We start from the raw sequence: 144,179 nt of genomic DNA, 5'->3' as shown, positions 1-144,179 counted from the left end.
TCAACTATCTAAAAACAGAGTGCAAATATAATTCTTAAACTATTTTAACCTGACAAACCACAGAAAATAGTTATCTACTGTTAGGGTTCCGTATTTATCCTGGAATCTACCCATCAAGGGATGAAAGTTTCCAATTGTGAAACGGAGGTTGGAAACTTTCGTCCGGGGATTACCTAGCTGGGATTACCTATTATATTATAATATCGTACAAAGTTCATTGACCTCATCTGTCAAAATGTGTGTTTTAAGTTGGTTAGGGATTGTTTACATAATTGTTAGCAGTGTGGTGTGCCTACAGTCGGCGTTTCCGCAAACGATCGGCAAATATTGCCTGCCGCGCTTATCGTTATATATTGCCGCGATTCCTTACACTGCCACAATAACTTCGCTCATCGGTCCATTTACTAACCTTTGTTAGAGCTTAGCTAGAACAAGATGTTTTGTTAGTGGCAGTACACCACGTTTTATAGATTATATAGTACTATCTTTTGCCCGCGGCTTCGCTCGCGTTAGAAAGATACAAAAAGTAGCCTGATGTCACTCTCCATGCCTTAATCTATCTCCACTTAAAAAATCACGACAATTCGTCTCTCCGTTTTGCCGTGAAAGGCGGACAAACAAACAGACACACACACTTTCCCATTTATAATATTAGTATGGATAGGGGCACTTCAGAATTTGGGACCCCTCAATTAGCGTAAGTTGTTAACAAAAATTAACTCACTGTCAGTTTTGTGAGGATAATTAAGCATGAAATTTCAATTAAAAAAAAATGTTTTCACCACACCAACTGGTAAAGGCTTTCTTTGCTATTCGAAATTTCAATTAATTTCAAAAATTTTAACTCGATGTCTTAATCTGGCGGCTAGATTTTACCACAGAATATATAATAGTACAAGTACAGAAGGCCCACTGCTTTGATGTTCACAAAATGCCGCCTTTTTAAATGCCTACAAAATTCTAACAAAGAAACGAGCCGCACGTGCGCAGCGTCGGACGATAGGGTTGCCTATGGATTAAAAGGAATTAATACTCAGATAAAATATTATACTAAGTATAGTCAAGTTAAGGGTACTCTCTAGGTATATATACAATATTTATATATTTTTGTTTAAGTCCCAACATCGCAAGCCTTTTTTAACTTTTCCGTGGGACAATCAATAGTAGATCTGCGTAAGATTGTCCTATTTTATTCATGATGGCTATTTAACTAAGCATTATTAGCCATTCCACACGCGGACATCCCATATGAACCTTAAAAAATATTTGCGACGTAAAGTAACAATGGAAAGTACAAACGTGCGTTCCGTGAGAATGCGCGCAACCCCTGATTAGGCCGCGAACTCGCGGCCGCCAGCATGTACTTGTAGCGCGGCGATAGAATCGCGGAGTGAGCCGCCCCTGATTTTACCTATAAATGATGATTTTGAATCATAAATATTGAATAAATTGATGGATTTGATTTATTTGGATGTTTTATAGTCAGTATTTTGTTCGTGTTGGTGTGGTGAAAAATGTTGTGTTTCGCTCGGTGGCAAAGTTTGTTTAACCTTCGTGCCTTGATACCCTCGCAACGCTCAAGATTCCACTTTTTGAACCACTCGCTACGCTCGCGGTTCAATATTGGAATCTTTCGCTTGCTCAGGTATCAAATATTAGCACGTGCGGTTAAACAACTGCTTTGCCCCCTTGTAAAACAAATAACTATTTTGTGTTTATTTGCTTTAAGCGATAATCTACAATCAGAATGTGAAAAAAGTATTTTTTTAGACAGATTTTATGCTTAATTGTTACAATGAGGGCAACACCTTTCCTGTACGTAGCAAAATAAAGGTTTATTATTATTATGTATTTTTCTAACTTCATAGAATTTGTTTTTTTAACGTTACCTACATAAATGATAAATAATTTATTTGAACTAGCTGTCTGCATTTCTGTAGTTCACATTGTTATTGCCATATTGACTCGAATGGGCTATGAGATGTGAAGCTTTATTGTCTTCAGACGATAAACCACTTTTACAGGCCTTACCAAAAAATAGTACAGATTTATATACATTTATGTTGGTTTATTTGGAAAATATGTCCTTTATTTTTTGTATTCATTTGTGACTTTTATAGATATGCAGCGTAATAAATTTGTTCAAAATTAATTAAAAATCACTTTCTCTCCTTACTTTTTTTGTATCGACGTACTCGTATTGTGGTTTTTCACAAATTAGTAGATACGTAGACTATTTATGGATTTCACACAAATACATTTTTTTTTTTTTCAATTAAGTTCCTAACAATTTTAACTACACTCAGTTCAACTTTACTTGTCCAATTATGTACACAAACACTGCTGAAAAACATTATCTCACTTTTTTCTGGAATTGCATATTAACCATCACTAAAAATGTATTATATTCGTACACTTAAATAAACTCACAAAGTATAGTAATAAATGAAAAAAACACTGAAAAATATCATTTCTAAAACGATTTTCATCAATAATTGTAATTACGAACGGATGACATCAAAAACTCCTGACATTACGAAGTCTAAATTGTCTATGAGTCGTAATGTTGGGATGACAACTTATCATTATGAACGATCGATATTAACGTTTGAGTTTGTGTAGTTTGGAAAAAGTGCGTTGATATTAATTACAATTTATCAGATTTATTAACCGACTTCTTTACGTTTTATTTCCTACCTCTTTACAATAAATATTTTACTATCAGTATATTTTTTGTTGTATTAATGTTAATGTTAGGTACTATAAAATGAATACTGTACTAGTATTTTCCATAGGATTGTTGCAAATGTGAGGAAACCTAGTTAAATTTTGGTTTTTATGTAGATATTGTGTGACGTAAAATTAAAAATCCTCTGATGACGTTAGCAGCGTTTATTTACAAATTATCGGTAATACATCATGTTATCGACATTTCCAATCACTAGTAATTGTCTTTGATCATATTAAATTTGACGTTTCGTTTGTTTACATGATAGGACAAGTAAAGATGAACCGACTGTACTTATCTCATTATTAGTCTATGAATTTTTTTTTGTTTATAATAATAAAACCGGCCAAGAGCGTGTCGGGCCACGCTCAGTGTAGGGTTCCGTAGTTTTCCGTATTTTTCTCAAAAACTACTGAACCTATCAAGTTTAAAACAATTTTCCTAGAAAGTCTTTATAAAGTTCTACTTTTGTGATTTTTTCATTATTTTTTTAAGCATATGGTTCAAAAGTTAGAGGGGGGGGACGCACTTTTTTTTCCTTTAGGAGCGATTATTTCCGAAAATATTAATATTATCAAAAAACGATCTTAGTAAACCCTGATTCATTTTTAAATACCTATCCAACAATATATCACACGTTGGGGTTGGAGTGAAAAAAAATATCATCCCCCACTTTACATGTAGGGGGGGTACCCTAATAAAACATTTTTTTCCATTTTTTATTTTTGCACTTTGTTGGCGTGATTGATATACATATTGGTACCAAATTTCAGATTTCTAGGGCTAACGGTTACTGAGATTATCCGCGGACGGACGGACGGACGGACGGACAGACAGACATGGCGAAACTATAAGGGTTCCTAGTTGACTACGGAACCCTAAAAACAGCTTTTTTTTTAGGTGCTTCCAACACCCTTCAATAAAAAACATAGTACCAGTTACATAATTAAGAGCTGTCAGAAAATATAGGTAAGGCGATTGGTAGATGAGACAACCAAATAACATTCTAAAGTCCTTGCAGGACAAATTGACTGATTTTCATCGAAATAAGGCAGAATCAGTTTTGGCTGCATGCGATTAACTGCGGATGTCTTAATCTTATCTGTAATGTTAATAATATATTTTTTATTACATTTATGAATATTACTTAGCTTGATTAACGATAAGGTTTGCACACGGTGTGCCGTAACTAATGCCAAAATAGTTATTAACTTCCTAGAAAGATGCTCGTAAGAAAGGCTTTCATTTGGATACCAACAACTTAAATGATTAAGAACGATTGAAGGGTCCCAAGTAAAATCATATCGTGGATTTGGAGACCGCAGTTTGTATACTCCCGTCATAAAACGTTTCACGGTTGGATTATTTATAACATTATTATTCAATATGAATGACAAAACTGCTTTCGCAGTATTAATTGATCCAAATTGACAACCTTGATTAAAAATTAATGTGAAATAATCTAATACTTCTCATCACAGAACACCCCACTAGAAGCCAAATGCAAGCGATATTCTTCGAGACGCAAATCACCAATCCTTGCGGGGTGAGGCGGGCGCGAACGGAGCTGCCATTGGTCGTTTCAAATAATGGCGCGCCTTTATGATTAGCAGTAGGGATGGGAATGGGACATGTCTATTATAAACAATGGTACCGGTACCAGTACTGTGGTGAATTTGTTTTGCAACAAATTATAATATTATAATTAAATTATAATAAGGCCTAGTTACCCTTCGGGTTGGAAGGTCAGATGGCAGTCGCTTTCATAAAACTAGTGCCTACGCCAAATCTTGGTAGTAGTTTCCAAAGCGGACCCCAGGCTCCCATGAGCCGTGACGAATGCCGATGCCGGGATAACGCAAGGAGGATGATAATTGTGATAGCATCTCAATAAAAATCATTTTAGTAACTAATAACTAAACTGTGCATTTTTACTTACGTTTACTAAGTTAAATAACCAACTAAATATTCTAAACTAATCAATGAACTAAATACCACTACAGACTCTACAGATTCTAGATAATTATTCACTATTACAAATCTGCTTTCTTTTATATTTCATAAAATGGTAGCACATGGTACGAACGGCACAGTACGAAGTTCCCGCAACAGACATAAACTAACATGGCCCCATGCCTAGTCGTTTACGTGAAAGGGATAGCATATCACATTGTTAACTCGGTAAAGAGGGATGGACGCGCCTCGGCGCCGCTCAGCACAACCATATTGACCAGTATAAATGAACTCCGCGGACAATAAACAATATTCAACAAAATAATTGATTTGACTTAACTGTGGAATGTTGTTCCATCTTTTTTACATGTAGAAGTGTTAGAAGACTTGCCACACCACTTTATGCTGTAAGAGACCATTGTTTGCAACCAAAATTGATTATTTAAGATTTTTTCCCGAGCGGACACGGACACTGTTAGCGGGTCGTATACTTGGGCGCTACTGATCGGTGTCGCACGCGTTCAAACTTTTATAAACCTGATTTGTCGTATGCTTGGTGACTGTGGCCTTGCCTCATGCGAGTCTCCTGCCTTGTGTTCGACACTGTAAGGGCCATCTTGTTGTATTGATCTGTGGCACAACAACAATGCCGTCCGCTTTATCTATTATTATCATTTGCAATATCCTAAGTATTAGACAAAATGGTGGAAAAGCGTAAAAAAAAATACGACGACCAAGATATGGTAAACGCGTCGATATTGTACGCGTCAGGATCACGATGCCACGAAACAAATCTAGTACATTTTTTGTTTATTCGACTCGCAAAGAGGTCAATCTCTGGACTTTTGTTTAAAAAATTACGAATTTTCCGAAAGGCACTGTCGGCTAGCTCCCACTCAATGTCTGCATGTTTCCGGCGTGATTCTGCATCTGCTATATCGTTGTTTTCTGAACGAACATACGAAGCAAATATATGTATGTCGCGTTCCTCGCACCATTGCCATATCTGTCGGCTTAATTCACTCAGATGTGGGAATCGAACACCACCCATGTGATTGATATATGAAATCGCAGTGGTATTGTCTATCCTTAGCAAAATCTCACAATTTTTGTAATCTTTAGCAAATATTTTTAAACCAAAAAACGCGGCAGTTAACTCTAGACAATTAATGTGTTGCCCAAGCTCATGACTGGACCACTGACCACTGGCTGTCATATCTGAGCAACTTGCTCCCCAGCCTGTTAGCGACGCATCAGAAAATATCTCTAATTGATAATTTCCTGTCTTGATCGGATTACTACATGTTTCTATATTATATATTCACCAATCTAGATCATCATCTAAGCTACCCGGAATGCTAATGTATTGATCATAGTCATCATTTTTACTTAAATAAAGAAATTTGATTCTTTCCAATCTCTTAGTATACAACCAGCCGTATGGTACTGCCGGACAAACAGAAACTAATAATCCTATCAAATGTGCGAAATTACGAAGTTTACATCTTCGAATGGATTTAAAGTATAAAAGTTCGTCTTTAATCCTCTCTCGTTTTTCGCATGGAATATTAATTGTCAAATTTGCAGAATTGAAACTAAACCCAAGAAAATTTGTCGTTCGACTTGGTGTACCTATTGATTTAGCAACATTTATTGTAAATCCTAATGATTCTAACAAGTCTTTCGTTACATTAAAGTTATGTAAGCAGTTAGAATACGTGTCACCGAAGAGTAACAAGTCGTCTAAGTAAATGACTGATAAAAAACCTTGATTGCGCAAAAACTGCACAACAGGACGCATTAACTTCGTGAATATGTACGGAGCAATATTTAGGCCGAATGGACATACCAAGAATTCGTATGTTTTGTTTTTCCAAAGAAATCGTAAATATTTTCTGTAATCAGGATCAATATTTATCGCAAAATAGGCGTCTTTCAAATCTATTGAACACATGTAAGCGTTTTGTGATAAAAGTCTCATTGCTGTCCTATAATCTTCGAGTTTGAAGTGCGGGGTACATATAAACTTATTCAATGATTTTAAATTTAGAATGAATCTATTTTTTCCATTACTCTTTTTAATAAGAAAAATACTGGACAAGAATTGATCCTGACACGGATCACATTCTTGTATAGCACCAGCACTAATAAGTTTTTTGACTTCCTCGTTCATAATCGTCTCGTGTGCAACCGACTCGGGTTTGTTAACAGGAATATTCGATTGAGATATACAATCCGATATTGGAATACGCACACCACGGACCCAAGACAATACGGTGGGATCCTTGGTAATGCCTAACCATACTTTATAAAAGAATTGAAGTCTACCAGCCTGAGGTTGTGTATCAGCATCCGATGCTAGCGGCGCGAGGACCGGGCGTGCGGCCGCGGCGGCGGCGCTCGGCGGTCGCTCGCGCGGCGGGACGGCGGCGGCGGTCTGCGCCCGCCACGCGTGTAGCTCGTCCTCGCTGGCGTCTGGCGACTCTGGCGAGGCGGCGGCCGCGACGCCGACGACGGCTGCCCCCTCCAGTTTAAAGCCCTCGATGTCGACGGTCCTGCTCCTGCCTGTTGGTGCTTGGGCGTCCATTTAGGCTTTGTGACAGTCGGTCTCAATTCTGCTCCGGTTTTAGTCATTGCTTTTATTGACTTCAGACTTTCTTGTAAGTCTTTACCAAAAAGCAAACTATCGCGCTTTAAGTCCTTAATATTATCCTTGATCTCCTTATTTAAACTAGGCACCAAGAAATTACGCCTGCTCTGAGTCTCTGAAAAAGTAAGTGACATAATAGTCTACCTGTATCGCTCAGTGACTTTATAATCCCCTGTTTGTTGTTGTCTAAAGTTGAATCTGTTGTCAAGATATTCGACAATGTATTGGCAACTCCTGTTATAATAGTCGAGAGCAACCTTTGCTTGTCACTTAGAATATTATCCCGTTTTAAAACATTATCATTACACGCGACCTTAATCTCGGGATTGAGTATAGGAGCTTGCGCTAACTTTAAATTTTCTGGTATTTCGTAACGTTTTAAAATATCATTCTTAATATCGTCCTTCATACCATTAACTAGAATGTTGGACTATCTCGTCGATATATCGTCGTGAATGCTAGGACCAAATGTTTCTTCTTTTACGGGCTCATCGCCCAACAAACATAATAAACCGGGATCAAGCGCGGTCACAATCGGCGTAGATTCTTGTAAACCAATTTGTTCACCGGTCACCTGTGTGGTGGTAGCTGCGGATGTAGGCGCGGGAGCGGGCGCAGCCGGCGTGGTGGTCGCGGCCGCGGGCGCGCACGCCGGCGCGGCGGCGGCGGCGGGTGCGGGAGGGGGCGCGGGGCCGGCGCGTCCACCGCGCGGGGCCCGGCGGCGCTTCCATTCTGTATGACCACCGATCGCAGCCCGCCAGCAGCAGGCAGCGCACCCGACGTTGAAGCACCGGCCTCATCATCGGTTAAGTCGTATACAGTATTGTTGGTCAATGGGGATTCTATAACAATACGGTCAAATAGCCTTCACAATGCTGCTCTAATTTCAGCAACAAAAAATAAGTGTCCATTATCTTTGACCCTTATCTCTAGACATGATGTTTTCAATCAGAGACCAACGCTTATACTGGTCAGACATCATAAGCGGCTCGGTGATCTTTGTGAATTGCCCATTTGGTAGGGTAATAGGTAGTGTTTCTACCGCCTACTTCCTCGATGTTGGATGTTATACTATAACTACGTACGTATCTACATACGTATCTACATATCTATATACTTACGTATAAAATAGTACATATAAGCCGTTGTAATTAACGTAATTAATGTTCTTAAACATATAGGCAGTCGTGCTACAGTCTCGCGGACTGTAGTCTAGACTGATAGCATTGACAATTCGCCGCAACCAGGTATTTTACCTATAGTATTCCGGCATAGCCTCACGGACTGATGCTCTAGGAATATATGTGCTTCCCTTTTACACAGCGATCAACCTCTCGGATTGAACTGAAGGTATAAATTAGGGTCGGTAATAGCCTTACAGACTATACTCATTGCACAATGTATCTATTTAATAAAACAAAGCTGGCATGTACATAAGACACATTCTATCAAATGATTAGATGAAGATAGCTGAAAATCTTACCTTCATATTGCGAATCCTCTAGCAAGGGATCGGGTTCACCGATATCTTGGTCCGCATACTCATATTCATTATCTGTATATGAGGACGTACTAGGGCTATAACTACGATGACGGCGCCTGCGACGAATCTTCAATCTTTTCCTCTCGAGACTTCGGATTTTTCTTTCCAAGTAATCTTCCTCATCTTCCTCACGATGTTTGCGTTTTCCCATGTTATCCGCAAACACAAAACACTACACTAAACTTAGTAAAAACACAATTATTTCACTAACAAAGGAAAAGTACGTGCACGATGGCCGCCACACAAAACGTGTATGAAATACCCCCAATTTAGGCGAGATATTTTTTTGTTAAAAATGTTACTCTAAAATTGTGTACGATGGCAGCACATTCGCGTGCTACTACATGTAAAGTACAGTGTAATCACGAAGGGCGAATCACAGAAGTTTAATATAGGTATTTAATATTTCAATAAGAAAGTTATCGATAAGGTTTTAGAACATTCATCAATTTTCCACCTATATTTCGTACCTCTTTCATATATCACTTTTAAGCAAGGCATCCCGTTTCAGAACGTGTGATCAATGATCATAAAATGCTGATTTCCAAATTCTTATCAGAAAATCCGAATGACGATTTGCGTACATCATCGCAATACAGCGGGCGCCGACCTCTAATCGTATTCAGACTTGAATAATATCGATACCTTTGGGTTCAATTGGCGTAAAGGACAAAATGCAGGTTTTCAGGAGAAGCAAAAAACAACTTTTTTTTTAGAAAAATGTTTATATCTTTTTTGTTTTTTGACCTATATTTGTGACGTATATAGAAAAATATGTAGATTTTTAGTATCCTTCACCTAGTGTAGCAACCGTAGTGATAAACTAAACGGTTTAGAAGTTAGATGGTTGTAAAGGACACGTCAAAATGCTATGGACGTCCTTTACACCCACGATTTTTTTGAACAATTAGAGTTGATAGGGTCGTAAATGACGGTCTTAGATGATTTTTATACCGGAATGGTACAAATGGCAACTGTTTTTAGCTTAGTTTACAATTGAGAAACTTGAAAAATGTATCAAAACGTAGTTAATATGGCATAGAATAGCCACATTAGTGTTACAGTGTATATTTATCTAAATATTTAGCAGAGACAAAGAACAAGACTATTTTATATCCAGTTTTGCAATAAAGAAACAACATTTGCTTAAAAACTATCTAGTATTTTGGAAAGTTATTATTTTAGTACTCGCCGCTGTCTCAACTCTCAATAAGTTACGCATTCAGTATTTAATTCTAGCAGGGAAACGCTTTCGTAGTTTAAGTAAATATAAAAACACTAATGGTAATCACGTAAACTTTAATCAGCAACTGTGAACAGTAGACTATATTAATACGACAGTAATTTTAAGTATAAAGTAGAAAGAAGTTCTAAGAATAACTAAGAGTTAAGTACCAATTTATAAACGCAAGTTAAGACGCGTATACAAACTGTGACCAACTAATAAATAATAGTAACTGTAGTCAAGACTACCTACTATGTTGATGCATATTTTTGATAATTGGACAGTGTTATGGAATAAGCGATCAAGCGACAGTTAGTTGAAATCGAGAAAATGAGCTAGAAAGATTTGAAATTTGAATCAGTTGTTGTAAGTTCATTTATAAAGCAAAAAAGTTAATTTTGACATTGAACCTATAAAAGTGTTCATAATTTAAATAGAAAAAAAAAATAACACCATACCTATTCTAGTTTCGAAGTTATTAACGTTTTTCCGCTTGATTCTTTATTGAACTGATACTGTGATGAGGTTAATTTATTTCGCCGTAGCGTACTATGAGACATATTTTGTCGCTTGATTCTTTAATGCAAATTGTTAGAGGTAAAGTGAATACTGGAATAAAATAAAATTCCATATATTTGAGTAAATAGTGCTATTATAAATAAATCAACAACAATGTTTTCCTCCACAATGATTAGGACTAATCCGTCTAAGAATTTAGTTTTGTTGTGCAATCAACATTTTTAATAAATGTCAAAAAAATCAGCATATATGGCAAAATTGCCATTGTAACTAATAATAATTCATTAGTACTAGCCAGGATTACACACATAAGCTATTATGATATAACAAAACCGCTTGATACTTAGTTCTCATTAAGCGAAATATCCTGCAATTTCAAATATGTAACAACGAATTAAACGACACCATTAGGGCGGTTAAATCGATATTGCGTTTATAAATCATCAAAACTTTAAACCAAAACGAATTAATAACATCTTTATGGCGTTTAACTCGATTTTGCTATTTAGAATATACGCTTATTATAATTTGTAAAAGTAAATTTGGCGTTCAATTCGTTTTTACGTAACGACTTAGTACACAGGGCCATACAAATTTTAACGTGTCGCTTGATTCTACCCCTTAAAATAAGGCTGTAAGCATGATTTTTCAACAAAGAAAGAGTCAATACTATAGATTATCACATTTATATCCGAACTGCATTCATAACTTTTTTTTCGGATTTTGGCGCTTAGTTCGCTATTCCATAACACCGTCCAATTTTAAAACAGAAGATTGTTATTTAGTCTTTAACCTGTTAAGTAAGAATAATCTTAATTATGAGTTCAATCCTAGAAATATTATAGTCAATGCTTTAAGTACCTGTGGGTACATAGCCAAGTCACCAAACGCTAACGCTCATTCGCTAGCGAAACGCACCTGTTATTGTCGCACTAAATGTTAGTATAGTCTACTGTTAAAGTTTACTGGCGGCGTAGCTGAATGGCAATCGTCGACGCCAGACGCCGACAAAAATGCAGTCTGGTGCAATACGTAAGAGCGATAAAGCTATAGCTATAGCTAGGAAAAAAAAATATAGCTACGAAATAGATATTATCGTGAGCGTTTGTGCATACGTTGTGGGTACGTACCCTGATTACCATAGTGTTTTTTTTAAATTACCTACATCTCGTCGCAGTATAATAATACTACGAAAGCGTTTCCCCGCTAGAATTAAAGGCTGAATGCGTAACCTACTGACTATTCAACAGCGGCGAATACTAAAAAAATAACTTTGAGCTTGTTGCCAAAGTATTAGTAGATCGTTTTTAAGCAAATTTTGTTTCTTTATTACAAAACTGGATATAAAATAGTCTTGTTCTTTTTTGTTTCTAAGATAGCTTAGATAAATAATACACTGCATTAAACAAATGTCTATTCTATGCCATATTAAGTACGTTTTGACACATTTTTCCAGTTTTTAATTGTAAACTTAGCACAACATTTGTACCATTTCGGTTACAATTACGCCCCGGTTTTGTATAAAAATCATCTAAGACCGTCATTTACGACCCTATCAAATCATGGGTGTAAAGGACGTTAATAGCTTTTGACGTGTCCTTTACAACCATCTATCTTCTAAATCGTTTAGTTTATCACTACGGTTGTTACACTAGGTTAAAGATACTCGTAATCTGCATATTTTTCTTATACACGTCACAAATATAGGCCAAAAAAAAAAAAAAGTGGGTTTATCTTTCTCTTGGAAACCTGCATTATATGTCCTTTACGACAATTGAACCCAATGATATCGATTACAGTTGCGGATAAAATATTTTTAGTGCTGGTCGTAAAGGACGAAGAACAAAAAAACTTGTCCTTTACGCCCAACTTTACCACACTACTATAGAAAGTGATCCTTAAAAAGTAAGGGCTTAAAGGGCAATAATATATATCAAGGTGACTTACGACTATATTTTTATTTGTAGATTTCCTTTACGACACAAATAATAATTTATAATTAATGACTTGATATTTACGCCCCTTCAGAAAAGCTATTTTTGCAAGTCCATAGTAGAAAATCTTGGTCGTAAAGGCAACTTTTTAAGAGATATCGAAATTTTAACTACACAGATCGATAGCGCTTGAAATTCTGAACAAAACTGTATATATAACTCATTTTCGCCAAAATGTCCTTTACGCCAATTGAACCCAGAGGTATCGATATGATTACCAGACATTAGTCACTTTTTCAGCAATGTTATCAATAATAGTTATTTGTTATACAAGGGGGCAAAGTTGTATTTTAACGCCGAGTGAGGAATTGAAAAACGAGTAAGTGAAAGGATTCTATAGCTGAATCCTGAATAGAGAATCGAGAATAGAATCCTCAACGTGGCGAGTTTTTCAACACACGAGAAGCAAAATACTACATTTGCACCCGTGTGTAACACAAAACTTTTCCCCTCACTATAGCGAGGAAATTACAACTCAAAAAAACGAGTTCATCACTACTTCCAATAATTCCATCTTCATCATCTTCATCACTAAATACATCCACTTTTATCAGTTTTAAAGCAGAAAATTTGACTATATTCAAGGTCAAATTACTTTATCCACTAGTGAATAAAATACGTTGTTACCCGCTGGTATTTCCGCAAAGGACAAAACACGTGTTTTCGAGCTAGTGAGGGGAAAATAAATAAACATTGGGGGACACCTCACACAGATCAACCTAGCCCCAAACTAAGCAAAGCTTGTATTATGGGTGCTAGGCGACGATATATTTACTTATATATATAAATACATACTTATATACCTACATAGAAAACATCCATGACTTTGGAACAAATATTTATGCTCATGACACAAATAAATGCCCTCACCGGGATTCGAATCCGGGATCGGTCGTCAAATGTTGGTGTAGCGTTAAAGGGATTAAAAACAGTAAAAAGAAGGCTAGGTTTACTGTTTGATTTGGTCATCTACCTAGAAATCACATGTATCAATTGAATCAATTCCTGTGTTTCTGCCATGCTGCACCAAAATCCCTGGAATAGGTACTTAATGTCTGATGATTACAATCCCAGACTCTAAAAGCCAAGAGGACAATCGTTCTGTCTCGGTCGCGTCTCCGTATTGGTGTGACTGAGACATTTGCCTGTCGATCGCCGCAGAGCGTCAATGATTATACTCTAGTCTACAGGGCCAGGGCATCTTTCTCACATCATTACTTAGTACCCCTTTCTTCCCGTGGGTGTCGTAGAAGGCGACTGTGGGATATGGGTTAAATTGTGGCGTAGGCGAGAGGCTGGCAACCTGTCACTGCAATGTCACAGTTTCGTTTTCTTTCAACCCCTTATTTGCCAAGAGTGGCACTGAAACTTGAGTAGTTTCATGTGCTCTGCCTACCCCTCCATGGGATACAGGCGTGATTGTATGTATGTTGTATGTATGTATTACTTAGTACGAATAAACAGTACGGATACAAATATTTTATGATCGTATTTCTTGAATCTGAATATGCTGCCTGTGAGCAAATACCAACATACACTTGTCTATTATGATTACGCGTAGGAAATGGGTTCGCGATGTTTTTATGGTTCCGAGCATTGGAGTGGCAAAAATAACGCCTTTAGAAATAAATTAAAACGAAACATGATACCACTGGGAGTTTTATTCTGGTGGAATTAAAGGGTTTCCCTTATAGAGTTAGTAACTACCGGCTACTGAAATGTTTTTGCTGTATGAAATATGAACATTATATAATATTTATACTTACTCGTATTCTAAAATGATATAGGTAGCTACTCAGTTTTATATGATATTTTAAAATCAATCTATTATAAAACATTAAGGTCAATATCATATCACTATAGAAATAAGTAGGTAAGTAGCTAGAAATTTCATTCATAAATTTTACAATTATTTTTCGAATGAATTTTTATTTGAGCTGTTTTCCAAAACGTTTCTCTTAGCACGCTGTTAAAATATCACACTATCGAATGAATTTTCCACGGGTACAGGAAACGGTGAAATAACTGATTTAGCAGTAGTTTAAAGTTACTAATGCCGCTGGAAACAGGAAGTCCATTACAGTGGTAAATGGACTTTCTACTACCTGTTTGAAATCTGAGTACAGCGTGGAGTACAATTTATGCAGGGTCACACGCGCAGTAGTCGAAGTGAACCACTCACTATAGGTATATACGTTGATGTTGATTCACGAAATCTAACACAAATGAAATGAACGAAACTTTTATTGTGTGAGTGATATCTATTTATTAAGTAACTACTTACTTCCAAATAGGTCAACAGACGCTAAAGTGATTTGTGGGGCGTTTTTGCTCAAACTTCTGACTGAAATCTGGCACACAATTATATAAAAATTGGAGCTTCTTTATCTTCAGTAAGTTAATGAAAAAGTTTGAAGAACTGACGCAAAAACTTACGCTCTTGCTGTCATGTTTTCAAGCTTTACTGATAACTAAACTTGGAAAAGTAAAAACGAATTCTTTTAAAATGTTATAATGGAAAATGTTGAGAACATATTTTTGTACTTGAATTAAAATACTTACTGCTGTGGAACGATAACCCAAAGTATTAGATCTTGACCCCGATATCAAAAACCGCCATAATGCTTTGTCGTCTGTCCAGTCGATGACGCCGATTTCACCGAAGTCTTTCAGCACAGTGTCTCCAGTGGTATTTTCCCAGATCATCGTCCATACCATCTGAATATTACATAAGTATCTTATTACATATGTACTTTAGTTTTACTTTCACAAATCTACTTATGTCGAAAAAGTCTTAATCCCACCAATACGTAAGCGTTTTTCACTTACTCAACCTATCTGTCATTTAAATTTAGGTAAACATATAGGTACAGACCAAACATTCTATATCATGAAATAGGTAAGGTACAGGTGGGACAAATCAACTGGGGGGCAATTGTAACTAATCCATTTTTTCCATTATTACACTATTGTAAGAGTAATTATTTATTAATGCCTTATATTTTGATTTATCTTACTGTTATTTATGATGAAAGTATTAAAGAATATCAATTGACTCATACTAGTCACTGGTTTCCGCCATGTTGCATTGTTATAAAAATGGCGGACATACAGTGACGGTGCCCAGTTCGAGTACAGACGAGTTGTAGTAAGCGAATAAAGTAAAGTGATGGTACAAGTAATAGTTTTCATCATCAACCCGGTAATGTCCCCAACAGGTCAGAAATGGGACGAAACAAGAATCGGTAAAGATTTTTGCCACGCCACACGAACGTAAGGTTTTCTTTCCTTTGTTTTTTTTTTTTGTGGAAGTACCATTATCTTACTTTACGAAACGTGCACTGAAATTGTTATGGTAAGTGAGACATTTATTTTTCTTTCTTTGGCGTTGAAGAACTGGTTTGATAATCTACCGTCATGACTATATTGCAAAATCTGATGGAATAAAATAATTGTGGTAAATTATATCAATAGATCAATAATACGCATAAAACAAAAGTATAATTATTGATAAAACGTGCAATCACTTCTCATTATTTCTTAACATTATTGTTTTAAAAAAAAAGAAGGTGTCATCATTACATTTACTTACCCTCAGTACTGTGTATGATTAAAAGTTATAACGATTTCTTATTTTTATGAATCCAAAATGGAACACAACTTGTTCAGAAAATTGCATATTATTTTACACATTAAGCGCTACGATATGCTGCACCGGTCAATTTGTGACAGTATGTCTTTAAGAAATCGTGGAGTTATGAGTAAACTGGCACTTTGTCAATAGGAATAAACTCTTGATTAAACGATTTTTCCTTTGTATTAGCAATGCCTCGAGTTGTTAAAAACGGCTAACAAAATTTTGCTTCAAATTCACATCTCGGTTTTTGAAAAGTGGTGACATTTATTATACCAGTAAGAAAATAATCATGGGTCAAATACTTGTTACTTAATTATGATACATATTCGAACTTATCAGATTATACAGATCTGGAATACAATTTAAAATAAATATTTAATTATATAAGCTGTGTAAAAATATGTAATCATAAAATATTCTAATATTGCAATTTCTTGAGTCACGGGACACAATATTGGTAAAAAAAATATGTATACATATGACATGTTGATTTTAGTTCAAATTGAAAATTATAATACAGGGTTACTTGATATTTGATGCGTTAAGTACGATATTGATCATAGTATTTTTAATGTATACAAAAGTCATTTCCTTCTGACACGTGGCATAATGCCGGACCGTGCCCAAATCCTGGACTAAGTTTTTAAATACTTTGTGTGAATCGAATCCATTCCATTAATCGTTAAATCGAAGTTGTGTCACTGTCATTCAATTCTGTCACTGAATTTAAAATTTAATGAAATTAACTTTATTGTATTAAAATGCCGGATTGTATATCCATCTGTTTTAATAATGTGACTTCTTATTGTAAAAAGGAAGTCTTAAGCTTAACCGTAACTAGAAAATTAAAGTTTTGCTATGTTTAATCTGATTGGCAAGAACATGATTGAATGTTACCATATAACGTTTATTTCCAATCAAACTAAGTTCTAAATCTTCATCTGTGAAGCATATGTTGTACGTCAAGTCGTTTTAAAAAACATGTTTATCGTTATAGCAGTGGTATCGTTACAGCAGTTGTCAATCTATAACAACAATCTAATAATATGATCGTTATCATTTTTTTTTTAAAGTTTGGTCACCTCTGGTTGTTCGTGAAATAATTTTCGGATATACGAGTAGTAACTTGTTATAAAACAAAAATGTTTTTCCTTATATGATCAATCATCATTAGTATAAATCTCAAATATTTTAACTGTGTTATAGATTTTACAAAGTTTAATTCCATGAAAATTGAAGTGCTTGGTCTCCTCTTGCTTGTTGACGGCAGGCAAAAGGTTACATTTATTATTACTATTCTACAATGGCCAGTGATGGCGCAAGTATCTGATCAATGTATATCAAATCATTCTTCGTATATTACCATGATGATCATGGGTATGTATTCGATGGGAAATCGACAACTAATGTATAATGCTGTGAATTTAATCAATGATATCATTGTTTGTTTCTGAAATAACACTAATTCAATATTAATTGCAATGATGATTTATATATTGCAATGGTGATAATTCAGGCAAATGAGATGACATCACTTCACAATTGTAGTCAGATGTCGAGTCAGATGTCGAGTCAGATGTCGAGTCAGATGTCGAGTCAGATGTCGAGTCAGATGTCGAGTCAGATGTCGAGTCAGATGTAGAGTCAGATGTAGAGTCAGATGTAGAGTCAGATGTAGAGTCAGATGTAGAGTCAGATGTAGAGTCAGATGTAGAGTCAGATGTAGAGTCAGATGTAGAGTCAGATGTAGAGTCAGATGTAGAGTCAGATGTAGAGTCAGATGTAGAGTCAGATGTAGAGTCAGATGTAGAGTCAGATGTAGAGTCAGATGTAGAGTCAGATGTAGAGTCAGATGTAGAGTCAGATGTAGAGTCAGATGTAGAGTCAGATGTAGAGTCAGATGTAGAGTCAGATGTAGAGTCAGATGTAGAGTCAGATGTAGAGTCAGATGTAGAGTCAGATGTAGAGTCAGATGTAGAGTCAGATGTAGAGTCAGATGTAGAGTCAGATGTAGAGTCAGATGTAGAGTCAGATGTAGAGTCAGATGTAGAGTCAGATGTAGAGTCAGTCATTATCAAGAGTTATATTAATAGGTGTATTAATCATGTCGGTCAATATGTAGAGTTGGTCAAAATCATGTAAAAGAACGGTCAATATGTAGAGTTGGTAATACTCATGTAACAGAACGGTCAATATGTCGAGTTGGTCATAATCATGTAACAGAACGGTCAATATGTCGAGTTGGTCATAATCATGTAAAAGAACGGTCAATATGTAAGTTGGTCATAATCATGTAAAAGAACGGTTAATATGTAGAGTTGGTCATGATCATGTAATAAGTAATAACGCGTGAATAATAAAATTCGTCCGTAGTTACAGTACACTTTTTGTACGTTTGACTATTTTGATCACAGTACAAGGTATAATATGTAGATTTGGTCATAACTCATAATCATGTAATAAGTAGTAACGCGTGAATAATAAAATATTTTGATCGTAGTACAAGGTATACAATTAAGGCTACTATGGTACTTATTGGTAGATATCAACAAGGAGGATACCTATGGCACAATGTAACATGTATCTTATGGAATCAATGTTTGATGTACGTGGACGGACGTGTTAGTGTAAAGCACGTGGATGAACGTGCGAGTCTTTTAAGCGCGTGGATGGACGTGCGAGTATTTTAAGCGCGTGGATGAACGTGCGACTTTTGAAGCGTGTAGATGTACGTGCGAAGCTTTTAATTTTAATACACGTTGGTGAACGTGCTAACGTTTAATTTTAATCTTAATAAATAATACATTAAACAATAATATAAGTAGTAGAATTCATACTGATATAAGCAATCGATTCAAAATAATCAACCAAAAATAATATTCTAATATTTCATTACACGCCTTACGTTAACAATCGGGATATGTAGTTGGGAAAGCTTAAATAAAATGTTAGTCAATTACAGATAATTTGAGGCGCAATGCCATGTTCATGAGTGCTTTTATTATTTGAGTTAAAAAATTTACTATGTTCATAAATACCTACAAAAGCATCTTAAAAAAAATTGTTTTATCAATGACATTATGAGAGTATATGCGTTATGTGATTTTAGTAACACGGAAAACCAACCTATTGTTAGACGGACACGTAATCTCGCTTGCCCGTATTATATAAAAATGATTACCTTAATGATATGATAGATCATTTTGTCGACTTCCAATGAAAAAAGATCTTCGTAAATTCGATATTATTCAAGGCGATATCATGTAATATTTAATTAAAAAAATAAAGGGTAACTATATATAATATTAATTGAACACAAGTACATCGCTATAATGCATGCATAAATTCTGGTCTCATGGCTTATAATATATATGCAGTTCTTGGTTTTTCTTCAGAAAGCTTAAATCGCTCAAACTACATTGCGATGATGTTTCATAAAGCGGTTATTAATTAGTTTTATTCACATTATACCGCGAATATCGCTGCATTAGATAAGTTTTGATTTATTTATTTCATTAATATAAAAGTACACTTCAATCTTTAATAATTTATATTATGATCGACAATGTCAAACATTACAATTATGGCGACTTTTTGATTGGTTAAGTAGTACAGTAATTACATTTTTCTCTTTTGGCTACCCGTATCTAGTTCTTTATGTGTAATATAACCTTGGGTGCTCATTCTCAAAAATAAAGTAACAAAGAACATTATGTTTTAAATTATTATGCTCGAATCAGAAGTAACAATAAATTTGAATAACACACGCAACTTATACTTATTACTTAGCATAATTTGTTGGTGATATATTTGGTACATACTAAAAGTCAAGTACATATACCTCGTATCGGTTATGAAGAGACCTATCCAAGTATCTGTTATGACTCTTTGCAAGACAAATATTCTGCGATATACTTACATTCGTTAAGAATAATATAAAAGGTTCAATGTATAAACCCATTTCATAGATATCAGGAATAAAACTAAAATGTAGAAACCCAACATAATATTCATTGTCTAAATTCGCAATAGCCTTTCATGGAAAATAAAGTTATATTCATATTCATATTTATTTATATTGCACATATACATTACACGTCAGAAACATAAACATTCATTATAACTAAGTAATTCTTATTACTCTAAGAATTAAATTATAAAATTTATAAATGTGTTCTATATAATTTAAATACATTATCGCGCTAAATATTACATTTCAAGGAATTCATTGATGTCATAGAAGGCATTATCAATAAGCCATTTTTTTAATATACTTGATGTATATGTGGATAGACCTCTTGATAATTATATGAAAACCCCACAGCTTGTAAGCAGTACGAATAATGATTATTCATATACCTTATCTATGTCATTGCAGCCACATTGCTTGTGTATATAATATCTAACGGCTGTCGCTATAATAAATAGCAATTCGAATAGCAATAGAAACATGTGACAATCATATTAACTTGTTGACAAAAATGAATCTCAAAAGTTCTTTGACAAAACCTTATTTTTACTATAATCAGAAATACAGATCAATTTAATTCCACTTATATGGGCCTATAACCTAAATAAAATAACTTGGAATTAACTTACATTAATTATATCCCCAATATATAAAGAAGTTTTCTATTTCGACATACTATTGCATCAATCTTAACTAGAACCTAAAAAAAGTAATAATGATAACAGAATAAAAAAAAATAAAGACTTACACCGTGCACCATAGTCGTGTATTTGCGATGGTGCTTAATATAATATGTATAATACGTTACAAATGGTAAATAAATAATTAGGCACGATATTTCATTAATGACGGGTTATTTGAGTATTTAAAGATTCTGCAGATGTGCATACTGCATAAATCAGAAAAATCTTAAATATAATTACTCAGTATAGCGATATATTAATAAGTGACGACAATAATTTATTTAATCATAACGACTATCAATACATTGTGACTTATTAAATTGATTACCGAACCATAATAATTTTACCATAATTTCGAAGACAGTCGAAATTTTATGTTTCTAAAGAAAGTGTTGCAAGTTTCAGATCAAGGACCCAGGAGCGTCCAGGTGAAAGGGCCAGGGTCTGGTATTCATTTACCACCCAGGAGTGCCCAGGTGAGAGGGTCGGGGTGTAGATTCACTTCCGACCCAGGAGTGCCCAGGAGAGAGGGTCAGGGTATATTCATATTCATATTCTTTATTCAGTATTGATTATACATTGTCAGGTTTTACATTCACATATTTATATACAATTTACAAAAATATTTATCTAGTTTAAGTATAATTTAATTTATTGTACATTTTCTCATTGGAATTAAAGATTATAATTATTATTTACAAAAAGTGACATATAATTCTATTTTATTCGTATTATATTATGATAATTTATGATATTGATTGCATAGTAGGTATATAAAGATACCTCTGTTTCGATCGTCGACTGAGTCCTTAAATGCTGGCATGGTATGCGAGCTTGCGTCTGGCGGCGCAATATCCGGCGTCCGTGATGAGCAGCTGCGGCAGCAGGCTGACAGAGCTTGGGTGGCCCATGATGCTATTGCCCCGTAGCGGCACGGGAATTCCGTTCAATCATGTGATGAGGTGGTGATATCATAAAATCGTGTAAATATGTTCTTTTTGCTTATGTTTCGCGAGTGAAGTGTGCAGTGAAGTGTTGCATTGTTTACTGAAATATGTTTATAACTTGTGAATGCCTTCTAATTAATTTAATCATCATAATTTAATTGGATGTAATGAATTCAATTGGATGTAATGAATTTAATTAAATGTAATGAATTTAATTGGATCTCAATAATTTAATTGTATCGAAGTAAATCTTATTCATATATTTATTTTTCACAGGCCTATGTCTGATTAATGCTCTTTCTTTACACTTGATAAGGTTTATAGAAATATTTAAAAATCCATTTTTAGTATACATAAGTTATAGTTTTATTATAATTGAGAATTACTCTTCCATAAATAAATAATATTTTGCTAATATCAGTCTTACAGCATATCGTAATTATGTGGTAAAGGTATCGGTATGAAGTGTTATATGTTTTGTATTTCTATTGTTTAAGAATTATTTCAAATGTCTTGTATTGGCTGGTATTGTCTTTCTTTTGAATTATTTCACATTAAGCTTTGGCAAATGGGTCTCGCCTCGAACAGGATGGCCGAGCTGTAAGAGTAATTATTTATTAATGCCTTATATTTTGATTTATCTTACTGTTATTTATGATGAAAGTATTAAAGAATATCAATTGACTCATACTAGTCACTGGTTTCCGCCATGTTGCATTGTTATAAAAATGGCGGACATACAGTGACGGTGCCCAGTTCGAGTACAGACGAGTTGTAGTAAAGAAGTCTTGAATTATTTATTGTAAATTGGTTGTTAATATGTTTGTTATAAGCGAATAAAGTAAAGTGATGGTACAAGTAATAGTTTTCATCATCAACCCGGTAATGTCCCCAACACTATGATGATGTTAAGTTACATTATCTACAATTTAAAAAATATGATATTATATCAAATTTAGTAGATAATAATCAAATGTTAGATAGTTCGAGTTTAGTAACTATTAGAGATCCCGCAAATGAATCCAATGCTACAATGCATATAAGCTGGAACATGTCTTACCTTTAATCCTTGTCTTATGTAGATTGGAACCTGATCTATCGATTATTAGACGAACGGGCTCAACTAACTATTATACGTTCAAAGTTAACAGTTCGCAATGTAACTCAAATCGCATACAACCTATGAACTCAGTAAATGGTAGTAACTCACAGATCAAACACTTTTCAATGTTTCTTGAATAACGTGAAGAAAGAAAACATACTTAAGTTTATTTAAAACATTTTTTGTACATTTGTTTCAAAAGAAATTAACCCTTAAATGCATGAATTTTTCTTTTAACGAGATATTAATATAGCAATATTTTATTTTGATTTGTAATGAAAATAAATCTGTATGACTTTGTTTTTATGGGTCGGAATTAGATTTTATAATACTCCAATTTATGCCTATTACCGATGGTACGATCAGATAACCCTCGGTAATAGAATATATAAGAATCTATTACCGATCCGTGCAATATTTGTTTGGGTCGGTAATGGGTTCCTATAGAAGTATCTATTACCGAGCGACATATTAGTCTTGTATCAAAATATGACATTTAGTGTACCGTAAGTACAGATTTCTTAGGTGAAACTGAGTCTTCTGTGGGTATTCATAAAGGAGGATATATACTATGTATATGTATATGTATTTGTCATAATTTGTATATTCAACCGTCGGTATTAAGCTCCGAATTTTGAGATGGGTTTCTATTTACCGATGGTAGAAAAACACTGTCATTCATACCCTCGGTAATGAAATCTCAATTCGCGTTAATAGAACTGCACTGCCCCCTTAAAGCAATTGGCGGTAACTCATTTTTAGACGTTTCGAGATATTTGAGAAAACATGAAAAGTGATTTCGCGTCGTCTTAGAGTGACTTAATATTAAAAGCGACTTTTCAATAGTATAATAATGTTTCTTTATTTATTATTTATGGGGATTTTGACATAAAAATATTATTACTTGGTCTTTTATTTGAGATACTGCTATAACGCTACATATTATTAAGGTTATATTTTTTAGTTGTCGCTGTTTGCCTTAGTGTCACCATATAAACTCCCATACAAAAGTAAGTGTTAATATTTTGATTGCAAATGAAGATTAATTGGATATAAAAAACAAGCGCATATATTGTTTTGATATCTTTATTAATCAAAGAAACTAATTGTTACTTAAATTTAAACACAAATAATCATTTTCTACGCTTTTCTTCACTTGAAACTATGTGCTGGATACAGGTAATTCGTACCAAAACTTCATTCTATTAGGAGGTATTATACTTTGCAATGATTTTATTATATTGCGCTTTTTAACTTCAGATATACCTGCAGGCTGCTTTTTTTTCTTTGGAGGTGGAAGCACTTTTGATTTTAGTATATTTGCACGCAAGATACATACAGTTAATGGTTCATTGTCGAAATTAGTGTAATAAGTGAAGTAATAGCTTCCCCTATTAACTTCAACTTGTGTCATGTCACTGATGTAAGGACGAGGACATAGCTAGCTTTGATAGTTTGTATTGGGTTGTATAGTCTTCCCATTCGTAAAAATCATCCAAGACTAATCTTTTTAAGTTTACATTTTTGCCCGCATTTCCCACAGCTGTACAAAAATCTTCGAAGTCGTAAATTTTGTTTTTCATGCGTTTTATTGATAGTTCTACCCCGTGGTGAAAAGAGTCAGCAGACATAAATGTATGACCAGTTTCAAAATATTTGATAGTTATTTTTTCTACACTAATGTCATCACAGTTCACAATATAAATTAAAGCTGAAAAAAATGTCCAGTTTTTGTTCTGTGCCGAGCAATTGTCGACCCATAGAATGATGTTTTTAATGTCTGTGCAATTTGAAAAATTCAAAATACGCACTAATAATTTCATCTTTGGTTCTACCAGATATTGCCTCGTGCCAAAGTACAGGAAACACACTACAGCCGCGTTGATTTTTACCTGTCGGCGCAAAAGTTTCGTTATATACAACAATCCTTTGTGTAAAAATAGCCGTTTTAAACATGTCTATACGAGGCAACATAATTACTTTCTGTAAGTCTGCTGAATATACTACAGTATCACGATCCGCTAATTTTGAATCCACTTTATAATTGTCTCGAGACTTTTTTGCACGCTCCATGTGCTTTTCCCATGTCATACAATCGTCGCAACCTTCCACGATATTATCCTTATTATGTTCTTCATTATGCAAATTAAATTCTTCGCATTCTTCACATTCTTCATGCCCTAATTTTACGAAAGCAATATTCATATCATGAATAACCTGTCGGTATTATATTGGTAGATGGAGTCTTCTTTAAAAAGTCCGCATGCAAAATTGTGATAGATAGATCACTAGGTAAATATAAACGTTTAGGAGCATGTTTTCTCCTATAATGCGATATGCATGGGTTAAACTCAATATGTGTTCTTTAATCGAGGTATTGTCGATTTTGTTATGGGGTGCTTTACCTATTCTTCCGTCTTCAGGCCGAAAGGCAGTAAATTGGCTTAAGGCAGTTTGTAAGGTCTTATCATTCGCTGCATTAAAACCTAGAGTTGTTAGGAAAAACGTCTTACAAACTTCTTGAAGACTACCATCGTCACATGTTAAAGAGTACTTGTGAGTTTGCTGTCTACGATAGTCACTTGTTGAAGGCTCGTTTACGGTTCTTTGTTTTACTGGTACCGTAGCAATGTGATGTAACATATAGCATTTTCTTGCCTTGTCGTCTAAATTCCAAAAACTTTTATTTAAATGTCGGCGATGCATGTCAGTGAAGTTTTGACTACATAATTTCTTGCAATTACATGCTGGTTTAACGTCATGTTTTTCTTGTTTTGCTTTTTTCTTTTCTTCTTTTCTATCTTTAAGTGACGTATCATATCTTTTTCGTTTTCTTATTGTGCCCGATTTTGTTACTTCTTGAACGGATGCTGCTAAAGTGACAGTGTTTGTAATATCACTGTTTGCATTTGTATCATTATTTATATCACGTAATTCACTTTGCCTTGATTGTAAGTCTATTTATATATTATTAGTCGTACCGATTATGTCTTCATGTTCTGTATACCTAGGTTCTTCATTATAATTTAGGTCATTTATTATATTATTGATGCTATTATTTTCATCTGTTTTATCTATTGGGTTATCTTCCACTTCTTTGTTACTGTTATTTTCGTAAATTTCAAGCACATCGGTTAATTCGTTGTTATTAGTTTCATTTATATGAACAGTTTCCTTGCAACTGTTCAACTGTTGTTCATTGATGATAGAAGTTTCATTTAATTCGTCAGGTTCATATGTCGACATATTCATACCAATATTTTGAAGACTTCCCATATTAGCCACCAAAATATCGCTGTCGATTGAATTAAAACCAATATCATTTTCTTGTGAAATGTTACTAATAAGAGATACATCCCTCACGTAGCCGGTTTCCTTTAGCTTCACCGGTGTTAACATATGGAGTGATTTCGAAATAGGTGCGACATTATTCCAGTTTTCCATTATTTCACCTTCTTCTACTGGCATAGCAGATGGCCCGGGAAGATTATTGTTTTGATTATCTGAGATAAGAAAACCGGAAATGTCGTTAATACTTTCGTTACTCTCATTTGATTCGTCACTGACACTCGGAAAAAAGTCAGGATCTACACTCTCTATATCTTGTTTTAGTTTTTGTGAAGTTTTAAATTTTTCTCTCAGCAGTTTATTCCTCCTAGCCAGCTCCATTAACATTTTTATTTTTCTACTAGACATCGTAAATCTGAAATAATAAATATGTAGGTACATAAATCTAATTACACTATTAATTTGAGTTCCACGTGTACCATAGCCATATATAACCAGTAGACACTCCAGTTACATTATCGTGTGTGATGGTTACTAGACAAATTACAACGTGTTTTTATTGATTTCCGTTAACTTTAAGGTGAGGTTCTTTAGTTCAATTACAATTAATTTCTCTAAGAAATTTCTTTATAAATTATAATTTTACATGTACCTACCTAAAATGGCACAATGAAAAATAGTTAGGTACTTAAGTAGGTAAATGACAAAAGCAATCCTTTAAATTGAATAACTTCATTTCAAATGCTCCTTTTACAGAGGCCTATTAGTATTCGTTGACATAATGAATAATACGAGTATATTATATATTATAATATACACAACTACATACACAACAATTCGAACACCTTACTTAATACTTAATAGTTGAAGTATTAAGTAAGTAAGGTGTTTGTGGTCCATAATATTATGTGAAAATGATAAAAAAACTCTTACCTTAACTCTGTTTCACTTTCACACTTCACTCCTTAGTCTACTTAGGCGTTCATAAATAATATAATGATCTCAAAGAATTATTTCACCTCAGTTTGTCAACAACAACTCGTAATTTCATATATTTAAGTAATAATTACACGGTGGACGGTAGATATCTTGCGTACAAAATACTAAGCGATTTAGCCGTATCCAAAAGATACGGCCAATCGCCTTCAAATTGTTCATCTTAAAAATATTCGTTTTCTGAAGCAGTTTGGCGGTAAATCAGTATACTGCTATTTACCTTAGCAATATTAAATTACTGTTAAATGGCTTCGGAAATTGTGTAAAAATTGAGATATGCAAAATATTCTTAGGGGTTTTTGGTCATGTTGTAGGTAATATAAGCCAAAAATTTTTAATACACCTTACGCAGTATGTTTTAAGCTACACAATGGTATAACTAACTCAAAAGTGATTTTTTTTGAGATACCGCCAATTGCTTAAAGAGGGCAGTGCAGCCTGTTCATTACCACGGTAATAGAAAATTTAGGTATGTTGACTTCAATAATCATTTTATGACATATAATAAACTAAAATGATCCTAAAACTCTTCAAAACTAATAGTTCAATAAATACTCTTCCATAAAAAAAATATTTGTGGTCGTTAATGAGCTTTGATACCCTTAATTTTTTGGTATCTTTTGAAATCTTCCTTAAGTACCACGTTAATAGGCGCCATTACCTTATGTGATAGACAATGGTTTTCTGACTCTGGGAAAAAAAATAAAAAAAATATTTAAGATCGTTTTTAGGGTTCCGTACTCAACTAGGAACCCTTATAGTTTCGCCATGTCTGTCTGTCCGTCTGTCCGTCCGTCCGTCCGTCCGTCCGTCCGCGGATAATCTCAGTAACCGTTAGCACTAGAAAGCTGAAATTTGGTACCAATGTGTATCTCAATCACGCCAACAAAGTGCAAAAATAAAAAATGGAAAGAAATGTTTTATTAGGGTACCCCCCCTACATGTAAAGTGGGGGCTGATATTTTTTTCATTCCAACCCTAACGTCTGATATATTGTTGGATAGGTATTTAAAAATGAATAAGGGTTTGCTAAGATAGTTTTTTGATAATATTTATATTTTCGGAAATAATCGCTCCTAAAGGAAAAAAAAGTGCGTCCCCCCCCTCTAACTTTTGAACCATATGTTTAAAAAATATGAAAAAAAATCACAAAAGTAGAACTTTATAAAGACTTTCTAGGAAAATTGTTTTGAACTTGATAGGTTCAGTAGTTTTTGAGAAAAATACGGAAAACTACGGAACCCTACACTGAGCGTGGCCCGACACGCTCTTGGCCGGTTTTTATACTAAATCAGTGTTAGAAGTTAAATAGGCCAAATCTTATTTATATAAATATATCGTAATTAAGTTTTATTTAAAAAAAATTACTACTATTAAAAAGTTACACTATTTGTGGAACCTCTATGATAAAATGTTTAAACATAATCTAATGAAATCATTTATTGCATAAATGAATAAAACAAATAAAAAACATAATAAATCTACTTAAAACTAATTACTAACTCCCAAAAAATCAGCCTAAATCGCATACTAAAAATCGCAATCGTCCTGTTTTTTCACACTTTTCCGCCATTTCATCTTCATCCTTAAATAATAAATAGTAAGTCATTATATAATTTAATTTATTTAATTGTTTATTAAATAATAATAAATAATGAATAATGATGAAATAATGAATAAATATGTGATTTTGGATAGCTACATGTCGAACCACGGGCCATCAAATATATGATGCATATACACGGTGTTTCCGGTATCACTCAAAACCTCAGACACCCCAACTGATTTTTATTTTTTTAAACTCATCTAGAGTATTCATCTTTTAATCTGATCGTTACTTTTTTTTAAATTGAATTTTTAATTTTCTGTACAGCTCTACTTGACTTTTAGCTCTACACTCAATAAAGTAATTGCTAATTACCATCATAAACCATAACACTATTTATTTGTGTACGTTACTGCAACGACATAAGGTTACCAATAGACAGCTAATATGTCACTGTAAAACACTTTAAAGCTTTGTCACAGTAAACTTCAAATTGGACAGGTAATCGCAGTAAGCAAATAAACTCAATATTCAAAATTACAAGGTTGTAATTAGGTACGAGTTCAATTTGTTATGACTTATGATAAACATTAAGATTAAACTGACAAACAACGTCAAACTAGTAGCGGAAAAAATAATCGTCCAAGTAACCGGCCAGTATTAATACCCCTAAATACTGAAAAAAGGTAAACAACCTCTTAGCAATGCGATATACACAATGTTGTATTACGAGTACAATAGAATGGGCACGTAAAAAATAATTAATAATACTAATTTAAATAAAAATATTACCCCCATCAAGATATAGCTCAATCGATTCTACTCTCGATTCTGAACAAACTGTTTTCAGGTTTTTAGTGTTAAGTGAAACACGGTGTATACATCACTATGCATTTAAGGGTTAAAATATTTTTATTCAGTATTGTTGCTATGACAACAGTTGGCATGGATCTTTTTTGGTACACGGTAAATATGCGGTTAATCAAAGATAATAGAATTTCATATGTCTATATTGATCTATGTAGTAAATCATAGTTTCAAGTTTTGACAAAAAGGTTAGAGCAAAGATTTCATGATCCCATGATTTCAAGATGATTTCATGATTTCATGTCGCCTGTAGCCGTGGTACTTAATAATAATATGATAACGGTGTACCCCTTACATTTCATTAAAGTGTCAACTTGCCTCTACGCGTTGGCTTCGGCCCCGCGCACGCGTCCCAAAGGTCCGGAACACCATTGTTCCGTAATGGGAAAAACATAATTATGATAATAATGCTACTAGAGACGAGAACGGATGCAATAACAATTTTATTGTGATAGAATAAATAAAACAACTGTAATCATCGAAAACCATTTTCATCTTATAATTTATAATATTTACAGTATTAAACATTTTTACAAATAATACTAACAAAGAATGTTATATTAAAGGTGGTTCAGGAAAGAAGGTATGGTTACAAGTCTTTTTTCACACCAAATGGCACTCATTAAATAACAGGAAATAACACATTTTCAACGATAGACTTTGAAATGATTTAAATTTTTAAATTAACAGTAACTTAATTGTGTATTTTTTGTAGGGTTCTTTATTTCATTACAAGTTTGTTATTTAAATGAACATACAAATACTGCGGTTCGATTATTTTCCAGTTAAAACTAACGAAAATTCCTAGGAACAAGACATTTTAAAGGTGTTCTGGTTCGTAGGCATTAACGTTACATTCGGATTTAGACTCACCAGGTACTAATCCGCATATAACCTTTACCGTTAGACAGTCTCTTATGGTAGTTAACGTGCAGCCTCCATTGATGTTTAGGTACACTACCGTCAAAAAGTTTAAGACCAAACACGATATATGCAAATAATCAACATTTCATGAAGTTCCTATGAGAATATTACTTTTCAGTACCTACAACCGACAAAACAAAGCGTATAACAATTTTTAAAAAGGGATCATAATAAGAAATAAAAGCTAAACGTTTTTCTCATCGAAAAATCCTCCTCGACGCTTTTTCACTTCCGAGCAGATTCTTGGCATTCTTGCTATAAGTTTGTGTAGCGTTTCTTGGCTAACGGATTTCCACTCGTATTGCAGTATCTCCCATAGAGCTGTTGCAGATGTCGGACGGACTTCGGACTCTACGGTCGAGTTCATCCCATAAAAGTTCGATCGGGTTAAGGTCTGGGGATTGCGGTGGCCAAATCATATTTTTTAACACACCTTGGCGTTCTTTATTGACTGTGTAGCTTCTACAGATCTCTGCTGAGTGTTTGGGATCGTTGTCTTCTTGCAGAACAAATGGGTTGCCGATCAATATAATAAGATTACGTTGTTTTCTATTGATTACAAATTTAGTTTGATGATTTTTAGAAGGGTTTATAACAATGACACTGAACATTGTGTTTGGTCTTAAACTTTTTGACGGTAGTGTAGGTATGCCACAATTTGCACAAATTTATTTTAAATTATTTTTATTTACATAATCCATCGACTTAGCAAGAATTAAAATAATAAATAAAAGATAAAAATTCTTGCAAAACAATAGATTTCACATTGTTTCAACAATGTAAAGTATTGCGTATTTATAGCAAGCACTGTTCACGGTTACACATTTGTCTCCAAAGACACGAATAACCTACTGTAGTTGTAGCACTTTGGCAAATGTAAAAAGTTTTACATTATCGTATCACAAATTCAGTTTCAGCACGAATAGTTAATAACTTCACTATAAAGGCCTAGCAAACATGAATCTGTCACTGCCCTGCCTTCTAATTATCTCCGCCGCAGCCGGCGTCGCTACAAAAACTGCAGCTTGTCCCCCTAATTCCATAAACTTCCCTCTTTAGCTTTATTAGGCCTTCTGTCAATTCTCGTATCAAACACGTCATCATCGCTTTGATCATAATCTATCATTGGTTCATTTAAAGCTTCTTTTCTTCTGAAACTTTTCATAAAATACGTTTGAGGAGCATTAGATACGTTGGGTGACGAAATCTGTCTCCTCATCCTGCTGTTTGTAGAGATTCTCTCAAACGGTGGATAGTGTCTTTGCATATTTTCCGAAAACGATTGTCGCCCATAATTCGCTCTTCGTTGTTGGAAGGGCGCGTGGCCAAAAGATGCTCGACGTGGAAACTGTGAATCCCGGTAAGGTTTCCGTTCTTGGTTATGGTTGGATTTTAAGGAGTCTTCGTAACTGCAGCTGTAAATCCATACTATAAATGATTAACAAAATTCGTCTCCAAATTGATAGTTATTAACAACGTCAGAAACGATGTAAGTACTAGAATTTTCGAATCAAAATTATACTTTGCCAATATAAGCCAAAGTAGATACCTTAACTTTGATATCATTTGTTATAAATTTAATAATGTATGTCATAAATGTTAAACTATTTTATATTACGTTTTATTTCCTTTTAACATTTTAAAATGTCTATCATATGTAGGTACGTTAAAACTCAACTAATAATCAGCAAGTAATAAATAAAAAATATATATTTTCATATATCAAAGTGTATATATTTTATTCCAAAATGAACTTATTTAGAAAAAATGTGCGGATTTTTTGATGTTTTGAGGAAGCATTTTATTACAGCACGTTCGTTAGTCTAAGAACCCATGCCCGTCTGTACACTTTATTGGAACAAAAAAGCCTCGCCGAAAATAAGACCAAACCTCCAAAGAAACCAGAAGATTTTAAACTGAAACGTCATAATCATGTAACACTTACGTTTATACGAAATATGAAAATTCAGTTTAAAATATGAGTGAAAATCGTGTAAGTTTAAATCAACATATACCAGAACTACACAACACTAATAAGCACATAGAAACACCCAGCCAATTTTCTACATCACACGAAATACCTACTTGGTGTGTTACAAATCCCTTTGTGATCGGATTATAAAAAAAACGTTACATACCCACTGCTTTCCTCCGATGTGTGAACACTGGATTGGCCACATGGACACCGTACAGCTTCGGCGATGCCAGAGTCCTGTCCACTAGAATTCACTGACGTTATCGAGTTGTCATGACCTTTCCTAGGTGAATGATGTGTGTGTTAAATATGTTAAACATGGAATGGAATATGGTAATGATTATTATAGAGAACCTTGAATGTATGACCAATGTATGCCGCTTAGACCAAACTATAAACGAAATTAAGACATCTCAACAACATACATCAACTGCTAGGAAACATTATTAGTAGTTATTGTTTAATTGAAATACGGTTGTACTCACGTTATTATATCGTTATTAATTATTTGAATATGTCTCACGGAAGTTTAACGTGTATAGTTATTGTTTGTTTCGTTTTTAGTTTGATCATTTTGCGTGCTGTTGCGTAATGTTTGTTTGTTTAGTATAGGTACTTATTTGAGAATTTCGTCAATTAGGTTAATATGGTCCATAGTAAGAAAAAGCACACTTTAATTAGCACAATCAATACCCTTACCTTTTTTGGAGCGGTCGTTGGTTGTACTTGATACAGAGTTTCTCATGTTTTTGATTAAAGTCCGAAGTATGTTCGCCAAATTGATTTTTAATACATTTTTGGTGGGCTTTTCCAAATTCTTCAACAGTGTTTCCGTGAGGGCATATCTTTTTAGTTACGTTGTGATTGATGACGTCTATATAGGAGTCTGCTTCGCTGATAGATTGGTGAAGTTCCTGACACTGGTTTCCTCCAGATGGAAAGAGACCTCCGTATTTAGTTAAGTGCTCAGTGGAGAAAGCGTTAAGACGTTGCTGGGAATATGGTTTGTGTCGATTTCTGTTAGGGCAAAAGATAGAAGAAGAGTCAATCAAAAGAAGAATATGTGTACGGTTATTGACAAAAGGTTGTCAGTTACGTGCAAAAAAGAATGAAAATATGAAAGATGTGTACGTAAAGTAAATAGTCACGAAGATTTTGTAATTTGGAATTAACAAAGACAGATTATTAATCGATTGTTTTATTCTTAAAAGGGCAGATTTTGAAAGCCAAAATAAATAAGGTACAATGTACCTAATCAACAAAATTTTAAAATAACTGAATTAATCATAATATTTAACAAAACAAACATGCACTAGGAATTATTTAAGCTATGGTAAATCTATACAAAGTAATGTGTCACATGCTTTCGTTTGTGATGATGATGATGTCTGAAAAGGTAAGGCAAAAAATAAAAGTTCGCTTACCTCTTGGTGTAGCTAGAATAAAATTCAAGCAGTTACAGTGTTCTAGTCAGTAAGGGTTGAGTTACGTTTCAATTTTTGTTAGCAAAAAGCATAAAACTAATATTTATTATAAGTAACTAAATAACTACGATTTAAACTTTCACGATTTTCCACAAAGTCAAAATTGTAACCTAACAGCATAAACTTAAGTTTTAAATTTACCCCATCCCCAATAGCACGTAGACAACATCGGATGTCAATTTAAAACGTATGTTTACGCGATTAAGTCTCTTTTGAATAGTTTTTCTGAACTACATACATTGTAGTTGAATACTAGATATTCCTAATATTTTCCAACCCTCAATGATTTCTCATGGTTTTTATTTGAGCAATTACAAAATTACTGTTTTATTTACTTATATGGTCAAAAAAAGATAAAACGAGATAATGTGCATATTACCTTCTGCTTCTTAAACATTTAATAGCAATCGTTGTTATAAGAGTAGCAGCAAAAACAATGCAACCTAGTGCTACAGCGCTTATTTCCATTGTTCCAAGTAACCTGGCGCCTCTTGGTTGTGCCATTGAGGCATCTCCCACTTCTAGTATTTTAAAGCCAGCAAGGTTTTGGCGCAATTCGGGACCTCTTTTTAACATTGCCCTGAAAAAATACTTATTGTGATAGAAGCTTCTATGTATAAGCAATAAACAAACAATTTACAGATAAAAATTTTAACATGTTAAATGTATGGGCAATTGGTGTTAAAATCTGAAATGCCAACTAAAATTACTTACTTTTGGAGAACCTCCATATCAATAATTGTGTTGGACATGGGGTCAATAGCATAAATAAACATATCAGTGCTGTAACAAAAATCAATAGTTTAATTTCTTGACAATGCTCTACTTTCATCTATAGGCATAATATTGCGAAAGTAAACGTAACGTACGCGTATCCATCCATAGCGACTCTATTATTCGTTTCAAGACGCCTGATTCTTACGTCGTAACCAGTCATTGTTGTCAAACTCCTAGTTATATTTTCTACTTCTTTTTCAACTTCCATTGGCTTCGCACCGAGCACAAGTAGCAGTTGTTTGTTGTCATCGAGCACATACACCTGTAATCAATGTTATATTAAATTACCACATAAGATTAGAGTTGAGCTTATTTATTGTTTTGTTTATGTACTTACAAAAACGTTAGCTATAGCAGACTTTCCATCATCAGCACCTTTCTTATCAGTAGCTTTAACATCAAATCCAAAGACCCGTCCTGCATCTCGTGCAAATGCAGCAACCGCACGTACTCGACCTGTTTCTGGATCAATAGCAAACCGCTGCGATTGCTCGTTAAGTATCTGGTAGCGAATGTCAGCATTTACTCCAAGATCAGCATCTGTTGCCTGCATAAACGATAATTTAAATTAAGATAATATAATATAGTTTATAAAATATGACACAAAACGAAAATACTCTTATTTTTTACCTGTAACTGTATAACTTGATAACCAAAGGCTGCTGTCGTAGGTATCGCAGTCACCATTGGTCGACCTCCATTGATGAACTTTGGAGCATTGTCATTTATATCTTTAATTCTTAAAATTACTTTAACATCGAATTTACTCATCCCTTCCAATACGTCGTCTGAGACGGGATATATCATATGTGGAAGCTCCCTGCTAATCTTTTGCCTTTCGGCCCTGATTATAATCTCATAAACATCTCTTACTTCACGATCTGGACTTTTCACTAAATATAAAGTGCCATTTCTTGGGTCTATTACAAATGTTTTTTTAACGTCTGAATCATTTTCATTGAGAATAAAGTATTTCATCTTAAAATTCTCGTAATATTCGGTTAGGTTGAGAGTAAGGAGTTCTACTGGAGTTCTAGTATTTTCTTCTATTTCCAGTTCATAGTAACGTGAAATAAACACTGGTTTATCAGATACTTCTACGTCATCGGGCACATCTGTTACAGTGAGCATTAAAATAGCCGTTGAGCTTAAACTAGGTGACCCTAAATCAGATGCTGTTATTGTAATATTATGCACTGATTGACTTTCATAGTCGAGCCTACCAGTTGTGGTAATAATACCTTCCTTAGAATCTATAGCAAAAAGACTCAATTTATTTTTACGTTGAGGGAGACTATACAGGATCAATCCGTTCCCATTTCCAATGAAATCTGAGTCATTAGCATAAACCCTTGCAACAGTAGATCCAATAGGAGCATTTTCTTCTAATGTGGCTCTGTATACAGGTATCATCATAACGGATTCAAAGTTATGATTTGTCAGTTCCCCTGCTTCTGGGTGTTTCCACTCTAGCAAATCATCATACGCAAAAAACTTTGGTGCATTATCATTTACATCTAAAACTTGAACTTCAACACTCACAGATGATGACAGTTTTTTTTCTGGACCATTATCTCTTGCAACCACGGTTAATATATATTTATCTTCTCTTTCTCTGTCAAGTTCTCCATTAACACTAAAAACACCGCTAAGGGGAGCAATTTCAAAGGGCAAGTCTTTACTTGGTGGCTCTATATAATACGTTAGATTTGAATTTTGTCCAAAGTCTGCATCTGTTGCATCAATTTTTCCTAATATTCTTCTTGTGTATTGCGCTTCTTCTACATTGAAATTGTACCAAGATTTTTTGAACATTGGAAAATGATCATTAACATCTGTAATGAAAAACCGTATAGCAATGTGATCGCTTAAACCACCACCATCAATAGCAGAAATGTTCAATCTGAATTCAGATTCTGGTGGTAATGCTCTTGCAACTATAATATGTCCATGTCTTTCATTGATTACAAAATACCGTTTTACGTTCATCGCATTACGTGATATAGCATATGGAGGCATAAAAACTTCCTTGATAAACTCGTACCTCAATTGTCCATTAACTCCACTATCCATATCTATAGCATTAACTTTCAGAATTGTGGAGCCGATGGCAACGTTTTCTGGAACTGAAAACATAGGCCCAACTGCATTAATAAATGCAAATTTATTCCTTGGTTTAGCTTCAACGTTTATAACTACTCCAGTGAGTTCGTTCTTTTTTTCTCTATATATTTTGATATTTGTCTTTTCATCAACTTCAAGCAAGTCTACGTTTTCCCCTATAGGTATCGTAATGTGATTGTATTTTGGTTCACAATCATTTTCATCAATAACTGTTATAGTTAATTTAGCTTCAGAACTTAAACTTCCAGTATCTCTTGCTACTATTTTTAGAAGATAAACACTCTTTTCTTCTCTATCTAGCTTGCTGCCAACAAATGACACAACCCCAGTATTTTCATCGACGTCAAATAAGTCATGCCCATCTCCAAACAGCGTATACATAAACTGCGCATTATATCCTGTATCTGCATCATTTGCTTTAATGTTGTTTGTCATTTTGACTTCTGTGCCCGTTTTAGCATTTTCAGTTATAAATCCTTCATAAAGAATAGACTCAAATATTGGCGGGTTGTCGTTTTCATCAGTTACGTGTATAGTGACTTGATAAATACCAGCCCCATTTATCATACCCTTATTAAATTCTGCAATTACAGTCATTCTGTATACGTCTCGTTTTTCTCTATCGAGAGGTTTTTGGGCATATATCGTCCCATCTTGACCTGAAAAAGTATTAATTAATGTGTAAAACTTTGTCACCATAGGTAAAGCTAGCAAATAAATTATCGAAACATTCAAAATTTTACCTATAGTGATATCATCAGCAATGTCGTGGTGATTAGCTATAATGAAATGAATATTTCCAGTCATGTTGACCGGTAAGTTGCTTATATTCAGAGGAAAGATTTGTCCTATAGTAGCTCCAGCAACATTTTCTTTGACATTAAACACAAGTGGAGAATTAGCACCCCTAAAAATAATAATTGTTATTATTTTGTTTTAAATATCATAACATTAATGAACTTCTAATGAACACAAGTTAAATTATAATCTATTGAAAATATTTCAACTTGTGCTGTCTTAAAGTAGTCACACTACTATGTATATAAATTAAAACCGAAATAAATTACACATATGAAAGAAAAAGTGACCAAGTCCTCTGGTGCCTGAGGGTGGATTCCAGCCTCAGGCACCAGAGGACTTGGTCACTTTTTCTTTCATATGTGTAATTTATTTCGGTTTTAATTAATGAACTTAAATGACAATTTGTATTACTTTAATAATATTCCTCTTTCATCGTGCACATCGACAACATGCACAGTTGCATTTGTGGTTATCGTCACATTAGCATTTTCTTGCGTTGCTACGGCTTCGAAATCATATAATGGCCGATTAAACCTGGAGAGTTCTTCAATGACCGTTATAACACCTGAACTTTCTTCCACTGCAAATGGTACTGAAAACAAATTTAATAATTGAAATCTGAAAGTATTGGAGAGTACTGTAATTTTTATCGTAGGTAAAATATACACCTCCATCTTCATATCCGTGAAGTAAGTCATATGAAATATCACTTTTTTCCATCGCTTCATTTATGCGTATTTGTCCTACACTAGTCCCAATGCCGACATTAGATCCAACCCAGAATTCATATGGAGCTCCTATAAACCCAGGTTTTTCGGGTTTTGTTCCTGTAAACCAAAAAGTAGTAAGTAAGATTCAATAGTCAAGTAAAAGAAAAAAATACTTGTGTCCGAAAACGTACCCTTATTTGACTTTAATACGTCGATTGTAACAACAGCTAATGAATATCTTCTTTCACTCGGGTTAGCTGGCTGGTCCGAAGCTTCAATAAATAATGCGTGCCTTCCTTCAGTGACCGGCGATTCGGCTAAAGTAATCACACCTGTTTTCGCATCCACTTGAAATGGCGATGTTATTGTTAAATTACTAGTTCTTTGGAGGTCAAACAAAATCATTCCGTTTCTCCCCAAATCCGGATCAACTGCTTTTACTTTTCCGATAAATGTTCCAACTTTAGAATTAGACTTTATTACAAATTCATATAAGTTGCTGGGCACAAAAACAGGATTATTATCGTTTGCGTCTAACAAAGTCACTTCGACTGTAACATATGACATTAGCTGATGCAGATCTTCTATGTATTCGACGTTTTCATTTTTTGTGCCGATTTTATCAGGGAATATATATGTTGTTTTATCTCTATAAACTGATCGAGGTGTTGTTGGGGTCCTTCTATATTTTGATAATCTTTGTTTGTCTAAAAATGTCCCAACTACACTTGGATTTTTTTCTTTGGCATATACCTTCATTTTTAATGATGAGTGTCTTTCTCTATCTAGGACAGTCTGAAAAACAAAGGATGCTTACTTAAAGTGTGTTTATTTTTAAATATTAACTATTACAAAAAAAAGTAGCAGGGTTACCTGATTGCGAACAGTTAGCCAGCCAGTTCGGGGGTCGATAACAAACGCCCCTTCAGGATCGCTAAGTTGATATGTAAATTCTCCGTTGTCACCCTGATCCTTATCTGTTGCCATTACTTGAAGTACACTGAACCCTGCAAATAATTAAAAGTTGAGGCTAGTGAACTTATAAACCTACTTAAATAAATTTAAAACAAAAATAGCAACACAACTAAAACAATTTTGAGACCGGTCGTAGCTCTATCATAAGTCTATTACATTTGGTAGACTTTTTTAAATTACTGTTCAAAAATCATGCAACCTACGACTTTGATATAGGTAAATATAGTTATGCAAGCTATAAAAGTAACACTTTTTACCATTAGGCAGATTTTCCACGATGCTTATATTATAGAAGTCGACTTCGAACTCTGGTAAGTTATCGTTCAAGTCAAGTACTTCGACTTCAACTCTCGCTTGGGCAGTTTTGAGAGGGTTATCTACTTGAGCAGCTTGGATTTGCATCACGAACGTATTTCCTGAAATATTCATATATAAATAACACAATTATTAATTTAATGAACTCTGGTAAGTTATCGTTTAAATCAAGTACTTCGACTTCAACTCTCGCTTGGGCAGTTTTGAGAGGGTTATCTACTTGAGCAGCTTGGATTTTCATCACGAACGTATTTCCTAAAATAAACTTATATAAATAACACAATTACTATTTTACTAACACTTTTGGAACTTTACAAAATTATGAGGAATATATAGCTCAGAATTTTATCATATCTATTACAAAATATGTAGTATGATACTTAGTTGTAGTACTCACGGCGTTCCATCTTCATGAGTAAATTTTGTGTACTCTTTGTAAACCCTTTTAAATCCTATTGCAGTATCGGAATAGGTGGTTCTGTAGTCGAAAATTGTTTTTTTTTACAGTACCTGATAATCCAGTTTCGGCATCCAAATCTATTTCTTTGTCGAGGAATAGCGTTCCATTGATGATGTTGAGTGAAAACAGCTTTCTTTCGTTTCCAGATACTAAATCGTAGCGGACCGTTGACTTGACGCCGAGATCTTGGTCGAACGCACGAATCGGATCATCGAAGATCAGTTCCTTATGTATTCTTTTATCCTGAGAAATAAGAATAAATATCGAAAAAAAACACATAATATATTGTGTTATTATTAAATAAATATAATTTCATATATAAACCATAAATCAAGCAAACGCATCTACTTTAGCGTGCCCGAACCACAGAATATAGTATAATAGTACAAGTACAGAAGGCCCACTGCTTTGATGTTCACGAAATGCCGCCTTTTTAAATGCCTACAATTTTTTTACAAACAAACCAGCCGCACGTGTGCAGCGTCGGATGATAGGGTTGCCTATGGATTAAAACGAATTAATTACTCAGATAAAATTTTATACTATTATATTTGTCTTCCGGTACCTTGGGTCATTATTCCAAAATGACGGAAGCATCGACCGTGACGAAAAATAGAATAAATGCGGGATGGATGAAATGGCGACAGGTCTCAGGGACAACATGCGATCGACGGATGCCCCTTAAACTTAAGGGGAAAATCTACAAGACGATTGTGAGGCCTGTTGTATTGTATGGATCTGAATGCTGGGCGACAAAGGTGGAGGATGAAAGGAGAGTGCACGTAGCGGAAATGAGAATGTTGAGATGGATGTGTGGAGTGACCAGAATGGATCGGATCAGGAATGAGTATATTAGGGGAAGTTTGAAAGTTGCGCCTATAACGGAAAAGATGAGGAGTGGCAGGTTGGCGTGGTTCGGTCATGTAATGAGGAGGGATGAATGTCATATAGGCAAAAGAATGTTGGAGATGAAGGTTGATGGATGGAGAGGGAGGGGTAAACCCAAACAACGCTGGATGGATTGTGTGAAAGAGGATATGAGGAAGAAAGATGTGAGTGTTGAGATGACGAAAGATGGAGGAGAATGGAAGAGGAAGACGTGTTGTACCGACCCCACATAACGTGGGATAAGGGTAGGAGGAAGAAGAAGATATTTAAGTCTTGAGTACTTTCTATGTATACAGTATTTTGGTTCAAGTTTCAACATCACAAGCCTTATCGAACTTTTCCGTGGGACTTAATCAATAGTAGATCTGTGTAAGAATGTTCTATGGTACATATTTTATTCATGATGTCTTTTTAACAGCATTGTTAGCCATTCCACACGCGGACATCGCATATGAACCTTAAAAAAAACGTGAAATAACATTAGAAAGTGCGAACGTCCGTTCCGTGAGAACGCGCGCCACCCCTGACTAGGCCGCGAACTCGCGGCCGCCGGCATGTACTCGTATTGTCCCGGATTTGTAAGTTCACATTTTTGACACATTTGTTTTGAAGTATGTTGCGATGTGCTAAGACGCATCGTTTGCCAAATCTAACGATTAATTTCGAATTGGTTGAATCGATTAGACCCTGTGTACAAGGAGGCGCTTATACAAATATACGATTTCTATCAACTTACTGAAATGTCATTTGAATCGAAATGACAGACTGCCACAGCACTAGTTTAACCCTTAATTTGGCAGAGACTCTGGTGACATAAATTTTCCGATTTTACTTAATATATTGAATAACAGGTGTTTTTAAAGCGTCCGAAAAATATTAAAAAAAATCTAGATTTATTAGTTTTGGAAAAAAAATATGTCCGCCACAGCGGACTCTGCCAAATATTGGGATAAATTAATATGTCCGCTGAGGCGGACACTGCCAAACATACGGTCATTTAAAATAAACAAGTATTTCTTAACATATATTTATTTTAAAAATTAACAAATATAATAATTTTGTATGAAAATCAAACTGACACATATTTATAGTCAAATATCATTATTTTAACTTTTTTCCGACTTTTTGGCCAGGTTGCACAGGCCGTGATCACGACAGACTGATGTGACAGTGATGTCCCAGCAAAATGTCGTCGAAGATGTAAACAACACAAAACTACCCGAAATTAATTATATCAATGTTCGGGGCAGACAAAGAAATTATAAATTTTGATCTACCCGGTTTTCTTTAATGTTTATTGCCCCTCGCGCGACATGTAAGGCAGCGTTCCCACTTATGCGTCGCGTGTCTCGGGGCGCGCAACGGGCGTCCGCGCCACGCCGCTTCAGTGTAATTCAAAATGTACTGAGGAGACGCTTTTTGAATTACACTCAGGTGGCGTGGCGCGGACGCCCTTTGCGCGCCCCGAGACACGCGACGGATAAGTGGGAACGCTGCCTAACATTCACAATATCCGCGCGCGCACTACGTATACCTAAAAGTGCCAAAATTTTAACTGCTTGGTCCAGGACCACACGCTGTTGGATTAAATAAAAAATCTAAGCATAAAAGCAGGCCACCAAAACAAGAAAATCAAAATAATAAACAAAACAATATAATAATTTGTTACAACACGTGTCACCTCAACATTGGCATAGTCCGCCACGGCGGACAAATCGTATTTAGCATATATTTGGCACTGTCCGGTGCGGCGGACAACTTGTTTAGATGATGATTATGAGTATTAGAAATTGAGAAATAAATTGAAAACATAACCACTTGCAACTATTATGTAATATATTTTATTATTTATACAACAGAAATACCCTGTTCTTACAAAAACCAAAAGAAAAACGCATAAATATTTTGCTAAAAACAGTTGACTTCTGATGCGGTGCCATCTTGACGAGTAACTGTCAAACGAGTGTTGACAGTGGTCAAATAGTATTTTTATACAAAGCATGTATCATAAAAGAGTCTCTTTCCATATGTTAAATTAAATAAAATTCTACCTAAAAAGCGAATTTTTTTTTTTATCACCTGTCCGTCCCACCGGACTTTGCCAAATTAAGGGTTAAAAATAAAAATGAATGATAAATGACATAATAAGAAAATCCTGCGTGATAAATTAATATCGTAAAATACTCACTAACGAAGATCCGCAAAAATGTAACATGTGCTAGATTATGTTTAAAGTAAGCGAAATATTGTTTTTAAGTACTTGATTTTTTTAAATATTATTACAGGATTTTATTTAAAATTTCATTAGGTTGCGTGAGTTTACGTATTGTGGATACTGTCATGTGTCAAAAAGAGGTTCTTACAAATCTGGGACAATAGCACGGCGATAGAATCGCGGAGTGAGCCGCCCCTGCCCAAACTCAGTCAAAGTCAAAACGTCTAGGAAGTCCGTCCCTACTCACAACTTTTGCGCCTAAATTTTAAAAGGTGCAAACATAAAAATGCCTTGTTACGTGATATTAATTGCAACCACATAAAAATTATGAACAGCCAAGGGCCAGAGACTGTTTACTATCAAAGGTAAGTATCAATGTCAGCACTTCAGCAGGTACAAAATGTGACACGCTCGGCTCATAAATAACAAAACATAGTTATAAAACCATACTCATTACAACAAATACAATAAATTTTCATCAACTTTTTTAGTTTTGTATAAGAAACATTCAACTCAATTCAACTCCAGTGCAAGCTGATTGCAAATGAATGTCGTCGAAGAAAAATACAATGTTATCAAAGACAAGAATTAAATATTAAATTATTAAATATTGATAAAATTGCATAAACTAAGCTCAGGATTTTATTTAAATTGCTAGCTTCGAATTTTGAATTGAGTATCCTATAATTTGGGGTCTTAACTTAAGCCGGGTTATAAAAGGTGGGATTAGATTATGCTCTCCCAATATGTACCCTCCGGTTTGAATTAGACGTGAATTCTGAATACGAATTGGCTATTAGGTGAATTTCCCAGTCAAATTATGATAATTTTGGAAGACGCTTTTGGGATTTTAAATATGTCTATAATAAAGAATGTGGGACTTGTAAACGATATGGCGTAGCATTTTTAACACAAACTTTTTTTATAATTTAAATGTTGCCCACCGGACGAAACTGTTGCAAGTACTTGATAAGTCAAAAGTTCAAATTGTACTTAAAATTGGGTGTGTAAATAATTTTCAAGATCATATTATCAATATTAATTGATCACATGTATTGATACTTATATTATTTTTACCAGTCTCTATTCATTGTTACAGTCCTTTCAGTATTAATCCTTATTAGTCCAAAGTACTATCATTATTATGTATAACTAAAATTTAAATGCCCGTCGCCAAGCAATCAGTGAATCTAAATTGAAAAAGTTTTATTTCATGTTTCAATCCTATTATTAAATTAAGTATGACTTACATAGAAAGGATAAAACTCTGGTATTTGAGTTTTGTAGACATCTTGAGTGAATTTGGGAGGCAGGTCATCGTTGTCTTGGACTGTGACGTGCACTGTCGCATTTGTGCTTCGGGCTGGAGAACCGCGGTCCTGAAATATTGAATAAATGTATGTTTATACAATTTACTCCGTATTTTCCTTAACTCAATTAACAATGAGATACTTAGCTAAAATATAATAAAAAATGTTACTAAAAATTTGGCCATAAAATTGCTCTTATTTATATGTTCGGTAAACATATATAAAGCATAATGTAGGTACTAGATATAATGTCCACAAAATAAAAAATGAAGTTGGTTACATGAGCACTATCAGATGCATGCACTTTACATGGCGAATTTATCAATGAATTATTTCATAATTTCTCGATGCACTTTTCTTTTGCAGCTGATAGTACCTCTACATTAAGTATAACCACAAATTTAAATTTTGAAAAAGCCCCCGACATAAAGGATCTATTTCCATCACACAAACAGACAGACACGTCAAACTTATAACACCCCGTAGTTTTTGGGTCGGGGGTTAAAAACGATGTCCTTCATAGACCTTTCATATTTCAAATTTTACCTACGTTACGGACCCTGTGGGAGGCATATGTCTATAAACTTAGGAGCTACCCTGAGGAGATACAGTTTTAGTAGGTATTATTATATCTGAAAATTCTAACTACCGTAGCAGGCAGGTACGTATTTATTTTAAATGTGCGTTGTGCGTAATAACACGCGGCAGGTATAATTTTAAACTTTTGATCTTTACAGTTTCCAACAAAGAAATTAAAAAGTAAGTAAAGCTAAAATGCAAAGTGTTCTTGAATTAGTGAGCATTTGGCGAGACTCCAATGCAAATAGCTCTTAAAGTCCAGCCTTGCATTATTTTCAAATTGTTTTCAATGAACCTCATTCGGATTTAATAAATAAAATTGTATTTCGTCCGTGCACCCTTCATTTGACTTTAACAAATATTTAAATCAGATAGTCACGAATAATAATAATAATTAGGGGCTAGTTGGTAAGTATCAAATTAATAAAATTTATGAAATTGTGATAATAGATCAATCGCAACGCTGGGCCGTGCTTGTCGACATTACCGTCAACCATGATGAGAATCTCGTGAAGGCTGAGAAGGACAAATCCAAAAAGTATCTAGAGTAGACTTGCTTCACGAGATAACCGCCATGTGGTATGTTGATTTCATGATCATTATCTCGATAATCGGTACAGCGAACGGTCTCATAATGAAGAGTTTCAACTAACATCTTGAGAGACTCGCTTAGTGGTTGAATCAAGAGTCAGATGAAGAAGGCGGTGATCGTGGACACAGCGCAGATGTTCGACGATTCTTCTCTTTGTATCCGTAACCACTGGCAGCTTGGGCCCTGCTGCGCTGCTAGCGACACCTTAGGTTAGGTTTTTTAAGTGATTTTTATGTTTTTTTATTATTTTGTAAATATTTTTATATGTGTGCGAAGTATCCGAGCTCATTTCACGGACCAAAAAGATTTACAAGGTAAGTAGCAGTAGTTAGCAAATTATATTCTTGAATTTACTAACCGATGCAGTGATAACTATATCGAATTCTTATCACCAGCGTCGTAATCCAGAGGCTTCTTCAACACTAGGGCCGGTTTGTGCGAGCTCTCGAGACCGAAATGTCCAGCCTCGTCGCCGCCGCTGATAGTATACTGCACGTCGGAGTTAGGAGTGTTGGGCTTGTCGCGGTCGAACGCGTGGATGCTTTTGAAGATTGTGAGGCCTGGAATTTAAAAAAATAAATAAAAATAAATTTTAATTCACACTGGCATCTCAATGACTTTATTTTCAGTCCCATCCGAGTTTCAGCACATTGCGGCAATTGCGGTTTTCGATTGGTGTGCTAAAATGCGTCGTGTTAATGAGTTGATTTATTGAGTGGAGGAGTTAAATATCAAAAGAAGAATCCGTCCATTAAGGTATTTAAATTATATATTTAAATCTAAATGCAGCCCAATAACAAATGGTCCGACAATTTCCTTCATATAATTAAAATTCTAAACCTACATTACGATTGTTAAATTTTGGAAAAAGAGCTGTCGAGTATGAAACTTTGTTTTTCCATTGAAAAAAAAAGTTCGATGATCAAGCCCATCTACGACAGTACATAGCTGAGTTTTTGAATCTAAACCAAAGAACTTCTTTGCCGATGCATGAAACTTTGTTTTTCCATTGAAAACTGTTCCACTAAAAAGTATTATTAAAAAAAGTTACAAAATATTTAAAGGTCGACTAGTAGAAAATGCCTTGCAACATTAAGTCCCCCTTGCAACAAGTGCCTCCTTTAATTTGCAATAAAGTTTAAATATATAAATAAAGTATTACCAATTGGCGTTAGTTCATCAACAGTAACACGATATGGTGTGTCCAGGAACTTCGGTGAGTTGTCGTTCACATCTTCTATGTAGACCGTCACCGACAAGTATGCGGATATCTGCAAATGTAAATAATACTACTTTAGTGTGTTTTAACAGCATTGGGATTTTTTGCTGATTCAGGACTATCACTGCCAAAAGTGCATAGGACAACAAAATCATAACAAAAATATAAAATGTCAGTAAATTTTTCGTATTATCCACATAATTATGTGAGTGTGCACGGGAAAACGTCCCACTTTGTCGATTGCTATAAAGTCGCTTTGTCAGTTTATTCATATGAAGATACAAGTAAATCTCGCCTTAATGGTAACCGACAAAGTGGGACGTTTTACTAAACACACTGTGAGTGTATATATCCACAATGTTATTCATTTCATCAATCTAAAGGATCGAATCGAATTGGTCTGTCTGATTATGTTAGCTACATAAAGAACTCTCAATTCCACCTTTAATAAGTTTTTTGCAATAATTTCATTTTTGGCACAAGCTTTTATCGCCGACTGTACCTTTTTTTTCAACAATCATCTACTGCTCTCCGAGACGTTTACTCGATGGGGATACGACGTTTCATAACAGAGTTCCTATGACCACCTTTCTGCTCCATCACCAGATCAGCTCTATGATATCATAATATTGCATTGTCACGTGATTTACATTATGTGTGCAAATTTTCAGCTCACGGAAACCGGGAAGTGGGTCAAATTTACCTTCTATGTTTTGACCCAAATAAAAATAAAAGCTTTTTGCAATTTTTTATTACAAAAAAAACAAAATCGTACCTACTTATGTCGAATTAAGTTCAAGAAAATATAAGAAATAATTAAAAAAATAACGTTATAGTTTCAACAAATTGATATAATGTTTGACACAAGCCACAAGTCTAGCGGCTTCATATAAACAGCTCTTCAGGAGCATAAAAATGATCCACGGCAAAATGGGTTAAGGTCGGAAGTGTCACAGAGGGATAGAGATATTCAGTACGAAACGACATACACTAATCTTTCAATCATTTTAAACTGGTAGTATGAGACTATACAGTACACTAGAATTTTAAACCTATAAGGAAACATTACATGAGATTAATGGGTTTTTATTTTGTGGGTTATTATAGAAAGTTACTATAGATATCTCCCTTAAAAAAAACTTTAAAACATCAACACTGTGGGACTGGTGGGAGGTTTAGTTCTTTGGGCTTCGCGTATTATTTGGGTTGACCTCTAGCGACCTATCAACCTATCATAGAAGAGAAAATTGGCAATCGAATTAGAAGCAGCGGCATTACAATTTTTTTTTTACTTAATTGACATTGAAGGTACTTACGAAGGTATTAGGACATTGAATTTCAAGAAGTTATACGTTGTTCTTAATTTAGGTATACTTATAAAAGTTGAACTTATAAATTATATTTCAGAACCGGTCAAGAATAATAATAATAGAATACTGTTTATTTCACAGTACTGTGCCAAAGAAGAGGTAAGTTCACTGGTAGGAACTTTCTGCCGCGCCGTTTAACTCGCAAACGTTTTATGAATAATGTTCCCCAACACTTTCACTTCTATCTTTACGACCTTAGGGCTCACATTTATCTGTGCCATAACAGATAGTTCTAGCAAAAAAGCCCAACGGTTGGATTAACTTATCTTTTCATTACTAGTCGTTTTCATTATGACAGATATGGCCTTAGGTAAGAAAAGTGTACTTTGTCCCAGTTTTCTGAAGATTTTAATTATCCTTTCGGCCTTGGCTGTTAGTAAATTCCAAGAAAAGCGATTGGAAGAAAAGAGGGCATCTTTAATGCTGTTTACCTTTGTTTTGTAAGAGAGTATTTTAAAAGTTTATTACTTGACCTATAATTGCGAGTACTAGGTAAGTGCTGGTGGCACTAATAATAAAATATACCTAGATATTTTTCTAGCACGAACGTCAAGTTGTAAGTGCTTGACAAAATGGCATGATATGGTACTGATGGCATCAACAAAGACATTTATATTTTAATTGCTTATTTGACAATTTCAACACGTATCAAGTTACGATAGAGGGCCAAATGTTAATAAGTGAGGTTCAAAAGTTAAGTCTGTGTCGAGACGGCAGGATGGCAGTCAATGCGCTGTGACTACAATTTACTTTGACAATAAATAATTATTATCTATATACTTACTCGATCCACTTTGGTATTCATATTTAAATAAGTACTTAATAAAATTATTCCTAAGACTAGGTATTTTATCGGTAAGCTAACGAACATTAATTAGAACTTTGTTCTTGCTAGGTAATTATATTACGTTTGACCTTGCCTGACATTTACCTGAATTGACACAAGAATTTTGATAAAGTCTATTCGTAAAAACAACTTCATTATTATATTAACAAAGTAAACGATAAACAATTCTCGTAGTAAGTACAGCCTCGTGTTTGCGCGTTGATGAAATCAAATCTTGGCAGAAAAAAAAGAATCTTATAAATAACCACGGACTTGGATACGATTATATTCTCACGGTACTTAAATCATTATTAAGTCTTATTTTTTACAGTGTGGCATGTGGAAGCTTATTATTATTAAAGCGCCCACGGGCTGTCACTTTTTACTTAGTTCTAACTTAGAAGTTCTAAGTCTTCTAACTGACAGGCAGATATTATATCTGACAGACAGTAGGCCCTTTTTAACCGTCGCCTCATATCTCTCAAGAAGGACGGTTATCAAGTCGTCTGTATGTTTTTTTTTATTTTTTTTTTTATATTTTTTTTTTATGTTTGTTCCTCGATATCTCCGTCGTTACTGGACCAATTTTGAATTTATTTTTTTTATTGAATGTATATGCATACAGATTGGTCCCATTTTTCTCAGAACCCAGTTCTGATGATGGGACCCTGGAGAAATCGAGGGAACTCCTCGAATCTGAAAGGCATACATATGGTGATTTTTGTGTTTTTAAAGGAACAGCATGCATTTAGGTACGGAACAGTGACATTTGGTGCAGTGGAACTGCTGATGATGGCCAGAACGGAACTCTTCAAATCTGAACGGCACGCTTATAGTGACTTTGGTATTTTTATAAGAACAGCATGCACTTTCGTCCAGAACAGTGACATTAGGTGCAGTGGAATTGCTGATGATGGTCAGAACCGAACTCCTCAAATCTGAACGGCACGCTTATAGTGACTTTTGTATTTTTATAAGAACAGCATGCACTTTCGTCTAGAACAGTGACATTTGGTGCAGTGGAACTGCTGATGATGGCCAGAACCAAACTCCTCAAATCTGAACGGCACGCTTATAGTGACTTTGCCATTTTTATAAGAACAGCATGCGCTTACGTCTAGAACAGTGACATTTGGTACAGTGGAACTGCTGATGATGGTCAGAACCGAACTCCTCAAATCTGAACGGCACGCTTATAGTAACTTTGGTATTTTTATAAGAACAGCATGCACTTACGTCCAGAACAGTGACATTTGGTGCAGTGGAACTGCTAATGATAGTCAGAACCGAACTCCTCAAATCTGAACGGCACACTCATAGTGACTTTGGTATTTTTGTAAGAAAAGCATGCATTTAAGTTCAGAACAGTGACATTTATTTAGTTATGTTTGTTAAGCATATTGAGTTTTCAAGTCAAAGTTTATCAAGCTTCGATTTCTAATAATATAATCGGATTCATGAGGAATTGAGGAAACTCCTCAAACCTTAACGTTATACGTATATTCATTTGTGTTGCCATCTAATAATTAAAGCATTAAAAGCAGTTTTAAAAAATACTTACACATTTCTACATAATCCAACATTCGCAAGTAGCTTTCACCAGAACCCGAAAGGCGACGGTTTTTTTTTTCTTAAAAATTATATTATATTTTATTTTCCTTTGTTAGGTACAGGAAATAGATTTCATACAAGATCATACAAATAATTAAATGTTTTGCAAAAAGGCTTAAAACTGGCATGAAATCCAAAACAAGTGTAGTTACTATGTTTTACGAGTCTATGGTTAAGTTCACAAACATCTTGACATGCCAAAAATATGTTTACACGTCTTTTTGACAATGACAATAAGTTAGTGCAGACATATATTTATTTGGAATGTTGGTTTATAAAGTTATTTGTGAACATGACTGTACATAGGTAGTCATCGTCACTATCGTCAGCCAGTGCGTTGTGGTAACATCGCAAACCTTCTTATTTCTCTGGGAAAATTGCTAAAAAATAAATGATATAATGTTAATGCCGACTACGTAGGGCTGTTTTCCTTGGTATCATCCACATTGATTGATGCCATTATAAGTTTTAAGAAGTATAATATTCTCGAAGTGTGAAAAACCTATCAAAGTCAATTTTGCAAAGCACCGTAGGCGTAGCTAAGTAAGAAAACAGTGTTTTGTACTTGAGAGCTGCTAGCTATAACAGTATCAGCATACATCACTGAAGCCTTTCTAACGTCATTGCGATCGACGTTTATGCTTAAAGGTACCCTAATGTCATTAAGTAGGGTTTCTTTTTTTAATAAAACCCAGTTTCTTTCCTTGAAATTTTGACCATTGCTTACTAAATAAAATATACCTACTCAGGGCCACTTGCACCACGCGCTTAACTCAAGGTTAGTGGGCTTCAAAAAAAATTTCAAAATCGGTCCAGTAACGACAGAGATATCGTGGAACAAACATTAAAAAAAAAACATACAGACGAATTGAGAACCACCTTCCTTGAGATTTGGGGCGGCGATTAAAAAATGGGACCAATCTGTGTATATACACCGTGTTTCGCTTAACACTAAAAACCTGAAAACCGTTTGTCCAGAATCGAGAGTAGAATCGATTGAGATATATCTTGACGGGGGTAATATTTTTATTTAAATTAGTATTATTAATTACTTTTTATGTGCCTATTCTATTTTATTCGTAATACAACATTGTGTATATCGCATTGCTAGAGGTTGTTTACCTTTTTCAGTATTTGGCGGATTTAATACTGGCTGGTTACTTGGACGATTATTTTTTCCGCTACGAGTTTGACGTTGTTTGTCAGTTTAATCTTAATGTTTATCATAAATCAATTACAACCTTGTCATTTTGAATATTGGGTTTAAATTAGCTTACTGCGATTACCTGTCCAATTGGAAGTTTATTGTGACAAAGCTTTAAAGTGTTTTACAGTGACATCTTAGCTGTCTATTGATAAACCTTATGTCGTTGCAGTAACGTACACAAATAAATAGTTTTATGGTTTATGATGGTAGTTAGCAATTATTTTATTGAGTGTAAAGCTAAAAGTCAAGTAGAGCTGTACAGAAAATTAAAAATTCAATTTCAAAAAAAGTAACCATCAGATTAAAAGATGAATACTCTAGATGAGTTTAAAAAAATAAAAATCAGTTGGGGTGTCTGAGGTTTTGAGTGATACCGGAAACACCGTGTATAGATATATATTCAATTAAAAAAAAATAAAAATCGGTCCAGTAACGACGGAGATATCGAGGAACAAACATAAAAAAACATACAGAATTGAAAACGACGTTCCTTAAAAATGACTATTAAAACTTATGGTAGAGGAGAGGCTCTATCAGAGGGTAAACATAAAATATTTATGTCTAGAATCATGACAAACTTTACGGTGGACAAATTTCTTTTTAAGATGCTTGATATTTCTTTATTTCACTTTTATTTCATCTCAGAATCTCTAAGGTGCGCAGAATGTGAACTTGAATGTAAATAACAATACATCAGAACGATCCAAGTGCAAATTATGCAAATAATGTCGGTAAAGGAGAGTTCACACAGTTCATCGCCTCCACTCAAGTTTATGGCGAGACCTTAATGCCACAGATTTACGAGAGTGTATATCGCGACGTTTACGTTTAAATTATATTTTTAGACATTTTTGGTTTCGCGGACCGGAAAAATACAACTAAATATTATCACTATCAGCCTAGTGAATATTGATATGATGAGAGGTAGAGAGTTTTGGAAGAGGAAGAGAGACGGAGAGAGAAACGCCAAATGACTGGGATAATGGCCAGTGAATGATGATGATCAACCTATTGTAAAGGGATTTTGGTAATATATATTAATTCACCTTTACAGATGTTTGCAGGCTTAGGGCCAGTTGCATCAACTACATTTGACAGACACATCATCGTCACGCAGCAGACGTCTATGGAACTTCCCATACAATAAAATTTAACGAACGCTTTAACGGAGACAGACGGTTTGGTGCAACCGGCCCTTAATGAAACAACTTTCCTGTTTGTTTAGCTTTTTTTGCTTCAATAATCCCAATAATCTAATCATAAAAGTATAAACTTAACAAACAGGTGACAATACTTGATTGTAACTTACTTTAGGTCTTCGACATTGTGACTAGAATTTAGTACTTATTTAAAAGTCTATTATAAAAATTTACGTTGGACTGGTTATAATAGTCGAATCTTAATAACCAATTAACCATGCTACGCCAAAAGGTACCTATTTACTAAGATGAAGTGCGTAATAGGTTTTTGGAGACATCAGCAATCTACCCACGCACTTTGAATAAAATCTGAAATCTATAAGTTTCAAGATTCATGTAGATTTAGTAAGTATTTGATTGCTTCGACCCCCGTCTGCATCACATTCCAGTTGTTATCGTCAATCATCCCACATTAGTGCGCACATCGCTTTACCACTCAGACCCAAAACTAAATTGAAATTAGGCTACATTTGGGAATAAACCTATTTAGGTAATTTGGACTTTTTGTACTTTTAAATTCCAATTGTGTAAATTAGGTTAGTATTCATTAACCTTACTGCGCGTTACGAAATAGGTGCCTACGTCAGTAGCGAAATCCGTGCAAATTGTTAATTGAGGTTGGTATTTGAAAGCTTTCAAATATTCAGACAATGTAAAATGTTACACCCACTCGTAAAATTAAAATATACCTCTAAGGTCGTGCAGCAGCACAAAAAAATAGACATTACCAATTCGTTTAGTTGTAATTTAGTTAACGTTGTTTACCTACCCACCCGGTGTTATATGCTAATAATGCTCTACCTACGTGTATTAAATTATTGAGTCAAGTCAATGGAGTTCATAAAGTTTCCCGTGCTGCTACCTACGCGAAAATGATCTTCGAAGATGATACCTCGATTTCAAATGAGTAATGAAGATGGCGTTTACATATTTAGGAAAATACATACATACAGGTTGGGAGAAAAGGGTAATTTTTGACAAACTTAGTTCTAATAGGTAGGTATCGATCCCACTTATTGCGTGAGATCAAAAAAAATAGGCTAAAATCCACAAATAAAGAAAATTATTAAAAAATATATGCCGATGCCGATTGATTCCAAATCCCAGTTAGAACAATCCATACTAATATTATAAATGGGAAAGTGTGTATCTCTGCTTTTTTGTCCGTCTTTCACGGCAAAACGAAGCGACGAATTGACGTGATTTTTTAAGTGGAGATAGTTGAAGGGATGGAGAGTGACATAGGCTACTGTTTGTCTCTTTCTAACGCGAGCGAAGCCGCGGGCAAAAGCTAGTTATTTTATAAGGATTAACTTTACGGTTATGTACACGTACCTGCTAAAGAACTGCAAATCAATGAAAGCATTTTCCATTACGTTGAGGATTACTTCGTTTATCGCAGTGATATCTTAATGCTCGGCTCAATCGGGCATACTTGTACCTCTGATTAGATATAAATTTTAATTAGATTTTAGAATTAAAATTTTAATCAGATATAAATTTTAAAACTTAGCTTAATAAAGACCAGGCTTAGATCAAAATATTTTAGCATATCAGACTTAGGGACAGTCTAAAGTCTAATTCCAGTCGCGTCAAGTAATCTTACTGTCACTTCTCCAACGAAAATGCCGTTCACAAATTCAAGTTTAACATTTAAAAAATAAAAGTTAAGTTTTGTAGAATTAAAAGCCTATATTTCACAGTCACTAGTTTTATTTGATAGTAAATGCTGTCTGCGATTGTGCTAACGAGAAAATTTATCTGAGTAAACTGTTCTTTCCAAAAATAGGTATAGGTATATAATACCACTGGTAGGTAACAGTGGCGAAGCATGAAGATTTTCATTGGTAAAGCCGAAGGGGTTTTTGGGATCTTTTTGCATGGACTTCTACAAATACTGCAGAATTAGAAAAGGGAACCCGTTGGGAATCGAGCTGTATCGACGCTACGCCACTGATACGTAAAATCTATAAAAAGTTGGTGGGCAGCGCTTAGATACAATAGATACATTCTGACAGAACATATTCTACAGCCGGAATGTGATGACGTTCTACGGCGAGTCGTTATCGAATAACGCGTCCACCGGCTGCGCTAGCACGATCCCGCGTCGTAGCCGCATCCCAGTCAGAACTTGACGACGCGCGACGTATTGCGGCGAATCGCTGTCGGTCGACGTGCAATGTGCGATCGACCAGCGCGTCGACCGGCTGCGCTAGCACGACGACCACGTGCGTATTCGGTTCACGAAGTGGTATATGAACAGCGCCGTAAGCCTTCCTTTGATACAATCTGAACTCGACAGTATGTGTCATTCTGGCGGAATATTTAGTACTCACTAAGTCGTCTCCTGCATCATAGTCGCATCCCAGTCGGAACTTGACGACGTTCTGCGGTGAGTCGTTGTCGACCGGCTGCGCTAGCATGACCGCCACGTGCGTGTGATTCATGTCGCGGTATGTCAACAGCGTCTTTAGCTTTCGTTTGATATAAACTGGACTTTGATACACCTTGTATCAATATGACGGAACATTTTCTAGAAACTTAAGTACTCACTAAGTCGTCTCCAGCGTCGTAGTCGCATCCCAGTCGGAACTTGACAACGTTCTGCGGTGAGTCGCTGTCGACCAGCTGCGCTAGCATGACCGCCACGTGCATGTGATTCATTCCGCAGTATGTCAACAGCGTCTTTAGCTTTCGTTTGATATAAACTGGACTTTGATACACCTTGTATCAATATGACGGAACATTTTCTAGAAACTTAAGTACTCACTAAGTCGTCTCCAGCGTCGTAGTCGCATCCCAGTCGGAACTTGACGACGTTCTGCGGTGAGTCGCTGTCGACCAACGCGTCGACCGGCTGCGCTAGCACGACGGCCACGTGCGTTCTGTTCACGTCGCGATATGTGAACAAAGCTGCATCCTCCTCTCTGTCTACTGGCTGCAGACTAAGGTTCTTTCTGAAATGTCAAGAAAAGAGGAAGTTTATTTATCAGACATTGAACTTTCGTTGGATCCATAGAAGTGGGATGATAGGTCTGTGGTTGGATCACGATCATAATAATAACAAAAAATAAAATTGGATACCGTTTTATTAGGCAGGCGTCCGGTTTTTTATCCATAGCCCAGTATTTAGTCCATCACTTTCATCAAAATAGACCAGTTCATTTTAGATTCCATTAACTCTCAAATAGTCCTTACACCCTGGCGGGTGTTGCCTCTGCGTGTGTCCCATGATACGGGCAAGGGCAACATCCGCTCGGTGTACCCCTTACATTTCATTAAAGTGTCGAAAGGGCCTCTACGCGTTGGCTTCGGCCCCGCGCACGCCTCCCAAAGGTCCGGAACACCATTGTTCCGTGATGGGAAAGACATACAAAAAATAAAACCGCCTTCAAAAATAAGCGCGTTACAAAACACGGAGAAACTAAAAAGCCAAAAATAATAAACCTTTGAATTCAGATTTCTTATCGTATTGCAATAATCTTAACATCCAAATTATAAACAAATCAATTATTTTTGAAGTCGGTACCAGACCTGTTTGCCCCTCCCAACCATGCGCAGGCTGGCCCCGCCTTCAAAAATAATTGATTTGTTTATAATTTGGATGTTTAGATTATTGCAATACGATAAGAAATCTGAATTCAAAGGTTTATTATTTTTGGCTTTTTAGTTTCTCCGTGTTTTGTAACGCGCTTATTTTTGAAGGCAGCTTTATTTTTTGTAAAAAAGTTTATTTATTTGTTGATTTTTAGTGGTTCCTAGTGATATTATATGTATCAGTCTGAATATATGTACAGAAGTGAAATAATTATCCTTTAACTCCTAACCATTGAGGAGTTGACCTTCCATCATCAGCTCAGCCACATAAAATTACTACCGTCAGGCGTAAATACTGGTGTACCTTTGAAAAATACACTAAAAACCTTACATGTGCCTAAAATTTGAAGAGTTCCCTCGATTTCTCCAAGATCCCATCATCAGACCCTGACTTGGTCCCAATGGGACCATCTCGGGGTTATACCCGTTCGATCAAAAAAAAAATTTTGAAAATCGATCCACGATTCTCGGAGATATCGAGTAACATACATACAAAAAAAAAATAAACAAAAAAAAAAACATTCAGTCGAATTGAGAACCTTCTCCTTTTTTGAAGTCGGTTAAAAAGAAAAGGAGCCCTCAGATTGGTCTAAAGGCAAGGGGATGAGCTATCGATTTGTCTGAAATATACCTATTATGAACAAAGCAAGAGACGGCAACGATCACGAAAGGTAAAAACATGTTAAAACGAGTCCTTAGAATGGTCTCAAGCACATGGACTTTTCTAAACTTGTTATACGAGTGGTATCAACCGGTTTATGACTCACAAGACCCTAAGTGCGATTTCACATTATTATGATCCGATATCGGATGCAGGAAGGATTTCAAAGGAAAAAATCAAAGGTGGCGGCGTAAATATTTGGGACATCGGCCCGACATCCGATATCGGATCGGATGATGTGAAAACGCGCTAAAAAGGGTTGAAAAACATAGAAATAGAAAATGAAAACATAGCACTCAAGATCAAATATTTTTGACAGACAAACAAATTTGTCATTATGTTTTTTTAATAACATCTTGAATAGAGTGTGTTTAACAGCAAAGACATTTTGCCATTGACAAATATTTTTGGAGCCTCCTGAGGATTACTATTTACTAATAATTCTAAATGCATGAACCCCCTGCATCACATCATGCATCTGACAATACCGCGCTAGTTTTCGTTCATTTGACGAATTTTTAATATTTATCCTTCTTTGCCGCAATATGAGTCTTTGTCTATACCAGAGACATGATGTGTTTCTACTTTCTAGTTTCTACTGTCTATGGCCTAAACAATTTCTAGAAAAAAGTGCTCTAATGTCAATCAATCTTCAAATATCGATATATCGATGCATATTTTTTGAAATCATACCAGGATACAGGAATAAAGTAAAATTGTATATTGACGTAAAAAAACTGGTAGCTAAGTGAAGTGAATTTGTAATTTTGTGCACCTGTTTACATTGTTTGTGTTCTCGGCGCTCTTGCAAATAAGTAGGTACCATTTTGCTTTAAAAAATAAGAGACGGATCATAAACACGGGCCAGCTCATAGAGAACATATTACGCTATATTTCATACATAATATACATTTCGACGAGTGCGTCTGAAAATTATTACGTCGGTTTCCCGTTGCGAAAAAAACCGCAGATAAAAGTAGATTGGTTAAAGCTCCCTAAACTGTGTGGAACCTAAAACCCACCTGAAATAAATAACTTTTATTATTTAGTCACTTGGGTAAAAAGATAATATAACTAATCTTGTAGATGTAGGAAAAAACAACAAAACACTATAGTAAGGCGGCGGAATTGAAAAAAGTCGTCTAGTTTTGAAGTTGATGTGACTGGAGAGTATACTGCTGACAAGTAGTATCGTTGTGATCGGTACACTTTACTGAGTACGAAATAATGACTTGTCGCATTCTCAGACTGTGGGGGGGTTAACTATGACGTCACAAAGATCGCGGTCCCGGGTTTCAATTTTTTGCCAATTTGTCTAGAACCCCTCATCCAATTTTGAAAAATGAGGTGTCGATTGAAAGCGTATAACATGCTGATTAAGATTTCTTATAAGTGAAAAGTATAGTTTTGTTAGTTATTTTTTAATTAACAATAATGCAAAAAATACTTTTTTTTTACTCTCTTTTTTTATTTTTGTGAATCAAAAAGGCAATGAAAACGGCCACTTAGCTAAAAAATATGTTATATAAATCATTTAGCTACATTATTAAGCTATCTGTTGCTTTTAAAATTTCTACGATCGGATAATAAATAAGCAAACTACAATAACATACCTGTCGGCAGGGAGTACCGCTTGACACGCGTTCCCATACATTCGGCGTCTACCAAATTACACCTCGCGCAAAGTTCGTTTCAAACAGATATACCTCTAATCTTATTCATCGTAACCTATCAATATTGGTATCATTTGAAAGTACAATTAAAGTCCTTTAAGAAACAATATCAACCATTTTCTTAAAATCAATAATCGCCAGTCTACGGTGGTTACAAAGAAAAAAAGCGGGGATGCAATTTGACGGGTTCTCTAGGTTTGATACCCTAGACGAGTTTAAAAGGGGAGGTAAAGGTTACATATGGGTTGTTCTCTGGCCTGAAAGCTACACAGAGGCCCAGGGGAGGAAAAACTAGGGTTTAAGTTTAGTTTTAAGCTATTTTTTCTTTTATATGTTGATTTTATTGTGTTTAATTTTTTTTAATTTTATCAAGAATACACGCTGGTTTTTTTTTGTGAAAATACCCTTTTTTATGAGAAATGAGATGAATTTCATGGCATTTTTCGATAGAGACTAAAATTAACTTTCAAATAAGGCCACATAGTCATACTTTTACTTATATAATATTAAGGGTAATAGCCCCGGCGGAGTAGTGCAAGCGGGACAGCAGTGTAGCAATCCATAGACCTGACTTCACTGGTTCCTCAGTGCCACACATAGTCTTACGAGGCGGCCTGCGTGCCCTGCTCTCTAATATGTGGGTCAATACTGCTTAAACGCAAACGATTGAGATGTGTGATTTTTTTGACACTGAGTGTATTTGCAGGAGCTGCATGTACTTATCAAGTGTACCCCAACAACTATTTCATATTTATAACGCATTATTAATAATAAATATGCTCTTAATGTTATCTTGACTTCTGTTGAATAATTATGTTTTGAGAAAAGTGGCTAAAAGTGATGATTATAATTACTAAAACATTATAGGTAACTTCATTTTAGTGATTTAATGTATATAACGACCGAAGTCCAATCGTTTTGATTTTACGATTACTTTTTATTACCTACTGGGTCAAAAAACCGCACCTCTAAGTCGTTTTTCAAACGGTATTACTTGGTATTATATAAGTAAAAGTATGACTATGTGGCCTTATTTGAAAGTTAATTTTAGTCTCTATCGGAAAATGGCATGAAATTTATCACATTTCTCATAAAAAAGGGAATTTTCAACCAACGTGTATCCTTGATAAAATTATAAAAAAAAATAAACACAATAAAATCAACAAATAAAAGAAAAAAATACTTAAAACTAAACTTAAACCCTAGTTTTTCCTCCCCTGGGCCTCTGTGTAGCTTTCAGGCCAGAGAACAACCCATATGTAACCTTTACCTCCCCTTTTAAACTCGTCTAGGGTATCAAACCTAGAGAACCCGTAAAATTGCATCCCCGCTTTTTTTCTTTGTAACCACCGTAGACTGGCGATTATTGATTTTAAGAAAATGGTTGATATTGTTTCTTAAAGGACTTTAATTGTACTTTCAAATGATACCAATATTGATAGGTTACGATGAATAAGATTAGAGGTATATCTGCTTGAAACGAATTTTGCGCGAGGTGTAATTTGGTAGACGCCGAATGTATGGGAACGCGTGTCAAGCGGTACTCCCCGCCTACAGGTATGTGCTTGTAGTTTGCTTATTTATTATCTGATCGTAGAAATTTAAAAAGCAACAGATAGCTTAATAATGTAGTTAAATGATTTATATAACATATTTTTTAGCTAAGTGGCTGTTTTCATTGCCTTTTTGAGTCACAAAAATCAAAAAAGAGAGTAAAAAAAAAGTATTTTTTGCATTATTGTTAATTAAAAAATAACTAACAAAACTATACTTTTCACTTATAAGAAATCTTAATCAGCATGTTATACGCTTTCAATCGACACCTCATTTTTCAAAATTGGATAAGGGGTTCTAGACAAATTGGCAAAAAATTGAAACCCGGGACCGCGATCTTTGTGACGTCATAGTTAACCCCCCCACAGTCTGAGAATGCGACAAGTCATTATTTCGTACTCAGTAAAGTCTACCGATCACAACGATACCACTTGTCAGCAGTATACTCTCCAGTCACATCAACTTTTTCCGAGACCCTCTCGCCGCTCTACTACTATGAAAATTTCACATATCAAGAAGCTTTTTGTCTACAGCGGCATCTAACGGAACGCGGTTAGACTATTATTCGGGGAAGAAAGCGAGCGCCCGTTGCGGTACACTAAATTAGTCTGTTCTAGCGGCTAAGCGTTTCCATAGGTTGTAACTAGATGGCGCTTACTTTAAAACTTCTGTAGCGTGTCACAGGATGTCGCTACTGTAATTTTATTCAAACTTAAGATTGATCTTGAAAAACATACATAATTCTCGTTTAAGTTTCTTGCTTCTCGTTATTTTTTAGGTAATTACTAACTAGTAATAACATACTACATATAAATAAACATACTTGCTTAAATAAACGCGGTTAGGTATGTTTGCTCGCATCGCAGGGTTCGCGGGGCCCGCGATTAGGCGCGACTGCAGCGCTAGTTGCATTGGTGGCAAAAACGAAAACTAATCAGTCGAAAAAACCGCCGCGCACGCTTTGCAATTCGTCTTGTATTTGACGAAGTTTTATTTGATTTTACATTAATTTAATCTAATTCCGGAGTGTGCGGATATATTAATTTGTGATTAAGGTTCAAGGACATCAGTGGAGTGAAAACAAGAAGCATAATTTGATCTTTGTTTAGTGTCAGTGTGTCGTTTGTGTTTGAATCGGAACATGCGGGAAAAAGGTAAGTGGTCATTTCAATATCTATTTGATGATTTTGATTTTATTAATCGAATGATACTAAATAACAGGGATTAACTAAGTTACCTCTACTGGATATTAGGCGCGGGCGTACTAATATATTGCGTGCGTACGCGTCAGTATTGCAATCAAGGTCATTGTGATATTCTTTTGGTTTGCCTTAGCAGTTCGAACAAGGTATATTAGCTGGTCTATATTTCGCTGCACCAACTTGAATGGCCCACTACCTGTATACTTTTACCCCATGTTTGTTGTTATAAGTTGACCACAAATCATTCTCAATTTATCACCCGTCACCGCCTCATATTTAAAACATGCACAGTGAATAAAATGAAAGTCGTATTTGATTTATGGTTAGTTTAAAATAGTTATTTGTTATACAAGGGGGCAAAGTTGTATTTTAACGCCGAGTGTGGAATTGAAAATTTCCGAGCTAGTGAGGGGAAAATATACTATCTATCTACCTTAGGTGTTATCTACATAACATTGATGATCAAACACAAAATGCCAAAAGTTAATTTTTTTGCTTATAATCTATTATCTATTATTTAAATGCGCATCAACACTCAACTTATCGTAACGAACGACTTGCTCAATTACGTAAAGTAAAATTATAAATGTTGTCAGTGCGACTCATACTTAGAAGTGACGATAATTTATATTCGAAAAATGGCACCAACGATGGCAAAACAAGTGACAAAGGCAGCGGCCGTTACAAGGTTAGTGGAAGAGGTCTCGAATCTCAAAAATCAGTTGGCAGAAATGAAAAACGAAATTACGCAGTGTAGTAGTGTAATTAGTCAACAGAATAGGCTACTTACATACCAAAGCAGGTGCATACAAAAAATCCTGAGCACTGTCACTAGCACTGAGGTAGACTTCCCACTGACTAGTTCAACCGACCATCACGAACTGCTCAATGAATCTGGCCCTGAGGGTCTCATTTTTCTCGATAACGATTCTCAATTAGACACTGGTCGCCAAGATCACTTATCGACACCAGCAACATCCGCTAATCAGTCAGCAGTCTCCGTCGCTGTAACCCAGGAGAGCAAGAGCCCTGTGATGCCGTCCCCGGCGTCAGGACAGTCCACCCCGGTACAGTCAGGCACCAATCTGCCAGAGACGCGCCGACTCCGACCTCGGCGCGCCGCTGCCGCGTCAGAAGAGGATAAGTCCAACACAAAAAGGCAAGCTGACATTGCTCCAACTGCTCCCCTCCCTAGCGCTGTCCCTGCAGCAGATCCTGGTCATCCTGGGCTATCGTCATCAGCTCCAGCACAGCCCACTGTCCCAGCTCCACTGACGTCCTGCAGCCTGCGTGCGGCGGGTCCCCGCGTGGTCAGCCTTCACGTGTACAATCTCAGCGAGGCTACCACCACAGAGGATGTCGTCCGCCACGTCCAGGATAAGATGAGCATCGCGTCACCGGTTTGCCAACAGCTGGTAGTCAATCGTGGCAATTACACATCGTTCCGTCTGGATGTGCCAGCCGACAAGGTGAAAGCTGCCAGGGATACTGCAAACTGGCCGACGGGGGTTGGAGTACGGTATTTTAACATCGTACAGCCAAAAAACGCCAATGTACAACGCGCCAGAACTACGATGCGGTAACAACACAATTTACTATTATTCACCAGAATGTTCGATCGATTTGTAGTAAAACATCACTGTTAGGTATATTATGTTGTAATCAAAATCCAGACGTTCTTGGATTAAGTGAAATTTGGTGCCGTAAATGTGATTTAGAATTCATTAAGTTAAGTGGGTACACGCTCGCAAACAGCTACTGCCGCGCTCGCGCAGCTGCGCACGGCGGGGTAGCTGTTTTCTTACGGGACGATGTTCACTTTATACCTCGCAACGACCTTCATAGTATTTGTGTCCCATACCACATAGAATTTACTGCTGTTGAAATACCTTGTTACCGTTTGATTATTATTGTATTATATAGGACATGTAATGGCGACTTCGACATTTATTTGGAAAAACTTGAATTTTTATTAAGAGCGCTATGACAAAAAAAGGCGATATATTGTAAAATGTACAATATTTATCGGCAAAATTGTACACTTTACTCATACTAAAAGACAGTTAAAGTACTTGTTTCAGTTAGAAAATCTAATTAACTGTCGGTTCATTAAAAAACATATGGATGAAAAAGCGTTTTCAATTAGTAATGATTTTTTTTCTGATGCTCGTTTAGGAAAAACCGCGCGAAGCACAGATTTCGGAGCTCTTATTATGTACAATTTGATAAGCTCACTCTCATAAATGCGGTAAATTTAAATTCCTAATGTCTTGTACTTTAGGCCCATTAAACAATATTTATCATTTAATCCTTTGAAATTGAGAAATTGAAAGTAAAACGAACTCAATTTTGTCTTGAAAATACATCGAAACAAGTGATCATTTCTCCGAAAATCTACATGTTATCGAAGTTATTTTAGTATATAAATAATCTGCACAATGTGCTTAAACTGCTGTTATCCATTTGTCGTTATAATATTTTATCATGATTTTTTGCCAATTTTTTGAAAACTAGCCTTCCTGTCGCTATTTTACCGGCGACGGACGCCTGCGATTTCAGTGCCGCGCCGGAGCTCGAGGAGGTAAGACGTATGTCGCTTTGGTCTCCGAGTTTTCATCGCAAACGTCGAGAATATTTATCGTTGTGTGGGTCGGACGCCTTGTTTATACACGGGCTATCCTCGCATTGTGTGTGTGTAAACAGCGACCAACGAATTTGATCCTAGATCCGTAAATATTTGCTTTTGTAATACTTTGTTATGTTTGAATGTTAAAGTATTACAACATTGTGATGATAAAAATGTGAAAATTACAATACGGTCAAGATGATAAGACACATCAAGATGGTACTCGGGATCTGATGATGGAGCCAGAAGGTGGTCACCAGTACCAGTGAACCATGTAAGTAAACGACTTCGTGTTTAGGCTCGTTGGGTTCGTCTCAACAAGACCTTTGACAAGAGGTGGTACTCAGGGTCTGATGATGGAGCCAGATGGTGGTCACCAGTACCAATGAACCATATAACTAAACCCAGAGATGGGGAAATCGTAATCGATTCCGGATTACACGATTACTTGATTTTACTTTGTAATCTGACACTACTGGGTGTCAGATTACTTGTAATGTCTGACACAAAAGTCGTCATGGGTGTCGTAAAATAGGTTTTAGGGGGTGCTGATTACAAAATGAATGACCAATTTGGAATCTGACATTGCTGACTGTCACTTTGACACAAAAGTCGTCATGGGTGTCGTAAAATAGGTTTTAGGGGGTGCTGATTCCAAAATTAATGACCAATGTGGAATCTGACATTGCTGACTGTCACTTTGACACAAAAGTCGTCATGGGTGTCGTAAAATAGGTTTTAGGAGGTGCTGATTCCAAAATTAATGACCAATGTTCAATCTGACATTGCTGACTGTCACTCTAACACAAAAGTCGTCATGGGTGTCGTAAAATAGGTTTTAGGGGGTGCTGATTCCAAAATTAATGACCAATGTGGAATCTGACATTGCAGATTGTCACTTTGACACAAAAGTCGTCATGGGTGTCATAAAATAGGTTTTAGGGGGTGCTGATTCCAAAATTAATGACCAATGTTCAATCTGACATTGCTGACTGTCACTCTGACACAAAAGTCGTCATGGGTGTCGTAAAATAGGTTTTAGGGGGTGCTGATTCCAAAATTAATGACCAATGTTCAATCTGACATTGCTGACTGTCACTTTGACACAAAAGTCGTCATGGGTGTCGTAAAATAGGTTTTAGGGGGTGCTGATTCCAAAATTAGTGACCAATTTGGAATCTGACATTGCTGACTGTCACTTTGACACAAAAGTCGTCATGGGTGTCGTCAAATAGGTATCAGAAGGTGTTTGAAAACTAATGACCAATTTGGAATCTGACACTGTTGACTGTCACTTTGACACAAAAGTGATCATGGGTGTCTTCAAATAGGTTTTCATGGGTACTGATCTCAATATTAATGATCAATTTGGAATCTGACATTGCTGACTGTCACTTTGACATAAAAGTCGTTATGGGTGTCATCAAATAGGTTTCCAGGGGTACTGTGCAATGTCAGGTTCCAAATTGGTCATTACTTTTTAAATCATTTCATTAATTTTGGAATCAGTACCCCCTAAAAACTATTTGACTACACCCATGATTCCTTTTGTGTCAAAATGACAATTAGCACTGTGAGATTCCAAAATAGTCGTTAATTTTGGAATCAGCACCCCCGGAAACCTTTTTGACGACACCCATGACGACTTTTGTGTCAAAGTGACAGTCAGCAATGTCAAGATTCCAAATCGGTCATTAATTTTCAAATCAGCACCTCCGGAAACCTATTTGACGACACCCATGACGACTTTTGTGTCAAAGTGACAGTCAGCAATGTTAGATTCCACATTGGTCATTATTTTTGGAATCAGCACCCCTAAAACCTATTTTACGACACCCATGATGACTTTTGTGTCAAAGTGGCAGTCAGCAATGTTAGATTCCACATTGGTCATTAATTTTGGAATCAGCACCCCTAAAACCAATTTTACGACACCCATAACGACTTTTGTGTCAAAGTGACAGTCAGCAATGTCAGATTCCACATTGTTCATTAATTTTGGAATCAGCACCCCCGCAAACCTATTTGACGACACCCATGACGACTTTTGCGTCAAAGTGACAGTCAGCAATGTCAGATTCCACATTGGTCATTAATTTTGGAATCAGCACCCCCTAAAACCTATTTTACGACACCCATGACGACTTTTGTGTCAAAGTGACAGTCAGCAATGTCAGATTCCAAATCGGTCATTAATTTTTAAATCAGCACACCCGAAAACCTATACTCGTGGTATATGCACTTGAAATGTGAAAGTGAAAATGCTAGAATGACATGTAAACCACGAAGTTGTATAGTCATATTGTTCATTAGTATTGGTGACCACCATCTGGCTCCATCATCAGACCCTGAGCACCACCTTGAAGTAATTAGAATTGTATTTGTCTTATTTTATCATCATATTAATATATACTTTACTCTAATACTTATCATATAACAAAAGCAAATATTTGGGATGGGGTCTACTTTTATAATTATTACTTTAATTTTTTAAATAAATTATAACATAATTGATATTATTTCGCGCTATATTCTCGTATTTTCGTACAAAATAATGTTTATTAGAAACCAAAAGTTTATATCGAGATAGTAGATTGTGGTTGTTATCAAAATTCCATAGAAAGGATCAAGATTGTTTTGTCCATTATTGTAGTGCGAGCGAGTGATAAGACGTGCTAGAAAGGGTCGGCATATTGGGCTCGCGCGGCGGGTAAAATACCTAATTTCGCCCGACGCCGAAATGTTATAACGCTCTTAAGTAAGATAACTGACGAAAATAAAAAGTTCCTCATAGTCGGAGATCAAAATGTGGATTACTTATCTGACAATAGTTCAAAACGGCAGGTTGACGATATACTTGGTTGTTTTGGATGTTTGAACACTGTAACTTTTCCCACTCGCGTAACGGACGAAAGTGCGTCATCCATCGACTGCGGATTAGCGAACTATGCGCGCGACTGCCTAACCGTATCGCCAGTGGACACTGCTATCAGCGATCACAACGCGCAGCGGTTTGTGTTTACTTTAGAAAGTGAGGTTCAAAAATCCAAAGCAAATCAAATATTTGAACGTCGATTATTTAATACCGAATCTATTTATTCATTCTATACGGACATTTCTTATTATAATTTTAATTTTATTTATGATTGCAATATTGACATTAATTCTAAATTTGACAAATTATTTAATGTGTTGACTTATTATATAGATTTGCATTTTCCTATTAAAAAATTAAGATCCAAAAATAAATCTCCTGTTCCGTGGGCAACTGACGAGCTGTTTGAATACATGCAAAAACACCGTGACCTTCACGAACTGCGACGTCAGTATCCAAATAATACAATCATATCGGACTGTATAGACCATTACTCTCGGCTCATTAAGTCTGAGACTCTCCGCGCCCGTCAAAATCATATCGAAACCAGACTGGCAGAAAGCACGAACCCTTCAAAAGAACTGTGGAGGATTGTAAATGAGGAGATAGGCAAAAAATCAACTTCTCAGCCGGTATGCATAAAAAATCAATACGATGATACTTATATGTCCTATGGCGAGGTTCCAAATGCATTCAATAGACACTTTTTGAACATCGCTAAGAAACATGCAATAAGCAGTGATGAGTACTTGTCCAAGCAGTACGTCGGTGGGCACTTGGGCAGCACTGATATGCCGTCATTCGCACTCCCTATTGTTACACGTGAGCTTCTGGATAACACTATAAAATCAATATTAAGGACCAGTACCACATTGGATATATATGACATGTCTTTAAGACCTACTTAGAACAGAACGATTTACTCACCGACAACCAGTATGCCTATAGACAAAAACGCTCCACTACTACTGCAGCACACAAAATCGTCGATTGCATTTTGACTGGTCTATGATAGGTACAAGATGGCTGCTTGTCTGGTCGTCAACAAGTGGTTCAAATGTCACTAAATGGCCAAAAACATATTTCAGATACTGGCAATATCAATTTAGGTATCCCTCAAGGGTCAGCAGCTGGAAATACACTCTTTTTATTGTTTGTCAACGATCTACCCTCTGCCATCACAAATGGGCTATCGGTGTTATTTGCAGACGACACCACTGTTGTTGTTAAGGCAAAAACACACGAGCAGTTAGCTGAGAAAATACATGAAGCTTGTGACCAATTAAAGACATGGTTTTCGTCAAATGGCCTACTGTTAAATATATCTAAATCCAATGTGATGATGTTCTCTGGTCGCAGCACCTCAATACCGCCGTGGATCAGTAGTGTTCCAATGCCATTATGTAAGGAAACAAAATTTCTGGGTTTTATACTTGACTCAAATCTGAATTGGAAGTGCCATGTCGATCAGCTCTATAACAGGTTAAGTAGTTCCATATTTGCATTGAAAAAACTACAACCTCTGATATCAGGGAAGTCACTTAAAACTGTTTATTTTTCGCATTTTCACTCCTTGATGTCATACGGTACATTGATTTGGGGAAATTCCACAGATGCCGGGCGAGTACTGATTCTACAAAAACGTGCAATCCGTTTACTGGCTGGGGTAAAACAAATGCACCACTGTAAAGAACTTTTTAAAAAGTTTGGTATAATGACGCACTTTTCGCTATACATGTTCCAAGTCTTGATGTTTGTCAGAAAAAAACTTGCCTATGTTCAAGCGTGTTGAAGTCATGGGCAAACAAATCAGATCGACGGGAAGACTGCGGACAGTGCCGCGTCGCATGGCACTTTCATGTAAGAATCCCCGTGTAATAGGCCCAACTTATTATGAACGCCTACCCGCCGAAATACGAACTGAAATATCTGACGAAGCATTTGAACGTCAATTGAGGAACTTTTTATTGAATAATCCGTTATATTCAGTGAATGATTACATGAATTTATAATTAAAACTGTATTAACTGACAGTACTACCTATGTTATGTCAAATTTATATTATTCGACATTGTGATTTTCTTAATTAATGCTCTTAGTTTTAATATGACGATCATTATTATGAGATATCTATACCTACCTATTAGATTTGTTCATTTGAAATGTATTCCATTATGTATTAATTTTTTTAGTTTGAATTCGTTTTTATGTTAACTCCTTTTGTTTTGATTATTATTATTGATATTATACAATTGAATGAATGCATGTGAAATAATTATATTGACGATCATAATGTAAATTCGTATAGGTTAACATAGCATAATTTATAATGTAATTTATCATTATGAAATAAATAAAACTAAACTAAACTAAACTAAACTAAACTATCAGATTGTAAGAGGCCACTGTATGAACCGCGACCAATGCCTTTTCCCATAAGCCGGAAGCTATGCGGATGTCTTATGTAATGTTAGACGATCTTCTGGTTCACTAGATATTTTCCTAATTACTACCTGTGTTTACTTATGATCTTAGTTCATACTCACACCTTTGTTTTTTTTTTGTATTAGCAGTAGTAAGTATAGCTGACTATCACCGATTACTTATAGCAACCAGGAACAAACCTAAAGTGGAAGTCGACTGTGTGATATAGGTTCAATTGCAATATCACAATTCGGTCTTCTTTCAATGGAAAATTCGTATGGGCACCGGCGTGAATTTAGGTTGTTGTTATGTATGACTATGTAAAGACATCAGGAATTATTGTTCATAAAAAAAATCTGTTGTAATTTATTTTTCAGTACAGATGTTATTTTTTTTACGCACTAGTGCGAGAAGTGGTTCATTATATGCCAGGTCGAAACTTCGGAGGCTCATCTGTAGTGAAAAACGTCGTACGATACACGTGCGAAAAGGAAATTCGTAACTCGTGTCGATTTAAAACACTCCCTTCGGTCGTGTTTTAATTTATAGCCACTCGTTTCGAACTTCCTTTTTTACGCACTTGTATCGTAATGTACTATTTCAGTACAGATGGTGTTTTTTTCACGCACTAGTGCGAGAAGTGGTTCATTATATGCCAGGTCGAAACTTCGGAGGCTCATCTGTACTGAAAAACGTCGTTCGATACACGTGCGAAAAGGAAATTCTTAACTCGTGTCGATTTATAACACTCCCTTCGGTCGTGTTTTGATTTATCGCCACTCGTTTCGAACTTCCTTTTTTACGCACTTGTATCGTAATGTAGGGTAAGTAATACGAGATATAAGAACGTATCGTATATTGTATAAGCTTGTTCAGCATAACGTTCACTGGATATAATGCTCAAAATCGATAATAGCAAATCATCTAATTTCGAAGTGGATAATGTTTATTCTCTATAATATCAGTTTATAGGTATAAAGATTAATGTATGTAACGTTCACAATATCTAAGATCTATGTTTGTAACGTTTGGGATACCTAATATTAATAACATATATTTTTCAATTAATCTAACATCAAAAGGCGTAATGTTCATTCTGTGTCTAAGATTTGAAATGCATAATAACCTAACCTAACCCACTTTCTTAGCAACAGTTTTGTGTGGGGGTCGCAGTTCTAACCTAACCTAAACATACTTTCTTAGCAACAGTTTTGTGTGGGGGTCGCAGTTCTAACCTAACCTAAACTTACTTTCTTAGCAACAGTTTCGTGTGGGGGTCGCAGTTCTAACCTAACCTAAACCTACTTTCTTAGCAACAGTTTTGTATGGGGGTCGCAGTTCTAACCTAACCTAAACCTACTTTCTTAGCAACAGTTTTGTGTGGGGGTCGCAGTTCTAACCTAACCTAAACCTACTTTCTTAGCAACAGTTTTGTGTGGGGGTCGCAGTTCTAACCTAACCTAAACCTACTTTCTTAGCAACAGTTTCGTGTGGGGGTCGCAGTTCTAACATAACCTAAACCTACTTTTTAGCAACAGTTTTATGTGGGGGTCGCAGTTCTAACCTAACCTAAACCTACTTTCTTAGCAACAGTTTTGTGTGGGGGTCGCAGTTCTAACCTAACCTAAACCTACTTTCTTAGCAACAGTTTTGTGTGGGGATCGCAGTTCTAACCTAACCTAAACCTACTTTCTTAGCAACAGTTTTGTATGGGGATCGCAGTTCTAACCTAACCTAAACCTACTTTCTTAGCAACAGTTTTGTGTGGGGGTCGCAATTCTAACCTAACCTAAACCTACTTTCTTAGCAACAGTTTTGTGTGGGGGTCGCAGTTCTAACCTAAACCTACTTTCTTAGCAACAGTTAAATGTTATATATGGAGAACGGTATGGTATATAAACTGATATTAAGCTAATATAATCGTTATATTAAATAATGTTATTTATGGTGGACGGTATACTAAGCGTATGGTATATAAACTGAAATTAACTAATGTAAACGTTATATTAAGAAATGTTATGCATGGTGAACGGTATACGTAGTGTATGGTATATAAACTGAAATTAAGTAATGTAAACGTTATATTAAAAAACGTTATGTAAAACTAATATTATGGCAATTCAGCGTTATTTCTTACAAAAGTATTGATGTTGGTGTTATATCTAACGTTCATTATTGCTGCTGAATGTTAGTAACATGAAATTATATATTTTACCGTTATATCTCGTGGGACGCACCCCGTAATGTACTATTTCAGTACAAATGGTGTTTTTTTACGCACTAGTGCGAGAAGTGGTTCATTATATGTCAGGTTGAAACTACGGAGGGCCATCTGTACTGAAAACGTCGTACGATACACTCGTGTCGATTTAAAACACTCCCTTCGGTCGTGTTTTAATTTATAGCCATTCGTTTTGAACTTACTTTTTTTCGCACTTGTATCGTAATGTACTATTATAATTTTGTCACGCCCGTGAACTTGTGTAAAATTATCTCATGTATTTTTTATACGTAATCAGAATTATGCTATGAATTATTCCACGAATTATAAACTTACGATACAGAACCCTAAAACTGCCAACGAATATATAATTTACGTTTCATCGTTCATAATTATGCGCGATATGGTAACATATGTAACCGTAATTTTATATGGTTGCAACTTTCTTCGACATAAACTTTATTATGCATCGTTATGCATACTTAAATGATTTATGTATCCATCACTACGTAATAAAAGATTTTTTAATAGTGTTACGTTACATAATATTGAATTAAAGACATAATTTGACCTAGGTTATGCATACGGACGGACGGATGGATGAAATTGAGATTTAGAATAAGATTATAAAAATGGATTACGGTTTGTTAGATTGCATCATAGATATAGGAAGCAAGGAGATCGGATATGCCAAGCGATTTGTACTGAATGTATCGCATGTTCTTGAATCCACACACACACACACACATGAAGATGGACGCACCTATTGGGCTATTGCACGCATCATTTCCATGTCTATGTAGATTGTAGGTAAATGCGAACGTCCAAGGAGTCATCACGCACGCACACAATGACAACTGTATGCTCATTGTGCTCAATGAGTTACCAACTGCGACACGTCCGCTCTGAGGATTGCATCATGATACAAACTAGAGATGGGCCGAATACGGACTTTGCCGATTACGAATATTCGGCCGAACATTCGGTTCAGTTCTTACCGAACCGAACATTCGGCCGAATATTATTTAAACTATTAAATGATTGATAATGGTTACATATGTTACTACAACTATGTTTTTATCATTTAGAGGATAACTTTTAGAGGAAAACTTAGTTAAAACAACTCTGAGCTCTTCTCAACTCTTAACTCGTTCGGTTTTTGAATTTTTTTACAAAACAATTGTATTTATATTTTGACATAGGTTTCTCTCTTTTTAGCAGTTCCTTAAAAAGCTACTAAAATAGGAGCTTATTATCCAGTGGAATACGTAAGATCTTCATTAGTTATTTACTTTGTTTATTCGGTAAATATTCGGCAATGCAACCGAATTATTCGGCCGAATACGAACATTGAAAAACCTGCCGAATATGCCGAATACCAAATATTTACCGAATATTCGGCCCATCTCTAATACAAACGCATGTAATAATGTACGTACCGTTGAGAGTAGTTATTTGACCTCGCCTCCCGAATGTGATCAGGTCTTTGTTATTTTCGACCTTTTCTCCCTTACTACTGGATGCTGGGTGTAAATGTTATTTTTTGCTAAAGGAGACCAATCGTCGCATTTGCATATTAAATAGACCGATTCAAACTCAACGACAAACGTATCAATTGATGACATCCTCAACCTCGTTATGGGCAGTTGTATAATTTATTAGGTTTAATCAAATAGAATTTCTTGTGCATTCTTTTTTTTACTTTTTACAGTTCATAGAATACTTGTAGTCTGTTATCTTATTATATTATATACTTAAACTTTTGTAAGTTACATATTTAAGATAAGATTACATACTAAACCGATATTGGCTACACTATAATAATATTTTTGTCCGGTGTACCTAGCAACCTACAGATTCTCATGATTCTTAAAATTTCTTATGGAGCCGCCGAAATACCCGAAACCCTGCGGCCAGCAGCAATTTTGATACAGTAGACTTCACTAACCTTTGCACGTGTTATAATATTGTAATTATAAAAGTTTGACGTTTAACGGAATCATGATTCTTCTCAAAATCTTTGCTAACTAAATAAAAACTTCGCTTGGGTCTGACTTTAGTTTGCCTGTGGCGGCTGTGGCTCCACCTACGTGGGATTCTGTTACGGTTTGTCATTTGAGTAATTTCCCATCAATCGCGCGCATCGTCCGTGGATCTCGAAATACAATAGTCTATGGGTTAAGTACTCTATGCCTAATTTTACGTTGATCGTGCGTGGCTAAAAGTCATTACGGTTCCCTGCGATCGTAACTACAACGAAAATGTAAAATCTAAATTTGTTTTGTCTCTCTATTACTCCTCTCGCATGTTGGAGTGATAGAAGCAAACAAGGAAATATCGACTTTCGCCGAATAGGCACTCAATTGCATTTGTAAAATTATGACTATTATAAACACTAACGCCGTGGCTTGCGTGGGCGACGGTCGCGCGATGGTCGCGCGACGGCGGACGCATACGAAATCAAACCTTATCGATATGGAAGTATGAGAAGCGACGGCGACGATCGCGCGACCGTCGACACTCAATTGCATTTGTAAAATTATGACTATTATAAGCTTTGCGCCGTGCTTTGCCCCAAATGAAAAAAATAGATAAAATATAATATAGTTAAACGCACTTCCGATGGAACCTCGAAGGGAATTTCTGGTGATGCTGGCAAAGTTACAAGTAAATTACAACTTTGTACCTAACTATGTATTTATTTACGTAAGAAATAAGTAATGAATTACGGGAGAAAGTTCATAATGTTTGTACCTAACTATGTATTTATTTACGTAAGAAATAAGTAATGAATTACGGGAGAAAGTTCATAATGTACCTAATATAGCTATTAGTGGTATATTTCCTGGTTGTAACGAAACCATAGTCTCCCACAGCTGACACAACATTCCAAACGTTTATAGACACTCGCAGACGTCGCTATAACCACATAATTATGTAATTAGCTGTAATAAAATGATTATATCTATTTGGATCTTTGACATTACCTTTGCATTTTTACATGTTGCATCCTACATAGCGTTGAAAAAACCGGAAAAAATCAAATGTATTCTTCCGAAGTTTATGAATTTTTCGTTTTTTTCGGGTTTTTTAAGAAAAAAACAAATACATTATTAAAATTAGTATTCTTTTAATCACTCTTACTCTCATCATATACTGACGGTCAACTGACCTTGGCAGTAAAAAGCGGTAAATTTGAAAAATATAGGGCTCACTGGCAGAATTGTCTTCATAAAACGCGTGCCTTCTTAAACCTTGAAGTTGGCGGAATCATCGACGAGCGACGAGCCATAACACTTAAAAATTTATTGAAAATGTAAGGGCGAAGGATTAATTCCCATAGAAAATTCGAATTTCGACCCATTTTTAGTGCCAAGATTTGGTTGACCGTCTGTATTTCAGTAATTTCTGCTTCCATGTCGTCGGTGTAGCCCGTTTGTACTTGTAGGTGCAAATTCGCCCGAATAAAATTAATTTATAAAGTCGTTCCAGCAATAACCGATTTCTACCTCTGGTATGTGTCCGTCCAAACAATGACCAATTTCTTTCATATTTAATCGTTTTTTTTTTTTTGAAAAATAAGAGCCGAAAAAAAAACAAAGGAAATGGAAAAAAACGGGAATTTTCCGGCTTTTTTCATCGCTAATCCTACACCGATTAAGATATTTACAATCATAAATCAGAAACACACTTTATCTCTCACTCACCCACTCTCGGTCCTAGGTTTCAGTGCTGAAATGCCTCAAATATTTCTCTTTCCAAAAGGGTTTTGTAGGTACCAAAAAAATCTTAGAACCTCTGAGTTGGGCAACAATGTAAACAAACGGAGTAAACGGACAATTGTGTCGCTTAACTTCAAACCTGGGTAAATCCATTCTGCTTTAAGGTTGAATATATAAAAAATATAATATGATCTGAAACATAATCAACCTTATAGCAAAATGGATTTACCCAGTTTTGAAGTTAAGCGACACAATTGCAACTCTTTAGAAACATACATATTAGTATAAAGTATCAGTTATGCTGCAACCCAGGTTGTTGACAAATAACTGCAACGTAACAAGTTGATATAAGGAAGATACATGTAATGGGAAATGCATAATATTACATGTTTTATGATGGATTGTCGTTCGAGGTCTACGAGTATTATAGAAAGATGAACACCGAGTCGGTAGATACGTGTGATTAGTTATTAGATGCCTACAGCAATCGTCTGCAATTGGTGGCGTGGCCAATAATGAGATATATGCCAATGATGATAGATGATGATTTAGTTAGGCCTTTACTATCTATTTTTACCATTTCTCAGATGGTTTCACCTACAAAAATTACGCGCGTCTTCTTAAAATATTTAATAGTATTAAATAAACCTATAATAGTATTTTATGCAACAGGCGTTTAAAGGAGGTCAAAAAAGACGAGTGACGTGGGTAACAATTTGAGGCGAAGCCGAAAATTGTTATTGAGACGACACGAGTATTTTTTGACCCAGTTAAACACCGTTGCATACAATACTTTTTCTACGACCATGCACTTAGTTTTTAATAGTTTTCTTGAATAACTTTCGTGAAATTCACACTGCTTCCTGTATTTTGACGCAAAGGTTTGCACTGTCAGCTCAGCTGCCCAAAGCCTTTCCGCGCACTCGCGCAGTGTCGTTATAAGGCGTTGCCATGGTTACAGAGCCAAACAATGCGTTTTCAGTTTTTTCGATACTGCGCGCATGCGCGGAAAGCCGGCGGACACTGGCTTTGGGGAATAGACCTTTATGTAGGGTTTAAAGATCTATGCACGACCGTGTAAATGACGCTGAACAATTTACGTAGATAACATGAGCGCTATACATTTTAAATCTAAACATACTTTGAACAAAATTATAGCAGGTGTACATGCACGCACTATTAACTAAAATGACTTGTCTATTAGTTTAATGTAGACTAGTTAAACAAGAAACCTGCTAAAGTTATATGCGTGGTTACGCTCGTTGAATTTCTGTAACCGCAAATTACTAAACATCATTCAGTACCCAACTAGTGACGCCCAAATTGAGCACAAGCGTATTAATTCAACAGAAATATGGCCATTATGCTTGAAAAGTTCCTGCTAAATGGCTCGGCTCGATAGTACATTTAAGACTTTACTAGCTACGTAAATACAGACAGTTAGTTAAGTTAGGTAATTGTTACACTAAGTAACCGTGCATATGCTGGTGGCTGGTCGTAAGATCAGAATGATCTATTAATACTCACGAGTGTTTGACGTTTTGAAATACGTTTTATGATAGCATATGATACGTCACGGAAAATGCTATTAATTGATCCTGAGAAAGCGAATAGCGCTCCCAAACGGTTACTTTCTAGATTAAATACATACATTTTCCGTGACGTGACATATTCTAAAACGCAGAGTAGAGGTTCCCACAGACTGTAAAGTTCTACTGTATAGTGTTTTGACGGTAGTCACTTTAAAGCCTCCGCCACACATAAAGCGTTTTGATAGCGTCAGCGGAGCGGAATGCATTCCGCTCGCAATCCGCGCTCGTTAGTTCCCGCCGGCGTCCGCTGGGCGCCAACGCCAGCGTCCGTCCGGGCGGCGCGGCGCACCGCTATCATTGCGCTCCGCTAACGCTCCGCCTACGCTCTCAAAACGCGCATGTGTGGCCGAGATTTAAATCGCACTCGCAGCGGGGCCGCGGCTTCGTCGACCTAGTGCACGAGACATTTTTAACGTTTCACGATGTGCCTAGGAATTTCACGATCTGCTGGATAACACAATCAGCCGCAGACACATAGGTACGTATTACTAGATTTACAAGTGTGAAATGTACCAGTTTACCATTTCAAGTTTTTTTTTTACATCCGAACACGCCCAGTCGCCTATCATCACGCAAGCCCACTCAAGAACGTACTGTCTTCTATAAAAACAGGGCTACCCAACTAGGGGCAGCATCATAACGAACTTTTTCATGGCCCGCTGGACGAGTTTCAGTTTTTCACATTGAAGCCACTAACCCCATTCAGACTTAAACTTAACGTAACATACTGGTTTATTACCGATATCGTAAATGATATAACGAGAACTACTTTTGCAGTATCGATTCTGCCTTAGATTCTATCTTAGGCAGCGTTCCCACTTATACGTCGCGTGTCTCGGGGCGCGCAAAGGGCGTCCGCGCCACGCCACCTGAGTGTAATTCAAAAAGCGTCTCCTCAGTACATTTTGTATAGGAAGGACGTAAGTCGCGCCGCCAAGCGGCGCGGCGCGCGCCCCGCCGCCGCCACGCCACCTGGGGCGCGTCTTACGTCTTTCCTATACAAAAAGTACTGAGGAGGCGTTTTTTGAATTACACTGAAGCGGCGTGGCGCGGACGCCCGTTGCGCGCCCCGAGACACGCGACGCTCTGGTGTGGCCGGTCACTTATGATAGAATTCATAGGCCAAAGTCAAGGTGATTGAAAGTTTGAAGTAGTAGTAAGCATAATTATGTATTATGTTTATGGTATCATAATTGTCATAAACATTTATTGATAGCAGTATACTTTATCCTCTTGGCTCCCAATGTACTTTCTGAAGTACATTTGGTTTCAAAGGAATTTTAACTTTCATGTACGCCCCCCTACCCCCCTGTCCCTGTCCCTGCCTGCTACGCCGCGGTCCCGGGTTCGAATCCCGGTAAAGTCGCCGTCAATGGAACTTCCAAAAAATGTAAACAAACGGCATCACATGGTTTTGTCACTGTTTCTCCTTGAATTCTCACACTACCTCATTAAATACCACTGAAACCATACATTACTGAAACGGTCCTATTATCGTAACATGCAAAACCTTATATTAATAACTTAATCTGGAGATTTCATTAAAAACTTGAAATGGTTTAAAAGTTAGGTTATTATGACTAAAGAAAAATGACGTTATTGTTTCTTTTAAGTTCTACAATTGTCTATGATGGATAGGGCTGGGACTAAAGTTGCCGATATTGTAAAGCCAGCTACACGCTACCCAACTCACGCTCTATACCAACCACGTAGTGATTCAATACTCTTAGTACCAACTATCATTGTTTAGGTAGGTAAAAAAATAAAAAAATGACGGTACTGATAGTTTTAATATTATTTTACTCGTTAACTGCTTTTCTTGGCATGTACGCATGCCGATGCCGCGAACGCGAGTGTGAACTCTTTCTGCATATCGAATATCGCGCGAGTGTGGAGAGCGCTTAATTGACATTTGGACATTATTTGACAAATTATTTTCGCATCACTAAGAAATTCATCATTCAGAGACAATTTCAAAATGGCGGTTTGTTTACATTGTTTAGAAGTTCCATTGACGGCGACTTTAAGGGCATTTATTTGTGTGATGAGCACTGATATTAGTTCCTGAGTCATGGATGTTGTCTATGTATTTAAGTATTTGTATATTATATATATCGTTGTCTAAGTACCTGCAACACAAGCTTACCGTGGGACTCTGTCAATCTGTGTACGAATGTCCTATAATATTTATTTATTTATGTAAACAAGTAAAATATAATTTCTTTTGTTTCTCAAATTTTTCGAACAAATGAAATTAAATTAAATTTCAAGTACAATAAGAATCAAAATTCCCTAGCAAAAATTGTGTATGGTGGGCGCTACGAGGCTATACCTATTCCCAGGCACGGGATACCCCCATTTGCCAGAATTTCATTTGCCATAATTTTATTTTCCATCCTATTCAACAATCATAATATTGTTTCTCATAACATCTTATGCCATAATCATTGTTTACTATATTAATCTAGTGCCAGAAACTTTGTTTCCCATAAAGTCAGTTTCCATAATTTCATTTGTCAGAATCATCGAAATCCGTAATTACCACATTCCATACCATCATTTGTCATACAAATTAGCGTCCAGAAAAGTCAATTTCCATAATGTGCTTTGGCAGAATCGAAAACTACTATATTAGGTACTAGAAGGACTAGAGAATGAAACTGCTATCAGAAAGTAGGTTAGGTTAGGTTAGAACTGTGACCCCCTGGAAAATGAAACTGCTATCGAAAGTAGGTTAGGTTAGGTTAGAACTGTGAACCTCTGGAAAAGGAAACTGCTTGAAAAGTAGGTTAGGTTAGGTTAGAACTGTGACCCCCCGGAAAATGAAAATACTATCAGACAGTAGGTTAGGTTAGGTTAGAACTGCGCCAGCCGTGGTTAAGTCCATGGTAGACAGTGAGAGATCGTGGCAAGCGATACAGATCTTCTGCGAAAACGTTATGCAGCAGAAGGAAACGGCGGAACGCGCTAGGGAGATTGCCCCAATGGCCGACCAACGGCGCCGCAAGCGTGCTCGACGCAGACGGGTCGCACACGACCGCCGCCTGCCTCCGTAGGTTGATCGCAGGATGACAGGCACGGGGACGCCTGCCATCCCTTGCACATGCGGTCCCTGAGAGGTCAACCGTACTGGATACGGTCTAATACTATATGGGGCTATCAAGGGCCTCCGGAGGTGGTGCTCCGCAAAGCGGACTGGTGCTGGTGGTGCTGTAGAAGTAAAGCGCGAGCGTACCTGCAGCCCACCGCCGCAGCACAATGGCGGCAGACGGGGGGGTTGTTTAGTGGGTAGACTTGGGGTCTCATTAGCTCTTAACAAGGAGTCCCACATAACCACTCGGGTCTTTCCCCGTACCCGAGTGGTATGCGTAATGCATTTTTCCCCTCCTAAACAAAAAAAAAAGGTTAGAACTGCGACCCCCTGGAAAATGAGACTGCTATCAGAAAGTAGGTTAGGTTAGGTTAGAACTGTGACCCCTGGAGAATGAAACTGCTGGAAAAGTAGGTTAGGTTAGGTTAGAACTGTGACCCCTGGAAAATGAAACTGCTATCAGAAAGTAGGTTAGGTTAGGTAATAATATGGGCAACAATTAATATAGCAATAATTGCTTATGGCGTTTGAATATTCTATGAAACCATATTATTGCACTTAATAATATGGCTAACAAATAGTATGGCATTGTATGATTATGGAAGGTAATATTCGGATAAACAACGAGTATGTCATATGATTTTTATGGTAAACAAATCATTCGGGCAAATGAAATTCAGGCAAGTTAGATTCGGGCAAATGAATATTATGTTAAATGACTGTCGGGCAAACAATAGACAACCCCCAGGCACAGCCCAATAATATCGCAACTGTATTTAACTATCGTTTTTCTTTCTTAAGTAACAAATAATTAATGGGATACCCCCATTTGCCAGAATTTCATTTGCCATAATTTTATTTGCCACCATATTCAACAATCATAATATTGTTTCTCATAACATCTTATGCCATAATCATTGTTTACTATATTAATCAAGTGCCAGAATCTTTGTTTCCCATAAAGTCAGTTTCCATAATGTCATTTGTCAGAATCATCGAAATCAGTAATTACCATATTCCATACCATCATTTGTCATCCAAATTTGGCGACCAGAATCATCAACATGAATCATAAATGCGTAATTATCACAGAGACGACACTACTAGAAGCACTAGAGAATGAAGCTGCTATCAGAAAGTAGGTTAGGTTAGAACTGTGACCCCCTAGAAAATAAAACTGCTATCAGAAAGTAGGTTAGGTTAGGTTAGAACTGTGACCTTCTGGAAAATAAAACTGCTATCAGAAAGTAGGTTAGGTTAGAATTATGACCCCCTGAAAAATGAAACTGCTTAAAAAGTAGGTTAGGTTAGAACTGTGACCCCCTGGAAAATAAAACTGCTATCAGAAAGTAGGTTAGGTTAGGTTAGAATTATGACCCCCTGAAAAATGAAACTGCTTAAAAAGTAGGTTAGGTTAGGTTAGAACTGTGACCCCCTGGAAAATGAAACTGCTATCAGAAAGTCGGTTAGGTAATAATATGGGCAACAATTAATATGGCAATAATTGCTTATGGTGTTTGAATATTATAGTTAACCATATTATTGCACTTAATAATATGGCTAACAAATAGTATGGCATTGTATGATTATGGAAGGTAATGTTCGGATAAACAACCAGTATGTCATACAATTTTTATGGTAAACAAATCATTCGGGCAAATGAAATTCAGGCAAGTTAGATTCGGGCATATGAATATTATGTTAAATGACTGTCGGGCAAACAATAGACAACCATAATTAATATATACCGCAAAAATATAAATGAGTAAAAATACGTTAACATTTGAAAAGTAAGTATTATTATTGATTTTACAACTTTTCCATAAATATAGAACTTTGTATAATGTACCTATGTTAATTAGATAAGTTAAGACCTTTTCATATTTTAACAATGTAAAATAATTACAATGTTATACTTTTACATCACATAACACGAATTCCAAAGTGCCCATTGTTCCCAAAGATGCAGCAAGCGTCCAACTCCCATTGTAATTCAAAACACATACCTACTAATACAAATCCAAATCCATGTCAATTAAGAAGAAAAATGGCTCATGCTGTCCAAACGCTAAATACAATGCATGAGAACGCGTATGGCTAGAGTAATACAGTAGAGATTAGGCTAGTTAAGTCAAGGGTACCTAGCCAATGTTTCCAATCGCTTACGTTACGTAGTTAGCTCTCCCTATCGCCCTGTAGTGGCAAGACAAAGCCAGACTGCGATTCGCTCGCCACATTGCCTCAACGATTGTCACTTCGTCTAGGCCGGTTGTATGGAGATAATCCGAATATCTCGATCCTTTCTCACGACAAAGGACTCACGAAATAAACTCACAGTAAACTAAACCCTAGAATGATGATGGTAAATTTCGTAATGCACTGGTATAGGTATAGGAATTGGGTCAGTTTTGCAAGCGGTCATGCAGATTTGTGACGGATTTGTTGTCCAGTCTAACTTAGTCCTAATGGGTTTTGGATTGCTGTACATCATTTTGTCTTGACCAATATCCTAGCACATCTTTTTTGTGCTGGCGAAATATTTATTCAGGTAGGGTAAAAATATGGGCCCACTCAAGTAAGCATGTTACTCAAACATATATCCCGTTCCCGTACGATACGAGAAGGTAGCTCTTGATTCGCCTGAGAGTCTCAGGCTGAGACATATTTTGGAGCAAGTTCAATACACCCATATTTTTGCACTAGACTAATACGAACTTTGCTAAATATTAACAAATTAAACACAGACAACACAGTATAATTTAGAATTTAAGCTATACCCTTTTAGTACATATTTATTGTGTAAACTTTTAAAACTGTTATAGTACAAAATATTAGTAACAAAATAAACCAAAACTAACCTTGGATGGACTTCGACTTTTAGAACTTCATCTCCCACTTGTAAGTTCTCCGGTATTCTGACAAATTTCAGATACTCGCCAACGGGGTAGAAATTGCAACCTGAAACAATTTAAGTTACATTAAAATTACATATAATAAACTAGCATTTTCCCACGGCTTCGCTCGCGTACTTATCTAATCTTGTTTTCCCATACAAACTTTGGAGCCCCATTTCAGCACCTTCTTAGGAGGTGAATTTTGAAAAATCCTTTCTTAGTGCTCCTCTACACCTTATAAGGAACCTACAGTCAGTCAGTTTCTTCTTTTATAGATTTAGATATCTCAGTGTGACTTATATAAATGGTAAACTTTTTTTACACATCGTTTTTCTAAACATACTAATATATCAATAGAGATTCTCCCATACCTACAATAACCAAATGCCCTGATATGCCTGGCGACGTTAGAATAGGCCATTGAAAGCGTTGTGTGAAAATATTTCGCAAGTATTTGGACCCGTTCGAATTGTGTTAGGATGGGAATAGGTCCATTGTCTCGTTGATACTATTGTCACTTAGCCACTGATTTACTTATTTGGCCTTGTCTTGTTATCCCGATCTTCTTATGGACAATCCCAATTGGGGTTACGGCTAGCGGCTAAAGCCTTCTGTTTAAGAAAATAAGTTACATAAAATGAATATCACATAAAACTTGTATCTCTGACGCTAATTAATTGTATTCATGTCGAGCGGACTTCCAACTTAATAGTGCTTCCGGAGATGTCAATTAACATAGTTTGTGATCAATTACTATTGTATTGTATGTGATCAATGTATTGCGCCACCAGAAATTCGCAGAACACACGCCACCTCGAGGGAATGGGAAAAATCTAAGAAAGACACGCTTCCCATAAGAAAAACACTGGACCATCTCCCCAATGAACGTCTCCGATCCCGAAAGCCTATCTGGTCAGATTCCCAAATTCAAGGCCCAGAACGCTTTTGTGTGAGTTTGGAATGGAAGAAAAGCTGGAACATACTCAATACACAAACGACTGATATAGACCCAACAAAAGAACCACCTGGGCTTGACGAGCCGCGAAATATCTGGGTCACACTAAATAGAATTAGGTCTGACGTCAGCTGCTGCAACCACAATCTCCATAAATGGGGATACAAATCCTCACCAAACTGTGATTGTGGCGCGTCGGACCAGACAACCAAGCACATAGTGGAGGAATGCCCTATCGCTTCTCTGGAGACCTGAAAGAATTGCACGCTATAACCGCGGATGCCAGGGAATGGATATCTAACTTAGATATAAAATTATAGATTTAAACATGCATGTAACTTTAATCATTTTCTGTAAATCCTTTGTTTAATAAAGCCATACGATACATACCCAAAAAAAAAAAATGACGCTGTCAACTTCAAACGTGTTTTGCTAATCTCTCTAAAAAATTTTTGTATATTTTGTATTTACATGTTGATTTTTGAGTTACTTTTTGTGGAAACCAGAACCCAAGTCAGTTCTACATGTGACCAAACTTATATTAGGTATATTTCACCATAAAAATGATCGACATGTACGACAAGACAAATATCACGGAATGATTACGAGAAGTAAAGCACGCGGACAATCAGCGGTTCTACAAAGCGCACGCCCACCACCCTCGCCCGCCTCGTCCGTCTCCTCGCAACCGCCGTCGAGCGACGAGTTCGCCACCGCCGCGGCTGACACCAGCGAGTCGAGCGACGAGAGCGGGCCGCCGCCACCGCCGCCACGACCACCTGCGCGACGAGGGCGGCCACCGCTGCCGGCACGCTTGGGGCCTGCGGGACATCCTGCCCCGCCCACGGCTCCCGCTGCCGGTGGTGTAGTGCGCCGCATGAGATGGTCTCAGTTGATGAACGAGAACGTCATGCGAGCGTACTATGGGGCTACAGAGGGGGGAACTAGGCTGTCAGCGTATCGTCCAAGAATGCTGCTTCTGTTTCAGACGCTTGAACCCACCACCACCGTATCGGAGCAGCGACTATCGGATCAGGTGCGCGTCATTCAGCGGTCAAGGCGGTTGGATGACGCCACACTTGATCGGCTTCGCCAGGAGGCTCTCGCTGCTCGCGCGGACTCCGCCTCGGGGCGGAATTTGCCCGCCATGTCGCCGGATCCGGTGCCCGAACCCGACCTGGCACCGGATGCGCCGCGGGTTGATTCCGGTAACGACGGCGGGGACTTCGCGAGTCAGAGCGTGAGTGAGACTGCTAATGAGCAACTGAGGAGGTCTTTGGAAGAGGCGATTACGCAGTATCGCTCCACAAACAATCCTAGGCCACGATTACCACGTCTGCCTATGAATAGACGCAATCTAGCGTTAATGGGAGCCTTAAACGCTTTACTAGAGCCATTTATACGGACTAGTAAAGATCTAGATGATACACACTCGATCATGTACTGCGGAGCCATCGCGGCGTGCCGTGTTACTCGAGTCAAGTTTCCGGACGCTGACCGTGCAACTAGGACCGCCGGAGGTGTCCCTGCATGGCAAGTACGGATCGAGCGTCGTATCAACTCGTTTAGGACTCTCATTGCAAAGCTGATCTGCTTCAGAGGGGTAATAATCGCCCTCGAGTAATGCGTTTTGTGAACCAGGCATTCGCGGGGACGGACATCAGGCCCCGCGACTATTTGGCCAATGTCACAGAGCGCATCGACTTCCTGAAGCAGAAAGTCTATGCATGGGCAAGCCGTATTCGCCGCTACAGAAAGCGTGTGGACCGATTCCAGCAGAATCGTCTTTTTCAAAGCGACCAAAGGAAAGTATACCGAAGGTGGGAGGAAACCGACCCTCGTGTGTCTGACGTGCGGCTGCCGGATGCTACTGCCATGTCTGATTTCTGGCGTAGCATCTGGTCGGTGCCCGTCGAACACACGGAGAGTGAGTGGATGACCGTTGTCGAACGCGAGTGCGAGAACATCGAACCTATGGGGGCTATCACCATCAGCCCCGACGACGTAAGTTGTGCTGCCCGTACGGCCCAGAACTGGAAAAGTCCTGGACCGGACGGATTGCACAACTTCTGGCTAAAATGGTTTCGATGCTCGCACTCGCGTTTGGCAACGCAATTTCAACAAGCCCTCGATCTTGGTTGTCTCCCACCTTCCCTAACAACTGGTGTTACTTTCCTGCTCTATAAGTCCGGTAGTACCACGGAAGCAAAAAACTACAGACCCATTACGTGCTTGCCTACACTTTACAAGCTCCTTACATCCATTTTGAGAGCAAAAATTAACGCGCATATTGTCGCTTACAACATTCTGGCTCCCACTCAAAATGGATGTAGGGTTGGGTCCCGTGGTACTAAAGAGCTCCTCCTCATAGACATGACCATCTGCCAACAAGTTCGGCGGAACAAGGGAGCCATCTCGGCCGCTTGGATTGACTATAAGAAGGCCTATGATTCGGTGCCTCATTCATGGCTGAGAAGGGTATTGGAGCTGTATAAACTTGATGCAGCTTTAATATCCTTCCTGGCTGCATGTATGAGGCAGTGGACCACAGTCCTTCGTCAACCAGGAGGCAGGGATGGCCCCCTGGCCCGCAGGACTTCATAAGGATTGAGCGAGGAATATTCCAGGGTGACAGTTTGAGTCCATTATGGTTCTGCCTAGCTCTGAATCCCCTCAGCACGCTGCTGAAGGATTCTGGGCTAGGTTGCCGGCTTCGGAGAGAGGGTGAAGTCATCTCTCACCTTCTGTACATGGACGATCTCAAACTATTTGCACCGAACACCCAAGACCTGATGGTGCTATTGAAAACCACTGAAGTTTTCAGTACCGCCATCAGAATGGAGTTTGGTGTCGATAAGTGTGCGGTCATGCATGTACAGCGGGGGGAGGTTGTAAATTCAGAAAATTTACAACTTTCTGAGACGATGTCGTTCAGATCTATCTCTGAATCAGAAACCTATAAGTATCTTGGTATGTCACAGTCGTTGGGTATTGAGGATGTTGGCATTAGACGGTCGGTGAAGGAGCGCTTTTTCAGTCGGCTCACAAAAGTCCTTAACAGTCTTTTGTCAGGAGGCAACAAAGTGCGCGCCTTTAACGCCTGGGTAATGCCTCTACTCACATACTCCTTTGGCATACTACGGTGGACCCAGACTGAGCTGGACGTCCTGGATCGGAGGGTCCGTTCACTGCTTACCACACATCGTATGTTACATCCGCGCTCGTCTGTTATGAGATTGTACATCCCACGGAAGTGCGGAGGTCGAGGCTTCCTAAACGCCAAAGATCTCCACAACCGTGAGGTGTACAATATCAGGAATTACTTCCTTAACAACGAGTGTGGGATGCATCGTGATGTGGTGGCAGTTGACGGAAACCTCACGCCGCTCTCCTTGGCGAAAGAGAACTGGCGCAAACCTGTGGTACTAAGTACTGCGGACCGCAAGGCGGTATGGGAGAGCAAGCAGCTACACAGGCGATTCTACAAGGCCCTCACGGGACCCGATGTAGACCTGCTCGCATCGGTGAACTGGTTACGATTCGGGGACCTCTTCGGAGAAACCGAGGGTTTTGCCTGTGCAATTGCGGACGAAGTTATGATGACGAACAACTACCGGAAATATATCCTGAAGGACGGTACGGTCGACATTTGTCGGGCATGCCGCCGTCCCGGAGAGTCACTCAGGCATATCATTTCCGGTTGTTCTCATCTTGCTACCGGCGAGTACTTGCACAGACATAATCTCGTAGCCAGGATTATTCACCAGCAACTTGCTCTTCAATACGGCCTTGTGGACCGCGAAGTACCGTACTACAAGTACTTACCTGCGCCAGTTCTTGAAAATGGTCGTGCCACGCTCTATTGGGATCGATCTATTATCACTGACAGGACTATTGTAGCCAATAAGCCTGACATTGTGATAATAGATCGACTGCAACGCCGGGCCGTGCTCGTTGACATCACCATCCCCCATGATGAGAATCTCGTGAAAGCCGAGAAGGACAAGTCCAGTAAGTACCTAGACTTGGCTCACGAGATAACCGCCATGTGGGATGTTGATTCAACGATCATTGTTCCGATAGTCGTTTCAGCGAACGGTCTCATAGCGAAGAGTCTCGACCAACATCTTAAGAGACTCTCGCTAGGTGGCTGGATCAAGGGCCAGATGCAGAAGGCGGTGATCTTGGACACGGCGCGGATAGTCCGACGGTTCCTCTCTCTGCAGCCCTAACCACCGGCAGCTTGGGCCCTGCCCCGCTGCTGGCGGCACCCTAGGTTAGGTTTTTTATAATGTGTTTATATGTTTTTTTTATATTATTTTGTATGTGTTTTTGTATTTTACTTTTATATCCATGTTATAAACAGCCTAGCCTAAGAAAGAAAATAAATACTGAGATAATAATAATAATTACTGATCAGTGTCCAAGCCGAGCGGACTTAAAACAAATACCTACTGCATCAGTTCACACAGTTCACTAAATTTACATAAATTCGCAGACCCTTATCCGACGCTAACATTTTAATAGTACCTTTCAAAACCGGAGTCCAGATTTGCGCAAGTTACCGGGCCGTCAGAGATTCCGCGACAAATCTGGTGACGACACCGGTTATGGCGAATTTCCCATCGGCATCGGGTTTCCTAACCCTTAAACCTAATGGCTTTATTACCAATTCAGCTTTGGGATGTGCAATCGTTGTTTGCATTAGTATCTTTTCACTATTTGACAACGACCGATTGCAAGTGACGCTTTCTAAGCACGGTGTTTTTTATGTGTCGTGATAGACGCAGGGTTGAATGCGATCATAGAATGTATGAAAACTTGAAAAGTCATAATGCGCTTACCGCAGCGTTGTCAATTTTCCTACATTCCGTTACCTACATGCTTTCAAAACATACTTAAACGACAGAACAACATTTAGAAGTCAAAAGTTCAATTAGTCGTGTAGTAACGAATTCAAAATCAGTATTTCATTTTATAAAAATAACGTCACGATCATTAATTCGAAACTGGTTTGTCGATCCAACATTTCTCTTCGCAGAATGTTTTTGATTTTTATCTTGTTGATACGGAAAATGACGCAATCCGTGCCATAATCGATTTGACACTGATTTAACTAAGTTTTATTGCAGGATTATTACCAATTTAGTCATCGTATTAACTACTTTCTTTTCAATTTTATTCATTTGATAGAAAAAACGAGTTTTGACGTCTTCCTGAACAACTAGTAAAAGCGGAGAATCGGGAGTAATAGGTACTAAGCAAGAGGTCTTTGCGCAAAAGTGAGACACTCCGATAAGAAACGATAAGAGAAATAGAAAGTCAGACAAAATCCGCAATGTTCAATAAACTTTACAGTATCACATACATAATTCACTTAGAAAGTAATATTCATAGGTAAAAAACCTAACAAAGGTAAGTATGTTACATTTCGTATTAATTACAGTTTCCGAAGAAAGAAAGTAAATTAATAAAGAAAAGCGAAACTTATTTTAATTATAAATGATGACGGTTAATCTCACTGTTTATTTAAATGATATAATGATTACAGATGATATGGATTGTGGTTAGAATGATAATTTCCCACGATTGGATTAAATTGTACTGGTAGCGACAAATTACGTCAAGTTAACTGACACGGCATCTAATGTTGAGTTTAAACAAAAGGTACACAATATCGCATTAGTTTAGTTACCATGAAAATAGATTTGCTGTTGAGTTAATGTAAATCGAGTTAGTAATATTGATGAATGGTTCTTTCAACTTGATATTTCTTTTGTGTCTCTATATGAGGAAAACAATAATTATTTTTATTAAACTGTGACCCGGTAAACTTCGTACAACCTAAATATATGTATATTATGTCTTCACGTGCAACGGCGCAAAAGACTAATTCGAGTCAATGTATTTTTATCAAAAGTATGGACGGTTCTTCACATAATATGATATAGCTGTGTAGTTTCCGGTGACAAGTTTAGAAGCAATGTAATAATTTTGTGTTTTCCTGTTCATAAAACTACAAAAGTCTCTCCTATCGATCGATATTGTTGTAGATCGCTAAACTTATATCCGAGTGGAACCCTAACGCCAATCATGCTATCACGCTGATCGCGACGGGCAAACAGAGAGGTTCTCATAACTCCCATAATACCGGTGGCCTGTAGATGAATCAAAGATAAAATACCGCAACTTTTACTCAGATTAACACAGCGAGCTCACTTCATTGAGAAAACGTTTCAACTTGACAGCTTAGCGACTGCACACAGGCTTTTTGTCGTGGACATTTATTTAAAGTAGGTAAAGACAATGGTGGATTGATTTATTATAAGTTTGCGTGCAGTCTATGACTGTTTGTTTATATAAATTTTAACAAAAAAATAATGCATGCCATTGATTAATAACACTAGCTCGTCATAATCGTCATTATTTACCTATCTATTATATGAATACCATAACAATAAGACATAACCTTTACCTTTGTTCTTTGTCTTCGCTAAAGTGGCAAACTGGCAGACATCCATAGGCTTCGGTGGTGGTCACCGATGTAGTATAAGTAATATTTACAAGTTTTGAGTTTTGAGTACATCAGAGACGATATTTTAAGCGTAGTATACATAACTGCGAAGAATCACTAAAGTAATTCAAGTTCGAAATTATTTTTCTTTTATATATAATTAATTATACAAACCAGAGTTCTGCATTACCAGAATAGATTCGAAGGCCAAACATATTTAATCCTATAACTGCCGTATTCCGTTACATAAAGACATACAAACTCGCACTCATTTCGCTGAAAGCTAATATTTAGGTAAATAATACAAATCTTCGTACTATCGAGTCGCATGGTGAAAAATTCTAAGGGTTATCGCGGTAACCAAAGACAATATAAAATTCTAAGGGGTTAAAAAGTTAAATGCTACATCAAGTATTTAACACGTCTTGATATACATTTTACGACGGTAATTGTGAACCTATGAATATAAATTAATAAATATTATCAATGATCTGTACCCATGGAAGGAAAGGAAACAATTTGATAAGAATCGCATCGCTCTCAATGATCCCGCACCTTGGCTCAATAGCGCTTATCAAACTATAGTTACATTCTAAGCACGCTTTATTATAGTCTAGAAACAGGCCATAACGGTTTCAAGGGCTTTCTACAAATTACATTGTACGAGAGCAATAGAAAAATGACTTGTGAAATAAGTTAGACAAGAAGATTTTCATAATCTTTTGGTATAAGTATATTGTATGTGATGTGATACTCGTATCGTATAATGATATATTTTAATCATCAGCTCATCACTACAACAATTTAACCCATATCCCACAGTCGACTTATACGACACCCACGGGAAGAAAGGGGGTGGTGAAATTTGTAACCCGTCGGAGGTGAGGGGGGGGATATAATACACGTTATAAAAACAAAGTCCCCCGTCGCATCTGTCTGGTTGTAGATATGTGGGTTCGCGATAAACTCAAAAAATACTCGACGGATTTTCATTTCGGTTTCATCTATGAATAGAGTGATTATTGGGGAAGATTTAGGTAAAAAATTTGTTACGATTTTGTGCGAATTGTTTGAATTGAAATATTACCTTGTAAGGAGAAATTACTATTGATAATGACTAAACTCATGTTTATGCTTTACTCCCCGTGCGATTTTATGAATATGAAGCCGGGGCGGGTCGCTAGTAAACCATAATTTGAAACACTAAAACGGAGGGTCCGCTCGCTCAAGTTTACATTTGCCTAGAAGTTTCGAACGTAATGTTACGTCCGTGGTGCCAACTTATCACTTTCCATAAAAATCTTAGCAATTATAAATTTCATATTAAAACTACCGAACTTTAAACAGTAATTTAGAAAGTGATTAGTGGATTTGATTCTTATAATTATACCATCGGTGTATTGTGAGAAGTAAAAGTTAAATTGGCGTGACTGGTACATTCTCACGTTTTACATATTAGTAAAACTTAGAATGTTACCGTATTGTATTGGAATTTGAATGAGATGAATGCTAGTGACAGCAGTGTTACACTAAAAAGTAGGTTATTAGTACTAATAGTATGTTGTAATAATTATAGGTTACACAGGTATTACCTACGTACATAGACACAAATCCTATGTACAGTGAGGTCAGCCGTCAGTGAGCTGCGAAACTTGCATGGAAAAATAATAAATGAATTAATTGACAAATTCGCCATGCACTTTTGTTGAACTAAAAACATAATTGTCCTTCATAATTTAACTTTATACATTTTATATAAGGTCAGTGCGGGCAAGACCGGCATAGTTTATTTGAAATAAAGTTTGAGTGGATAAAACTCTATAATTAATGTAGTCTGGCGTAATGCGCATGGTCCTATGAGATAGCAAATATTATATTTTACAAAGCTTTTATAATATTTTGGTGAAATAAGGTACTTTTAAGTCATAAAAATCACATTTTATTAGGCTCGGCGGGTTGACCGTCCTCCCGCGATGAGTACAGAAAGACCGTCTAGTGCTTGTTGTCGCGTAATTTCATATGAGACTAGGTTCCAAAATCATGATCATTGTTATTTTACGTAATAACAGGGCAGAATGTGCTAGATAATTAATAAAATAATGTTAAAATTTTCAACATATAAGCATTTTTCTATTTATAAGGCAAGACCGGCATAAGTCCCGTAGATGGGGTTCATAACCTTTTCTTTTCAGGTCCAGATATTGCATAATACTGTTTTTACAACGAACACCTGCGATACAATTTAGTCACGATATTACAGACTCATATAAATCCAACTAGTTACTTATCTGTTTTTGAAACTTTTTTATTAAGAAAAGGTAATAGGATATTAAGATGTCGTGAATTGGTTTGGTAACATTTCTTAGCAATGCTTGGTTTTTCTATAGTTACTACCAGAGTTACCACCTACCTGAGCTACCACCCCCGAAAACCTATTGACGACACCCATGACGACTTTTTGTCAAAGTGACAGCCAGCAATGTCAATTAACGGTCGGGTAGCCGTAAAATAGTCGGGTCAAAATTGTCAAAACCGTTTTAAAGGGTACCCATACGGTCCCTGTTGGGTAATGCTGATTATAAAAATAATAACCAACTTGAAACCCTACTCTCTTTTGAAATATTTGTCACCGCATGTTGCACAATCTAAATATACTTAAACAAAAATAATAAAAAACGGTTAGAGCTTACGATAATTCTACCAACTTAAATAATTATGATGATGAATAATGCTGTGTAGGCTTACTTCTGTTCACCTCTTATGGGTAATTCCATGTAACAGAGTAATGTAAGTGACCAATTATTTGCATGTTTTTTTATTCATGGTGCTAATTTAAATATCAATATATCTAAGGATTAAAAGTAGGCTTATCTAGAGATAAATTAAGATTTCAATTTGCATCATAAATAAAAAAACATGCAATGAAGTGGTCACTTACATTACAGTTACGTGGAATTGCCCAAATCATTCTTCACAACCATGTCACATATATTTTAATTTTACTTAATACTTTCGAATGATTTTAGTAACACCATACGAATCATTATCAAAACTGTATTTCGAAGTTAAAATCAAAACCGGCCAAGTGCGAGTCGGGCTCGCGCACAAAGGGTTCCGTAGCAGCAAATATAATAAACTTATTGATCTATCTTATAAGGTTCAGCCATCGTTTTCAGTGTAAGCACAATAACTTAACCAAAATTACAGTTAAATCAACCTATCTCAAAAACTATAAGAGATACTTTGATCAAACCAAAAATCGTTGAAAGAGTTAATTAGCATGCATCACCTCTATTTTTTTTAGAATTTTATACCCCGTAGTTATAAAAATAGAGGGGGGGGGACATACTTTTTACGACTTTGAGAGCTGATATCTCAAAAACCGTTCACTTTAAGAAAAATGTTTTTAGAAAACTTTATATCATTTTAAAAGACCTTTCCATTGATACCCCACACGGGTATGTACATCGAAAAAAAAATTTTCATCCCTCAGTTACATGTATGGGGGGCCCCACCCCCAATTCTTTTTTTTACTATTTAGTGTCATAATTTTGTAGCGGTTCATACAACACATATTCCCATCAAATTTCATCACTGTAGTACTTATAGTTTCCGAGTAAATCGGCTGTGACAGACGGACAGACGGACAGACGGACAGACGGACAGACGGACATGACGAAACTATAAGGGTTCCGTTTTTGCCATTTTGGCTACGGAACCCTAAAAACGGTACAACTATCATAAGCCAAAAACGTACCTATATATTGACATTGTTTAGACAAGATTATTTCCAATAAAGCCTAAAAAAGGTTGGCAACTCCTTGTGTATCATATGCCGGTCTTGCCTTTCTCTTTTATGCCGGACTTTCTGACTAGGCACAATTTCTAAGTTACATATTTCAGAACATAAAACTAGAAATTGAGCGCGTTTTGAGTAGAATAATAGTACTAGTCAGAAATAACGGTTATTAAATGACTGCGTTACATACATGATATACAAATATTCCGACTGCTTCTATTTTATTTTATTTTTTTGCGGAACTATGTTGAACTTGATGTTCGAGTTCGAAACGAGAAACAAGTTTATTGTTAACTAGTGTTCGTCCTAGGGATATGTATTGCAGACCAATGGATTAAGAATGAAAAACTGCTATACCTCCAGAGGTGTGAGAGGCGTAGATATATAAACAAAAAAGTTATAGTCAATAGACGGTCTTTCCGGGTAGACGGTCTTCCCCACACTGACCTTAATTTCAATACTTACATAATACAAAATTGCTTACATGCAACCATAAAACGACATTTTATTTACATTTTTACCTATTGGAAATAAATTCCCTCAGTTGTTGACATAATAATATTAATTTATTGTGATTTATTTCTTCTATTAACCATTCTAACATAAATTCACTCCAGAGCCATCAAAAATTTCTTATACTTCCGACATTGATAAAAAAGGCAGGCTGGTATAGAGTACATGATGCTGAGCAAGATCTACCAGATTTTCCGAAATGACCCAGGAAGTATTATTAAATCCGGTAACAAAGGGAAGTTTCATACAAACTTCCGAGTATTTTTGGGAAACGTGGTAGATCTTACTCAGCATCATGTACTTTACCATCAGCCTACCAAAATTAACGAATATCGAAGCCGTGATCCAAATGTACAAACATTTTGAGAATTGCTCTCCAATGAAAGCGACTCAGTTTAAATTTAGCTAGTGACGCCGTCAACATTAATTCACGATTGATTATTTTGATTTTCTAATCCAGGGAGAGTTTTAATGTAAGAACAAACAAGACTGATAACGCTAATGTAGATAAATAATAACCTAACCACAAAATTAAAATTTTGAATAAACCCCCGACATGGCTAAGAACACTCCCGACTAACTCAGCTTTCAGACAAAAAAAATAAATCTAAATCGGTTCATCCGTTCGGGAGCTACGATGCCACAGACAGACACACACACAGACAGACAGACGGACAGACAGACAGACAGACAGACAGACAGACAGACAGACAGACAGACAGACAGACAGACAGACAGACAGACACGTCAAACTTATAACACCCCTTCGTTTTTGCGTCGGGGGTTAAAAAATAGGACATCACATGGATGAAATTATATTTTTTATTATAACTATCTAATTTTAAAGAAACCGTATATCGCAGTTACATACCTCAGTTATGTATACCAGTACAGCAGTACACGTTCTGAGCCATATAAGTTTGTTTTGGTTTCTGGGTCCACCATCTACATACTTTAATAAACATGAAAACGGAGCTTTTGGTGCCGATTTGATAACGCAAGTAGTTGGGTACATATACGTATTTGACTTTCGCTGGGTTTTCGCTGTCGGTTACGGTTTGACAAGTAAGTGTTAAGTTCATGATATGTGTTTAGTATCTACTTATTATATTAGTACTAGCTTTTGCCCGCGGCTTCGCTCGCGTTAGAAAGAGACAAAAGTAGCCTATGTCACTCTCCATCCCTTCACCTTTTAAAAAATCACGTCAATTCGTCGCTCCGTTTTGCCGTGAAAGACGGACAAACAAACAGACACACACGCTTTCTCGTTTATAATTTTAGTATGGATGATGTGATGATGCTCTGAACAGTCAGCGGCAGTAGGATACCATATTGATATTATTTTAATCTCTTGGGCTGTTGGTATAAGTACTGTTGGTTAAAATACGTATTAAAAAACCGGCCAAGTGCGAGTCGGGCTCGCGCACAAAGGGTTCCGTAGCAGCAAATATAATAAACCAATAACTTAACCAAAATTACAGTTAAATCAACCTATCTCAAAAACTATAAGAGATACTTTGATCAAACCAAAAATCGTTGAAAGAGTTAATTAGCATGCATCACCTCTATTTTTTTTAGAATTTTATACCCCGTAGTTATAAAAATAGAGGGGGGGGGACATACTTTTTACGACTTTGAGAGCTGATATCTCAAAAACCGTTCACTTTAAGAAAAATGTTTTTTAGAAAACTTTATATCATTTTAAAAGACCTTTCCATTGATACCCCACACGGGTATGTACATCGAAAAAAATAATTTTGTAGCGGTTCATACAACACATATTCCCATCAAATTTCATCACTGTAGTACTTATAGTTTCCGAGTAAATCGGCTGTGACAGACGGACAGACGGACAGACGGACAGACGGACAGACGGACATGACGAAACTATAAGGGTTCCGTTTTTGCCATTTTGGCTACGGAACCCTAAAAAGTCCAGCTGCTATAAAACTACTAAAACATGAAATTTAACAACACTATGGCTAAATAGGTGTAAGGGTTAAGAAGTGAATAAAGAAAATTGTTGAGTCATTGGGGACAAAGTGTAGGTATCGAAATAAAAGTAGTGTGGAGTAAGAGGATTGTCCTTTCGCATGTCACAACAACGAGCACGACAGCAGTTTTACAACTTAATCCTACCACTGGTAGTTCTTGAGATCGTATCTATATAGTCATCAACAAGGTTACAGGCAAGAGCGTTGTGACAAAAGCACATTGGGCTCGTACACGCTTTCGCGATTCTAGCTGTGATACTGATAATATGATAACCATGAGTCGCTCATCTGTTATACTCGCTGATATAACCGCGAGTCGTCGGCCGTCGAACTCCGCGTTAGATCCTCGATCATCTCCCACATTCCCTTAAACTTGCTTTCTATAATGTTTACATAATGTGATTTCTCCAAGGTCGGCTGCGCGGACCGGTCGCAGGCGCATGACCTACGCCGGTTTCGATTTCTACGGCTCCATTAGAAAACTGTTACTTTGATTGGGATCTTAATCGATTTGTTGAAACTATGACCCTCCTTACTATGTAAGAATCCGAGACATGTACTTACATGGTGCAATATGCTTTGAATGTTATTAAAATATATGATTATTTTTTGTCGAATTCAAACTTTCGCGAGAGTAAGCTAGTCTAATTAGTTGTTTACGTTTTTAGTCGCTCGCGAGATAGAGAACATATTAGGTCTTCATTATAAAGCACATGTCACGCGAGTAAATAAAAATACGTGAGATAAACCGTACAATTAGCTTAGTATTAGTACGTAGGAATCACTATCATCACAATGAAGTAAGAATTTTAACGTGAAATTAGTACCACAGGTTACTAAAATTTAATATATACTTACTCGTATTTTGCATATTCGTAAACAAAAGTTGCTAGTTACATTAAGCTAAGGGTCGCTGACTCCGCTGGTGTTTTAAAAACAAATTTATAGTAACTTTGCAAGGCCTCCTAAACTTAGTAACATAGGTTTGTTCTTGAAATATTACGTACTCTGATGCAACTTTCGCGTTTGATTTTCGATATGATATAACACGTGACGTTAAAGAACGGCCAGTTGAGTACTTTTGTATTGTATACAGGGTGGCCCATTCAAATCGGTCAGTATGGGAAAGTCTGAAACTATAAGACATACGAAGATTTGTTCTTAGGAACCATGTCACCGATTTTGATAAAAAGAAAAACTGCATTCATACAATTAAAAAAAAAGTGTACCCAGCTGGGGAACCGAACCCGGTTGTTTTGAAAAAATAAACTTACACTATTTCTATTCAGATATCGTTTGTGTAGGTCTTAAGCAGTAAATATCTCTAAGAAACATAATGTCTAAAATGAATAAAATGCATTTTTTTCACATACTTTAATTTATCATAGTAGGTGTTCAAAGTGACCACCGTTACAATATTCAGCAAGTTCACTTCATCTTTACAACAGTGTACAAAAATAGCTATAACACCGTTGAAGACCTAAAAGTAGCCATAGAGTCAACTTTAACGCAGATTCACCACATGAAGATACAAAATGCAATAGTAAGATCGTTACCTAGACGTGTTGAATATTGTATTGAAAAAGACGGTGGTCACTTTGAACACCTACTATGATAAATTAAAGTATGTGAAAAAAATGCATTTTATTCATTTTAGACATTATGTTTCTTAGAGATATTTACTGCTTAAGACCTACACAAACGATATCTGAATAGAAATAGTGTAAGTTTATTTTTTCAAAACAACCGGGTTCGATTCCCCAGCTGGGTACACTTTTTTTTTAATTGTATGAATGCAGTTTTTCTTTTTATCAAAATCGGTGACATGGTTCCTAAGAACAAATCTTCGTATGTCTTATAGTTTCAGACTTTCCCATACTGACCGATTTGAATGGGCCACCCTGTATATCGTGGCGTGTCCGACGTGGATTCCTAGTGTAACATACCAGAGTTAATTTGCCATAGTTTATCGTATCTACCGACATAAAACCTTAAGTTACTGTTTCTAATGGTCGATACCATTACTTTTAATTCCATTGTACTAACGCTTTCAAATAGAATTTAGTTGTACTGTAAAACTGAATCTTATAAAGAGAAATTTTACTCATGAATACAACTTATTCATCACAAATTTAATATACGCGGCGAATTATTTTTGTACAAAGGAAAAGTGGTTTCAAGTTCAGTAACACTTGTTTTGAGTAAGTAAGGCACGGGTTTCATTTCACTTTTATTGATAAAAAAGCAAAAGAAGCGGATTGAAAAGAATCGTGTTACGAAACTAAGAACACGTTTAGTCGTAATCGGACATCTTAGCATATTAAATTGTTACATTTCTATGAAAACCGAAAGTGGACAAACTAGTTGGTCGGAATAGATGAGTGTTTAATATGGTTTTTATGGAGAAGTCCTCCCACACCAATGTAGATATGGAGGGATTCACATTGGTGGAAAGGAAAAGCAAGGCGCGTAGGGCGCCGCAAGTGAGTGGCACTGTGGATCCGGTTAATTCTGGTCTTCGGGTCGCCACACCAAGTAAGCCACTCTACGTGTCTCGCCTGCATTACTCCGCCGTGGCCGACGAAGTGGTGGAATACGTTCGCCAGAAGACTGGCTTCACGCTGAGGGTGCAACAGCTGCAGTCGCGTCACTACGTGCACTTCAGCTCGTTTGTTGTGCGCGTGCCGCGGCCTCTGCAGGACATCATCGCGAGTGCAGACTTCTGGCCGAAAGGTCTTTCGATGGTTCCGGGGCAACCTGCCGAATTCTACGCCAGGACAGACGACACAACGTAGCCTCGACGTTACGTTGTCACCTAAATCTAGATGATTTGTAATGTGTTGTTTTTTTTTCTTACTTTGATGTGTTTGTTGGTTATGCGTTTATGTATTTTAGTTACTCAGTGCTTTGGTTTTTACTGTCATACTGTGTAACGTATTTGAAATAAAAACAATAATAATTATACAGATTACGCGTATTGGACTCTATCGATGTTTATTGCGCGGAAATTAAACATTAACAAATTCTAGCCCGAATATTTTTAGGTCAGGTCTCGGACTTGAAAAAATCAAATACCTATATTGTTCTTGGATTTTAGTTCATTTGAATCTTTATAAAATGTTACTCTTCCATACAAAATTGGGTGCCTGATAGCACCGCTAGGCTATAATGTGTTAAGAAAGGGGCATACTCATTATTCACCCACATAATAAGATAATTTGTATATCGACAGTAACAGGTAGATTAGAGACTACATGTATTTAACTTTTTTTTTATTGATTTTATTACATATTTAATGTATATAAACATTGGCTCCGGGTCGCAAAAATGGGCGACTTTCTTAGGGGAGTTCTGAGTATTGAGTACATTTTGATAAAAACTTAATTAATCACATCCCTATTTGATTTTTACGAATTACTGAAAATCACAATAGTATATTACGATACAAGTGCGTAAAAAAGGAAGTTCGAAACGAGTGGCGATCAATTAAAACACGATCGAAGGGAGTGTTTTAAATCGACACGAGTTACGAATTTCCTTTCCGCACGTGTATCGTACGACGTTTTTCAGTACAGATGAGCCTCTGAAGTTTCGACCTGGCATATAATGAACCACTTCTCGCACTAGTGCGTAAAAAAAACACCATCTGTACTGAAAAATAGTTTTACCCACACGGACCGCATACCAATAAGAGGAAGTAAGCTAAAGTTCATAAATGATTCCTGTTCATAGTTGTTTTTTGCACTAGTGATGAATGGAACGCGGAACCCTCAGAAGTGTACGGTTTTTGCCGCGACTCACAATACTTCCCACGACAGATGTGAAGACGCAGTTTATTGCTATATGTGAAATTATCACAACAATCGGTATTTTAAAGTAGGTAAAAATAAAAAGAAATGATCAATTGCGAAATTTGTTAGGTTTCATCTTCATCATTTATATTTTATTCCTAACCTAATACCTACGATATCCTATTTATGATAATTAGAAAAAAAAATGAACTGTAATTTTACTAAAAAATATCGGAAGTGGTTGACAGACAAACCGATATCCATACATCATTTGACTGGCTAGTTTTGCTAAATTGTCTACAGTGTTGTACGAGGAAATATTTGAGAAAGGGTTGCAGCGAAATTGGAAATATACTTAAGAAGATAAGTACACACTGACTTACATTATGCGCATCCGATGACATTTCCTGCTTTCATCGCTTCTGAATGAATAGAAAAAGTTGGTAAAATTCGTAATTTATTTTACCTAAGTAATTATTCTCATAAAGACAGTGGTGCGATCTTGTATGCAAGCTGCAAGTAAACGTTTCTAGACTTTCAAATCACACGTGACACGGAAGCACAGGAATACATTAATTAGTTCCTGTAATATTCATTACTTTGTGACTACTTTCTTAAACTTAGTATACTAGCTGTTATATGTTATGTAGCTGGTTACATTTCCATCCCATCTTTTCTAAATGATGCATTGCATAATATTGATGTAGGTACTTGAAAATATCGGACAATACATAACTACTTGTAAATTGGAATTAGAAAATCGTCTTACGCGCGTGGGCGACGGTCGCGCGACCGTCGCGCGACCGTCGCCGTCGCGTCTCATACTTCCATATCGATAAGGTTTGATTTCGTATCGCGCGACCGTCGCCCACGCAAGCCACGGCGTTAGGCGTCCCGCAACCACGCACGAAGGGTACAAAACACCTGACAGACTGACGTGACTATTATCATTGACTTTACATCACATATCTCAGTGCCGGCATGTGTAAACGCACGCACGTTAAACGCTCTATACTAGACACATGGTCAGTAGCAAAGAAACATGGCTGCAGTTCCGACTAGCTGGGGCCAATGGCCCGATCTAGCGTGTAGCGGTATGGGATACTGTAGGTTCGTGAATATCGATGGTTTGTTCGTTTCATTTGAAGTTGTACTACTTGTACTTTTTACAACGGAGTCAAGCTATGCATGGAATCTGCAATGACCAAGCGATGCAATGATATTTTTAATATCAAATTTCTATAACATTTATAAATAGGCGTTTATGTGTATGGACACTCTATTACTTTGTTATGTTCAAGTCTATTTAAAAAATAGTCAAGCAAAACTATCGAGGCATGAACGTTGTTTAAAATCATAATGCGCAAGGCTATTCAGGCACCCTTACTTGGGTCAATAGCGAGTAGAAGTGCAAATTTTATTAGTTATGGGTTCGCAGTTTTCAACCTTGTTAAGTGTAGTAGCTTTAGCTTAAAGAAAATGTGGGTACTTGAACTTAGTATCTAAAATACCGAATAGAACAAACATATTTTCATGCCTTTTCCACAAAAAGAAACTAGTTCATATTATAATCATATTTTTTTGCTTGTTTTTAGAACAACTCTGTTTGTCACCTACTTACATTTCTAATAGATCCTACGAGTACCTATCTAATCTTGTTAGGTTAGGTATATAACCGGAAGTACACTTTCTGAGCAGACATGTTACATTAAATGCTGTTAAATGAAGTATTCTATCTCCTTTAACACTAAAATAAATCAGAGACTTCAGATCAAATTTCCGGTCGATGCCTTCCTTTGACAGGCGCAAAACACACGGGTATGTACGTCGCGTCGGTGCAACCTCGCAGTAACTGTACTGATACTGTAATGTTATTTGTTATTTCGTATATAGATAAATGTATTTATAAACTTAAAAAATTTAACAAGTAAATTTTACATATGTAGCAATGCGGCCAAGATGCTCAAAACTTCTGAACATGACTTGTCAGAAGTCAGATTTTATGAGGGTGATACTATACATACATACTATGAAATTGGTGTACACCAAAAACACCTCACACGTGCCCGCGCTTACCACATGATATTGGTTCGTACTTCGCTTACCTATTTTGTGCACTATCCAACTTTCGCACCGCACGGTGCGCTCCATTGCACATTCCCGCCGAGGTGCTCAGCCCGTGTGTTCTGTGCTTACAAACGGAAACGCGTGGTGCGCTTTATTGCACAGCAGGCAGCGTTCGGCGCGGAAACAGAGATTATGTGGTTACCGACCTTTATGAGCTTTCTCTACTTCCTCTTTTTACCTATGCGTTAAGGGAGCTATAGTAATTCCTGATATCATTATCGAGTTATGATAAATGAATAATTGGTTGAAATTACTAGAGCAATTACATTAGTCCCTACGTTCCTCGATAGCGTACACGTCAAGGTGAACGATATTAGTTCAATTCATTGTATGGAAAAATCAAGCCGTTTCAAACGGTTACTTACTAGAAGCAAAAATTACATACATTTTCCGTACCTAATACATATGACGTTTACGCTATGAGTAACGGAATGGTATAAATACTCACGGCAGAGAAGCTTAAGTTTTGAATTCAATTTGATGGTCGTAAAATATTTTCCTGTCTTTTTGTGAAAGAATTGTTATTGTATTTACGAAATAAACTTTCAAAGGTTCAAAAAACAAATGATCATGATCAACCAACCTGTATTTTTAGGTAAAGAGAAAATCGCAATGTTTTCTTCCTTCTTGATAATTTCATATTAGCTATCAGCAGCGGCTTTAGGTTTGCTAATATGCGCTAATAACTGCAGGTTCGGCCCTTCACTGAAGCATTGCAAAAGTGACTAGAATTTAGATCGCAATTTTAATACTGGTTTGTGAATGAATGGAAAATTGCGTGCTTGTCAGGTGTACTTAGCTATTTCGATTAACGTGTAAATATAACATAACCGCATATTACATACCTACAATTTTCTAATAAAAAAAAAAAAAAAAAAATATTATAGGACATTCTTACACAGATTGACTGAGGCCCACGGTAAGCTCAAGAAGGCTTGTGTTGTGGGTACTCAGACAACGATATATATAATATATAAATACTTATATTCATAGAAAACATCCATGACTCAGGAACAAATATCTGTGCTCATCACACAAATAAATGCCCTTACCGGGATTCGAACCCGGGACCGCGGCGTAGCAGGCAGGGTCACTACCGACTGCGCCAGACCGGTCGTCAAATAACTTCGCCTATAAATAATATGGTGAAATAACTTCGCCTGCAATATGCATGCATTGTTTGAATAAATTCATATGTAAGTAAGCTGAGCAAGTATATAAGGTATAGCAACTTAGCAAGAACCATATAATACTTGACAGACAAAACCCATACAAAAAAGCGTACCCCTGAAATATATGGGCCTTTTAGGCTCAAAATTAGATAGCGCTGTTTCGCAGCCTGGAAGTGGCCAAAATCATATTTTCCCGAGATATGTTTTTTCAATACTATATTTATTTATTAATATGTCAATACACATTAAAAAAAAATGTAGGCATCATCAGTGTAGTTATGACAGTATTTAATAGGTCGCACTAAAAAATGAGGTATGGTTAGTATGGAGACTGTAAATCCTATATAAATTATGCTTGGGTATAGTCAACCAATTTGTATCCTAGGCCACTTTAGAACCTTTTCATAGTAAACGTCTAATTTACTTCTTTGGCCCAAACAGCTCGGTGTAGTCGGTCTCAATAAGACAGGGTTGGCCTAAAGTGGATTCAAATTGGTTGACTGTATATAGGTACAGTCGAGTAGGTACATAAATATGTGTACATTTTTTCACCTTATTGTAACGAGTTAAGGTGAAGAAATGTACAGACATTTATGAACTCGACTGTACTTAAACGAAGTGGTTTTATTGCGTCATAAGAATCGCATCCCTCAATGCATCACCGCACATCTTTGGTGGTCACACATCCTTATAATTAAGCATGTTAGAGTGCGTACTCTGCTGAGTCTGCTGTGTACGCGATTGGCATGTTGGCTAGGTTATACAAATATACATATAGGTACCAAATTTTTTCTTTATTCCATTCGTTTACGTTCATTTCAAGTCACGCTAGTATTTCACGGTTTGACTAACTATAACACATATGAGTATATGTTGATGAAATGGTTGCTAAATAATTAACAGGCCTATATTCTAGAATGCGACTAGTTAACTAAACTGTACTGTACTTAGTACTTACTTCTGTCCTAAACTTAAATTTATTTATTTACAGGCTGCATCTGTAGGAATCAACAGCGGAAACCGAGAACCAGCAAAAGGTAAGTTAACAGGTTGTTTAAACTATGCATTAAAAAGCATATTTGCAAAAAATATTATAGCCTTGCTAAGATAAATTTACATATTTACCTTATTTATTTTATATACCTATAGTAGTGTACATTTTTCTATAAATATTTCAAACAATAAAAATTCTAACTACACCTGTCATTTATATTTTGTAATAAGGTTAGGAATTAGAGGAGAAATCAAATTAATTAGGTATTGTATCCATAGTATCCACAGTCAACTCTTTCATCGCTTATTACTAATATTACAATACAAACTAAAAATTAATTACCATAATTATCTACATTACGTACCTTTACGACGTATTTGTAACATATGGGTATAAAAACCCTTTGTAAACGACATGGCCTTGACTGCTTAAAGCTGAAGAGAACTCAAAACTCCCATGGATTTCTCTAAGCCAAGCAAATTAATTAGCCGAGAAAACTAAAGGCGATGTCATCGCCGACATTACGGCATACAAAACTAGGCTGAACCACACCATCAACAAAACGCCATCCAACAAATACAAACCTTACTATCCAAGAACTTAAAAGCTATATCAACTGCAAAGTATAGCGCTTATTTACAAAGTTATAACAAAAGCAAGTCAGCCAAACGTCAACTTTATGATGAATCACTTAAGAGAGCTATAAACGCAATTCCATGATACGAATTGGAACTAACTCGGTCGTGGGATGGCTTACTTGCGTTGAACAATAAAGAAATGCTTATAAACGCTGTTTCCGATTTCTTCTATGTTTATTTGTTTGTCATAATGTTTACTATTGAATCCTAGGTTTCATGCACTCAAATTGTTACGTATGCCGTGTACCTAACATTTGATTTATTTCTAATTATTACCTAATATCTGGGCGACCGAGCTTTGCTCGGTTCTATTTTAATATATCACGTCTTTAGATTAAAAAAAAAACTCTTATAAATACAAAAACAAAAAAAAAGACAAAAAAACAAAAACTTAATTTCTGGCCGGGATTCGAAACCCTGACACCAACGATCTATCTGCGTACATTAGACCGACCTCGTACGACTGAGCTAAGCGGAATCGATGCGCGCGCGGCGAAATTAACGACCATATTTTACGTTTACTAACGTGAAAGAAAAACCGAAAATTCGCGTTTTCCGGGATCTAAGGCTACGCTAGATCGATTTTTTACCCCCGAAAACCCCCACATAACAAATTTCAGCGAAATCGTTAGAGCGGTTTCCGAGATCGTCGGTATATATAAATCTTATACTTTTAAGGCAGCGTTCCCACTTATGCGTCGCGTGTCTCGGGGCGCGCAAGGGGCGTCCGCGCCACGCCGCTTAAGTGTAATTCAAAAAACGTCTCCTCAGTACATTTTGTATAGGAAAGACGTAAGACGTGCCCCAGGTGGCGTGGCGGCGGCGGGGCGCGCGCCGCGCCGCTTGGCGGCGCGCCTTACGTCCTTCCTATACAAAATGTACTGAGGAGACGTTTTTTGAATTACACTTAAGCGGCGTGGCGCGGACGCCCCTTGCGCGCCCCGAGACACGCGACGCATAAGTGGGAACGCTGCCTAAACGAGCAATTCTTGTATATTTATTTATTTATTTATTTATATATATATTTATTTACACTGACGATCTCGAAAACCGCTCTAACGATTTCGCAGAAATTTGTTATGTGGGGGTTTTTGGGGGTGAAAAATCGGTCTAACTTATCCTTAGGTCCCGGAAAACGCGAATTTTCGAGTTTTCATGCGTTTTTCTTCGCGCGCCATCTCGTGTGCAGTAGTTGTACTGTTAAGACAGAATTCTTTCGGTTGATGTAAGTACTATTTATTGCAAACACTAGATGGCGACACAGGTCAAGGCTAAAACGAATAGAAAAATACACTATTTGAGTTTTTGTGGCGAAATGCGCGCCATCTCGTGTGGAGTAGTTGTGTTGTTAAGGCTGAGAATTCTTTCGCTCGATGTAGGTACTATTCATTTTTGAACTAGATGGCGACACATGTCAAGGATACGAAACAGAACCGAGCGAAGCTCGGTTGCCCAGATATTAAATATTAAATATACAAGAATTGCTCGTTTAAAAGTATAAGATATACAGGGTGTCTGGCGCATGATCCGACAAAATTTTTTGGGGTTTGTGGTGTCATTGCCTTCCTTTTGGACTCGTTTTGTATGGCCATTGATTGAAGAATGGTATGATTAACATATGATATTCGTCAATTCAGAAATATTACAAGTATCTTTGCACTCTAAGGTAACAATGCTAGTATTATTGAGCTCATAAAGTCGTCACCAGCTCATTTCTTAGTTATTTTTGTTATCCGTGTCTTTTCTTTAGAATGTATTAACAGTATTATCACTCTTAATACAAAAAATCAGTTAAATCAAAAGTAAACATTTTATTGATCTCTACTTAAGAGTTTTGAATTCATTCACGGTTATTTTCATTAGACTTATATTGACCGGGATATAGACCTTCTTCTTCCTCCTATCCTTATAGACCGTGATTAACTTTTTGATTTTTGTCGAGCTCCCGATATTTCGACGCAGTTACATGCATCATGACCACGGAAAACCAAGAAGGTAATCACGGTTTATATCCCGGTCAATACACCCTGTTTTTATTGAATTCCTTTAACTTTAAGGGAAGGTTCTTTAGATCAAATACAATTAATTTCTCTAAGAAACTTGCGTCTTAACTCTTACGGTTATCGAGTTATTAAAAAAATAAAGATAATTACTGAACACGTGTGTGACAGCCTTTACCAATTTCTAATGTGATTTTTTTTGACATGTGCCGTCAATCACTTGACACTAACTCGAATGTTGTTCTTAAGGGTCTCTCACACTAATAAATTTATTTCTTATGTATGAAAATGATGAAATTTTTTTTTTGCGAATTTAACTAAAACTGACATACAGGGTGGTTCCTGATAATTAACCTAGCTAGGTGTCGAATTTAACGGAAAAAAAAACACGGTGTATAAGTCTAATGATCTCTATTATTTTGGTTCCGTCATCAAAACACCTATTTGTCTAGAGCCTAATAAAATTGTTCTTGAGCTTAATGTAACGATGATCAAGACATAAAGTGCTACTTAAAACTGCATGAAGCTTAAAGTTTTAAAAAAGATTATAAAGGAGAAAGTACACATACTAAATTGGGAGTGACCTTGTTGTGCATTACTTTCAATTTCGAGCGATCATTTCGGAGACAATATGTTACCTTCCTAAAATGTGAATGTAGGACCACTATTTATACAGCCTGTAAACGTAATAAATAAATAAAATAAAATAAATAATTAGTGTTATCATTAATTGAGAGGTGTTTTGAGTTACTCTTAATTTTGACTGCATAATGATTTTTTGTGGCGGCTGGCGAGAGCATGCACAGAGCCGTGACGAGTGGCGGAAAACAGGGGAGGCCTTTGTCCAGCAGAAAAAAAAATGATTTTTTGAAAATTTCCCAGCAGCAATGTACTGTAAACGTGGTTGCGATGACAATCAATGACAACTGTCAACGAGCGTTTAACGCGAGTGTGTTTCCGTTACCTATTAGGTACATTGCGGGCCGAATTATTTTGTATGGATAAAACATTATCCCAGTTTTAAGTAAAAGTTATCTAATTAGGTACATTTCTTATGTCTATACTCACCACCGTTACGTTAAGAGATTCGCCCGTATTAGGTTTACTTCCTGTATTTAGTAAAAAGTGTAGGTCATATTGGTAATAAATTAATACTCATATTGTTACATTCGTACAAGAATACTAGGAATACTTTTGTAACTTTTATAAGAAAGTCTTACTTACTTCATACATTCTTAATTTCTAAACATTGATAATGATACTCACTACATCTGTCATTCGTATGTTTATATTGTTTATGCAGACCTGAGACGTATTTTTATTGAATTTCATCTAGACCTGTTTTTAACATGGCCTGTCAGTGTCTAAGTGGTTTGTTTTGACACTTCTACCAGAAATTTGTTTATTATTATGGTCATCACATTATATCACTAGCGTGTAGTGTAAGGCACTGACATTCGTAATATTGATTACGAAGTCCTACATCATCCTTACTAAAAAAATAAACAACAGCTCATACACTACATCACTACTAACTATCATACACTATATACAATCTGTAAACAATGATTGATGTAGTGGCTACATAATAGTTACTAGACATAATGCAAATGGAAATGGGTATAACAATATTTTTGCCTTTAAAAAATAAAGAAAAATGAGTAAAGAGTCGCCGGACCTGCCGCGCTTAGCCTTAACTTTGAATGATGTTTGAGAGAATCTTTCTGCCACTGAAGTACAATGAAATATGGCTTGCAATTTGCGTTCGGAGTAAGCTTTCTGAAAGGCCTAGAGTATTAGGTCAATTCACTAGAACTGTCAGGAATGAATGAATGAAAATACCTCTGTAGTGTGTGTATACTCACTATACCTACTCCAACAGATGTCACACATACAATTTTATTAATTATCGTCTATTCAATTCGTGGCAGCTTTCATGAATTAACTTGCACGTGTGACGTCAAGGTGAAGTTTTTGAGTAAGAGTGGAGACTCGTGTGATTTTAAGATAAGGGTGAAACTGTTACCGTGTAACGGGACACGACAATTTAATTTCGTATAATGTCGTGCTGAGAACTCGTAATTCGTGAACACTAGCATTGTAGCATGCTTTGTGAATTGTTGCTTAATTTAATTTTAAGAAAGTAGTTTGAAAAAGAATGTACCTACATGAGTCCAATAAAATAAAATTTCGTGTAGTCGTTTCATGCTGTCAACGTCAGACCGCAACACATGGAAATTGTTCCACCGACTAGAGTTACACGAAGATTTAGCGTGAAAGAAAAAGTTTTACAGGGAAGCAAAATCCTATATGAGTGAAAGTTCACCTATCTACGTGTACGTGTGTGTATGTTGTACACGTCTCTGAAAAATGCCCATAATTTTGAAATCATAACCATAAATTAGGACCCATTTATGAGCCGGAATAAGGCGAATAATAGGGGTCTATTTTGTACGGATCATTTTTTTTTCTTAGCCTTGATATTGAAAACTTTAAGTAAAAAGTAAGTGGTTTAATAAGTCTTCGTTGTTTCTGGCATTTCACTCGAAATAGTGTGTTCGTATAGGTGACAATGTACCGCACTATAGTTATAAATTTGTCTTATTCCTTACATAACGCGAAATATTCGTAATGTTAAAATATAATGGGTACAAATGCAGGCAACTGCACAAGACTGGCGCATGATGTATTACATGTCTAGAGATTAACAGATTGAAATCTCTATGCTCTGAATACTATCAAATCGTGTCGTCTGTAACTGGGCACGCAGTGAGTGTGTTCCTCTTTATGCTTACTGTACCTTTAATGAAGATTTCATTCAAAAAGTGAAGTAACGTTAACGTAAGCTTTATTTTAATTCAGATCTTGAACGGCTCACCAAGCAGGACGTTTTGGAAAGGCAAAGTATCTAAACAAATTCATTTGAATACAAATCGCAACGTTTTTTGATTAAATTTACACTAAGAGCTCTGGTCTTTGTAAACTATTTTAGTTTCTGACTTAAGTATACTAAGTAGTCATATTTCTACCGCGTGATCAATTAACTTAAATAACTTATAATAGTTAATTGTTATACAAGGGGGCAAAGTTGTATTTTAACGCCGAGTGTGGAATTGAAAAACGAGCAAGTGAAAGGATTCTATAGTTGAACCACGAGCGAAGCGAGTGGTTCTAGAATATAATCCTGAACTTGGCGAGTTTTTCAACACACGAGAAGTAAAATACATTTACACCCGTGTGTAACACAAAACTTTTCCCCTCACTATAGCGAGGAAATTACAACGTAAAAAACGCGTTTATCACTGCTTCCAGTAATTCCACAGGTGGTAAATCACCTTCATCACTAAATACATCCACTTTTATCAGTTTTAAAGCAGAAAATTTGACTATATTCAAGGTCAAATTACATTATCCACTAGTGGATAAAATTCATTTTTACCCGCTGGTATTAAAGGACAAAACACGTGTTTCCGAGCTAGTGAGGTGAAAATATTATTATACTGTTTATAGTTAGTAGTTAGATTTTTGTATGATGTTATATTTTTTGGAAATATTATCATTTAGCTACATAACTATTTTCTAATACCTATTTAAAACAAGGTCATCTAGTCTTTGGAGTGGAAAGTGACATTTTATTAACTATTTTCTTACGATATCTTACAAAGCATATCATTAATACAATAAGCGAGTTACGTTATAGTAGTTGCAGAATACTCGTAGAATGTTACTACGCTGTTTTGGCTCGTAGAGAATTAAATACAAGCATTGTTTTCAACATGACATCAGAATTTTATCATGGTCGCAAGATGAACACACTTGCATTTCACTCCTGTTTAGATCTGCGTACAGTAGATATAAACGGCAGGTGATTATATCGAATATAATTCGCGATATTTATTGGACATACTCATATAAGGAATAATGAGCACTAGCGGTATTTAGTGTCATATACACTATATAGATAATCACGGTCGAGTATTCTACTCAATGATTATGATACGAGAAACTTGTGACGCTATCAGTAGTCTAGAAATATATGTTGGTTACGATTGCAGGCATATTTTGCACAGTATGTCCTATATCAAGATATCAATGTCTCCTATATGTACAGTCAACCAATTGGAACCCTAGGCCACTCTACAACCATGTCAAAATGACAATCAGTAAGAGATTTCTTACAATCTGATTTATAACGTCGCTATGACATAGTTCTATTTACATACATACATAGGTTGACTGTACACTATGTACATAGCAGTTGTCAGTAGATTATATCGGAGCTGCCGTGTTCAAAAATTTATATCAAAGTTATTTCAACGAAGTTCAACTAAAAGTTCTCAAACAAACATGGATAGCTGTTATATATGATAAGCCTTTCATTCCCTTGAGCCAGCGTTCCCACTTAAGCGCCGCGTGTCTCGGGGCGTGCAACGGACGTCCGCGCCACGCCGCCTGAGTGTAATTCAAAAAACGTCTCCTCGGTACATTTTGTATAGGACGGACACTCAGGTGGCTTGGCGCGGACGTCCGTTCCGCACCTCAGGACATGCGTCTCTTAAGTGTGGCCGGTCCCTTATGTAGATAAGTATTATTACGTTTTAAATCTACTTGCGAAGGTATACTTTCCATCAAGATTTTGAAAATACACGCGCATTTTGAATAGCATTTCTTTTATCAGTCAGTCGGCCTCGTCAGATGTAAGACAGCATTAGGCAATTTAGGCAGGTGCCATATATGGAATTCAAAACTCTTCCGCGTTTACCAGAAAATTTCTTAACAAGAAAGTCAAAATAATATTTCTATAATTGTAGCTAAATACGAACAAAAAAGTAAAAATAATATTTGAATAATTGTAGCTAACTACGAAACACGAATGTGGCCTAAAACCAATACAAATAAGAATAAATCGTAAAAGTTACGGTTTAGTAACCGTCTAAGAGATGTATTAGTGACACACTCGCAACTTTCATGTAATAAATCTATTTATGTTAAACAATTATGTTCTCTGAGTTCTCTCTACTTGGAAGTCTTGAGTAAATCGCTATTCGCTATTCGTACTTATTCTTAAGACGCTACAGGAGCGAAAATGCTAAAATGGAAAGGAGCCCCCCTTTCAATTTGGGAATTTGAGTTAAATATACTAGTGTTATTAACTAGATTTATAGAAAAAAAATTGTTCGTCCAGAACAACTCAGTTAAAAGATATTGCAAAAAAATATTTAAAATTTCTCCTTCAAAATTTAATCAATCGTAACGAAATTTGAGAATCTGAATAACAATGAAATAATCTGTGTCGGACAATTTAGTTATTTTGGCTAATTGTTACCAATTTGAAGACCACACCTTTTTTTGCGCCATCATCAGAAAGGCCGTTTTCGGAAATTTTTGATGGGCTCTAGCGTCTTTAAAAATAAGGATATCAAAAAAATCAAAATATTCCGACACAAACAATAATAATCTGTGTTGAAAAAAATCATTGCTCTATCTTCAAAACCCAGAGAGGAAATAGTCGAGAGCGTTTGTATGCAGAATCGACCCCTCCTGTATCGTCTTAATCGGTTTCGTAGGATCGTATTGTATCTCGTTCTCTCTGAACGTGAGCGTGAGCGAGACGAATGTCGGAGCTTAGGACGGCGGCGCGCAGGAGCGCGGATATCATGCTATTGAATTGTAATTTGTTTCAAGTGTAACAAAGAAATTAAGGCGTTTTCTTAAAAATATTGATAATCCTTTATTAGCAATTTTCATATTCTATTGACTGAAGTTTGATCGAAAATCAAAAAATAAGAATTAGAATCAATAAAGCCACTGAAATAAATGCCGTTTTCGCAAACGTATTGTTATAAAAGTCGGTGCGATTCCTCAAAAACTTGTCTGATGAAGTGTTCATTAAGCTTCAAAGTTTACTGCAGCGCGTACGTCTTGTCACTTGTGAGTAGCTTATCTTAAACCGGAATGCAGTTTTTTTCATTTTAAATGGCATTATCTCAGTTGTAAGTAGAGTAAAATGTAAACAATTTGGCGAACGCAGTAGTGGTGAAAGCGCGGGAAAGCGAGCGACCTTATGCCCCGGCGTGTCAATAATTTGATCGTAACAACTTCATTAACTTTATCTTTGACGATTTTTGTGCATAAGTGCACTATGAAACGGACCCGACTACAGTAGCAAAGGAGACTGAATAAGCAATTACAATTCTCCATATTGTACGAGATGTAATACAATGTTTGTAGTGTATCTCTCATACTACCATGCGATGCGCTGCATCAAACGTCAAACATGAATTATTATGAACAAGCTGTTACATACACCACACCGGTATCGATTTATTCAGTATTGTCTCTGATAGAAAAAATTCTACATTCAAAGTTCATTTGTACACTTAGTACACATACATTATTATATATATTATGTAGTTTAAATCTGAACTGCACAACCTTAAGATAACAGATAGAGTTAAGTAAGAAGAGAGTTCCACATTTGAAAGTACCCGTTCGATGTTCCTTCTAATCTTAGATGTAAGTAATGTTACTACATTATTACGTAAAAAGCTATAAGCCATAATAGTTAACTTTTATTAAATATTAAAAGCCCGTAAGAGTATAATAATATACGTAAGTTCAGCAGCATTGCTTCTATGAACTAAGGTTCAGAATAGAAACAAATATACGTGACTCTAGATGGCCGGTGAATTGTCCCGGGTAATTCGACATGATTTGCGCAACATACGACATAAGAGGTTTATTTGACTACCGTGAGTACTTCTTAATATATCATTTATTCGCATCTTTCTAAAAGTCACGTAGGATTATAAACTTTATTACCGTTTTAAAAGTTGTAGACCGTAATACCATAATAACTGTAGCTATTCATTTAGGTTAACTTGAAATGCGTAATTAAACTTCATTTAGTGTGCATAAATAAAGTACTAATAAAATCGCAGCTTAGTAAATATTACGAGAAGATTATGTCAGTTTTGTCTGTGATTTCATCACCGATTTGAAGATTCAGAACTCAGCAATTAGTCAATAATAATATGTAAATAGGTAAAGAAAATGTATTACAAAATGCAGAGGTTAGGTTTATATAAAAGAAAGGAAGATATACAAAAAGTTATTCCAACTGGCCACTTTAGAAATCCATTTTATGTAGAGACCTTAAACCCTTGCAACTGTGGCGTTGGTCTCAAGTTTATTGACTATAAAATGAAAACTATAAAATTGTATTACTTACTATACAGCAAACGTTTAACGTGCTTTACCTATTCACCATCGACAGCCCAACAGTTCACCAAATAATAACCAAAATCTAAAAAAGTTATCAACAATCTGCCAACCATACTGCTTCCTGGACGATTTTGCGGCTCTCTTTACATAAATCAAATAAATCACCAGGTTTATACAAAAGAAAGGAAGATATACAAAAAGTTATTCCAACTGGCCACTTTAGAAATGCATTTTATCTAAGACCTTAAACCCTTGCCACTGTGGCGTTGGTCTCAATTTTATTGACTATAAAATGAAAACTATAAAATTGTATTACTTACTTTACAGCAAAAGTTTAACGTCCTTTATTCATCATCGACGGCCCGATAGTTTAACAATTATGGGTGAATCAATTTTTCTTTGCCAGAAAATTTTATTTGGATTTAGTGTAATTAATATATACTTATTATATTAAAGACAGATATACAAGCTACGCAATACAACATGTGTTTATGACCAGTGGACATAGCTGTCCCTCACTTTTGTATGAAAAAGGTGTCTCTCCCACTGGGTCACATATTGTTTTAATTAAAAATGAATCGTTTTAAATTTTTCCCTAATCTGGTATGTAAAATAAGGACATATATTCACGATGGCCAGGTTAAAACTCATAAAAGTAGAGCTAAGAATGAGTAAGAGCCATTCTTGCAAATAGCAAGAAAAAGTTGATTCACCCAAATAATAATAATAAATACTGAAAGTACCTAGACTTGGCTCACGAGATAACCGCCATGTCGCGATAGTCGTTTCAGCGAACGGTCTCATAGCGAAGAGTCTCGACCAACATCTTAAGAGACTCTCGCTAGGTTGCTGGATCAAGGGCCAGATGCAGAAGGCGGTGATCTTGGACACAGCGCGGATAGTTTGACGGTTCCTCTCTCTGCAGCCCTAACCACCGGCAGCTTGGGCCCTGCCCCGCTGCTGGCGGCACCCTAGGTTAGGTTTTTTATAATATGCTTATATGTTTTTATATTGTTTTGTAAATGTTTTTATATATTATTTTTATATACATATTGTAAAATACCTAACCTAAGAAAGAAAATAAATACTGAGAATAAATAATAAAGTCTTCTATTTCAGACAAACAGGGTATCCATAGAAAGTTAGTAAACATGCCGAATCTTAATCTAGTGTTAGTATTTACAATATATAAAAACTTATGTCTACTAATTTATAATAACCAAAATCTATAAAAGTTACCAACAACCTGTCAACCGTAATGCCTTTTAGAAGATCTCGCGGCTCTCTTTACATACGCCATCGATAAATAAATCACCAAAATTTTAAAACGACAGTACTTACAGTTAGTCCTCCGCAGCAGGGCTGCTGCACTAAGCACCAACAACGCCCTCGCCCACATTGTGTATGATTCCGTTACACAGACTCTCTCACACAAAATTTAGCCATGGTTTTGATATAATCATTGCTTTTCCGAGTTCTGTAACAAACAAAAAAAAATACTATGTTGATTACAAGAAAAAAGAATCAAATCTCACTTAAGACAAAAACATTTTCACGTATTCTGCTTCCACCATTTCTGGTTGTTGCAAAATAAATACAACTTAAGTCATTAATGTCATTATTTACTGGAAACTTACATTGTAAAGCAATCGGATAAAAAAAAACTAACCTAGTGCGATTCGGATTTACGGTCCGAGGGTTCCGTACCCGTACCGTGTTATAAAAGGAACTTGCATATAAAATAACCTAACCACAAAATTTAAGTTTCGAAAAAACTCTCGACATAGTGGACCGATATCCATCAAACATAGCTAGTAACACTCCTGACTTATTCAGCTTCAAACAAAAAAAAACAAAATCGAAATCGGTTAATCCGTTCGGGAGCTACGATGCCACAGACAGACACACAGACAGACACGTCAAACTTATAACACCCCGTCCTTTTTGCGTCGGGGGTTAAAAAGTTACCAATAAACCGATCAGTTCATTTAAATGTATCTATGAAGGAATTCCTTTGATTTATCCTTATTTAGGGTTGTAAATAGAAAAAAAACCAAATGTTTTTTTTCAGAATTATGAAAAAAAAACATGAAAAAAAACCGAGCACCTTGGTTTTTTTTCTAAATATGGTTTTTTTTCAGATGAACAAATAATACGACAATAACGGTTTTTCGTGAGTTGTAACGTGTTTCAATAACAATAACGTACATTTTAATTCAGTATACAAACGTTTATTGGGGAATCCCCGATGCGGCGTGTAGCGTGGAGAGGCGGTGGTGTTGCCAACAGTAAATAGTGATAACTACAAACTACAGATTTCGTAAATGTTACTTTTATAAGACCAGAAATTAAAGTTATTTGATTAAATTCGTTTAATAGTTAACATTAAGTCTAAAAAACCGTATAAAAGTATTAACTACTTTGCAAATTTTGAGATTTCGTACTTTAGAAAAAAAACATACTCCAGAAAAAAAACTGTTTTTTTTCACGGTTTTTTTTTCAAGCCAGAAAAAAAACCGTTTTTTTACAACCCTATCCTTATTCCACATTAAAATTACAATCCAAAAGCCTGAAGCCTTTCACACAAGTCATGCAGGAAACCGACCATTGTGGCATATAGTCGTGAGCATTTATCCTACATTATTATTAAACTAGCACTATTTCCTGGCGCGGTAATAGCAATAATCGATCGTTCCCATAGTCGCAACAAAGCCCGGGGGAGCACGCGGGTAACGGGCTAACCCGTTACTCGACGGTTCATTGGGCGAATTAATTATACTTGCAGTAAGTTTTTCTGGCTTTTAGAACATGTTCGATACTGAATCCACTTGCGTCGAATGTAAAAAAAAACATTAAGTTGGGTTGGATTGCGCTGCTTTTGACAAGTCTTCGCGTTTTCGCTTAGCAGAGCATCATTGAAAAAATCTTGTTCATCGTCAAAAGTATTCAAGTACCTATACAATTTACTCGAAACGATTGGGCGAAATAATTATAATATAATACTTGTAGAAGAATTTCTGGCTTTTAGAGCATGTTTCTGACTTCACTTGCAATAAACATGTAGAAAATAGTTAGATATTTACGTTAGCTTATTTTTCCCTGAACAGGGGAAATAAATCGTGTCTCAAAACCAACATGATTTGAATATGGAACACCTAAGTAAATAAATATTGGGGGACACCTTACACAGATCAACCTAGCCCCAAACTAAGCAAAGCTTGAACTATGGGTGCTCGGCGACGATATACATATTATACACAGTACTATGTAACTAATATTTATTTTCTTCGGTTTTATCGAAATATGGCAAAAAATTACTTCGGTTATATTTACAGTTAGGTACCTAATTTTACCTGGTCCGGTCATTAAATGCTATTTTTAAAAAAAATCTTTCATCATGACATTGAAACTTACGATTTAATTTTTTGCAGCTGTGAGTGCTGTTACGCCATGCACTTTTTGTTTCTAACTCATCATAAAACAATCGTTTGATAATCAACCGTTTTAAGTATTCGTTGTTATGTGAATGAACATGTGTATCTAAAATGTTTCTTTTACATTAATCCGACTGCATAATCATTTCCTCGAGCCAAATATGGCAGAAAATGTTATAATTATGAATTACCGAACATGATTCCATATTAGCGGTAACGTCTGATTAGTATTGCATTGCTGGCGATGTTTATCACGATATCAGTGTTTGAAATTTAGTGATTCATTTTAAAAATACAGCGGCTGTGCATTAAACAGCAAAAAAATTGTCAAGCAACAAAACTTTTAGCGAGCTTATACAACCCGCCATAAAGCAAAATTTTGCATTACCTGTAATGAAACTTTTTGATACACCACACGGATGACACGGACCACACCCTTAACAATCAAATACTTCTTTCTACACTTTGTCAGTCAAATACAATTTGTCAGTGTCGTGTCTTCTTTCTTTCTTCAACCAAAAACGTCACTTAATTAAATTTTTTATTTACTTTGTTTAAAAATAAATACCCATTTAGTGTAGTCAGTTCTTACAAAACTATGCGTGAGATAATCTCAATTACTTACATCATTAGTATCACTGCTTGCTTCACTGTTGTCTTATTGTTACAATTATGATAACTTTGTTATGCGTAGTGTATTGAATGAATATTCAACAGCCTTTTTGTTATCTGAATAAAACATAATTTGCACCTGATTTTAAATTATGTAATATGTACACAAATCATCGCTTTAGATTGCATTTTTAAGACGATACAGGATGGGTGAGATGGGTACAAACAAACGCTTCATACAAACGCTCTCGACTATTTCCTCCCTAGAGATAAAGCTTGTCCCAGAAAAAAATGTCGTTTATACAAGCAGTGATTACGTTAAAACTTTCAATCAAAAAGGTTTAAAAAAATACTGTCGTTTGTAAGTTACAATCCTATATTAATAGTTATTAGAAAAAAAAGTCGAAATAAAATACATTTTGAAAGATGTCGTCTTCCCAAGAAAAGTCGCACGAATGGCGATATATACCAGAGCGAGTGCGTAAAAAAAGGACTGTCGCCGTTTATAAAATAGGTAAATTTAATATTTTTTCTACTCAGAATTACGAGCCCTTTCGATCCTACTAGGTAAAAAAAGCGTCCCAAATTTAATTTTTCCACGTTGTTGCCATTTTTCAAACACTACGTCTTCGCCTTTGGCTTAGTCTGTGGCCAAGAGTAAGCCCATTTATAATAATAAAAAAAAAACACTTTATACAGCGTTTACAAAGTGGAAAGTATACAAAATAATAGACAATTTTGGGACCATTTTTTTGTCTCTTTGTTTTTTGTTCTAAATCGAAAGGGCTCGTGATTCTAAGTCGGAAAAACATACAATTTACCTATCTTAGAAAAAATATTTTTGGTGATTGTTCCCGTGAAAATGCCCACTAGACAGTCTACGCCATCTCAAGACTTTATTGATAAAAATAATTAAACTTTTAATTTACTATTTCTTGATTGCTAACTGCACAAAAAGATATTAAAGTATGAGGTAATTATAATTTTGCATTCTGCGGTCGGTACGTGGCGGAAAAAATTGCGCACGTTTCTTGAAACCGGGCAATATACTCGCTTACCGTGCTTGTTTTTCGTCATCATTAATTTGTTATGAATTCCACTGACTTTATAAATTACTTGCTTTTTGCCTGAATGTTGAATAGAGTACTGTTCGTCAGTCTAAGAAAAACAATCAAATGCTTACCGCAAGTTTTCTCTTATTAGGTACTTATATACTTACGTCTCTTGAACCGTAGAAGCAAAAAGTTAATTTCGATACGTACGCCGTAGGATTACGTAGGTACAACTTACACTAATGCACTCAATAAAAATCGAGACGTTGTAAGATCACATGTAAATATTTATTGACTTACAGCGCTATGCGAAGTTTAAGGCAATGCCGCCTAATATTAGTTTTACATACGATATGATCGGATATCTCAGTGTCAGGGCCCGTAACTTTCATGCCGATGACATCAATTTGACGTCACGCTACATATAGGATGATTCACATAGTTCTGTTGTAATAATTTATCATTATTCACATTAATCAATTTAATCTTTTACAAATGACTTCAAAAGTAAGCTGGATGTGGAATAATTAATACCTACTCGATACGTGAAACGAAAAGGAAACAATTTGTTTTGTTTTTATAATTGATTGAAATATGATACAAAACTATTCAATAAAATGTATGTATAAAAAATAAACAAATAATTTAATTTACTTTTCAAGTATCAAGTAGGTTTTAATTATTTCACCTATGAATAGATTAGTTTCGAAGTCATGATTAAAATGATTTATGAATAATGATTTAATATTAAATAAAACTCTGAATCATCCTATATGCAGTGTGACGTCAAATTTGTGTCATCGGCATGAAAGTTGCGGGCCCTGCTCAGTGCTCAGTGTCCAACATTAAGTTTCTCAAATAACGACATAGTGATATATTCAGATCGTATAAATTACAAATATTTGGTGTATCGTTAACGTTAATATTATTTAAAATTACGAATCGTACCGAGTGAGACCCACAGAACTCCATAGACGGTGCCAGAGATCTGTCAACCAAAAAGAAGATGACGTATTCTATACAAAGTGGTGATAATATGCCGATGGCAGCCAGAGTCGAGTCGAAAAAGCTGGGGGAGGCCTTTGTCCAGTGGGACACTAAAATAAGATTAAGAAAAATCGCACGGCTACAGCTACCCGGTGGTGTGACTAGTAGTCACTGACCACTGCCACGCAACAAGTATACAAGATATAATGTGGTTGTATGTAATCTAGGTGCTCTAATAACTAGATCATCTCGTTCCGCCTGGGCATGCAAGTCAGATTAGCCTGTTACTTAAGGACAGTTAGCCTAACTCGTCGCTCTGGATCTCGGCCTTGTAACGGACGCTGTCTGATATCGTTAAGAACTGTTTATTTATTAGTATCTTATAAACCACCTAGGATTATAAGATGCTACTAGTATATACTCGTAGGTACCGACTGTAGTTAGTAAAATAAAATAAAAAGGCCGTGCCAGGTAAGCTATAAGTGATTGTGCCCCCCTTGAGTTTGGCTTGTAATTGTATGGATGATGTGGCACTACATGAATAATTATTGTGAAAAATGTTACCACTCTTAAACAAACTCAAAGCGAACCGCAGGCTCTCATAAGCCGTGGCGAATGCCGGTATAACGCAAGGAGGATGATGATGTGTGCGCAAATAGGGGATCATCACTCGAAACTGTCGAAACTTCCAAGGACCATATGCACTTAAAAACGTCGTACAATACATGTTGTATTGTATCATAAGTAAATATCATGATGTACTATTGTGATAGAGATATATTTAAGACTTTTATGTAAGCTGGAAATTACTAACCGAGTTATCGTTCAAAAGCTTATCTCGTCGGTATTCTTTAATATCATTGCGCGGCTATTCTGTTTACTTTTCTGCGGTCTTGTAGAAATTGTATTAGTATCGGAACTTTCACTGTTATTAAGTGAAATGCTGTTTTAAATGAGAACATAAATAAATGCTAATGGATTTATTATCGTGCCCTGTGTGACGCCGTTCGGAATTGGGTAGAAAACCAGTTTTAGGCTGATTTTCGTTCTGATAAAGCTTGATCGGTATTTGGTTGATTATGGGTTTAAAACATGTTTTTAATTGAATGAATGCGCTTATTATTAAGTACATACATTATAACTATATTTACTATATTATACGAGTATGAAGTACTTATATCTTCTAGTTTTAAGTTTTGTTTTTAGTTTAGATACTAATACCTACCTAAAGAACATATACATAATACGTTACTTTTTTATATAGACTGTTATATTATAAATAAACATATTTAAAATTTAATAAATACTTAACTTTTGACTTAATGACTTTAGAAGTTTTTTTTAGAAAAAACTGATGCTTCCTCTACAGCTAGATTTGTAAAAAAAAAAATATAGAGATATCTACGCTATGAGCACCAGTAGGTATCTTTTACGTAGACATATACTATATGCATTTATTTTCATTGTTTTGTGTTATATAATTTTTTCGTTCGGAAGCTATGAGTATTAATCTAGAGGTATATTCATGAATGAAGGTCTGTATGTCATTACTTATAATAAATACAGTACTAAAAAATGGAATGTAAAAGAATTATAACAAACATGAATTGCATATTTTTTTGGAAACAATGAGCCAAGAGGTTCAAAAAACTTTATTTTCCCCTTTTGACTTTAAAAGTTCAGTGGTTTCTGGTTCGGTGCTTTTCTTGTATAAACCCTCCATTTTCCGTGGTCCAACACGCACTAGCTCAGTGTTTTTGTTTATTAGTATTTAAAATTCTAATTGACTTCATAAATTATTAAATAAAGCAAATTATCTCACCATCCCACAAAAAGTCATCCAAAATTCAACACAACACTTAAAAATCCCACACAAAGTTTGAATTTTTCGCGTGTATAGTCGTCTCGGGCGTCGAAAGCACTTTCACCGACGTGCGCGGGCGCTAGCGGCTGCAGCCAAACTGCGCGGACGCGGCTCCATAGCGTCCCAACCATCTTCATGGTTTATGGTTTAGCAATATTGCACAGACTTTTTAGGGTCCCGTAAGGTAAAAGGAAAAACGGAACCGTTGTAGGATCACTTTGCTGTCCGCCCGTCTGTTTGTTGGTCTGTGGCTCATGGCTGTTTATCTCGAAAATGTGTGAAGATATCGAACTTAAATTACTCAGGAAAACCGTATACTTACTCTGGTTAACGCATACATATTTCCATACAATATTTCAATAAATTGTGTTGATTGTGCAAGAAATTTGCGGCCTTCTTTTTGTGCGATGTTATTGCCGGTGACTGTTTCATCCCTTGCCCCTGAAGTCCTAGAAGTATGAAATATAGAAAATAATATTACACGCAGGAAAAAAAAGTATTGTACGGAAGTACGGAACCCTCGGTGGGCGATTCCAACTCACATTTGGCCAGCGTTTTGTTACCGAGTTTTCATGGGTTTTATCGCGTACTCTAACCAAAATTTGCGTAGACACCGCTATGGGACCACCATCTCGTCTTACCGTGGCGACCATACCATTTCCATGCTTAAATTTATGGGTTGATGATAGTTGGTCTTGCATCGATGATTTTGATGGGTGGGATGGTATGCTTAGTGAATAGAGACTAATGAATTTGCACGGCCTAGTTCTTTGGACTTGTTACAAAATTGTGGATTCGTGATGTAAGTTTAAAAATAAATGTTATAATTACTGATCAATAATCAAATCTTAATTGAAGTCTTCATTTCGGCTTTGGTTTTTTGACCAATATTTTTAAAGTGAAACTTAACAAGTCCTTTTTTCATTGTTATAATATAATATGTTCCTAATTCACAGAAAAACAAGGCAATTTTATATTGTGTTAAAACTTGATACAATCAAGAATTTTACATGTCATCATTATTGTGAATCTTTTTTTTATCTCTTCTATTTAGTCACCTATTACTTAACTTTTAGTATTATTTTTATTTATTATAAGTTTATTTTTAAGTTAGTTAGTTTAATTTAGTTATATTTTAGTTTTGTATAGTTAGTTTTGGTTATTATTAAGTTTCAAATTGTATATAATATGTATTGTTGTTAAAAATAAATAACTTGTGAATCGTAGTACTTATTCATACTATTGCGCAATGGACTTACTATTCTACGTACTTTCTACACTTTGTAAAAGCTCTTGTGATTTACAAAATATCAGTTTCATTTATTTTAATTGACGATAAAAAAGACGTGAATGGGAACTTATCTCTTGCCAGGTTTTGTTGAAATGTACGATATCGATGTTTATTTTAGTTAAATTTGAAAGGGTTTTTGAACTCGAGAGTTGTTCATAGATCGATTATAAAGTAAAGTGTATCGTCATTCCTACACGATATCATTCGACGAGTACTTATCTCAAAACAAACAGAGCGCGAATTAAAGCATCGCAATATCTATAGACTTTCTAAAGGAAAATCTGAAATAGAGGTAATATGTTCACTACAAGTAACGAAAATCTAAAATTGAATTTTGTTGAATGTTTTATGACAATTATGACCGTGAAGTACCTATCAGTAGGTACTTACACACTTATTTTATTAGCTTTTTATTTTATTTCTTATTAAAATTGAATTATATTTAAATGTATAGATATTTACCACAGATATAGGAAATGGTGTTGATGTTGTATAGATGTTGTTGATGTTGTTGTCGCTTTTCGGTGAAGGAAAACATCGTGAGGAAACCGGACTAATCCCAATAAGGCCTAGTTACCCTTCGGGTTGGAATGTCAGATGGCAGTCGCTTTCAGAAAACTAGTGCCTACGCCACATCTTGGGATTAGTTGTCAAAGCCGACCCCGTTCTCCTATGAGCTGTGGCGTATGCCGGGATAACGCAAGGAGGATGGTGAGAAACAAGATAGATGTTGACGTAGTAAGACTAGTACTATCAAAATGTAAAAGCTACCCAAGGTGATAATTGCTTACGCTACTTCGCTTCAAGACTAGTACAGTAGTAAACTCTTGCTTTTTATTCGTTACGAAGCGGGAGCGTAAAACATTCTTCAGGGCATTTTCAGAAATTGGGATCCCCAATTAGCGTAAGTCGTTAACAAAAATTAACTCACTGTCAGTTTTGTGACAATAATTTTATTAAGCATGAAATTTAATAAAAATATTAAAAATATTGTTTTTGTGGTAATTGCATAAACTTTAAACTATAATCTACATTCAGAATGTAAAAAAAAGTAAATTTTTAGACAGATTTTTTGCTTAATTAATATCGTCACAAAACTGACAGCGCGTTAATTTTTGTTAACAACTTACGCTAATTGGGGGACCCAAATTCTAAAAATGCCCTTCAACAATCCTTAATGCAAGCTGAATCGTACGTAACCTCAAAGCCCAAAATAAATGAACGTTACCTTTTTGGAAACACAGTATCCCTACCTCTAAGCCTCAGCCGAGATACCTAGGTCAATAACTTTTCCTTACCCCAAGCTATTAACACTCCCGTTACCATTCCTCCAGCTGCAGAACCAAGAAGTCGCGCACGGCCGCAGCCTGCGGTCGCCAATGTTTATCAAGCCACCGTAACAACGGTTGTTCTCCAAATCTCTGCAAATTATAGCCGCGGCCTAGAGTAATAGAGATCGCTGGGGTTGATATCGAGTAAATAATATAGTGAGAGGTTAGGTTAGGGGCTGTTGAGAAATAACGTGAATGCTATATAGGCTTGTGTATAAAGCGCGCGCTTTTGTGCGACAAACGCAAAACGCAATGCGTTTACCGTTCACCCATTTCGTATGCCCCACCTGCCGCCGAGAAACCCAGTGCCCGCTCGCGCCGGTATGCTGCGAAAACCAAGGCCACGCAGGGTCAGTCCACAGGCACCAAGGGCAATACTGCTGCTTTGAACGTGGCTGACGCGGTAGGGCTACCTGCAGCACCCATTACACCTGCAAATCCACCTCCAGTTCCGAGTACCAGCGGCCTGCGTGCAGCAGGTCCCCGCGTCGTTCGTCTGCACGTCTACAACCTCAGCGAAGACACCACAGCTGATGATGTCATCCTCCACGTCCAGAACCAGATGAAGATTGCGGCCCCAGTGTGTGAAAAGCTGGTGGTAACTCGAGGCAACTACACGTCATTCCGCCTGGACGTGCCGGCTGACAAAGTGAAGGTCGCCCGAAGTGCAGCAAATTGGCCAGATGGTGTCAGGGTACGTTTTTTCAATATGGTACATCCAAAAAACTCCAAAGAACACCTGAGCGCATCCAAACCAAAATAGAACACAATTTAATAATCATCCACCAAAATGTTAGATCTGTTTGCAGTAAAACATCATTATTAGAACTATTACTATATAACGCACGAGCGGATATTCTGGGTTTAAGTGAAATTTGGTGTCGAAAAAATGAGCTTGAACGCGTGAAGATATGTGGGTATGCACTCGCGAACGGCTACTGTCGAATGCGCGCCGACGCCCATGGCGGGGTAGCACTGTTTATCCGAGACGGGTTGCACTATAAAAAACGCAATGACCTACATAGCTTATGCGTTCAATATCACATTGAATTTACGGCTATTGAAATTCCTAGTAATAAATTGATTATTGTTGTATTATACCGAACATGTAATGGCAATTTTGACATCTATTTAGAACAGCTAGAATTATTATTGTGTAAAATTTCTGACGAAAATAAAAAGTTTATTTTAGTTGGCGATCAAAATGTGGATTACAACTCGGACAATAGATTAAGGCAGCAAGTCGATGACGTATTGAGTAGTTATGGCTGTGTAAACACCGTAACGTTTCCGACTCGCGTAACAGCCGACTCCGCGACGTCCATTGACTGTGGAATAACAAATTGTTCGCGCGAGCTTCTTAGAGTATCGTCAGTGGATACTGCAATTAGTGATCACAACGCGCAACAGTTTGTTATCACTATTAAACGAGGAAAAAATACCGAAACAACTGACATAATTGAACGCCGATTATTTAATCATGAATCTATTTATTCATTCTTTTTTAACATCTCAAATTATAATTTTGATTTTATATATGATAATACTATTGACATTGACTGCAAATTTAATAAACTATTTAATATTTTGACATTTTATATAAACTTACATTTCCCAGTAAAACAAATGAGAATAAAAAAGAAATCACCTATTCCGTGGGCATCTGACAAATTACACGAATATATACAAAAGCACAGAGATCTTCACGAGATAAGACGACAATATCCTAATAACCAGTTAATATCTGACTGTATTGACCACTACACACAACTTATTAAAACCGAGACACTAAGTGCCCGGCAGTCATTTATTCAAAACAGGTTAGCACAAAGTAAAAATCCATCAAAAGAAATATGGAAAGTCGTAAACGACGAGATTGGATTAAAAACAAAGCCCCAATCCATATCATTGAAACGAGAAGATTCAAATGCCGTATTATCTTACGAAGAAATTCCGAATACATTTAATTCACATTTTATTGATATAGCTACAAAATATGTTATAAATAGCGATGAGCAAATGTCTAAAGGATATGTCAGTAAATATTTAAGCAAATATATTATTTTACAAAAATTCAATCTCCCTGTAGTATCACGTGACCACTTGGACAATACAATAAAATTAATGTTAAAAACCCGCACAACTATTGACATTTATGACATGTCATTAAACATTATTTTAAGTATATGGCCAATTATTGCTGACATAAATGTAATATTAATAAATGCTATGTTTCAGAGCGGTAAATACCCCAGTGTACTTAAGAATACCCGAGTCTGTCCTGTGTACAAGGGTAAGGGTGAGAGGGATGACGTGAACAACTATCGACCAATCACTATCGTCCCCACTATTTCAAAAATAGTGGAGTCCATTCTGTCCTCCAGCCTGATGACATATCTAGAAAAACATGCCCTACTTACTGATCAGCAATACGCATACAGACGCAACCGGTCAACTACAATGGCGGCGCACAAGATCATTGACAACATTATCACAGGCCTCGATGAGAAGCACAAGACGGCAGGCATTCTGTGTGACTTATCAAAAGCATTTGATGTTATTAACCACGACCTACTGTTAACTAAACTAAGCATGTACGGTATTACAGATTCTGCTCTTAAATTGTTCACGTCATTCCTGTCGGACCGTAAGCAGGTGGTGAAACTGACCACTAATGGGAAAGTACTCACCTCGGATATGGGTCATGTCAACTTGGGTATTCCACAGGGCTCTGCGATTGGCAATACGTTATTTTTGCTATTTATTAATGATCTGCCTTCAGCAATAACGAGCGGCATTCCTATACTCTTTGCGGATGACACGACAGTTGTAGTGAGGGCCCAAAATCACGAACAGTTGGCTGAAAGAATCAGTGAGGCATGTGAACAGCTTCAGGCGTGGTTCTCGTCGAATGGTTTGCTCCTGAACGTCGCGAAGTCCAGTGTGATGATTTTTTCGGCCCGTAGCACTGAAGCACCATCATGTATTGAAAACGGTCCAATGCCATTGTGTTTCGAAAGCAAATTCCTGGGTTTTACGGTCGACTCGAATCTTAACTGGAAGTGCCATGTTGACAAATTATGCAACAAGTTGAGTAGTGCTGTCTTCGCCATTAAGAAGCTTCAGCCGCTTATATCGAGAAAAGCACTGAAGGCTGTATATTTCTCAAATTTTCACTCGCTAATATCTTACGGGACGTTGATTTGGGAAACTCCACGGATGCGAAGCGAGTTTTAATCCTTCAAAAACGAGCGGTACGACTACTAACCGGAGTACAAACTAGACATCCGTGCAGGGAGCTCTTCAAACAGAACGGTATAATGACACATTACTCACTTTACCTCTTCCAAGTACTAATGTTTGTGAGAAACAATTTCTCGATGTTCAAGCGCGTTGAAGTTTCCGGGAAACAAATTCGGTCCACAGGGAGATTGCGAACAGTGCCGCGTCGCATGGCGCTTTCAGTAAAGAACCCGAGAGTGATTGGACCGACATACTACGAACGACTACCCGCGAAATTGCGAACAGAAACATCTGACGAAACTTTTGAACGCCAATTGAAAATCTTTTTATATACTCTTGGCTCGACTTGTTCGTTTTTCGTCACGTTCCTAAATTTATCCAATTCTGCTTTAGTCAGCCATTTTTCATTCGTCAACGTAGTCAGCAGTCATTATCGTCTTTAACCATATTGAGTTATTGGCCTTTTCCTTATTTCGACTCGATAGTTTTTCGTCATTTCGCATTTGGTCATAGGTATTCTAAGTTGGTACCGACGTAAGACTACGAAAAAACACGAAAAACAGATTTAACAGCGAACATGCCGAATGAAAATTATGACGAGTAAAGAACGAGACGGATCTGATAAAGATGAACAGCGACTTTGACCGTAGTTGAGAAAGACCATATCGACGATCGTGACGAATAAAACATGGCTGACGAAAGCAGAATCGGACTTTAGGAACGTGACAAAAAACAACGAGAAGAAGAGTATACCGCTTTTTAAGACAACATAATTAACATACCTAAATAAGTAACTTTTTGTAAATAAATAAATAGATAACCAAAAGAACTTAAAGCAAAAACAATAAATTAAAGGGAGAGTTGATGAATATTGAAAAATAAAGCGTATAAAAAGTTTTATTTCTGATTTCAAAAAAAGAAATCGATTAAGTTACGTAACAAACTTATGCGTTGGCGATAACATCAACCAAAACTGTTAGAAAACTCATTTGCCCAAACGATTATTTAAAATGTAAGCAAAGCAACGGAAGTCGTATGTTAGGCGAGATTTTGAATATGATTATAAAGACTAGGCCTAAAACTGACTGCTTGCCGTTATGCCAATGTTACTTTACTATAGTTTCTGTTTTCTTAATTAGTTTGTAGATGTAAATAATTTGAACATTAATAATAATATCTGAGTGTGTTTTATTGAGATTTTTCTGTATTATGCAAGGATTCTTTTATCTGTCAGTTTGACAATTTATTGTATAAAATGTATATATCATCATGCTTATCAAGCGCCATAGCGCCAACGAATACTAACAAAAAATACTTGGACAGTTAATTATTTTCATTTTGATTGTTTCTTAAAAAACACAATAATTATGTTAAACCCCACAAAATACTCATTTAATGTATTTTGTTAAAATAAAATGCTACGTGTTTCATTTGTTTATGGAGTTATATTTTTAACCCCCGACGCAAAAACGAGGGGGTGTTATAAGTTTGATGTGTCTGTCTGTCTGTCTGTCTGTCTGCTTGTCTGTCTGTCTGTGGCATCGTAGCTCCCGAGCGGATGAACCGATTAAGATTTAGTTGTTTTTTTTTTGTCTGAAAGCTGACTTAGTCGGGAGTGTTCTTAGCCATGTTTCATTAAAATCGGTCTACTACGTCGCGGTCGGGGGTTTTTTCAAAATTTTAATTTTGTGGTTAGGTTAGTTCAAGATTTTAATTTTGTGGTTAGGTTAGTTCAAGATTTTAATTTTGTGGTTAGGTTAGTTCAAGATTTTAATTTTGTGGTTAGGTTAGGTTATGATTGAGTATATCTTGGTCTTCATCTTAAAAAAAAACAATCACAACTAAGCAAAAACGTACACATATAAACTACCACAAGTACTACGAGAGCGAGGTGTCTGCAAATATAAAGTAGTGTAATATAAAGTAGTGTTAGGGTTTGTGGTCCGAAATGCACGAGATTTTGATCAGGTTAGAATTATCAAATTAGTGTACACTGCGTTAGTCCGGAGTAAACTCGAGGCAGCATCGGTTATCTGGAGCCCGCATGAGGAGAAGTACATACTCTTGCTGGAAAAAATTCAGAAAGCCTTTCTGCGATTTTTATACAAGAAGGAATACGGTTATTACCCATATTTGTACCCATCAAAATTCCTACTTGGAGTATTAGGGTTTAATTCCTTAGAGGTAAGGCGCAACTATGGACTCTTGACTACTGCGTGTAATGTCTTACGAGGAAACTCGGACTGCCCGGAATTGGTTGCACAGGTTGTACGCCTGTTCGTTCCATCTATAGCTAAGGCCCAATTTAATTTCAGACCACGAAGTAGTCAACTTTTAGCTGTGCCTAAAACCCGTACTGTATCCCATGGCCAATCACCACTTGTCCGCGCTCTACGGTATATTAATGCGCTACTCGCATCAGCACCGGAATGTGATGTATTTGCAAGTGGTTGGTTGGATCTGTGTAAAGAATGTATGAGGTTTTGTGAGACGATGGATAAACGTGAATCTTCTGTCTTGTATTAGTTTATCTGTTTTTTTTCTTTTTTTTTACCTTTTTAGATTGTATTATGTACCTAGTTGTATAAATACTGTCTGTTATCAATTTCACAGTGTATTAGTCCGCTGTAATGCTGTGTAAATTTTTTGAATCAATAAAATAAAAATAAAAAAAAAATAATGGACATTATATGCACAACCACATTGCGTAAGAGACGCCTCTGATGACGTCGCTTGATGCAATGCTGATGTCCACGCCGTTACTGATGAGATGCATACGTTTGTAGATACGGCGGTTGAAAGTTATATTTCTTTACAAAATATATAAATACTTTACATTACACAGCGACCCGCCTAAACTTCGCACCGGTACTATACACACATATCAACCTTACTGTTAAATCAATTTATTAAAAAACCGCATCAAAAACCGTTGCGTATTTTTTTTTAAATCTAATCATAGACGGGGACAGACAGTTGGAAGCGACTTTGTTTTATACTATGTAGTGATGTTGGTTATAAATTATAAACAGAATTACAGATCACCTACTGAAATATAGCAGTTAACACTGTCAACAGTGGGGGATGGGCTAATAAGGGTATAAACTTACTAAAAATTGTTTTTTGGATTGCATTATTTTTAACTGACGTTAATATTTTTTAAATTTGATAAAAAAAATCAGTATTTCAATACATAGTTGCAGTGATATACGAACATTTTGATTGACACGAAACTGCAGAAACAGACCAGAATGGATCTGATGTCTTTCGATTCAAGTTGTACTCGTATCCCATCAAAAAACACTACAAGTCCACGCAACTATTTTTATTTGCATCTATGCACCCGCGCGTTAATGTGACCCAGGTAATAAAGTGTCTACTATAAAGTCATTTCTATCCCTTCCTGTATGAAAGGCAGAATAACGAGAGAAAACTGAAGTGAAGTTAAATGACACTCACTAGGTTTTTCTAAGCGATATTTGTGCCTGTCTCGAGCAAAACGTAACACATTGGCGCTGTACCTTAAGCCTACTAATACAAACATACTATTCGTATTAAGATATGAGCAAATTCAGTGAGTGACAATGTGTTAAGGTCAGTGTGGGGAAGACCGTCTACCCGGAAAGACCGTCTATTGACTATAACTTTTTTGTTTATATATCTACGCCTCTCACACCTCTGGAGGTATAGCAGTTTTTCATCCTTAATCCATTGGTCTTCAATACATATCCCTAGGACGAACACTAGTTAACAATAAACTTGTTTCTCGTTTCGAACTCGAACATCAAGTTCAACATGGTTCCGCAAAAAAATAAAATAAAATAGAAGCAGTCGGAATATTTGTATATCATGTATGTAACGCAGTCATTTAATAACCGTTATTTCTGACTAGTACTATTATTCTACTTAAAACGCGCTCAATTTCTAGTTTTATGTTCTGAAATATGAAACTTAGAAATTGTGCCTAGTCAGAAAGTCCGGCATAAAAGAGAAAGGCAAGACCGGCATATGATAAACAAGGAGTTGCCAACCTTTTTTAGGCTTTATTGGAAATAAGTCGAGTGTAAACAATATCAATATATAGGTACGTTTTTGGCTTATGATAGTTGTAACTTGTACCGTTTTTGATTTTAACTTCGAAATACAGTTTTGATAATGATTCGTATGGTGTTCGTTGTAAAAACAGTATTATGCAATATCTGGACCTGAAAAGAAAAGGTTATGAACCCCATCTACGGGACTTATGCCGGTCTTGCCTTATAAATAGAAAAATGCTTATATGTTCAATATTTTAACATTATTTTATTAATTATCTAGCACATTCTGCCCTGTTATTACGTAAAATAACAATGATCATGATTTTGGAACCTAGTCTCATATGAAATTACGCGACAACAAGCACTAGACGGTCTTTCTGTACTCATCGCGGGAGGACGGTCAACCCGCCGAGCCTTATAAAATGTGATTTTTATGACTTAAAAGTACCTTATTTCACCAAAATATTATAAAATCTTTGTAAAATATAATATTTGCTATCTCATAGGACCATGCGCATTACGCCAGACTACATTAATTATAGAGTTTTATCCACTCAAACTTTATTTCAAATAAACTATGCCGGTCTTGCCCACACTGACCTTACCTTCTGCTTGAGAATGTCAGATTTAATTTGGAAAAAATAAACGTTATGCGGCAGTGACGCAGGTAAGTTGCGACTAAACTGTCTGAAAAACTACGCTACTAGAAATAACAAAATCGGATTATAACCATATTATATAATTTAGTGTATAAATATTACAAAGCGATAAACATTTTAATTGACTATTAGATTACATTTTCTTGCTGCTCTTATCACTATGAGGCTCTTTTAATAACTTACGTTTATTGTTTTTTTTTTTTTAAATTATGTGTTTAATAAATTACTCCGTTTCATACCTACAGGGTAAGTTTTCGACATTAAAATATTCAAATTTCAGGGATCTGGTTCTAATCCGATATCTAATTACAAAAGTTACCTTACAGACTATAAAATTTAAAATACAAATACTGCTTTGGTTATATATCTTTAAATATCTTGTTGCAATAATGTGTAACTTACACTACACGTGAGTACACCTCTGTTTGTATGGCACAATGTTGGAAAATCACCCTGTTTTTAAGTTTTCATTAATTCTCTAGTACTTAAAATGTATATGTGCATTTTTAGACTTCTTCGCGCATGTTAAGTTGAACATAAAAGCTGTGACACACCAACACGGAGTAAATGTTTATACCTGCAAAAAAAAAACGTTCAGATAACATTTTAGACATTTATAACTTGCAAATAATTAAACAATTTCAGTAAGAAAGTGTACTGTAAATTAAATTATAAACTAGATAAATAAAACTAAAATTAAAACAAAAATTTAGTATGTTCAGGAGAATTCTTCTTTCACAAAACAGTCCATGGTATTTATCAGTCTTTTAAAATTATATTTATTTATTTATTTATTTAAACTTTATTGCACAAAAGAACAACTTAATGTACAAAAGGCGAACTTAATGCCATGAGGCATTCTCTACCAGTCAACCTTTGGGCAAAGCAGAGAAGATTGTAGGCGGTGCATTAAGAGACCAATTTTGAAATATCAATCAAAAGCTTAGACATATAATATATTAACGTACATACAATTACATACTATTTTTACATAAATAACGATAGGTTATATAATACATAGGTACTCATATATATAAATTATATATATATATATATATATATATATATATATATATATATATATAAATATTACTAACCTGTCAGAAAGATAACATTCAATTCTAAGAGGCGGATAACCTGAATGGCGAAAGAGTATGACATGAAGCCCGTACGGTGAAGAGGAATAGAAAGAGTGAGATTGCCGGTAGAGCGAAACTGACGGACCCGCGAAGCATCAGAAAAATTAAAAAGAGATTTTAGATATCCAGGGGAGTGTGGATCATTAAGAATAGAATAAAGAGTGCAGAGCATGCGAATATTACGCCGTTGACGAATGGGAAGCCAGCCGAGCTGTGAGCGAAATGCGGACATGTGATCAAATTTTCGAAGACAGAAGATGAATCGGATACAATTGTTAAGGAGTCGGTCCAATTTGTCAAGATGCCATTATAATCATAACATTAAATATCAAAACAAAAAGAAACTCATTAAAACTAAACTAAACCTAACTTAACCTAGTGGGAGTGGGACTACATTGCATTGTATCCACAGATGTCTCCCAAGTCGCTGCCAGTACCTAATGTGCCCATGAGACTGGCCGCGTTTCCTCCCATGTTATTACTGTTATTAGACTTATGTTGACCTTATATCCCGGCATGCGCGGATCCGCGGGGGGGGGGGGGGTCATTGGGGGTTATGACCCCCCCTGGAGCCTAGGTTGGCCATACAAATAGACCACGTTGATAATTACATATATAAAAAATATTTTGTTAACGGATTATTACTTACCAAGGAAGATCACTTCTGTCAAGACCATCTTCACGCCCCAGTACTTCCAATTGAGGAAGAAGGTGAACGTAGAAAGTATCATGAATGCTGTCCACATGATGTAGTAGGCTTTAATAATGCCTTTCCGCTCCTGAAAAGGGAAACGATGTACTTGAAGGATGACTGTGGCAAAACTTGCAGAACTGTATTTTATTTATGTATAAAACGAATAAGTACTTTGCAATAAAGTTAGTCTACTGCATATACCTACCTCGTACCTACGAGATACTAGGGGTACATCACAGAAAACCTATTTATATATATACCCCCTTATTCATAAACGTACTCTAAAGTTATCAAGCCGATAAAGTTCATTTGTCCCTTTCCGACGTATTAGTGTGATAGAAAAGGACAAACGAACTTTATCGGCTTGATAAATTTAGAGTACGTTTATGAATAAGGGGGATAGTATTTAAAAAGAAGTGTATTTCAAATTTCGTGTTGTATGTAACACCTGATTAATTTTATAATTAAATTTATAATTTAGTAGCTTTTGCCCGCGGCTTCGCTCGCTTTACAAAGAGACAAAAAGTAGCCTAAGTCACTATCCATCCCTTCAACTACCTCCATATAAAATATCACGTTAATTTGTCGCTCTGTTTTGCCGTGAAAGACGGACAAACAAACAGACACACACACTTTCCTATTTATAATATTAGTATGGATACTACTTAATATTGTCTTCGGTTACCGCGATAGTTACTCATGAAATAATACCATGGAAACGGATTATATATACTTAATTAAATTAACTTGCCAAGTTCAAATTTAGAAGTATTATTATTTTAGATATTTTTACGATAAACAGCACCCAAGAGCAGGCAGTTTCCTTTTCACAACGTGTCAGCATTGCCACTCCGTAGCAAATAGCACTACAACAAGAAAGGTCGCCAGCATCCTTGGTACCACATGGACCCTACCATTTTAGATTCAAGTAAAAGTCTAAGTTTTAAATTGTAAACTCTTGTAAATGAATACATACCATAATCACTCCAATGACGAAAAACACGTCGAACAAGAGCTTAGCCAAGAACATAAACACCAATATGACAGCCACCGCGTACAGTCCGCTGAGTTTAGCGTCCAGTTCTATAGCTTCTTCGTTCATGAACAAGCCCATTTCAGTGGCAGTATCCCTTTCCATAGTGCCAAGTTCCACAGCCGCCACTATCATTGCCACGAAGAGGCAGAATGATAGGAACTGGAAATATAATGAGATATTTAAGTGTTTGTTATACTTTGTAGATTTCAATAAATAAAGAAATAACCTCTTGCCGCCCAATGAACAGTTAGATGTACATGGTTTCAAAGGAGGAATTTTAACTTTCATAGTAATAAGTAGCATTTCCATTGTTTGGAAAAATCTAACACATGAAACTAAATACCTACAATTATGTAGAATCAAAATTCCCTAGCAAAAATTTTGTTTGGTGAAATTGAAATAAAAAATAAAATAAAAAGTAAGTGAAGTTAAATGCCTTGTTAAAGGTAGAACCACAGGGTACAGTCACCGGCATAAATAGTGATGATTTCTGTACCTTGTCATATTAACGTCTTGTTTGAAATGTCATACCAAATTGTCAAACGATTAAAAGCGAGAAGGTACAGAAATCATCACTTCTTTATGCCGGTGACTGTACGCAGCCAAATGCACAAACGCTTACGTAGTATCATTATCGGAGCTAGCTATATCTCATTGCTCTTCGTATTGGCGCGACAAAACTAGATTGCTTACCATTAGGCGACAATTCTGCTCGTTTACCTCCTATATCATAAAAGTCTGTAATATTAGAATATGTATAATACTTACGGCATTGAGACATCCTAATATAATATTTCCGGTTTGCAAATCAAAGAAGCAGCAACACTTTTCCAAACGAGGAAGGCCCATTTTAGCTGAAAATTTTAATTTTGTTTTAGATTTCCCGTAAATCGGTGTCACTAGAAAAGAAAACTTGATTCTATTTCAAACCGACTGCACCTTACATTCTCTTTAAAAAAACACTGAAATGTCCGTTCAACTATGAGCCAGTTGTATCAACCACATTTGACAGACACATCATCGTCACGCAGCAGACGTCTATGGAACTTCCCCTACAATAAAATTTAACGGTGACAGATGGTTTGATGCAACCGGCCCTTAGTCGCGTTTTTGTGTAAAAAGTTTTTCTACTTTCAAAACTCTGAGATAAATAAGAACAGGGAATATGCACAACACCCCTTACTCTCTTCCAGTCTGACCTTTAAGTAACTGAGAAAGATACATACAAAATGATAGTCAATTTAGTTTAGGTACGTACAAACGTACGAACAAAGAGTATAAAAAATATACTAATTTTACACTAAAAATAAACATTTTTAGTGTAATATTGGTTTGTATTTTATAATTTCTACATTGTACAACATAATACTGTGTTGTACAATGTAAAAAAAGTAGTATGTAACTTAGTAGAGATTTATTTATAATTTCTGATCCATTCTTTATTTAAAGTACAATGTAAAAACTTATACACCATACTGGAATACCCATTACTTTCCCAATATTGAAAAAAAAATATACTTACATGACCAATAATAATTTCCCTTAAATCACTTTCACTGTTCACGAAACACTGGCTGCGGTGGCACTGGGGGAACAGTAACTACTTGCCAATATTTGGCAGGACAAAGATTAAACATGCCCACGCTGCCTAAAAGCAGCCTGCTCTGTATCTAAAAAATAAAACCGCCTTCAAAAATAAGCGCGTTACAAAACACGGAGAAACTAAAAAGCCAAAAATAATAAACCTTTCAATTCAAATTTCTTATCGTATTGCAATAAGCTAAACATCCAAATTATAAACAAATCAATTATTTTTGTAGTCGGTACCAGACCTGTTCGTCGCCTTGCTATTGCCTGTTTGCCCCACCCAACCATATACAGGCTAGTACAGACTCCAAAAATAATTGATTTGTTTATAATTTGGATGTTTAGCTTATTGCAATACGATAAGAAATCTGAATTGAAAGGTTTATTATTTTTGGCTTTTTAGTTTCTCCGTGTTTTGTAACGCGCTTATTTTTGAAGGCGGTTTTATTTTTTGTTAAAAAGTTTATTTATTTGTTGATTTTTAGTGGTTCCTAGTGATATTATATGTATCAGTCCGAATACATGTACAGTAGTGAAAGAATTATCCTTTAACTCCTAACCATTGAGGAGTTGACCTTCCATCATCAGCTCAGTAGATTTTTAGTGGTTCCTAGTGATATTATATGTATCAGTCCGAATACATGTACAGTAGTGAAAGAATTATCCTTAAACTCCTAACCATTGAGGAGTTGACCTTCCATCATCAGCTCAGACTTTATAACCAGTATAAAGTTTATAATGGTTTCTCTATTTATACTCGCAAGCTATAAATTCGGACAAGTGCGAGTCCGTAGGGCTAAGGGTACTGTTCAATTTAATTTATTTTTTTAACATGCTTATAGACCTTATAGTTTTCAGATTTTGCTCGAATCTTGTAATGTAAGATTATGATTTTTATTAGGAAGTTTTCTATAATTCCCTTCAGTGTTGAAACATCTTTTTTTTATGGGATAGGAGGCAAACAAGCAGATAGGTCGCCTGATGGTAAGCGATCACTGCCGCCCATGGACACCCGAAACACCAGAAGTGTTGGAGGTGCGTTGCCGGCCTTTAAGATGGGTGGACGATCTTATTTATTTATCGGCCATATGAGCTTGGTATAGCTTGGTAACTTGAGTTTATAACATACTACTTGCTTGCTTAGGTACCTACTTTCATTTAACGATGAGTCGATGAGTAAATACTAAATAGTAATAAACTAACTTTTCAACCAAAATATTAATACATTTTACATAGTTTAGTTGTAAAGTTACTAAATTCACTATAGAAAATGTCTTTTCAAAATTGATAGCCCACGTGATCTAAGAACTATATGTATGTAAATAATAATTATTTATAATCAATGTAAAACTGTATAAAATAAGAATAAGAATAAAAATGTAAATGTTTTGAATTTTACTTTTATATTCAAAATATAAATCTTAGCCTAACACATAAAAAATGAGTAAAAGGATATTCTCCTCCTTGCAGGCAACGGAACACAAATTGTAAGAGTTCAATATTTTCCATCTGAATGTTTCTTATTCTTTGAATATTTGGCGACAAGGAGTCTGCAAAATGAGTCGATATGCCGGGCGCATGAAGGGCTCCCTTTCTGACGCAAATCTGTCAAGACTGCTGTTCACCTTACGAGAAAAACGGGCAAACGTATCGAACGAAATCAAAACAGCAATATTATTTATTTAAAAATATTTTAATTTTTAATAAAATTATTATGGTAAGTTTCATATCGACGACGAGTCCTCTTTCTAAGACAAGCTGGTTAGAGTCCGTTAAGTTCGGTAGAGCGATATAAATACTCGTAGATGAAATTAGGTTTAAAATACAAAAGACAGCTTACTAGATTAAACTGTATTTCATCAATAATAATCGATAACATATTATGGTGGTTTTATAAATAGGTTACCAACTAAATAACTATTAATGTTTCATTTATTACATCATTTAATATTGACTTATACCTAAAAATATACGGTAGATGCCAAATATATTATTTATGTTATGCTTTAAAAAATGTATCCCTGAAAATTCTAATATAGGTATTATAAGTTAACTTAATATGTTGGAGTCCAAAACTTCAAACATATAGCTGTTAATGTGATTTGAATGTATAAACTAGTGCCTACGCCCAATCTTGGGATTAGTTGTCAAAGCGGACCCCAGGCTCCCATGAGCCGTCGCAAAATGCCGGGATAACGCAAGGAGGATGATGAGCTTTTAATGTGATTTTTTTTATTACTTAAGGTTCGTTCTCCTTACCTTTAGCGATTTTGCGCTTTATTCGTATTTAATTATGTTGTTGTTGTTGAATGTCCTAAGGCACCCCATAGGTACACAGGGCCTCTAAAAGATCCTTCCGCGGCTTTCTATCTTGAGCCACTGCCTTGGCCTCGTTCGACTCTTGGATTGTATTAAATTATAATATACTATAATGTAAATCTATTGACTGCATGAATATTCGTAATTGACGCGGTATTTTAGACTTCTTCGCGCATATTAAGTTGCACGTAAAAGCTGTGACACACCAACATAGCGTACACATTTATACCTGAAAAAGAAATACTTTTGGTCATTCATGTGTTTTACTAGTTAGAATCAATGATTAATAGTCCACTATTAAACCTTTATGATAAAATGTTTAAACATAAGCTAATTACGAACTCCGAAAAAATGAGCCTAAATCACATACTAAAAATCGCCATCATCCTGTTTTTTCACTTTTTTCACACGTTTCCGCCATTTTATCTTAATACTTAAATAATAAATAGTAAATCATTATATTATTTAATTTATTTAATTGTTTATTAAATAATAATAAGTAATGAATAATAATTAAGCAATAAATGTGATTTTGGATAGCTACATATCGTGCCACGGGCCATCAAATATGATAAAATGTTTAAACATAAGCTAATTACTAACTCCGAAAAATGAGCCTAAATCACATACTAAAAATCGCCATCATCCTGTTTTTTCACACTTTTCCGCCATTTTATCTTTATACTTAAATAATAAAAAGTAAATCATTATATTATTTAATTTATTTAATTGTTTATTAAATAATAATAAGTAATGAATAATAATTAAGCAATAAATGTGATTTTGGATAGCTACATATCGAGCCACGGGCCATCAAATGCATTTAAGGGTTAATGGACTTGTATGGGCATATGTGGCCTAATGGTCTACTATAGCTGTGACTTCAATATTCGTACAATATACTACAGCAGAGGTAGAAAGAGTTTAAAAGCTCGAGCTTTCAACTTTGTTAGCAGTAGGAATAGCATGAATGCTTGTAAACAAAGACTTTATTGCTCCTTACTAGGTAAGCAATACAAATAATGCTCATTGTACCTAATTACAGTTACACGCTTTTGTAAAGCTCTCACATGTAAAAGTTAAATCTTGTTTTAATCCGTGAACTTCTGACATTTCTTGATTTTACATACATATATTATTAGCTAGGAATAAAATGCAATCAGGTTAAAGTTACACCTGGCGGGCTAGCATAGCTTGACTTCACGCGTGCCGAGTTCTAGCGCGACTTGAAGTATGAACTCGCGCGCGATAGCAAAGTTGTGCTAAACCGCCTGAACCTCTACCACGAGTTAGTCGATAGCTTAAACCTCACCGAAAATGGTATTATTTATTGTATGGATAAATTAAACGGCGCCGCCATGCGGTTACTTACGAGAACCAAAAGTACTTAAATTCTCCGTGACGTTTACGCTATCCTGTAAGGTAATAGTGCTCCCACACTGGCTGTCATTATAAATGTTACAACAAGGTGTGACAGGGGTAGGGATAATGGATTGTAATGTCCATCCGCTGTCCCAGCTACACCGTGTTGTACATTTATAATGGCAGCCAGTGTGGGAGCACCATAAGATTGCAAAATTACATGGAGAAATTTTGAATGAATTCATGGATAAATTTACCACTTTTGCAGCTCACTGTACGTACACTAGTTTAATAAGATAAACTAAAATAAGGCACACTTACTGAGGTAGATGACTTCGGTGATGATGGTCTTCACACCCCAATACTCGCAATTGAGGAAGAAAGTGAACATAGAAAGTAACATGAATACGACCCACATGATGAAGTACGCTTTGATGATTCCTTTTCGTTCCTGAAAAAAGGACAAATAGAGGAATGTATTAACTCTTCTAAAAGTTCTATTTCATTTGTTACAAGCTTGTCATTTCATTGCTTACAAGAGAATAAGATAGAACACATTATTTTTCTTAACATACCTAATAAAATACCTAGGGATAATTATGATTGCATAAAAATACTTGTGAATTATGGTCTAAGGAACAATTGAAGCCATGGACAATAGACGAATAATATACTGTCGTTTATTACAGAAAATATTTCTAGCAAGACATTTTTCTTCTCTGATTAAATTGAGTGACTGTTTGTACATAAATATTAAGATTTAAGACAGTTGTTCCGTATATTTGAAACAACACATTTACCAAATGGTTGTTTTCTCCATGTATCGTTCTGGATTAAAAGAACCAACTATCTCCTTTAGCTTTTATGGTGTGTTATATTCCTTGCGTTTGTTCCTGGGACGCACTAAATTACCTACTTGATAATAGTACTTTATAACTAAACAAAATATCTTTACCATGATCACGCCGATGATGAAAAACACGTCGAACAACAGCTTGGCCAGAAACATGAGCACCAATATAACGGACATGGCGTAAAGTCCGCTGAGCCTCGCATCCACTTCTATTGATTCTACGGTCTTAAATATCTCCATTTCTTTAGCTGTGTCCTTTTCCATGGCGCCGAATTCACAAGCTGCCACTATCATTGCCACGAATAGGCAAAATGATAGGAACTGGAAAAAAATGGTACCGGAATTACCGGATTAACTTATTTTCAGGTTAACATGCAAATGTAATAGATGTGACAGAAAAAGGGTAATCAATTTTTTTCCTACAATAATGTTGATCGTGTTCAAGGGGTCAATTTTTGGATTTCGTGCAATTTCGTCATTCGAAAATATGTTGGAAACGACGAAATGAGTATAAGTAATTGGGAAGTTAGTCAATTCAGTAGTATTAACCTCAAAATTTCAATTAAAATAATAGATCCTTATGATCAAATGTGTAGTAGTGGATAATAAATATTGGTTGTGCACTTTTAAAGTTGTAATATCATTAAATAAAAAATAAAAAACTAGTTTTATAAATATTTAAGAGCAATGTGTAACTGTCTATCGAAATCATTAATACTTACAGCATTAACACATCCTAGTATAATATTCCCGGTTTTCAAGTCGAAGAAGCAGCAACATTTTTCGAAATGCGGTAGACCCATTGTAGCTGCAAATCAAGAAGTGATTTAATTTATTCGCACAAACAATATTAAGCAGGGTTATATATTTAAACCATTTAATGTAATTTGAACTAAAGGAGTTTTTAGATCTGATCATGTAAGTAGTATTAGGTACTCAACAGCTAATCGCTCAGTGACCACCTTTTTTTTTAAATGCATGATTTTTTCTTTTAACGAGATATTAATATATGTGATAGACAATGGTTTTCTGACTCTGGGAAAATAGTAAAAAAATATTTAAGATCGATTTTTATACTAAATCAGTGTTAGAAGTTAAATAGGCCAAATCTTATTTATATAAATATATCGTAATTGGTAAGTTTTATTTTAAAAAAATGACTACTATTAAAAAGGTACACTATTTGTGAAACCTTTATGATAAAATGTTTAAACATGAACTAATTACTAACTCCGAAAAAATCAGCCTAAATCACATACTAAAAATCGCCATCGTCCTGTTTTTTCACACTTCCGCCATTTCATCTTAATCATTAAAATAAATAAATATAAATATTGAAGACACCTTACACAGATCAACTTAGCCCCAAACTAAGCAAAGCTTGTACTATGAGTGCTAAGCGACGATATACATAATTAAATAGATAAATACATACGTATATACATAGAAAACATCCATGACTCGGGAACAAATATCTGTGCTCATCACATAAATAAATGCCCTTACCGGGATTCGAACCCAGGACCGCCGCTCAGCAGGCAGGGTCACTACCGACTGAGCCAGACCGGTCGTCGATATTATTAATTTATTTAATTGTATATTAAATAATAATAAATA

General features: G+C 36.1%; 4 protein-coding genes and 1 long non-coding RNA gene across 6 annotated transcripts in view; 1 reads left to right on the top strand and 4 right to left on the bottom strand.

Annotated features, from left to right (window-relative positions):
* Window positions 1–7,901: 7,901 nt before the first annotated feature.
* LOC125238396 (protein enabled homolog) lies at window positions 7,902–9,241 on the bottom strand. The gene is made up of 2 exons (XM_048145711.1): window positions 8,815–9,241; window positions 7,902–8,173 (listed from the first exon to the last, which is right to left on the bottom strand). The coding sequence occupies exons 1-2, from the start codon at window positions 9,023–9,025 to the stop codon at window positions 7,902–7,904; spliced, it is 483 nt and encodes a 160-aa protein (XP_048001668.1). The 5' UTR covers window positions 9,026–9,241.
* A 21,971-nt stretch (window positions 9,242–31,212) lies between these two features.
* LOC125241084 (cadherin-89D) lies at window positions 31,213–123,087 on the bottom strand. The gene is given in 24 exon segments (XM_048149402.1): window positions 31,213–31,629; window positions 31,632–31,987; window positions 32,711–32,830; window positions 33,247–33,564; window positions 34,411–34,611; window positions 34,746–34,814; window positions 34,901–35,070; window positions 35,146–35,355; window positions 35,439–37,591; window positions 37,676–37,839; window positions 38,145–38,325; window positions 38,402–38,560; window positions 38,635–39,238; window positions 39,317–39,450; window positions 39,676–39,834; window positions 40,244–40,436; window positions 44,547–44,675; window positions 46,136–46,164; window positions 46,167–46,337; window positions 46,940–47,048; window positions 55,980–56,166; window positions 83,306–83,405; window positions 116,404–116,539; window positions 122,970–123,087. Coding segments are annotated over 23 exon segments (6,093 nt in total). The 5' UTR covers window positions 116,462–116,539; window positions 122,970–123,087; the 3' UTR covers window positions 31,213–31,510.
* LOC125241092 lies at window positions 86,424–94,119 on the top strand. The gene is made up of 3 exons (XR_007178711.1): window positions 86,424–86,436; window positions 93,756–93,759; window positions 93,876–94,119. It is a non-coding gene; the product is annotated as an uncharacterized LOC125241092 (long non-coding RNA).
* Window positions 123,088–133,683: 10,596 nt separating the features above from the next.
* Window positions 133,684–138,029, bottom strand: LOC125242322. The gene is made up of 5 exons (XM_048151096.1): window positions 137,964–138,029; window positions 137,210–137,295; window positions 136,382–136,600; window positions 135,361–135,490; window positions 133,684–134,149 (listed from the first exon to the last, which is right to left on the bottom strand). Exons 2-5 carry the CDS (start codon window positions 137,288–137,290, stop codon window positions 134,079–134,081), a joined length of 501 nt encoding a protein of 166 aa, XP_048007053.1. The 5' UTR covers window positions 137,291–137,295; window positions 137,964–138,029; the 3' UTR covers window positions 133,684–134,078.
* A 1,897-nt stretch (window positions 138,030–139,926) lies between these two features.
* Window positions 139,927–144,179, bottom strand: part of LOC125234151 — a 4,609-nt gene continuing 356 nt past the window's right edge. For both annotated transcript variants that reach the window (XM_048140362.1, XM_048140355.1), the window contains exons 2-5: window positions 143,285–143,370; window positions 142,665–142,883; window positions 142,031–142,160; window positions 139,927–140,576 (exon numbers count right to left, since the gene is read on the bottom strand). In XM_048140362.1, the coding sequence (XP_047996319.1) occupies window positions 140,506–140,576; window positions 142,031–142,160; window positions 142,665–142,883; window positions 143,285–143,365 (501 nt within the window). In that variant the 5' untranslated portion in view covers window positions 143,366–143,370 and the 3' untranslated portion in view covers window positions 139,927–140,505. The remainder of the gene's footprint in view (window positions 140,577–142,030; window positions 142,161–142,664; window positions 142,884–143,284; window positions 143,371–144,179) is intronic.

The sequence above is a fragment of the Leguminivora glycinivorella genome, chromosome 2 (genome assembly GCF_023078275.1).
Source record: "Leguminivora glycinivorella isolate SPB_JAAS2020 chromosome 2, LegGlyc_1.1, whole genome shotgun sequence".
Lineage (NCBI taxonomy): Eukaryota > Metazoa > Arthropoda > Insecta > Lepidoptera > Tortricidae > Leguminivora > Leguminivora glycinivorella.
Note: the sequence above shows the minus strand (reverse complement) of the source record. Positions and strands in the feature narration are given on the sequence as shown.

What these genes read in the sequence shown, in the direction of transcription:
- LOC125238396 (XM_048145711.1), bottom strand. Translation starts at nt 9,025, where the DNA reads ATGGGAAAACGCAAACATCGTGAGGAAGATGAGGAAGATTACTTGGAA. An exon ending in AGAGGATTCGCAATATGAAG is followed by an intron (nt 8,174 to 8,814) that starts GTAAGATTTTCA and finishes GTATTGTTATAG; the next exon opens with AATCCCCATTGACCAACAAT.
- LOC125242322 (XM_048151096.1), bottom strand. Translation starts at nt 137,290, where the DNA reads ATGGGCCTTCCTCGTTTGGAAAAGTGTTGCTGCTTCTTTGATTTGCAA. An exon ending in TCGTCATTGGAGTGATTATG is followed by an intron (nt 135,491 to 136,381) that starts GTATGTATTCAT and finishes TTCCCTTTTCAG; the next exon opens with GAGCGGAAAGGCATTATTAA. An exon ending in GACAGAAGTGATCTTCCTTG is followed by an intron (nt 134,150 to 135,360) that starts GTAAGTAATAAT and finishes TTTTTTTTGCAG; the next exon opens with GTATAAACATTTACTCCGTG.